Raw genomic sequence first — 144179 nt, 5'->3', positions numbered from 1 at the left:
CAGTTAAGTTGTTTCAAAGTAAAATACTTCAAAGCTATAAATTCAGCTTTAAATGTTGAATATGGAGAATGACTAGAACACCGCCATCTAGTGTCTCAAGATCGTAGGCACAACAACAAAAAATAATTCCAGCAATCTGGTTGCCAGGTCGGTGTGGTGGTAAGCACTGTCGCCTCACGGCAAGAGGGTGGCTGGTTCGAGTTTGCATGTTCTCCCCGTGTCTGCGTGGGTTTTCTCTGGGTCCTCTGGGTTCCTCCCACAGTCCAAAGACATGCACATGTTAGGTTAATTGATGACTCCAAATTGCCCATAGGTGTGAATGTGAATGGTTGTCTGTCTCTGTTTGTTGCAGAGGAGTTTGACAGACAGTTACCGTTAGCCGTTACATGAAAGTTAGCTTACCGATCAAGGAGAAACATAGCCATTTGGGCGTGCGTTTTAATGCCATTGAACTCCTTTATCTCAGTACATGGAGTGAATGCTTGGCCTATATTGCCTCTTGTTTTTGCCCTTATCCTGTCACTCAGCTGCAGGATCGGTAAACTCCATTGCACCCAGTGCCAGACTACAGTAGCTGCACCGAACATAAGACAACCCTGGCAACCCCGCAATACCAGCTGCTATTGGCTGGTACAATGGAAACAGAACATGACAGAAAGTCAGTGTCAAACCCGTTAAAAAACGACACAGTTTGGTTTGTAATATTGAATGGCGTACCCCGCCACCAACTATGACAACTATGCCAAGCGTACTTGTAAAAAAAATAAATAATTTCATGTATTTTATTGAGTAACTGTCTGTATGGAGGCAATCACAGTCCTCTTTATTTATTTTTCCTCAGTATTTTGAGTACAGCTCATTTAAGAAATATTCCTTTAATGTGAGAGAGGTTGCTTTCATCATTGTATTATAATATGATAATTGTCCTGGATAATTTGAGCCTGGCTGTATGGCCTGTTTTGACCTGGTGGTCCTCCCTCCATCTCATTAACTTTTTCAGTTTGTTATTTACTTCTTGTTCTATCTCTCTGTCCTCCCCCTTGTCCAATTGTTTTCAGCTGTTTCCTTCAACCACACACTTACCTCCCAGCAGCCCCGGGCTGTCACTTTCCCTCACCACCTAACCATTTATTTCTTCACCGTGTCTCATCTTTGTCTCACCTCTTTCCATTGATGCCTTTCCATATCAAAAGCAGACTTTGTGTCTCCTGTCCTCTCTGCTGCCCTGCACTCTCTCCTGGTTACCACAGCAGCTAGTACCTGTGTCTGGTGATTCAGGTAAGAAGCCCTCTGAGGAGTTAAAAGAGCGAGATAACGAAAATGTATTGAGTGAAATGTTATATTAAGAGAGTATAGCAGAATTTGGACCCTAAATAATGCCATATAACCATATAAATGATTCAATACATGTTTGCGTGTGACTGTTTCTCACTGTTTGTGTTGTCTTTTGCTTCCTCTGATCATATTCACAAGTGCAAAGATAATAACATCCTCCTTCCCATCTACTCCTACACCAGCTATCTTTTACCAATTTTCTATCAGGTCAAGGATCACATTTGTGGAATTATTACATTCACTCTGCTAAAGAATATAAATCCCTCAATAAATATAGATACAGACTTAAGACCTTTTTGATGCACAGAGCTGTCTGAACCCTCTCACTACAAACACATGCGTGCACACAGGTTTAAGACAGGTTAGTGTGTGGCTGTAGAGGGATGTTGGCCTGTCGGATGGTCCATCACTTTGGTCTGGACTGAAATATCTCATTAACTACGGGATGTACCATTAAAGTTTGCACAGACATTTATATTCCCCAGAGAGTCCTAATGACTTCAGGGGGCTCCTGACTTTTCCTGACACGTCAGGCTCTCCTCATTTACTGTTGGTACATATAACTACAAAAGGTAATACGCAGTAATTCCTGTGCATCCATGTATTTATTACTGAGGAGATTCCATCCAAAGAAGGAAATCAGGTGATGTAGAATAAGAGGAATAAACTCCAGGTAGCGAGGAGGGTTGTGGTGGTAGATGCGTCCCAAAACACAGGACTTTCACCAGAGGGATGTACTACGCCCAACCACAACCTTTTTCTTATCTTAACCAAGTCATTTTGATGCCTATGCACTTAATGGTCACTGCCACCTACTGGCAGAATGCCTTATTTTGGAAGATATATGAATCCTGGTGGCTGGAGAGGTGCCAGTTCAACTCCTGGGCACTGCCGAGGTGCTGTTGAGCAAGGCACCGAACCCCCAACTGCTCGGGGCGTTGGTCACTGGCAGCCCCCTCGCTCTAACATCTCTCCTTAATTGCATGTATAGGTCCAGGTTGTGGCCTGTGTGTGTAACATGTATAATAATAAGAGTGAAAATTGAATTTCCCCGTGTGGGATAAAAATAAAGTAATTCTTCTTCTTCATATCAGTTTCACAACGTTTCATAGAACGTAATATATTGAAAGCGATCATATGAAAGTCTGTGCATACTTCTCGTAAGATATCATTCAAACCCGTTGATGAGGACATGTTGCACATGTTAAGTTAAAATTCTCAACTACAATTGGATCTATTGTCATTTATTTGGGTTCAGATATGCATGTCCAGGGCTGCCCAGCAGTCAAAGTCTTAATTGTTTATTTTTCAAGTCATGAAAAACAGGTGAACATAATAAAAAAAAAATGAAAATGACAAAATGATGTGAATGCCAATGTTGCAATATGTTATCTAACAGATAAAGGGAACATTTGAGTATTTACTACAGGGAAGAGCTTAATCCAAAATTCCCTCTCTTCTACTTTTTCTAATATTTTTCTTCCTTTTCATGTTTTACAGGTATATACTTTTAATCTGTATTTAGCAGTTGTTGTGCCTGTTTGTTGGATGTTTTCCTTGTGTTTCGGACTAACCTCAAATCACTACTCCTGAACCAGGAGGAGATCAGGCTCAGGGATCACAGCCTGGCACTGCAGGTGTTCCTGGGCCTTCTTTATCTTTATAATCCTCACAGTCTAAATGAAAAGCTTGTGATCCTCCAGTCCATACTGTTCTTGTGTGTTATCACCTGCTCATGCTTCTGCTCTGTCTTAATGGGGCTGCTGACGTCTCTCCTTATCAGGTTTCTTCTTATTGTACTGGTTTTGTTAATGATATTTCAGATTTTTCCCTTGGGATTTTGATGGAGACCAAAAACTAAAAGGAGAGTGAGTGATATCACCAGGTGGACAGAAACCAGACTCCAAATGAATAATAATATCTGTTGAATGTGTAACTAGGAAACAGTTTGCTAACACATTTGCCAGATACACTTGAATTAATATTATATTTATTGATGCGTCAACAGGCTTGCAGTCAGACCAGAACTTCTTTGCAAGTTCACCCGTCCCCACGACAGAACAGCATGCTTTCACTATAAAGCTTCACTCCCGAGTGATGTTAATGCATGTTCTACACTAAAATGATCATTTTGCATTATGGTTGAAGTCTTTACTGTTAATTTTAACAGACCACAGCCTTTTGCGTCATGCACTTAGAATCGTTCACTGCCTTTTTGCAAACTCCAGGCTGCTGTCTTCTGCCATCTGGCCACTCTCCCACACAGTCCAGATTTGTGAAGTGCCGCAATGACAGTTGTCTTACCAGAATTTTTTTCTCGTCACAGCCAAAGAACGCTGTCGTTTAGTTAGACAGGTCTTTGGATCTTAATCACCTCTGCAACCAGGGTCCATTGTTGCCACTGGCCACTTCCTCATTCTCTGTGTTCTCATGAAGCCCTGACTAACTTTTCAATTTTGACAAAAAAAAGGAAGAAAATACAGTAAATGCAAAACACAGACACAGTACGTGTCTTGTAGAGATGATGTGGCTGACAAAGGTTTCTCTCATTTTGTGCGGTACTTCTGAATACTGCACTGAGTAAGTTATTCATGAGGAACTCCTTGTCATGCTTTGTGTTTAACTGATGGAACATGTCATCAAGTGTGCTGTGATGGACAGCATGGATCCATTCGAGAGCTGCAGGGAGCTTAGTCCACATGCTTTTCTGATTTCCTGAGCTTTTTGACAGCGTCATGAATATTTGCCTGTACACATCGTTTGCTGCTGCAACATTTTTCTGTTTAATATTTTTCGATTTGAGTGTTTCTTGACTCTCATTAAATTCGAGAAAACCCACAGGGTGTGTAGCTTCTAAGTAATATATCTGAGCAACTGTAGGTCAGCAATTTATATTTTACAATAATACAAAAAAGCTTGGTTTACCAACGCATCTGTTCCGATTCCCTAGTTTGAGGTTTAATACAAGGCTCCAATAAGGCTACTTGGCTACATTTTCTCAACTGTAGAACTTTTTTATTCCAGTGTGGAGGAATACGGAAGTTCTCGGGTTTGATAAAATGTAGTCCCAAGGGTAAGACCTGTCTGATGGCAAGGTCTGATAAAACTTCCTCAAATGTGCGCAAACGTTTTTAAGGTCGCTTGAGGTGGTTTTTGCCTTTTTCAAAATAGAGTTGAGCTAAATGGGATACAGGAATACCTTTGCCAAATAAGTTTGGACGTAATGAACATGAGCTAACATGGCTGACCAGCTGTTACTTCTTTCGGCATCCTTTTGGTAACGTGTCTTTGTCTCCGGACAGCATGAAACATGGCCAATGCTAGCTGACATGAGAGAACTATTACTAATTTAACTTGCCCAACTGAAACAAATTCCTGAAGACCTCTCTGCATTTTTCTCTCATAAATGTGTTGAATAGGAGGAGGCGACTTGTTTTGTTTCAGATTTGCAACCTCTCTTCTGCTGGTGGATTACAGCCATGCGTAGCCTATAGTGCCAACTTCCTACAAAGCTACACAGCCTTTATTAACCCCAAGCCAGCTGATGGAAACACAACTGATTTGAATTTCTGTTTTTTTTGGTGACATTTCAAAAGCTTAAAATTTGCTTCACAGTTGAATGGAAGCACTGCTATTCATATGAATTTTCTGATGTGAGCATTTTTTTAAGTGGCTTAATAACGTTCTTGTCGCTGCCCCTGTCCACAGCACATTGCTTAGCTCCAGTGCTGGAGTCCTTGCCTGCATGTCGACCGCCATCTACTGAAGGTAATACACTGACTGTGGAAAACTACTTCATTCAACCCCACTTTAAGATACCTGAAATATCCCTTTAACGTGGCCACCGTCAGACAAGTCTATTACAACAAACCAAATGGTTTTAAGGTAAGTGGATATTTTTATGTCCTAAAACCTTTTTATTCTATCTATTCATTAATCAAGCCAATTATTAATGAAAATAGTTATTTTACTGTTGTCTTGCATTGTGCACACTGCATTGCAGATCTAATAACAATTGGCAGAGCTTTACCTCTCTTGTCCTGTGGTTACTTTAATTCAATTCCATTCAATTTTATTTATAGTGCCAAATCATAACAAAAGTTGTCTCAGGACACTTTACAGAGTAGGTAAAGACCACACTCTTTGACTTATTTATGATTTACATAGACCCAACAATTCCTCCGTAGAGTACGGTGGCAACGAAAACCTTCCCTATAACAGACAGGAACGTCAGACAGACCCAGCTCTGTGGTCCTGTGGGAACTTCCTGGTACTGTCTCATCAATACCATGGTGGCAGTCTCAAAAAAAAAAAAAGAGAGAGGAAAAAAACCCTGCAATGAATGAGATAATTACAGGGAGTAGTACATTTCATTCAACACTGAAACTGTTGAACGTTACAGCACTCTCAAAGTCGCAGGTTAAGCCTTAGTGCCATTAAACAGTACAATACAAGATTGTACAATGAAATGCAGCTGATAACTCCTTTCACACTTCCCACAGAAAATGCATAAAATGAATGAAGCGATATAATAGACAATGAAATAGATGACATTAGAATAAAAAAGTACCACTGAAGGAATAAACAAGTAGACAAGTTTAGCTTTTTGCAGCATTGCAGTAACACGGATGACTTAATATTTCAATATGTTACTTTTGTTAGACCAGGATGTAAATCCTGCATTCATGTGGTGTCGGAATAATCCAAAAAATGAGTCCACAAATGGAAAAATTCACATGATCGCCGCCCGCCCCTTCCACATGTAGAGTAACTTAGATTAGTTAGAAAAGTTATTTATAAGCATTAATCCTGATGAGTCATGGAAATCAATATTTTTGTGTTTTAAGGGAATGTAGCCCACTGGTGCAGCAACTAGTCTGTGAATAAATCCCTAAAGCTTCAAACTGCTCTAGCATACATGGATAGCACTATAGATCTTCACTGTTTATTTACTCTGAGCAAAAAACTACAACACAGAAGTCGGACGACCCGACTCGAGAAATGGGACCATCCAATGAGCACATGAACGCACCAAGAAGAAGATGCCAAAGCTCTGTAGTCTCTGTACATGTGACGGGCTTGCACTTTCAATAAATAAAACTATAGTCTAAACTTTAGGTAAAATCCCAACCAACATTACTATAAAACTGCATCACACATAGATATGATTTACAGTTTATCTGCAGATTATCACACTGCAAGATAAGAGAATGCATCACATCAGATAATATTAAAGGAAGTCTCCTTTACAATTTGAGAAATACATCGTCTGCTGTCTCGAACAGATTTACACGAGAAGATCAATAACAATTACATCTCCGCACACCCAGTACAAAGATGTGTTTTGTCTGTTTCTGCTTTACACAGAAACTGTTAGCAGGCATGATATGTTATCTTGACTCTGTCAAAATATGTCTTATTTGTGGTAAATAACACATTTCCTTTATTATTGGGATTTCAGGCAAACAAAGAGCCTGCTTCTCGTTGGCTCCTCTCTGCTGCTCCCTGGCAGTGAAAGCAGAAGTCATGTGCTCCAACACGACCTCATCATCAGTGGCAGTGGTACAGGGTATGATGGCATGGCAGACCTGGTCACAGATGGTACACTTAGGCGCCCCAGAGGCTGCCTGCTGGCAGGACACACACATTACACAAGAAACACTGTTATCCTCTGCTTCCGCTTCAGACACTGTGACCAAACACCTCCGTCAGGTCTTCCTCTGTACAGATATGACTGGCAGACGTCACCATTTACCTGAACAAGGCGAGGCAACTTTATTTGTATAGCACAATTCAACAACAAGGTAATTCAAAGTGCTTCACATAAAACATTAAAAGCATTGGGGAGCAATAACACATAAAACAATTTACATTTAAAACACACTTAAAGATCATTTAAAAACATATGTACACATGTCATTTTTAAAACAGAAAAGATGGTTACAGTTACAGAAGTTACAGTGCAGTTTACTGAAAAGCAGCGGCAAATAGAAAAGTCTTCAGTCTTGATTTAAAAGAACTAAGAGTTGCAGCAGACCTGGAGTTTTCTGGGAGTTTGTTCGAGATTTGTGGAGCATAAAAACTGAGCGCTGCCTCTCCATGTTTAGTTCTGACTCTGGAGACAAGGAGCAGACCTGTCCCAGAGGATCTGAGAGGTCTGGATGGTTCAGATGGATCAAAAATGTATTTTGGTTCTAAAGAATCAGTGTTAACCAACAGAAGTATATTGAAATCAATTCTTTGACAGACAGGAAGCCACTGTAAAGATCTGAGTGATATGATCGACTTTTTTGGTCTTAGTAAGGACTCGAGCAGCGTTCTGAATTAACTGAGCCAGTTGAGGTGGTTCGGGCATCTAGTAAGGATGCCCCCTGGGCGCCTCTCTGGGGAGGTGTTCCAGGCACGTCCAGCTGGGAGGAGGCCTCGGGGAAGACCCAGGACTAGGTGGAGAGATTATATCTCCACACTGGCCTGGGAACGCCTCGGGATCCCCGAGTTAGAGCTGGTTAATGTGGCCCGGGAAAGGGAAGTTTGAGGTCCCCTGCTAAAGCTGCTGCCCCCGCGACCCGACCCCGGATAAGAGGCTGAAGATGAGATGAGATGAGATGAGATGTCTGATGGACTTCTTAGGGACCTGTAAAGACACTGTTACAGTAGTCGAACCTGCTGAAGATAAATGCGTGGACAAGCTTTTCCAAGTCCTGGTGACACATAAGTCCTTTAATCCTTGATACATTCTTTAGGTGATAGTTGGTTTTTAGCATCACTGTTTGAAGTTGGGTGCTGAACAGTCTTTCTTTCTTCTTCTGTCGTGAACAAACAACAGCCCACTTGTCAGTCTTGCTTTCATTGGTTGTGGGTGAACATTTATAGAAGTTATAAAACAGTTGTGACAGTAAGCCAGTCTCATTTTGAATGGCCCTAAAGACACATCTGTAAAGGCTTTCGTGGAGTTAGTGTAAATGATACAGAAAATATAAATTTGTGGAAAATATAAAGCTCCACATAACCTTTTGTGCAACAGATAATTGCCGTCTGTGGTGTTAGTTCTGAATTTCTGTTCTCGGGTCTGCAGGGAGATTCTGAACAGGCTCACTTTCTGTCTCTTTCTAAATTGACCTTATTGACTCCATCTCTGTCTTTCTTGTGATAAAGTGCTTCTGGCAGATCTCATTAAAGCTAAACATTACATCTAAAAGAGGCATATAGCAGATCTCCCCAAGGCCTCGCATCTCTTTAGCAACATCGAAAAGTTCTTGATTCAATCAGAAATTTGAAAGCCCCCTCTGCTCCTTGTGCTGACAGTCTTTAGACGTCTTCAGAGGTGGCATTTGAATAATTTAATGATACGACCTCCTAAAAGGTATAAATACAGAATATACAAAACAGTTAAAGGAAGTGAAAGTGTTAACTTGAACTAAAGCGTTAACTCATTAGTGTGTAACCTACTATAGTATGAACAATTTAACTAATTTAAAAAGTACAGCTTGTTTAGTTTTAATGGTCCCATATTGTTAAAAGATGGGATTTATGTCTTTTTTTTATTATAAAGGCGAGGTGCTGTATAATATCAGACTTACAGTATGATGATGATTGATAATGTGTTTTTCTGAACATTAAAGCATGTAAAAAATGTTCAAGTACAAACCCAAAAGTATGAACCTGAAAATTAGCATCATCATTGTCCCCATTTAATTTTTGAGTGGCAATTTTGAATGGTCCACCACTTTGATCCAGACTGAAACAACAACATTTGTACAGATTGCAATGAAATGTCATGATGTTGCCTAGAGGATGAATCCTTATGGTCTTCTCAGTTTCTCCGAGACTCATAGTCTTGTGTCCTTACAGCAATGGTATTTTTTATTTAAATAGCACGTTTCATTACATGTTAACCCAAAGTGCTTTACACTGAACGGCTAAAAAACAAATGTCTAATTTAAACGGTGAGCTGCAGGTCTCAGTGCACAGTGGTGAAGGTTTTGAAAAGTGACAACCTTTGGAAATGTACTCAACTATTGTTTCCTTACTTCAGAAAATCATTTCTTTTTTCTATCAGCATATAATAAATACATAACTGAAGCCTTCACTTGAACGTTCAGACATGTGACAGCAGCTGACACAGTGCTCTGCCATCCATGAAGGAGATGCAGGAACGGGATAGCTGTGAGAGCAGTGTTTGGGAAAAAAAACACACAAGAACAGAGGCCGCAAAAGAGGTGGAAATATACTTCAGAGTGTACAAAAAAGAGAGCAACCCAGGAAGGCTTTTCAACCATAAAAAGAAAAGAAATCGCCCGAATTTCAATATATCACAAAGAGGGAAAGTTTAATATTTCATGCTGTAGAGTTGCTAAATATAGTATAATACCTCATACCATTGCATCTTCACTAGAAGAGCACCCCTTTATTATGTTTTCTCCATTTAAGGGCACCCCTAGAGGGCACTTTATCATGTTTTCTCCACTGGCAGAGCACCCTAGAGGGCACTGGGTCACGTTTTCTTCACTGGCAGAGCACCCTAGAGGGCACTGGGTCACGTTTTCTCCACTAGCAGAGCACCCTAGAGGACACTGGGTCACGTTTTCTTCACTGGCAGAGCACCCAAGAGGGCACTTTATCACGTTTTCTCCACTGGAAGAGCACCCTAGAGGGCACTGGGTCACGTTTTCTCCACTGGAAGAGCACCCTAGAGGACACTGGGTCACGTTTTCTCCACTGGAAGAGCACCCTAGAGGGAACTTTATCATATTTCATGTACCATAGGCATAGAGGCATCCAAGAGCAAACCTTTTCTGGTGTTTTTTTGGGCAATTATGAGGGGACCAAGGGGGCATGCACAAAAAAAACCCTGGTTCTGTGTTTTTGTCAGTTACACACAGAAGTCCATCAACTTTAGTCGTTCTACATCTTCTTACTATCTCTCCTATTGCATTTTCACCTACCCATAGTACCCATACACTATGCAATAAGCATTCAACTCACTTTTACTGCCTATTTGTATTTTTTGTTTCTCAGTTTGTTGTGTCAGTCTCGTTTGAAACAGATGTTGAGGCTGAGCTGTGCCGTCTTCTAAGCAAAACTCTTCCGCCTTCAGGTAACTTAAGCTACAGTAAGTCGCTGCTGGAGATGGTGTTTACTCTGCAGTCATTCATTCCTTAAATGTCAGCGCGTCTTTGTTGATGAACCCAGTTCCCTTCCCTTGTGTCACTTAGTTGCCAAGCGCTCTTTTGAGTCTGATTTTTTTTTTTCACATGGACTATTTCTCTTGCTCCAATTTCTCTTGACCTCCATATTGCTGAGTGGTGTGTTTCTCTCAGATCTCATTTTTAATCAGCTCAGTTGGACAGGCTGGAATCAGAGAAGTGGGTTTGTGAATTCCCTCCTGCTGCTTGTATTGAATAACTGTCACTGTGTTTACCCAAATTCCTGTCATTATCGTGCCATGTATTCGGGACACTTTCACACAGGACAGAATATTTGCCGTTAAGGTGTTTCTTTATAAACTTAAGTTGCTTCTCCTCTTCTTCAAGTCTTTCAGTCTGTCTTTTTGTGACAGGTACTACTTTATACCCAAATCTGTTTTTGGACAAAGCCATCTGGAGGTACGTGGACTCTGCTGTTTCCCCTGACTGTGAGGAATGACGGTCAGGTCCCTGGTGTCCTTAATGGCTTTTTTCATATGAATAAAAGTGTCCAACCCGCAGATGAATGCGCTGGTGTCACCTGTGGTTTTGACGTATCATTGCCAAAAAACACACCAGATGCATCATTGATGAGCATGCAAAAATATGCATCTTTCTACACAAAGACAGATATTTACACAATGTAATTTGAAAGATTTATCTATTACAAGTAGAGCAGGTTGTCCTTCAACCACAAGATTGGTGCTTTGATCCCCGGGTCTTCCTGTCTACATGTTGAAGTGTCCTTGAGCAAGACTCCAGAACCCAAGTTGCTTCCCAGCCCACTGCTCCAGATGCTTAGGGTAGGTTTAATGCAGGGATTTCATTTTACTACATTGTATTGTTCAATTGTACGTGACAAATTCATGTTTCTGTTACCAACAGCATACTTTTGGTATGCATACTAATTTTATTAATAATTTGCAGAGATTTATAAATTTGACCTATCTTGAGTCTTAATGGAGGCTAAATAAAGAGTGAAACTAGGGCTGATTTAGTGCAAATGAAGAATTGCCAGTGCCAGTGCATTAATAACACAGATTATAGCAATGCCTTTTTTTGTAATTCTTTGTTTTATGTTTGCTTTTTTCTTTTACAACCAAATTTAGCATGCATTGCATTTGCTCAGCACGGGAACAATGAAAACGAAATGATATATATTGACAAAAAGTTGATTTAGCAGTCGTAAAAGAAGGCATAACAGTGTTTCCATTTTATTGGAAATACCACAATGAAGTGAATAGAATCTATGGGAGAGGATTATCAACTTTTTACCTGGTGGCTTTCTCTGGGTTTGACAACCGTGCTACTGAGAGGCCAACTGTTTGATGTTTGAGTGCTCGAGGCTAATAAAGAAGAGCTTTGGCAATATCTTAACTCGGAGTCTGAGCCACCAGTTTTTTCTGGCACGATGCAGCTAAAGTAACAGAACACACACGCACACACACACACACACACACACACACACACGCACACGCACACGCACACGTACACACACACACACACACACACACACACACACACACACACACACACACACACACACAGCATATTACATGATTTATTCTCTATAGAGTTTTTCAACGGAATTCCATTGCTAGGCAACAGCCTGGGTCCTTGTCAACACAATGCGGTCCTGACCTGTCCCAATCATGATAACAAAGACTGCTATTGAATTTGTCTGCTACATAACACACTTAAGCAGTAGAAGAAGTATTCAAATAAGTTTGTCAAGTAAAGTAAACATGAACAACTCTGCCTCCCTCCAAAGTCCTACCCATCTTTCCCTGCCTGACCTCTGACCCTCCCTCCTCCCCCGACTCGCAGGGGGTGGTGACAGGTGACAGGCAGGTAGCTCTGCAAATCATTTTACTCAGTTTGAATAAATATATATATTTTGTCCGACTTTTATCAGAAATACATGAGAATTGAATATTGAGTTTCAACACCTGGTGGATTTCTTTTACACTTTAGTGTGCCGTCCACTTAAGTATTATAAGATTACAAAAGAAAAGTGTAAAAATGCCAGAAAGGGAAGAATTGCTTTAAGTAAAAGCGGATAAGTAGTAGCAACAAAATGCAAGACAAGTATCCAAATTAAAAATACTCTTAAAGCTGGGTGTAGGTAAAAAGCAAAACGCCAACATTTGAAATAGAGTGAGACCTTGTCCTGCAGCTGTGCTTCACTTTTTTTTTAATTAGATAGGACAGACAGGAAATGGGGTGAGAGAGGGGGAGACATGCAGCAAAGGGACGCAGGTCGGAGTTGAACCCCGGGCCGAGGACCTTCAGCCTCTTTACATGGGGTGACTGCTCTAACCGCTGTGTCTCTCACCCCTCTCTGTCCTGAGCCCAATAGGAATAATCTCTCTCTTTCTGAAATGACCCATGATTGGCAAAAGTCTGAAAACAGAGCGAAGAGGACATGCAGACGTTAAGTTTGAATTACAATATGATGAAAGACAGCATAAGAAATAAACCGCCGTCCCCAGGTTTAAAGCAAAATGATGCCTGTCTGCATTATAATATTATATTATTGGATTATTATTATTGATGTATCAGTAATTTAGCAAGGTTTCAATGCTGTAACTTAGTTGGTTGAGGTGGAGCTAATTTGAACTGTAATGTAATGCATAGTGTGTCATCTTATATAAACCATCATATGTATATGTAAATTGTTAATATGAAAAGTAGCTGTTAAATAAAGTAGTGCAGCTTACCACAAAATTAGGCCCACCATACTTTGAGTACATTCTTAGTTACTTTCCACCATTGGACTCTGCATAAACACCTGCCAGATTTGTTTATTGCAGCTATTTCTCTTTTACAATTTTCACTAAAATAATCAGGATCATCACCCACCTGTCCTCTTTCCATTTACTTTAATAAAAAAAAGTTTCACACTTGTTTTTAAAAACTGTAACACAGCCTAAGTATTTCTAGTCATCTGTTAAGCTATTCAAACTTTTGGGCAACAGACTGAATGAAATTAAGTTCCAATAAATTGTACTTTTCTTCATTATGGATTTTCTTCAAACGAGTGAAACAGCGCCCCCCGGGGTTCCAACGCTCTTCGACGTCTCCCGCTCTGTGTGGTGAAAGGTGGTACTGCACCCTTAAAGTTGCAGCTGTCAAACCCTCTGATGACAGGTGAGGACACCGCCACGCTCCGAGGGGAAACTCTGAAGGGAACTCTGTAGTGTCGCCAACTGTACTGCAGCAAAAGACAGTCTTATATAATCAAATATAACATGAGCTGACTCGTTTAAAGTTACTAGTGTCACTGCTGTGTTTTGGTAGGACTAAGTTAGCTCCCTAGCAGTAATGGAAGGACCCATCACAGCCACATGTTCAGTGTAGTGTCGTGGTTCTCCATGAAACCACTGTCCCGTCCAGTGAGGTGAGTCAGTTACACCTGTTCTGTCTGTCTCTTTGTCTTTTTGCTTGTTTTCCTGATGTCACCCCTGGGCTGTGTGTGTGTTTGACTTCCTGCTGTGTGGTTGTTATGGAGGTCAAATAAGCCTCTGTGCTTTGTTTGTTTGGACACTGGAGTTGTGTTATTGCTGCTGTCCACATGTTCATTAGGGACACGACCTACTAACCACTGAGTAATGGCTAATACCTCATTTTGCAGCTATTTGTGGCTCATCCATCTGTTGATTGATTGTGAGTAGTGATTGTGTCCTGTGCTGCAGGTCTGGTTTGTTTTTTAAATGTGAAATATAATATTAATTAATAAGTCAGGTTACACTGTAGGCTTTCAGTATGCTGATGATATAGATACAAGTGTGTAAGTCATGTATTTGATACATGCATTGATGTGTGAACTTTTTAATCCGTGGATGCTTGTGTTTCTTCTTTTACTGGTCTTTTTAGTATTCAGGGAGCGGAGTGGGAGTTTTCCAAAGTGCATGGGGAGGGGAAAGAAGTCTAAAGAGGTCACAACTCCAACAACACTCATTTTGCAGTGTATTGAACAACTTTTGTAAGACCGACACGTTTTGGGTTGTGGCATTCATCAGGGTCAATATGAAACACATTACTAACAACATTTAAATAGCAACGAGGACCTGATGAAAACTATAAAACACATCTGTCTGTCTGTCATTAAAGTGGCTCTATATAAGTCTACTCGGAGTGTTGCTGGCGTGTTGATCTTTTTAGTATTTAATACTATACCTATGTCAGAGTATATGTTTTGAAGTATATTTGTCTGAAAAGAAAGAAAAAAGAATCACAGCTGCCATAACTTTCCTGAATTCATGGATCTGTTTTTTAAACTGGCCTTCCTGGATCTTATTTCATGACCTGAGGCAACACGCTGCCACCAACACCTTGTGTTAACGCAGTGAGGTTTTCAGTAAGTGTCCAAGTTGAAGTTGAAGCATTTTTGGATCTAAAGCAAATCTGAGAGCGTCAAAGCACTTTCATATACTTTTAGAGCATCTTTAGGTGTCTGAATCATATGAATTTCCAATGTGAATGCATATCTTTGGCTAGGTTACAGATCAAAGTAAATATTTTAATCTTATGAGTCATGCATATTTGTCCCTCTTAATAACAGTTTCAGGATTAAGTGTCTCCACAGTTTTTCATATGAGATCTGGGCATAATTGTAATGAACCAGTTCATACTAAGTGTGGTCCTACTCGGCAATGTCTGAAAGCAAAAGCCTGCCATCACAGAGGAATGAAATGTGATGAATCCTACAGATGGTAATAATGGCTCACACTCAAGTCTCTCCACAGAGGCATTCATGGTGTTGCACTCTGTCGTACACATTAAAAGTGACAAGTAGTTGTGTGAAGAGTGGGAAAAAAGAGAGCTTGCAAGAGCAGTTCGCACCTGTCAAATGACTGCGTGAATGTTGGATTGTCATGTGGGCAAATGCTACACATGCTACAAAATAGTGAGATGGTGGCTGACGTCAGAAAGGCATGGGGGGTTTCAGATGCTTTTAGACAATTCGTCAAACACCCTGATACCTGTAGAGTGTGACACATGTCCACAACTCTGTTCTGTATGTCTGGAGCTCATTTGATCAAAGTTTGATCCAAACTTTCTTTCGAGTCCTGTCAAAAATGACTTGAAAAATGAATTTCCTCAAGAAGACCCCCCAAAAAGCATTCAATGTGTGTACTGTATACTCCGCTGTCATTAAAATGCAAAAACACACGTCTGACAGGGTCGGGATACTGTCTTTGTGTCCACTCTTCATATCTGGGAAGCTTGGTCTGCTGAAATGTTCTAAATGATTGGAATATATGGCAAAGGTATAACTCCAAAACAAAATACATTTTCCACCTGAAGGCATGCTGACATCCTTAAAAGAAATGCAGAATTTACCAAGAAAAGTGTAAAAAAAAACATTCTTCTCACCGCACAAAAGCCCCATCTGTAACAGCGGTCTTTAAAAATACAAAGAACTCCGACTGAGTCACTATCAAAAGGCATATTGCAGCTAAACCCATGAAAATCGCTGCAGTTGTTCGAACAAATGCTTAAGCATTGTTACAAGTCAGATTCATGAGCTCCAAGCGATAGACATCTGATCTCACATCTCCACAGTGGTGTACGTCTGCAGGAGCAGCGCAGAGGGCAGCTGGGACATCCCGGCGTTAAGTTCTGCAACTGGCATTTGGTGCTCTGATGTCAGCCCCACTGGTGCACTGATCCTGACAGCTTATAGTGAGTTGACAAAGATTTCAGTTTTTAGCTTGAAGCATAGGCTTTTTGAAGCTTACAGCGCCAGCCATGTCTCAGATGTATTATGCCGACATGTTTATAATATGGCATACATGTACTTCAGAAGTGCACGTGGCAGTAAAGGACAGTGTGAGAGGCAATGCAGCAGCACAGTGCAACCACGGTCGAAAATAGCAGCAACATTGTAATAAAGTCATAGAAACCAATTCCAAAACTAATTCATAGAAGTCTTTCTAGTTCTACTTTTACCTCCTGAATCCATAATAAAACCTTCTGTAGCCAGCTGGGGGATGGGTGGATACAAGTTTGTGATTTTCCAACCAAATTAATATTCGGGGGGTTTGAGAAACAAATCAATTATTCAGATTCTGGGTCAAACCCACATTCAGGGTCTATCTGAATGGGTCAGCGTGCATCCCCCGACCCTCCACTGAATCAGGCTTGAAAGTGAAACTTTTGATTGGTATTTCTTCAGCGTGATTCAGTGTAATTCTGCTGTTTATCGGTGAAGAGTAACTACACTTCAGACTAGTCTAATAGCCTTGGCTGACATGTGCAATAAAATGTGCAATTATTGAAATATGTGAGTGAAGCAGATCCCACATAAACAGCACATTATTAATTTAACTGACAAAACAGCCAGGGGCAAATTTATTTATTTTTTAACAGCCCTTTTCAGCCTTCCTCTACACACATCACTTTTTATATTTGGACATTTTTAATTCTTCCTTAGCTTGTCGTGAATCGTGCCTATATCCACAGATGACACACTGAGAGAATTTCTGCAGCACTGGTGAACTTTTTGCTCATTTGACCTCGCTTGTATTGTATTTCTGTTGGTAGGTGTCCTTTGGCAATGCGCATTTTGAGCAATATTTTCTTGTTTATATAGGCTGCACTCGTTTTCATCACCTGCATTACCCACACTTTCCATGGATTTGAACTTGCCTTTAGGAAAGTGTGTGCATGCGGCTTGTTCCCCAGCACTTTTTTTTTGAAAAGTCTAGCATTGCCTCTGGGGGTCCATTCATATTTCCTTAGCTCAGCCTCAGGCTAGACGCCTCACCCACATGAATGATGGGAACTTGACCAACTAAGAGCCGTGGGACTATACTCTGCTGACTTAAGGCATAATGCATATTTAATTTAATCATAATATGGGTTCAATTTCCATTTGTCAATAACATTGTTAGGGTAAGTCTTGGGAGGAGCACCTTCTTTATCAGATCTGTGTGTGCTTGTTTATAGGACTGGACCTGAATATTTATTAGGTATTTATATTTTTATTTGGTTATTATCTTCTTAACTGTAGTAATAGAATCCTTAAAAATAGTGCCATAATTAAACCGGTAGACACGTGTTGCAGCACAGTGTATTCATTTCAGCTCAGTGTGAGAGTCTTTACTGCGTTATGCTGTCATTTACATTTGCGTTTCTCTCCTCTCCTCACGCCGGGGCTGGGTGCGCAGCAGAGACCTAAAGGAGTGACTCAGCAGTCCGCTTGCTTTTTGCTCTCACTACTAGCCGTGTTTCAACAATGTTAAAAAAGGGGCATGCAGGCTGAAATTCACCTAGGCTAAATTGGCTGAAACATTGCAGCGCTGTGCCGTCCATCTCAGCTGAGGATGGAGAAATGTCTGGCTAAGTCGCAGTATGACTGAGCAGTCTGATGTGTGTGGAGGCCTGCGTGGTTATATCGGGGCAGCCTGCTGTCGTTTTCAGGTGAATTAATGAAGATAAACGCACAAACCGAATGTGCGTAATGCCAATGTGCTGCTCTCTCCCTGCTCGCCGCCACCACCAACAAATATCCGAACATTTGCTGTTAATTAGTACCGAGGTTAGCTGTATTTGGGACAGCCCTCCTTGTTTATGTGTGTATGTGTGCGTGTGAAAGCCGATGTCAAACCTTGTAGGCCAACTGTTCTGTCGCATTCTAGGTGATGATATGGTGACACATAAATTATTCATGCATATGAATACAGTTTTATTCAGTGATTTTCACAGGCACAACACTTCGACCGCACCACTTTGGTGGTAACAGGTGGAGTTTCAAAGTTTCATATACACTTTTAGCTAGCCCAGTCGCGGTCACTTGACCTTCCGTATTTCTGCACCAGACTTGTTTCTTTAAGTTACTGAAGGTCTAGTTTAGTACACACGTCATTTTTGAGAAATTGATGTAGACTGTGTGTAAATTTGTGTAATTTGTTCTCCAGAGTGACAGCTGACAGTATGAGCTGAAACATCTTAACGTTGTCTCCTTGAGGAGCTTCTATTTTATATAAACTCTGTTATCCCTGTCATCAGTATAGCTAAGCTTTTCTCAAATTTGCTTGATCGCTGTTTAAGGATACTTACTACATTTGAAAAGGACAGAAAACATCCCACCAGGCCAACATTTTGACATGACACATGGTAACGTGGTGGTAAAATACTTGTATACAGTCTACACACGGAAATCAACAACATAAAAAATACAACATATGACACTGATAGGCCTTTAATTGTTTTCACTATTCTAAAGGTAGTAGAAAAGCTGGTCTGTCCTTAATTATTGTTTTTAAAAGCCTAAATACCTCTGAGTATGTATTTATTAAAGTGTGTTTAAATATTTAGTGTGATGTCTGGCTGGATGCTGAAGGTTTTTGCTCCTTCTCTCTTGTTTTGTACTTTCTTACTTTTTCTAAAGGTTGAACAACTGTTAAATGTCAGTGGATCATCGGTACAGGAGTGGCACGTTATATAGCAGCACTAGTATAACTATTCAGTCATTTTTGAGCCTTTTTAAAAGATCCTTGAGAATCAGCCACAGGTACAGGTTGTACCTTATGTAAATGTGCGCCATTACACATGGTCTTTCTTGAGTGTAACAGTTTGAAATTGCATTGTTTGAATATGTCATGTCATTGGAAAAAAGGCGCCTGACAAACATTTCCAATCTGTCAGTAATGATGTTTATTCTCGCTGGCACTTGTGATGTTGCCTCCGGAATTGAGGTGAGAACTGTAGATGAGGTCCAGGGCAGGAGAGACAGCATCATTATGTCCTGCGTCTGTCATGAGGACGGAGCGAGGTGGATGAAGGCCAGCTGTACACAAAAGGAACGCTGCAAATTTAAATTGGTAAGTGTACGATTTAACACATTCTCCCAAAGATTTCTTTATAATTGGCAGTGTTTGAATAGAGCCACCACGTTACAACGAAAGCTGTCTGTACTCCGGTGCAATTAGGTGAAGGATTTTGACCATGTGTTTAAAATGAAATCTAATATACTGTAGTACAGGGTAATGATTGTTGTAGGCTCTCAAAGTGGATCGAGATCTTTTTGGTTAAAATGACAACGTATTTCGTCATGGTTACAACAATAAACATTTGGTTAGAGTTAAAAAATGAGTGGGTAATGCTTCAAAAAACAACTTTGTCTGATGAAAACTGGATATCACTACAGCTGCTACAGGGCTTTTTCACTTAGTAGTAGTAGCTCAGTCCATAGGTGACTGTGCTGGGAACCGGAGGTTTGCTGGTTCGAGTCCCTGTGTGGACCATGTATGGAGTGTGGACTGGTGGCTGGAGAGGTGCCATTTCATCTCCTGGGCACTGCCGAGGTGCTGTTGAGCAAGGCACCGAACCCCCAATTGCTCGGGGCGATGGTCACTGGCAGTCCCCTCGCTCTAACATCTCTCAATTGGTTGCATGTATATAGGTCCTGTCTGTGCATGTGTGTGTATTTCGGGCCTGTGTGTGTGTGTAAAATGAAAAAATATAGTGAAAATTGAATTTCCCTATTCGCGGGACTGATAAAGGAATTCTTCTTCTTCACTTGAATATAAAAAGACAGTTTTGGGGCACATGCTGAGACAATGCTTTTGTTCTTGTGAGGACAGTCTACTCTCAGTTTGAAACCTGTGAGCTTGAATATTCCCAGTAAGTTTCAGGCAGTGAAGTCTTGTCAATCAGATCTGGGGGAAAAAGGCACTGTGCTCATGTTACCCTGAAAACAACAACAAAAACACGAGGTGCTCTGTCATGCCTCTTCCAGAGGGATTTGTCTAGCAAAGGCTCACTGTACCTTTTTATATAAGAGATGATGAAACATGATATTAGTAAAAGCCCCGAAAAATTAGGTCATGTACAGGAAATGTTAGGTCTGTACAAACAAGTGGGATGAGCAGAGACCCATGGGTGCACCACGGGGAAGGTGACTGGCGTGTGTAGCCTCAAAACAAAGCACATTTTTGGGCAGTCAAGACGTGGAAGTCTCAAGGGCCCATGTGATTTCATCAGCCGAAAATACCCCGAACAGGAGGCGGTGATACAGCTGGGAAGACAGCACAGAGATGACGGAGACAAATAGAGACATTTTCCACCAAACTCTGAGTTACATTCTGGAAACCAAAGACAAACCTATTCAGCCGCTGTTTGCTCACGCTTCTGACCTCCTATATAGATGCACACACCACTGCTAGTAGATGCTAAGTCTACCTTTTAGTCAGTTTATCAGTTCAGATGTTAAGTGTTATGTTCATGGTAAGGCTGTGAGAGTGTATGTACTTGCTCCTGTATCAGCAGTACTCTACGTTCCACACTGTGTGTACCTGACCACTTTGAGAAATACTTTCATACAAAAATGCTCTTTTTTTTAAAGAGAGATGAAATATAAATTGAAAGATGACAGAGCTTCTTTCACACTCATTATTCAGTTATTCAAAGTTGAACTGTAAAGAGGAGCTTTCTGTTGTTCAGAGTTTACTCTCATTCATTTTTTAGATGTCTCTGGGTTCATCTCAAAGCAGCAAAGCACAGTGTTGCTCCATTTTAATATAATTAGGTAGGTTCATCTGAATATTAATATATTGCCGTAATAAACCCTAATGATACAATTATTCAGTTCTGTCTAGAATAGAGGCATCATTTGGCACTTCTAGTCCCATTTGTCAGATTTCAGTCGTGAAAAAGCATGTTTTTTTAATCTTGATTAACAGTGTATGAATGGAATATGCCTAATTTCTTCAATGTCAGCACCGGTTATTGTGTACATGATGTTGTTGGTTTAATTACAACGGACTTGTTTTCAGTATCATAACGATACCCAACCAAATTAAGAAGTTGTTTTATTTTTTCACTTTGGACAGAGCCAGGCTAGCTGTTCCAACTGCTTCCAGTCTTTATGCTAAGCTAAGCTAACCAACTGCTGGCTGAAGCTTCATTTTTACTGTACAGATATGAGGATGGTATCCATTTACTTCATTTAGAAGGTTAAAAGAACTAATTGGCCTACACCGGGCCATGCACTCTCATATTTCATGTAATAGATCCAATAGTGGAAAGTAAGTGAGCACGGCTACATTTTGTCGGAAGCACCACGCCTCTACTACTGCTTAACCAGTGTTGTACGAAAGCATGGTATAAAGCAAACTAACCAACTAACTAACTAACTGGGTTTCTAGCTAGCTTGCTAATTCCACCACACTTAAATGCTACACTGTGACTCATCCTGCGATAGCAATGTGCTACGCTGTGACGGGAATGTGTGGGTGAAAAGACCTTTGACTCGTTTAGCGACGGGCTAACGGAGTCCGGTGCAGCGCTCATTCCACAGTAACTGAAAATAGCGCAAAACTCAAGACTCGCGTTGGATAATTGAATATTGTTCATTTATCTTGGACATATGGGGACTATTATCGCGGCCAACCAATGTCGCGTTGAATGGTAATCTCAACTTCTTTTATACAGTTTATGGCTACAAGCACTACCTGCTGTTTGAGCCGCAATAAAATGTGTTCCTTTACATCCTTTCTGCTTTCTGCTCCACATTCATAAACTATACCCTACCAAGCCTCAGTTCTTGACACCATTCAGGCTCTGACTGGATGAGTCCTACACACAGAATAGGTAATGCAGCTACCACCGGCTCAGAAAATAGGAGTAATACAAGAATCCCTGTCTTGTCATTGCTCACAGGTTTAGTCTCACTTTTATCTTTGATGTACATTGTATCCTGGCATAATGCAACATTCACATCTCTTTATCCACTGTGTACCTGGGCTGACTCAGCAATTGAACATTTCTCAGTGAAATGATGTTGTAGTTTTGCTAAGAAGGGGAAAAAAACATGAAGGACATTTTGGCTGGATGTAACCTGTTCCTGGAACAACCTTGCAAAGGAGCGTTAGAGATGAGAAATTAAAGTCTGTCTCTCCGGACTGTCAGTACATCGCCATTGTTTGTACAATGGAAGTATGTTTAATTAGCCCTTCACTTATGCAGTATCTGCAAGTGACATTTTCAGATATAAAAACTCTGCAACTTTTATCAGAATAAAATAATTTATATACTCTTGACAGGAAAGCAGTTTTATGATTGTCAGACAGACTGTTGGATTTCAAACTGCAATAATCGGTTTGTTATTATGAGCATTCAACACCATGTCAAAAGTGAATCAAATAGATCAAGTGGACTTGGCTCTATCTTTTTCACCCCACTGGGAAAAAAAGCACATCAGCGCAGACACTTGATTCATGATTGAATGAAAAGAAGTACAAGTAAGAAGGCAAATAACAGTCATATTTACTGCAAGGTTTACACTCAGTGTAATAAAATGCTCATTTGGAACAGTTGTAAATGTCATTTTTTATAATTTATTGTAACTCCAAACAAAAATAATTTCTACAAAAAATATTCAAATAATGTCATATAATATTGATACGTGGTCGATATCTTTTCTCTCTCTTTTAGACTTCTGATAAGTTAAATTCTGCTTCCTGAATACTGTGTGAAGATTAAATCTCGCTAAGTGTGGCAACAATCACTCATTCCTATAACAACCATAATAGTGACTAAATCTTTATAATTTGTAACCCCCTGGATATTATATAATACGTATAATCTCAGCGACTGTTAGTGGGCACATTAGATACAATGACTGAAGATATAATTTTTCAAAAAAAAGAATGCAGCAGAAATAGAATAAATGTCAAATCAAGTCTCATCTTTTGAGAAGAAATGAAACCTGGTTAATATACTATGTAGGCCTCAGCAGCGGGATCAAACGCGCACCACGCCTCCCGACTCGTCCGTCGCGTCCACATGTCTCTTGCTCTCCCCGAGTCTGACAACACACACGTTGGCTGTCAGTCAAACAGAGGTGAGATCCTTAACTCAACCAAGAACAATAAGAAAAGAAAAGGTCCTTGTGGGTACAACAGCCATTCCCTTTGACGTGAAAAAGTGGTGATTTAAGTGTTTTGTTTATGCTTTTTGGTTTGATGCACATTGCTCCAGCTCAGGAATAAAGGGAACAGTGGTTGGTATGATTTTTCCCCCCTTCGTCTGCATCTTTTTTTTCTCTGAGGTCGCTCCCCATTTTTTTCTCTCGTTGTCCTTCTCACATCTGAGCTCACACTCAGTATCACAGTCCTGTGAGGTGTGTGTGTGTGTGTATGTGTATGTGTATGTATGTGTGTGTGTGTGTGTGTGTGTGTGTGTGTATATATATATGTGTGCTTGAAAGAAGACGGGCTAGTTCGTGTTGTGCGAGTATGTGCGCTTTTTGCAAGTGCTGTGGTGTGTGTGTTCGTCGGGTCCCAACTGGGGCGGCCCCTACCCTCTCTGGGTCACCCCTCGCCTCGCGTACGCACACATATACACACACTGCTTGGTATGAGGGGGTTTTTGTGACTCAGTGGGGAGTTAACGTGGCCAGCAGGTGGGCTAGCAGAGTGCAGAGCAGCAGGGTGGCCGTGGTAAGGTGCAGGGAAGAGGCAGCGTTGCAGTCCTTGCCCGCCTCGCAGCGGGGTTGTTGGCACAGTACCCCCTTAAACTCTGGAGGACAGATGCACTTCTGGCTCTGGTAACATGTTCCTCCGTTCTGGCACAGAAGCATCTCCTCGTCGCAAATGTTAGCTGTGAGCAGAAGAAGGCAGACAGAAAGAGCAGCAGAAGGAGAAGTAAAGGAAAAGGGGGAGAGTGAAGGTATTGCAGTGGTTAGGAGAATGAGAGAGAGGAATTGGGAATAAAGAGGGCACGGCAAAGTGACAGGGTGACAGGCAGAGGAAGGAAAGTGGGCGAGTAAAGAGCACAAAGATGAAAGAAAGATGTATGGCAAAGAGAGAGACAGGTGAGGGAAGATAAGGAGGGGCAATGTTAGAAAAAGCATGATGGGAAACAGAGATACATGGGGAGGAGAAGAATTCAGGGCAGAAAGAACAAAGTAGAAAAGAAAGCAGGAGGAAGGAAAGAGGCAAGATAAATTCTCCAGTCTTTGCCTCGGGGACAACAACAGGTAACACCTGCCTTTTTTTGTTTTTGCAGCCCTTTTCTCCATCTGCTTTTTTTTTTTTAGCCTGCACTTTCTCAGGGTCAAGTAAAAATCACTGTCGAACCCAGCAGAAAATACACTGCATGCGTGACATTTGCAAGTAATGATTGGAGGAACAAATAGTATCATTAAAATGCTATAAAAGGCATTAGGAAAAGCACAGAGGTAGTTGTACTGCACAAGATACTCGACCTAAAAATGTGCTGAGAGAATCCGGCTTCCATGGCAGGAAATAATTACATGAGTTACTATGTTTTATTACACCAAAGACAATTGGCTCTGGATATTGGAATGTTTAAGTAAGTAAGATGTCACATCTAAAACATACTGGACTACTATTTACTACAATATGTCCCGTTTTGTAATAAATAAACCTACATTCAAAAGGCATGCATGCCTGTGGACGTTTAATATGTGCGTAGGTGGGGAAGGATCTATGCGAGTATGAGGCCCCTCACTAGATGTTAGATGTTAGAGGAAGGCGATTCCCTGTAATGGGGTTAAGGAGTGACAGGGTCATCAATTAAAGGAGCAGCTGATGCGGCTAACGAGCTACATGATCTATTCCCCCCGGGAGAACAGCAGGAGATGCACAAGCTACAGTAAGTGGCATAGTGTACTCGCAAAAGGTCCTTGAAGGCTATACCATTTATTCATCCCTGGATATTTAGGCATGAACCGACCAAAACTCCTTATACTCACAGTAACAGCCTTGTTTCCAATAGTACCCTGGCAAACAGTCGTCACACTTAGCCCCTGTGGCACCATCCTTACACTGGCAGAAGCCTGTGCCGTTACACCGGTCATGAACAGAACCCATCTGGTTGCAGTTGCACTCTGAAAGAAGAGAGCAAAAAGGTGGAGGCATTTGAAACAGGGATTTGACCTAGAGTTGAATTAAGTTCTGCCAAATATGAGCACATTTGTATTCACACCACAGTTTTGTCTTTGGTATTGATGCCTTTCAGAGCGGCAGCACCGTGCGTGTAAGGTAGAGTTGTACAGAAACATCCCAAGGTGCTGCAGAGATTCAGACCTGAAATGAAGGCCCCTTTCAGCCAGAATTATTTTTGTGTTTTTCCCACTGTGCACCTGTGTGGAAGAAATCCAGCTGCATTGTTTTTGTTTCTATACTGTTGTTCATAAGAAGTACGTGTAATGGTTTCTGGTTAGGGTGTCGCAATACCTAAATTTCAAACTTTGATACAATACTCGCATAAAAAAAGCGAGCCCTGATACCTAAAAAAATATAAAGTAATCTGCGGCACACATTCTGCATACAGTGTTGCTAGAGAGAAAGTCACAGTGAACACAGAGGCCTGCGATCACACAGTTGATTTTCTTCTCCGTTGTTAACTGTCTATCTAGTAGATCTGCTTTTTTTATAGTTTCGATACTTTCGATGCTATCAAATGTGGATATTGTATCATGTTGAAACGTGGTGCTGAAAATACTGTAACATCACTACTTTTGACAGCTACTGGGATTTAAAGCACATTGCATTTTGCATGTTATAATTGCTATTTTATCCCACAGACTGTAAACAAACTATCCCCAAGGTGTCCAATACGACTGGCATTGGTTTCCTAATAACAGCACAGAATACTGCCTACTATACTGGGAAGAGACTAGGCGACTCCCAACCAAACAGATAAATGAAATGACAGATGTCCTATGTGAGAAAGTAGGCTACTGTATACATCAGATGTTGTTTGGGATCTCATTTCAACAGAACTGCAAGTTCTTTTGATCAGACTATCTGCTCTCAAAGGCCATTGGAATAATTGTAAGGAACATTTTGGTGTTTTCAACAGTTGAGGGAAGACGTCTTTTGTGCTGCATGATTTAAGAAAAAACAAACTTGCGGCCCATCTGTAAGAATTCTTAGGATTCAAATAGCTTATGAATCACCACAACGGATTAGTTATTATCAGCTAACTACTTAGTGAACTTCACGTCAAATCGGTCTGAGACAGATTTACCACTCTAACACAAGATGTCATTGAATTTGAGTCTTTTCCAACATAAGTTAATCTTTTTTCTGCAAGTAATTATGATTACAAATACATTAAAGAAGCTGACTGATATCTAGATCAGTGTTAGTTGGTAACAGATCAGAGATGGAAAAAAACTGCAGAGCTGCATATTTGCATTGCATCTGTCAGTCGGTTAATGATGAACCAAAGTTTGTCTTAGGATTTGATGTAAGCCGAGAGCTTCTTTCACTTACACCCACGATCAAATTAACTCATTTATAATAAAATGTATTATAAAATATTCATTAAAGTGAAACAGATTACACAGCCGCAGCAATGCGATTGGTCTCCGTGTGTTTGTGGGTCATCGTGTGCATTCATCGGGATTGTATGTGAGCAACTGAGAGAGAATGCAAAGCTGTGTAAAATGTGCAAATGCATTAGTGTTTGGAAGGGCATGAGTTGCTCTAGAGACTCATGGTGCGAACTGATTTCTGTTGCCATACTCGGTGTGCCAGTGTGCTGGCAGATGAGCTAACAGGGCCTCATTTGTGCTGACTCCAAGGCCTTGCCCTGTGTGTGCCCCAGTGGCCACAAATTCACCCTCCAACCCCCTGCAGTCCACCTACAGATGGATCCAAATCAACACCAGATTTTAGCTCCACAGCTATGCAAACAGAGTGACCTCTTATTAGGACATGCCCTTAAAAAGACTAAGTAAGAGGATAAATACTCTGTGAAAGCATACAAAAGTGTATTTCACTGTACATTAAAATGCAAGAGTTGGTTTTGTCTACAGTATAGTCAGAAAATATTACAATAGTTATTTTTTTTTTGTATTGGCTCTACACTCCAGTATGTTTGATTTGAAATGAGGTTTAAGTTTTGACATCAGTATTAGTCCAACAATGTTGACTTAGCTACAGTACTACCCCCAGATTAAGGACAATGTCCCAGGGCAATTAGCCTAAACACTGAAAAAGTTTTTATGTACAAATAATGAGAAGTTCTGGACAGACCCAAGTCAGGTGAAGATCTGGAAGAGCATTAGCACAGCAAATACCTGCTGATGTCTATGGGTCATAAACTTCAGCCAATCAATGACTATAAAGGATTTGCAATCGTATGCCCCTTTCAAACATGTACTGCAACCTTTAAATGGTCTAGATATTACCCGGCGGGGCTGTATGTGAGAATGCACATGTCCAAATCGGTTGGAATGGATATTGAAGAGTTTACCCTCGCCAGGAGACTTGGTTGTTTACGACCAAATTGTGAATGCGTCTGTAAAGTGTAATCTGCGTCATGTCCTTCCCCGTGTACACTTTAACCAGATGCCCTTTTTTTTTTACAGTGTACTGATGAGAGCGGTGAGAGTGAACCAAAAAAGAGGGAAAAATAACTTAAACCGTAACAGTTTTACAGTTTTTTTCTGTAAAACTGTTATGCTTTCTGTTTCACTCATCAGCTGATGTGGATAAACACACCCAACTTGATCTGACAGATCTTTAATCTCCTATTCAGTGTTTCTTTTCAAATCCTATGTCATGGAGCCAACAAAACAAAATGTATTTTATAAAAGTGTCAGGAAAGCCGCTGTATAGTTGATGGTTTATATATTTTTTTACTTTGAGCGTCTATTTAAAATTACATTACTAGACTACTTCTACTAAAAGCGGTAACAACTACAGCATCTCCTAGTCAACCACACACGACACGCTGACGCACACACCGTCCCCCTCCACATGCCCTCTGTCCCCCTGCAGACTGACCGATGCAGACGCCCTCATCATCCAGTTCGGCAGAGGCGTTGCGGAAGTATCCCAGTCTGCAGTGTTGGCAGTTCTGGCCCCTGGTGTTGTGCTTGCAGCTTACGCACGTGACGATGTTCAGGTAGTCGATGTAGCTGCAGCGATTGGAGTGGCCGTAGCACTCACAGTCTGAAAGAAAACAGACATATTTCTTTTTACTGGAGGAGGATAGAGATACATGGTCATGATGTTGGAGTCGATACTTGGGATTGGGCACTATCCTCTTAAGCATTCTCATGGGAATCTCCAGTGACAGTAGGAAATGATAAATGACTTGCACTAAAAGATATGTCTGGTTTTCGTTTGAGACATCAGTGAACAAATGAATGACTCTGAGTGTGTTTTATGACTCGCCTTTCTGACTCTATATTGGTTCAATAAAGACAGACCACTCCCTCTCCATTACTACACTCACAGGTTTGCTGAGTCTGCTTCACTGGGCTGCACTGATTACTGATGGGAATTCCACAATCTTGTGTGTGTGCTTGTGTGTGTATAGGCATGTTTATATTGCGTCTGGGAATTTAATTGCATTACCGGATGACTAGATTATAACCTACGGAATCATAACCAAGGGAGTTTGAAGTGAATGATACGGTACAGTAGGTGTTTTCAGACTGCGCCTGACACCATGAAATCGGTTTGACACCACTTAACCTTATTGAAAACCTTCACTGCTTCTCCTCTTGTTTCACTATTTGCCCTTTATTTACACAGCCTTAAATTCTCTTTCATAAAGCGCTGCACAATCAGAGCTCTTAATTAAAATTCCCCTTTGTAATTCATGAATTATCCGAGAGGATTTGATTGCAGTTTTTGCTCTCCATGTGCTTGATAAATTAAGACGTTATTTCACACCCTAAAACCGGAGCTGAAATAAAGATGTTGTGGAGAATGGTGTAAGACCTTTTGTATAATTTTTTTCCAAATGCTCATATCATTTACTGTAGGATCTGCAGAGGGGTGCAGTAAGTGTTGCTCTACATTCTTGCTCCGATTATCTTAGCTGAGGCTGGTGCCTAATTAAGGTTTTATTAAGCTTTAGAAGTTGGCTGCAATAGTGTGCTGCAAGGCATCACTGTCCTCTAAAGAGGCGTTTACCAGGCATGTTTATGCAAATACACATTTAAATGCACATTAAAAAGTCGGAGTTTAGCTGTTTAATCAGCCGTCACATTATTATTTTATTATTGTTTGGTTGATGATACCAGCTGAAATATTAATGAGCTGGTTTAAAAGGAAGCCAGTGAGAGCAGCACCATAAAGTGCCTCACTCAGCACTGAGGAAGCCATGCTAGCGGTGGGGGAAGAACTGCCTAATTAAATATAAATGGCCAATTACTCCACAGACTAGAGAGGCAATGGGACATTGTTCCGCAAATTAGCGTTACGAGTCAAGATGCTACCTTATTGGTGTTTATCAATTGTGAATTGTTAACGGTGAAAGAGAGAAAATAAGAGAGCTGCCTGCTTCATAGAGTCTCTGAGGTTGAATGACTAATGGTATATTTTGCTAACAAGCATCCTTTCTAAAATGAATGAACAGGAATGTCAATGTCGGTAATTGTTTGACGGTTTAATATGAATTTAAAGTCTAAACACTTACCTTGATCATGCACATAAAGCAAACACAACCAAGAGGGAGTTGCAAAGAGAAAGAATGAGCAAAATGAAAAACATAAAACATGCAATGAAAGGAATTTTCCCACAGGTTTTCTACTTGAAAAGCCGCATCGATACTTCAGTCAAATTACAGAAAGAGTTTACTATCGACTGATCTGAGTTTAAGAATCCAGAGGGTTTAACCGAGCTCGAGTCTCCCATCTATATCTTCAGACCAGCCGCTGCTCTTACCTCTGAAATCATCGTATATGATCCCAAACAACTGTCTGGCCTGGGGCTCTCCTGAGATCAAGAGTTTCAGAAGCCCTTAAGAGATGAATGAATCATTGTTTAAGATTTATCTCCACATCATTCACTGCGCTACAGTCATCTACAGCATTACACCTTCACACAGCTGTAGCAGGTAAAGGTTAGCATCAGTACTACAGAGAGGACTTGTAGATTAGGTGGATAGGATTCCCACTAGATTCTACCCTAAAGAGGAGGGTTGCTTTGGTCTATAAAGCTGACATAATCTTCACCTAGTGCAGTGGTTCTTAACTGGTTGGACAGAACCCAAAAGTCATCCTCAAGATTTTATGAGAGTCTGTATGCAAGGAACACATGTCATGCACATGACTGAGTTTTTAAGTCAAGCCTTATTCGACAGTGGCACGTATTTAAAGCAATTCTCACCTTTCTGGCATTATTACACTTTTCTTTTCTAATCTTAAAATGCTCCTAATAAGCGTATGGCAGACTAAAATGTAAGATAAATCCACTGGGTGATAAACACATCAATATTCAGTTCTCATATATATCTGACGAAAAGAATTATGATTAGCAGAGCTTCCTGCCTCTCATCCGTTGCTCTGTTTCACTTGGGCTGTGTTCAAGTGTCATTGTTAGTCTGAATTTTCGGACCTCCAACAAGCAAAGTGCACAGGTATGCCTGTCAAAGTGGAACCTACTACTAGTGCAGGGCTGCCCAACCCGGCTCCTGTAGGGCCACTGTCCTGCATGTTTTAGGTTTTTCCCTGCTCCAACACACCTGCATCTAATGATGTGCTAGTTATCAAGCACCTAAAGTGTGTCACAGGTGTGAAAATCGTTAGACTCAAGTGTGTTTTAGCAGGGAGAAACCTAAAACATGCAGGACAGTTGCCCTCCAGGAGCAGGATTGGACACCCCTGTACTAGTGAATCCAAGGGAGATCGACCTTCCCCCGAATTCGCTAGTAGGTTCACTTTGACAGTCATTCCAGTGCACTTTGCTTGTTGGAGGTCCGAAATTTCGGACTTCCCATTGCGCTTGAATTTCTCTCAGCGCATTTGTCGGGAAGTGTCAGAGGTCAGGCAGGGGGAAGAGGTAAGACTTTATAGCAAATCATTTTAAAAACTCTACAAAAAGAATAACTTAAAAATTCATTCTTGACTTTGGAAAGGCACCACAGTGGACCTTGTGGTGAGATAAGGAGCTGTTCTGGAGCTTTTAAGTGCGGAGAGCTGCTATTAATACTCAAGCTGTTACAGTTTGTGCGCTCTGTTGGTTCACAGATTGCAAAGCACGCCTGGCTATAGCAGCCGTTAAGCTCAAACTTGTGCAGTACACCTGGAAGTTGGGTGGGATTGAGGTCAGATCACGTTCTCCTCAAACGAACTCTACCAAAACGCTCCAGGGTTACATTCAACTGAATAAAATATGAAGATGTTTTTTTTTTTCTTTTTTAATTCTCATTACCTTTTAGAAAAAAAGCATACAGATCTATTAAACGACGCAGCCTAAGGTGAATAAGAGGAATAAAAAATGTCAGTTTGAAGATTAAACCATGAAAATGATGACCCAACTGTGGGCTCAAATGACCACATTTAATGGAGCCATAAATGCAATACTGTGTCACCTATTAGCCACATTGTGATAAATGTTGGGTCCCAAAGTGCAACCAGTTATGAATCACTGTGCTATTATACCATATGTTCAAATTCTACCTTTCATTTTCTCTCTTTCTCTCTCTTCTGTGTCTTCATTCTCTCTCGCAGAAGTGTGTTTCGGGGTCCCATGACTCCCTCTTTCCCACTCAGGTTTGTGGTGGACTACAAAGGAGCAACAACTTGCAAATCAATCTGTATTGACGTAGCACAGATTATCTCAGGCTGTTTTGCCAAACAAGAACGAATGACTCCTGATAAGACAACAACATCTAATGATTTGTGAGAAAGCTTTGCTAATTAGATCCCTTTCACATATAATTCAGTAAGGTTAGATACTTATGGGTATGTAAAACATTCAAAATATATAGGTTTTCTTTCATAGTATCCAAATGCTCTTACTATCTATAATCAGTGGATCAGACAAGACATGAAGAATTTAACTAATTATTTTAAATGCAGAAACAACATTGTGTTTATTTCAAGAGCATTTTCAATGTCAAAATCGTCTTCCTTTACTAGTTTTCCCCCACTTCATCCTGTCTGTTTTTTTGTTTCTTGCCCTACAGTGTCAGTCATCGTCTCATATGAAAATACGGCGCTGCAGTTGGTACCAAATTAGGATTTTGCCTTATAGCATATGTTGACTGACAAGGTATCGTGTAGTTAGAGATAAATTTAGATAGCCTACATTTGTTGTTGCCAGTTTTAACCTGTGGCGAGAGTTTATCTATTGCACATTTACCGCACCACAAATACTGTAAATCTACAAGGACATTGCCACCACCACATATAAGAGATAACTCTGTTCACCTTTACTTTCGTTATGCTGCTCTTCTCCGTGTAATGAGGTTGTTTCGTAGCCGTGAGTCTCATGTACGTGTCCCATAAAATGATGGGACACGTGGTAAACAACAATCGTCATTGACATAACAAGCAGAAATATGAAGGTTTTATGTGAAGCTTGTCACCACTACGTGTAAAAGAGATACCTTCTCTGTGCCCGAATGAGGTTGTCTCCTGTCCGTATCCTTCAGACTTGTGGAAAACTGTCACACCACAATTATCATAAACATATCAAGCAAAGGCATCATATGAGGAAAATGATAAATGCTCGTTTGCTTAGCAATCTAAATAGTTAATGTTTAATTTGATTTATGTGAAGATTTCCCATGCTTTTCTTGCTCTTATCTTTTCTCAGATAAAACATAAGCTGCTAATGTTGGTTCCAAATTAAGATGCTACTCTATAGCCTCTATAGCCATACTATAAGCTTACCAACAGTCTACTATGTTTCTAAACAGACAGATACGTGAATTTAGATCCAGCCAGCAAGTTCACATTGGCCCAATTCAAAACTTGGAGATGCCAGGTTTGGTTTGTTAGGAAAGTTCATCTACTACAGCACAGAGGTAAACTACAGCATAAATCTACCAAAAAAGCAGCCACTACATACAAAACGGATACCTTTTCTTTCTTTATGCTCCTCTCCTCCATGCATAGATGAGTGTGGGTTTTTTTGTCCATGAGTCTCATGTCCATAACCATGAGTTTCTTGGGCGTGTCCATGAGTCTCATGTCCATAACCATGAGTTTCTTGTGTGTGTCCATGAGTCTCATGTCCATAACCATGAGTTTCTTGTGTGTGTCCATGAGTCTCATGTCCATAACCATGAGTTTCTTGTGTGTGTCCATGAGTCTCATGTCCATAACCATGAGTCTCTTGTGCATGTCCATGAGTCTCTTGTGCATGTCTATGAGTCTCATGTCCATGTCTCTCCTGTGAATGTCCATGAGTCTCCTGTGCATGTCCATGAGTCTCTTGTCCATGTCCATGAGTTTCCTGTGCATGTCCATGAGTCTCATGTCCGTGTCCATGTCTCTCCTGTGCATGTCCATGAGTATTTTGTCCATGTCCATGAGTCTCCTTTACATGTCCATGAGTCTCTTGTCTGTGTCCATGAGTCTCCTGTGCATGTCCATGAGTCTCATATCCGTGTTCATGAGTCTTCTGTCTGTGTCCATGAGTCTCCTGTCCATGTCCATGTGTCTCCTGTGCATGTCCATGAGTCTCATGTCCGTGTCGATGAGTCTCTTGTCTGTGTTCACGTGTCTCCTGTGTATGTCCATGAGTCTCATGTCCGAGTTGATAAGTCTCTTGTCTGTGTCCATGAGTCTCATGTCCTTTTCCATGAGTCTCATATCCATGTCCATGTGTCACCTGTGCATGTCCATGAGTCTCATGTCCGTGTCCATGAGTCTCTTGTCCGTGTCCATGAGTCTCATGTTGGTGTCCATGAGTCACTTGTGCATGTCCATGAGTCTCATGTTCGTGTCCATGAGTCACTTGTGCATGTCCATGAGTCTCATGTCCGTGTCCATGAGTCTCCTGTCTGTGTCCATGAGTCTCCTGTGCATGTCCACGTGTCTCCTGTGCATGTCCATGAATCTCTTGTCCGTGTCCATGAGTCTCATGTTCGTGTCCATGAGTCACTTGTGCGTGTCCATGGGTCTCTTGTCGATGTCCGTGAGTCTCTTGTCTGTGTTCATGTGTCTCCTGTGTATGTCCATGAGTCTCATGTCCTTGTCCTTGAGTCTCCTGTGCATGTCCATGAGTCTCATGTCCGTGTCCATGAATCTCTTGTCCGTGTCCATGAGTCTCATGTTCGTGTCCATGAGTCACTTGTGCGTGTCCATGGGTCTCTTGTCGATGTCGGTGAGTCTCATGTCCTTGTCCATGAGTCTCCTGTGCATGTCCATGAGTCTCATGTCCATGTCCATGAGTCTCTTGTCCGTGTCCATGAGTCTCCTGTGCATGTCCATGAGTCTCATGTCCATGAGTCTCTTGTCCGTGTCCATGAGTCTCTTGTCCATGTCCATGAGTCTCATGTCCTTGTCCATGAGTCTCTTGTGCGTGTCCATGAATCTCTTGTCCGTGTCCATGAGTCTCTTGTGCGTGTCCATGAGTCTCTTGTGCATGTCCATGAGTTTCTTGTGTGTGTCCATGAGTCTCCTGTACATGTCCATGAGTCTCATGTCCTTGTCCATGAGTCTCCTGTGCATGTCCATGAGTCTCATGTCCGTGTGTATGAGTCTCTTGTGCATGTCCATGAGTCTCTTGTGCGTGTCCATGAGTCTCTTGAGTGTGTCCATGAGTCTCATGTCCATGAGTCTCCTGTGTATGTCCATGAGTCTCATGTCCGTTTCCATGAATCTCTTTTACATGTCCATGAATCTCTTTTCCGTGTCCATGAGTCCCTTGTCCCTGAGACTCTTGTGCGTGTCCATGAATCTCATGTGTGTGTCCATGAGTCTCATGTCCGTTTCCATGAATCTCATGTCCTTGTCCATGAATCTCATGTGTGTGTCCATGAGTCTCTTGTCTGATTCCATGAGTCTGTTGTGCATGTCCATGAGTCTCATGTCCATGTCCATGAGTCTCATGTCCGTGTCCATGAGTCTCTTGTGTGTGTCCATGAGTCTCATATGTGTGTCCCTCAGACTTGTGGGAGACTACCCACCAAAAAAAGAAAATCACAAGTCACATTTTTGCTATTTTCAGGGGGCAATTTTAGTTTAAAGGATGCTGAAAGTGGATATCCTATATATTTACTACACTAAAGGTGAACTACAGTATATAAAACTACAAGAACATTGCCACCGCTACATATAAAATATATACCTTTCCTTTCAGCTTTTCTTTCCTCCTCCCTTTTCTCTCCGTGCCCAGATGAGTATGTTGTTTTGTGGCCACGAGTCTCATGTATGCTTCCCTTAGGCTTATGAGAGACTAACAAACAACATTTTTCATTGACAGAGCAAGCAAACATTTTGATACATTTCTGCCGTCTAATTTTCTGTGTAAATTGCCAAATCTAAGTCATTGGGAAAGTTAATCTGCTGCATATCTTTACCTCTACATATAGCTACAACCACTACAATATACAGTTTTTCTCCTAGGTTGACTGCTTTGGGGGTTGGGGGCAAATGAGCCAGCGAAAGGGGGGATTGGGGTTATGATTTGCTAGTTACCGTTATGTTAGCTTAAACATATGGCTTTTTTAAACTGCATACATTAGTTTAACTACAATACAAATAAGGCTATACCTTTATGCTCCTTATGTGTCTCTTGTACACCATGAGTCTCATGTCCATGGCCATGTGTCTCTTGTACGCTATGAGTCTCATGTCTGTGGCCATAAATCTCATGTGCGCCATGAGTCTCATGTTCGCCATGAGTCTCATGAACGCCATGAGTCTAATGTCCGTGGCCATATGTCTAATGTCCGTGGCCATATGTCTCTTGCACGCCATGAGTCTCATGTCCGTGGTTATGTGTCTCTTGTACACCATGAGTCTCATGTCTGTGGCCATGAGTCTCATGTGCACCAATTAGTCTCATGTACGCCATGAGTCTCATGAACGCCATGACTCTCATGTCCGTGGCCATGATACTCTTGTACACCATGAGTCTCCTGTACGTGGTCATGTGTGTCATGTCTGTGGCCATGAGTCTCTTGTATATGGCCATGTGTCTCATACCCATGTTTCTCAGATGTGTGGGGAACTGAAACGCCACGATTATCATTGACATAACAAGCAAAAACTTCTCATGAGGTAAATTTTATATGATCTATTTCCTTAGAATTAACACTATGATAATCAAGATTGTTGTCCATTGTAGCCTTTTGAATGAATATTTCTATCACTACAGGCAAACTACTCATTATACTTGGTACCACTACATGCAAGAAAATACCTGTTTCAGCTTTTTTTTCTTTTTGCTTCCTTTCCTCGTCATGCCCAGGTGAGGTTGTTGTTTTGTGGCCATGAGGCTCATGTGCGTGTCCCTCAGACATGTGGGAGACTGACACACCGCAATCATCACTAACATAGCAAGCAGAAATATAAGGTATATTTTATAAGATGACTGCTACCACTACATATTAAAAGATATACCTTTTCTTTCGGCTTTTCCTTCCTCCTCCCTTTTGTCCTTGTGCTGAGATGAGGTTGTGGTTTTGTGGCCATGATTCTCATGTACGTGTTGCTCGAACTTGTGTGGGACTGAAACATCATAATCATCAATGACATAAGCAAAACCAGTAAGCAAATTTAGATACATCTCTTCCATTTCTAATTTTCAGGGGCCCATTTGTTCGCTGTCAGTTGCCAAATTTAAATTTGTAAAAGTTCATCTATGGCATATTTACATCACTACAGGTTAGGGTTGTCAAAAAAATCGATACTCATAATTGGTATCGGATTACGTACTAACTTGCAAAAGTATTTATACTTTTGCCGTCAACTGTGCAGCCTCCGTCTCCTCCAGTTGACGTGTAATGTCCCCCAGCAGAGCTGCAGACAAAACAAGACAGAAGCTACAGCTTGTTTCTCTGAGCTCTAGTTCATCAAGTTAACGACACTGAGATGACTTAAAACGGCTAGCGCTGCTGCTGGAGGACTTTTGCTACCAGTTTTAATGAAATGAACAAAGCAAAGGTACCATTTGAAAGTATTTATTATACAAGGCTAACGACCAGGGAAAGGCTAAGGATGTAAACAAGGATGTCTAATAATTAACAGTAATGTTACCGGTGGAGCTAAGCAGCTAACATCAACAGTACTCCCCGTCTAACGTTAAGAGATGGTAATTTAATAGGATGACACAATTTTGTGTCCATTAAGTCAACCAGCAATGAGACAGAAACAGTGGCAGCCTTATATACCAACCCTCTTTAATAAGCAGCAATAATATGGAGCTCAGTTACAAGAAACCCAGAAGACAAACAGACTGTAGCTGAATACATTAGCATGGACCAGATCCCTGTTTACACTGTGGAGAAACCTGACTAACAACAACTTATTACCCAACAGAATCCAAGGTTTAACCTCCTTCATGGAATCATTTAATGCCCCCATGAATCCCTGAGCTATACAAATCAATAAAACAAACAAGAGATGTTGTTTGTACTTTTTGTAATTTTCTCCACTTGGTATTGAAAATGTTATAGAGTATTTTCCTGGGTATCGGTATCGACTTTGAAAGTCTAGTATCGTGACAACCCTACTACAGGTTAAGTACAGTAAGCCACAGATATCGCTAAAGTATGTATAAGTACCTTTATGCTCCTCTTCCATTTTCTGCTTATGTTCAGATGAGGTTGTTTTTTTTTGGCCATGAGTCTCTTGTGCATGGCCATGAGTCTCTTGTATGTGGCCATGAGTCTCTTGTATGTGGCCCTGAGTCTCTTGTGCATGGCCATGGGTCTCTTGTGTGTGGCCATGAGTCTCTTGTGCGTGGCCATGAGTCTCTTGTGCATGGCCACAAGTCTCTTGTGTGTGACCATTAATCTCTTGTGCATGGCCACAAGTCTCTTGTGCGTGGCCATTAGTCTCTTGCGCATGGCCATGAGTCTCTTGTGCGTGGCCATGAGTCTCTTGTGCATGGCCATGAGTCTCTTGTGCGTGGACATGAGTCTCTTGTATGTGGCCATGAGTCTCTTGTATGTGGCCATGAGTCTCTTGTGCATGGCCATGAGTCTCTTGTGCATGGCCATGAGTCTCTAGTGCGTTGACATGAGTCTCTTTTGTGTGGCCATGAGTCTCTTTTGTCCGGTCATAAGTGTTTGGTATATGGCCATGAGTCTCTTTTGTGTGGCCATGAGTTTCTTGTGCATGGCCATGAGTTTCTTGTGCATGGCCATGAGTCTCTTGTATGTGGCCATGAGTCTCTTGTATGTGGCCATGAGTCTCTTGTATGTGGCCATGAGTCTCTTGTGCGTGGCCATGAGTCTCTCGTGCGTGGCTATGAGTCTCTCGTACCTGGCCATGAGTCTCTTGTGCCTGGCCATGAGTCTCTTGTGCGTGGCCATGAGTCTCTCGTGCGTGGCCATGAGTCTCTTGTGCGTGGCCATGAGTCTCTTGTGCGTGGCCATGAGTCTCTCGTGCGTGGCTATGAGTCTCTTGTACCTGGCCATTAGTCTCATGTGTGTGGCCATGAGTCTCTTGTATGTGGCCATGAGTTTCTTGTGCATGGCCATGAGTCTCTTGTATGTGGCCTTGAGTCTCTTGTGCGTGGCCATGAGTCTCTTGTATGTGGCCTTGAGTCTCTTGTGCGTGGCCATGAGTCTCTTGTGCGTGGCCATGAGTCTCTTGTGCGTGGCCATGAGTCTCATGTGCGTGGCCTTGAGTCTCTTGTCCTTCAGATGTGTGGGAAACTGAAACACCATAATTGTTATTGAAATAACATGGAAAAACATCTTCTTTGCAACCTTAACAGCCAATTCATAATATTCATTTTGTTAGCATATTTTCTCTCATCTTTTCTTTTTCTTGCTTATCTGCTTCAGTCACTCAATACCAAATTTAAAATCTGACGTATAACTTAAGTTCATCAATGGGTTATCATGTCACTGAAGTGTCAAATTTAGATGCATTTTGTGTTAAAGGTTTAACAGCTGCATGTTTACTGTACTGCGTACAAAGAAGTTCACTTCTTAGTATAAATCTTCAAAGACATTGCTACCACTACATACAGAATAGATACATTTTCTTTCAGCCTTCCCATGTCCAGATGTGCATGTTATTTTGTGGCTGTGAGTCTCATGTATGTGTTCCTCAGACTTTTAGGAAACTGGAAACTTGACATAAGATTTTTGTTTGATACATTTTAACCCATGACTGCATACAGCATATTTCCACACATACACCTTAACTACAGTCCCTTTAAAGGTGATACCGGTCCTCTAAGCTTTTCCTTCTTTATGCCTCTTAGAAAATTGATTTCAGCGATTTCCGTTGTCAGGGGTGAGTTTCAAAGTTTAGCTTGTAAGGAGTTTATTTACACATATTTGCTGCACCACAAGTGAACTACAGTATGTAAATCTGGGAGAACATGCTGCCTCCACTACATATAAAAGAGACACCTTTCCTTTCAGCAGTTATTTTGTTATGCTCCTCACGCTCTCTTTCCTCCCAGTGCCCAGATGAGGTTGTTGTTCTGTGGCCATGAGCCTCATGAACATGTCCCTCGGTTGTCGGAGACTGAAACACCGCAATTGTCATTGAAATAACAAATACAAATCTGCATATTACCCTTCTATTTCCACTTTTTTAAGGGGAAACATGCTTTGCTGTGAGTTGCTAAGTTAAGTTTTAGTCTACTGTACGTCTGTGCAGTGAATGTTTATCTGCTCCACGTTTCCACCACTACAATTGACTACAGACAGCTACAACAGCTACAATACATACAAAAAAAATACCTTCCCAGTGCCCAGATAAGGTTATTGTTTTGAGGCTATAAGTCTCATGTATGTGTTCCTCAGACATGTTGGGGACTGATGCACCACAAATGTCATTAAAATAACAAGACAAAGTATCCAGTCAGTGGTATACATTTTATATGCTCTGTTCTTAGCAATGCACCCTGAACAAGACATTCATTCTTCACCCTACTGTCAGTTAAAATATGACACCACTATTGGTTGCAAAATTATGATTTTTGATTATGACAGGTTTCTGCTGTTATCGATTTTTAGGGGCCACATTTTCAATGTGAGCTGTCAAAGTTTAACTCATAATAAAAGTTTAACAACTGCATGTTTACTGTGCCAAAAATAGAGTATGGTATATAACTCACAAGCCGATTGCCACTTCTACACACACACACACACACATATATATATATATATATATATATATATATATATATATATATATATATATATATATATATATTTCAGTTTTTCTTTCTTTCTCCTCCTTCCCTTCCTCCCTGAGCTCAGATGAGGATGTTTTATGGCCGTGACTCTCACGTACGTGTCCCTCAAACGTGTGGGAGACTGACACACCACAAGCGTTATTAACACAACAAGAACAGACATTGTAGGAGGTATTTTACATGCTCTTTCCCAATCAACCTGAACAGTAAGAGCTTTATAATTAGATTGGTACTGCAGTGGATAAAGATTACTGATATCGTCTGCCTGTCTCTCCCTTTCTGTCTTTCTCCGAGACCTTGTTTTCCGGTTCTCGTCTTTTCTCTATCTGTCAGGGGGCTCAGCCCTGGGCTTGGGAAAAAGCTGGGGGAGTCAGAGAGACTCGAGAAACTCCTGCATCACTACACTTTCACTCTGGGTGTGAAAGAAATGACATGCGTTTTCTTGTATCTAAATGGCATAGAATTTTCTGAATAGTACTTGTTCTCTCTCCGTATGTGCTTGTTTCTTTGTTCCCACCTATAATACGAAAAGATCGGCCACTCATGTTATTTCTTTTACTGTATTAACCCAAATGTGAATATTCATAAGATGATGTGCTGTGTTGTGTATTACAGTAACATCTTCTCATGGGTGTACCTCCATGTTGCCCCTAGATTTAATGTTCTCTGTGGTGCACTCGCAAAATATCTCAAATCAATAGCAGAGCCAACCTAGGACACACATTCCACATTTACTGCATTTTTAATTGCCTCTTGCTCAAGTTTTCCTTTTCCTTCCCTATTTTCCCTGTAAGTTCCACTTTTCCTGAGGGCTTTACGCCACTCCCAGGCTCCTCTGCTTCAAGTTTTCAGGGCTGAGGGACGGGAAACTAGTTCAGTTTATGGATAAAGCTTCTTCTTACTTTTACCTTTCCATTTACCGCAACACAGACAAAATTAAATACATCAAAATACCACAGTTTTCCTCACAGAGGTGATTGAGACTACACATACAAATATCCAATCACGTGAAGCGACCACACCATGAATGTCATTGCGGGATTAATGATCACCACACCACTAGAGAATACAATGCTTCATGCATCCATCTGTGTTTCCCTTTGAGGAGTTTTTGTACAGTCGATGTACATCTCCAGTTGTTCTTTTTCAGAGGGGTGCATCCTGCAAGCATCATGCTCCCCTGCGGAGCATCCCCCTTCAGGCTATCTCCCGCCCACTCGCTCCCCTTCATCCCTCCCGCTCCCTGGGGCTCCAGTGAGACAGGACGCCAGCAGCTGTTCTCACAGCACCCTGGACCATTTCACACAACTGGCATCATGCCTTCATTACATCTCATCAAAGTAACCCCTGCCTACCCCTTCTCATGTCCGACTCTGGCCCCACTGGACCTACTACTCTCTCACACATCTGTCACAGCTGCACACAAACGTGCATACACACTGGAAAAAAGAGCAGGCTTCTGAATCACGGTTGTTTCAAACGGCTGATGTAGCACAGCAGTGAGCATAAATGCATTTAATCTCAGTAACCCGTGCTGCCTTGGGGGTAGGAGTGATTCGAACTGTTCTTGGCATTAATCTCAATCAGCTCAGCCCGAACCGTCTGACATCAGACACTGGCAGACAGAGCCTTCGGGGTTCCTGCTCGCTCTGCACTGACTGACAGAAGGGACCTTAAAAATTGTTTTATTTATAATTTGACACTTCATATATTAATGCCCCCCCCCCCCCCTCCATTTCCATTTCATAGTATTTTCTACCACAGTAAATTGAGGTGAAGGTTAAGGGGAATGTTGTGGGCTAAGTCCTTATTCTGTCTCTCTTGTTCCGTCTTAATATTTTTGTAACTGATCATGTGGCTGATGCCCCACAATCCTCTCAAAGTCTCTGAATAATACAAAGACAATTTCAGCTGAAACTCTTTGCAAACCCACCCACTGCCGGTGCTCATGCTGCCTTTCACTCACTCACTCACTCACTCACTCGCTCGCTCACTCACTCGCTCGCTCACTCACTCACTCATCCACATTAACTGGATTTCATTGCCACTAGCTAAATTGAATAAGCGTCTCTGACATACGATATGATGCTGAACATCATAAGATTATGAAAGCTTGTGTATACAAGCATGTTAGTCGCTTTCACCTCTTGAAAATTGTCCATTTCAGAACGGTTCCACACCATAAAAACCATCACACTCACTGGCTGGAAATGAAAATGATCTCCTGATTCTAAATTAGATTATTCTCTTTTCTGGCAGCCTCTTCTCTACTCTATATCTACTGTCATCTGGAGCTATGGGTGTGCCTTACCTCCCCTCTGACTATGTTTTTCCTCAGTTTTGTGCAGGCTCGTGTTTTGGTGAAGATGAGTCAGGACAGATTCTATTGTGATTGTACGGTGTTGATGATGATGATGATGATTAACAGCGAGATGATGCGTGGACTCCTTTGGAACTGGGTGAGGCAGATGTGAATGTTCGGGGATTGTCCCCAAAGCCGTGAACTCCTCTGGTGTGAGGGAAACTCGGTGCTCCTCTGACGGATTGGATGTTGAAGGAGGGTGAACCTCTGCTGTAACAAGAAGTGTGTCAGATTCTCCCATGGGTACCAGTGGAGGCTCAGACAAAGGCCCGGTGTGTAACACATTGTCTGTTAGTGGGGTTGAGCTGCTTGTAACTCTGGTCTCTGCTGGTGGATCTCTCGTGTCTGTTGCATCAGTTGCATGAGGACAGAGAATGTAAATGCAATGAGGAATGAGCAGGCTAACACATTAGCATAAGATATGCAGCCTCAGATTGTTTATCCAAAGAACGCCTAGCTTTCTTTTTTCTCCAAATGTGCACATATACAAGCACGCAGACACACACACACGCACGCACTCACGCACGCACACACACACACACGCATGCACGTTCACACACCGAAGTGAGAACACAAAGTGTGATTTCACACTGCTGAGATAGGCTAAACTCAAAAGCTGTTCCACAACCCTTTCAGTGCTGAAATTGTGGATTGTGTTGTTGTTGTTTTTTTTTTCCGAGTTACTGTTAAAGGTGTGACTATTGTTAATATGGTTGTAAAATGAAATCACAGTGTTTGTCAAAGTGTATTACTCTGTTTTACACTCACAGCGTTGTGTATGAATATGTGCATATGTGTTTGCCAGTTTTTGTCATCCTTAAATCCGAGAGATGAGAAATAATGGACCTTAACAACAGCAGTGACTTCATCACTGATGACCGGGGTGCAATATACTAACTACAACATCATCTGGATACACAGAACTACTGGTATAAGTTAAACTGTTCTGATGTCTTGGCTGATCACCACACTGTTTTCCACTAATGTGAATCTAAAATGGTGTGGTGGCCACATTTTTATTCAACATTACGTTAATGAGAGAAAATTGCATAATTGTGATGCGAGACATTCAGACGTTTGGCTGTTGTTCATGCGCTGCGCACAACAGTGTGTTGCACCATTATTATATGTACCTTGTACAGAGAAATTTGACCTTCTATTCAAGAAAATTTCTAGAATAATTCATTTTACTGGTCTGATAATAATTGATGATAAAGTCTTCGTTCTGATCTCTTCACTGATCCACAGTTGTTCCTTAAAACATGACGTGAACAAGACCAATTACGTCATTTCTGCCTTGTAACGTGTTTTATTTGTCCTAAAACTTATTCCACATCAAAATGACTATGGAAAACTTTTGTTCAAATAATTCTGTTGCCCTGGAGGACAGTAAGTTGCCCACCTTCATATTAAAGTATATTTTTTTTGTTTAAGAGTTAGAAAGCAGAGATGGAGAAACTGTCAACCACACACAAGAAAGCAGGATCTGTGAGGCTTTAATCTAGAGCTAGCAGGGGATTTTTAAGATCTACGTCACCAATAAAAGCAAGTTAACCATCATACTCGTGATGTTCTCCATTCTAGTGTAATCGCACTGCAATCATAACTGAATTACACTCATACTACCTATTACTTCTACTTTGTAAAGGCCTACCTTCACTTAGATCTGAATGTTGAGGGTTTAGAGAGCTGAAATGTGATTTTCCAACCCAAGAAACAGAGCCGCTTGAGGCTCTGGACTCTGCATGTGAAAGTAAAAGGTAAAAAAAAAAGAAAGAGGCAAGGTCTTAGTGTCATTTTCAGCCATACAACAGCGCCATCACTCTCTCACGCAATGCATCAACAATTTAATCTGATTCATTACATAATCCTGTGACATGTGCCTTTGCTGTCTGTACAGATGGACTCACTGGCTGTCCCACAACGCACTCTTTGGTGCGCACACAAACACGCAAACACACACATACACACACACACACACACGCGCACACACACACACACACACACACACACACACACACACACACACACACACACACACACACACACACACACACACACACACACACACACACACACACACACACACACACACACACACACACAGAGTTTGCTATTCCTGCTTGGACACATTTTTAGATGTCTTACACAAAAATGCATTTGCATATAATGAGATCATTTGTCTCTAGCGTTAATGTAGCCTGAGAAATGATAACAATAATGTTTAATGCCACCTGTCAGTCTCAGCATTCTCATCATTTATTACCGGAGTGCTAGACATTGATTTAACTCCACACTAATGAAGCCATTATGATTCAGGACCAGTTAACGTTTTGCCAGAACACCAAACGGTGGCAGACAGAGTGACAGCATGGATGTTTTTAATATGTCACATGATTTTCCAGACATGATCCAATCTCCCTCAGTCTAAGGGCAAGTTCAATCTTTATAAAAATTCAAGGATTTCAGTAGACAGGAGTGAGAGGAGGAGGGTGCACAGATAGGACTCTGGTTGATCTAGTGTAGTACATCCCCGGTGTGTGTGAGGCTGTGAACCCTTGTCTATCTGCATGCATCTCCTTTTTCTGTATTCAGGCTCTTCTGCAGCCCTGGGGTCTGATTTTGAATGCAAAATGGGGTCATATGGGGTGATGATGGCTGGATAGGTGGATGTATGACTGAGTTTCAGGATTTGGTTGATCTGACCTCCCCTCCCCCCTCGCCAAACGCCCATCATTCCACCTGACCAATGGGCTGTGGGCTTTGTGGATCAGACTCTCTTGCCAATAGATCCCTAATCCTCATCTGAGCATGCTCGGTGACTTAACTGGGACAGGGACACGATGACAAAGGGTGCAACTACTATGACATGCTGTCCAACCCATTAGTCCTGCAGTAATGTTGGCGTTTGCTTCGGCTGCACTGACTACATTCAAAATCGTATCATTGATTTTACTGTAAAATCACGCAATATAGGCCTAAACTGGGATTTGCATTTTCAAATTCTTAAAAAAAGTAATAACACTGAAAAATATAATTTCTACAAATACATATGATATATGATTATACTTCTGAAAAATAAAAACATAGATTATAAACATTTATTGCTCACACCATCTTTATATGCATATTTGTGTGTGTGTGTGTGTGTGTGTGTGTGTGTGTGTGTGTGTGTGTGTGTGTGTGTGTGTGTGTGTGTGTGTGTGTGTGTGTGTGTGTGTGTGTGTGTGTGTGTGTGTGTGTGTGTGTGTGAGAACCTAAGACCTCAGATCTGGAAGGAAAAGGAGGGGATGAAGATGATTTATGGGTTTCACTGAACTGCACCATATGCCCGCCGTAACCACACACACACACACACACACACACACACACACACACACACACACACACACACACACACACACACACACACACACACACACACACACACACACACACACACATACATACACTCCCACACACAGATAACAAGGGTTTGCTCACATCAGGGTCAGGTTCAAGCATACACCTCTTTACACCTGGGATAAAAAAAAGGCATACTTAGGAATACTACAGAGGTCAGAACTTTCTATCTGGTGTCCCAGAAGTTCAACTGAGTTGTTGCTGTCTGTACTGTTTTTAAAATTTGATAGGTTGCAATTGCGTGAATTAATTATACATAGGCCTATTTTGTGGATTTTATTTTCTAAAAGGAAGTGATTCTATGAATGAAGTGTACTTTTGTCCAAAAAAGATGCAGCTTATATTTAATATAGCACTTTAAATTAAACAGATTAAAGCTGCAATAATCATTCGATTAATCCCTTCATCGATTGACAGGAAATAAATTGTATATTTTTGTATGCAAATAGTTTACTAGTTTCCTCAAATGTGATTTTGTCCAGTTTTTCTTAGTTTTCTATGATCGTTTTTGGGTTTTGGACTGTTGGTCGGACAAAACAATATAATTTATATGATCACATTATGACTGTAACCGTTAAAAAAATCTCTTTACATGTGGTTTTCTGTGTCCTTCACAGCGGGCTTTAAAAAAAGCTTGGGACTGTAACTCTGTTTTTACAACGTTAGAGCTTCTGTCAGCTTATCGGTGAATTCTTTGACTTCCCTACCGATGTCAGCCAAACAACAAAAGTGCTGTGCTGTTCAACAAACGCTCTTAATGGATTTCCTTGAGACAAAAAAAAAGAAAAGGATAAAGTCTGACGACATCACAGCGGTGCCGAAATCCCAGCTCCTCCTACGTCCTAAGTGCTTTTCTGGTGGAACATGAGAGGTCCGCTGCCTACCAAGATGGCAGGTTTAAATTTAGCACAGGGCCGTGCTTTGAGGTCCACTTTACTGTACATTCAAGGGACTGACAGAATCTGTTCACATCCATCTTGGGTTGCTTTAAATCAGTCAGTCAGAACAAATAAAGTCTAAATGTCCATGACGCCTACGCTCTCAGGACGGGACAATCCCACGTCTGGCATTAACGTCAGCGATATATACGACCAGGGAAACAGCTTATGTGCAGCTTAAGACCTCCAGTAAGTTGCATGATGAATTATGTATGATACATACGCAGACACAAACACACTGCTAGTCAGCGTCTATAAGCACAACCACAGGCACGAATGTTTGCTTTGTCACAAGTGAACGGTTAGTCTCCAGTAATCTGCTACTCTGTCATTTGACCAGCTGTGGCCAGTGGTGGAAGAATATTTAGAGCCTTTACTCAAGTAAAAGTAATAATATTGTAATGCACAACTCTAGCTAATTTCAATTAGCAATGTCACCAACATGGCAGATGATTTGTAGTGTTTATATATTGTAAACAATTGGATCGTTATTATTTATGCATTCATCTGTAAGCAGCATTTTATTGCCATTGTAGTTAGATTATTCTACCGTGTTTATTACAGAAATCAATAAAATAAGCTTGAACTCGACTCAACTTATTAAATGAATAATTTGACATTTTAGGAAATACTCTTATTCGCTTTCTGGCGGAGATGTTGATGGTAACAAAGAGGTTTGGTGCCACTTTCCTATCTGTCAGTCAAATAAGAAGTTTCCAGTTTCTGTGCTAAACTAAACTAAACAGCTGCTGGCTGTAGTTTCAGATTTGACGGACAGACGGGAGAGTGATATCAATCTTCTCATCCAACGCTCTGCATCCCCCACTGTGTCAAACTATATGTTGAGGAAGTGTGAGAATATTGAAGGAAGACAGAATAAGGGGAAACGGTATCCTCATCCTTAAATCCAATTGACATCTATTGAAATCATGTCTCTGCAATGGCAGATGTTTTCACTTTGAGGAAATCAGACTTCCAGTTACGGAGATTTCTGCAGTGTGTGTGGTATGGAATATGTGTATCTACAAAGTAACTAGTCACTACTAGCTGTCAAATACCTCTTGCTATGGCTAATGTACATTTCCGCACCTTCCCGAGGGGCTCCAGAGGGCTCGTGGGTAAGAGCTGGGAGGCTTTCAGCTTCTGAGACAGTTGTGGAGCTCTCTGCCTCACCCTTGGGTCCACTCTCACCTTCAGGTTCACTCTGTGTTTCACCTTCACCTTCAGATTTAGCCCCAGATTCAGCTTTAGCTCCACCCTCTGTCTCACCTTCAGGAGCAGTGAATGTCATAGATGAGGTTGTGGCTATTCAGCAACACAGGTACAAATGTTGATTAACAAACAGAAACTCAATATGTGGGAACCTGAAACTGAGCCACTAAACTCATTGTCAGCCCATTAGCAAGCATCATTCTTCTTTGTTAAATCATACCCATTATATCTTATTGTGAGAGGAGACCTTTTAAAAGCAGACCTCTGCAGTGCAGTCCAATTGCTCAGTCTATCCATGCATCAGCCTTTTACTGTCCGGCTATGTGGAGAACAGCCCAGTGCTGTCAGGGTTGATGTTGCCACTTTGCCGATCGTTTCTGTCTAACAGCTCGGAGGCTGAGAGCCTCTCCACAGAGAGAATCCCTAATCAAATTCCCTTTTATTCTTGCCTCCCTGAGCTCCTCACCCGGAATCACACTGCATTACAACACACTAACATATGCCCACATCCTTCTCCCATTTCTCTCTCTGTCTCTTTTCTCTCTCGGCTCCCTTTGCTGCTCCATCCACCGCCCATTCTCACCCTACCTTCTCTCACCCCCCCCTTTTTTTTCCCAATCCATCCGCAGCGCTGTCTTTAGTCTAAATAAGAAAAGCAGAACTGTGGAAGAATTCCTCCTGCGCAGGTTAGTGTGATGTGCTGTGATGAAAGGACATGGCGACAGAGAGGCCTATTAATAATGAAGCACAGAGAGAGGAGACGCAGAAGACGAGAAACAAGCCAGCTGAACATCACAGGGGAGAGGGATACTTTAGGAGACGTGCAGGAAACAATGTATGGGGTTAAAACATACATAACAAAAACAAATGCAACAAAAAAAGAGAGAAAATACAGGAAGAGAGAGAGAGAGAGAGTGGAGTACCAACTCCCCTGCTTTGCATTATTACTTACTAGAACCGGAGGGGGAACCAGCAATTGTACCTGAAAGAGAATAAGAAACAGGAGAGTAGATGAGAGCTTGTTTATTTATGCATTCAATTTGCCTAAAGACTTGACTCTGCCTCATTCATCAGACTCAGGTGGTAGAGGGAGCTTAAGAGCTGTTCTGTTGTGGACCACCTCTCGATGTCCTCAAGTAATTACAAGGCCTGCACAGCCTCCCCCATCCTCCCTAATTTAACCTGTTACTCTTCCCCCAAATCCTCACATGCAGAGGTCCTCATCATATATGTATATATATATATATATATATGTAAGAGAGCTCTGGTACGCTTGGATCAAAACGTTATGCCTTTCCAGCATGTTTTCTCAGATTGTACTGTATCTATAGTTATCTTAGCTCAGCGTGCATAATGCAGTCTGCAGACACCAAACTGTTTCGTGAGCCATGGCCGTTTTGTGTAGTTTTCCAACCAAGCAAGTTGCAAACACTTTAATTTTTAAATCCCACTAATGGGATCCGGTAGTTTAAAAGGGTGGTGATGGGCTCTGAAGGTGTGTGTCAGTACCGTTAGAACTGTGTTGGAAACAACGGTATTATTTAAAAAAAAAAAAAAAAAAAAAAAAGGATTGACAATAGAGCCATTCTCTCCAGTGTGTGTGCAGGTACAGGTGTGAGTGTGTATCTGCCTGTGCTTCTTTCTACATGTGAGTGTGTCCATGTGTTTGAAAGGAGAAATCTAGGGAGGGGCTGCCCTAGATTATTATTTTATCATAGCAAGCTACTGTAGCTGGCTCCACTCTCCAAGAGGATTTCCCCCCCACACACACACACACACTCCCCCAATGTTAGACAGTTCTGCTCTGCTCTCTGCACTGAGGTGACAACAACTCAGAGACCTGAGTCTCCCCACCGCCTTCTCTCAACTGCTCCTTTCTTTTCAACTTGTTCCCTTGATCTTGCTTTTCTTTCAGGACCCCAGAATGATGACAAAACCTAAACATCAGAGTGGAGTTTAAAATAACTGCATGTATATCAGCTTTGAAATGTCACGATCCATCAACCCTGATTAGAAAGATGGAAAAATAATTGCATTGGTGCAAAGACAATGTGAACGGAAATAATTGTCACTGTGAGAGTTTCCATTGTCTTCTGTGTCATGACCATCAGAGTTTTTCAGTAGTCAGAGGCACATATTTCTCTCATCTCTCAGTAGGGGTGCTTCTTCTTGTGCTGTCTCTGTTCCCCCCATCCCTCCCCCATTCCTTCCCCATGACCCCAATGTTTTTCTGTTCCCACAAGTCCCTCCTGGCATCCACCGTTTGAGTCCCGCGGGCGGCTCCGTCCAGTACTCAGCATCCAGCGGCTCCAGCTCTGCATCACCCTCACCTCCGCTACCTCACCGGGGCCGCCGCCGCTGCAGTCCTTCCTGGGAGGCTGCTCTTCCTGACTTCTCTCGGACACCCCCCACGGGCCGGCCATGGGCTTGCAGCTCCCTTTCGTGCTATGATAGTCTTCGACTGACTGGATCTTCTGGTGATTATACAGGATGGTGCAACTTCGGATCTTTCCATAACATGCAAAACTTACTCTTCCCTTCCATCGACAATGTATCAATAACCAGCTTCATTACCCACGGCCACTTAATCCTAAATATAAGAACTTCTGCCATCCAGGTCTACCTTAGGGGCATCAACTTTTTCATCCAACCGCTCACCGGAGCTCCAGCCCCTTCCATTTCACATCTGCACGTTAATATGTTGATCAAAGGCCTACGAAAATCAGAACCCCATCTCACTCCAAAACGCTCACCCCTGACAGCCGACCTCCTCTTTCGCTGTATTCAGACCCTCCACGCCGGATACTCTTCGCCCTCTGTTGACTCAACCCTCCAATCCATGTTCCTGCTAGCATTCATCGGGTTCCTCAGATGTTCAGAATTCACCACTTCTTCAACCGTCTACAACCCATCGCTGCATGCAAGCCTGAACGACATCTCCATCCCCTGATACCCTCAAATTCAACCTCAAAAGAAACAAACCGACCAGTATGGCATTTCTCACCCAATTTACCTTTTCTTTTTCAATTCTCCCCTACGCCCCTTTGAACCCATCCTCACCTACATAAACCAGAGAATGTCCAACCACGCCTCTCCACAAGACCCGCTTTTCATCACAGAAACCGGCCAAGTCGCACCACGCTCCTGGTTCCACCTTCACCTCCGCCAAATCCTGTCTAAATCAGGGATTACTCCAGAACGATACTCCGGCCACTCATTTCCTATAGGGGCTGCATCCACTGCATCCAGGCAAGGGGTACCAGAACACACCATCAACATTCTCGGGCGCTGGTCTTTCCCAAGCCTACCACAGCTACATCCACAGTCATCTAAACGACATCCGTACAGCCCATTCAACCTGTTGAAAATTACTTTCTTTTGGGGGTTAATGGACCAGCGCACCATGACGGCGTAACCCCTCCTGAGCCGAGCTTCCCGGGTTCCTTACGCACAGCCACACTTGGACCCAGTTCAACCGTATCATCCATCCCCTTTTGACCCCCATCATCCCTCCCCTTTCGACCTCCTTCATCCCTCCCCTTTCGACCCCTATCATCCCTCAACCCCCTTTCCCGCACCCCTTGGTTATTTCAAACTAAAACATTTCTAATACCGCACCATGGTGGGGTCTTGAACGTTTCCTTTAAATGCAGAATCATTCTAAATCTGCAGCAGATCTAGGCTCCTCCTGGAACATATCCCCTTTCCGTAGGTTTGTTACATTAACATATTAGAGTGTTGCACCTTACATATGTATGTACAAAGTCAGCAGTATTGTTATCTAACTGTTTCAGATTGATGAGTTGGATCAACACAATAGGAACAGAAGCCTGTTTTAGTTACGTACAGGCGTTGGGGGATCCATTGGGTGTTGGCAGGTAGGAACCAGCCTTCCAGGATTTGGCTTTGAAGCCCTTCCTGCAGCGCTGGCAATCCTGGCCGGTGGTGTTGTGTTCACACTGGCACTGGAGGTTCCCATCCTGCAGCAGGCACTGGGAGGCATGGAGGTTACACTTACACCTTTAAAAAAAGACAAATGCACAGCTGATGTAAGGCAAAAAGTGAAAGTTGTAATCACACACTGGTTCTAAGTGTTAATCATGTCACATTTTTACACAAAGGACAATAAAAAGATAATGCGAGTCAGTGTTAAAGTTCTAATGCAGAGACGGAACATTGTACATCTATTGTCAGGGAATTGCATTAGAGTAGTGTGTTGTTTAATCTTGTAATGTAAAACAAGATTAAACAAGATTAAGATTGTAGTATTAAGGTACGTAAGGCACTGAGCAGACACTATAATGACACTGTACATCTTTCAAAGAGAGAAACACTGTGTAGGTGTGTGTTTATACCTTATGTTTGGTATAATGGGTGTATACATGCATCAGTAAAATGTGGCAGAAAGCAGAAATGACAGTTGAAATACACTTGCAACCACAATCTTGTTTTCCATCAAGATGTTTTGGCTAAAATTACATTTATATAAATAAAAAATATCAGTTAGTATTTTATTTGGTTTCAAAATCCATTTTCTCTCAGAAGTCTCTGGCACAGCAGCATCCATGTCTATGTTGATGTTCGTTAGAATCAGATGGACTGGCAACTGTACTAACTGCACCGTGTCATTTGATTTCACCTGCAGCTTGATGACTGTGTCTACACTTTCACTGACTACAGCATCAAAAAGGAATCAAACTGTTTTTACAAGTTGTGAAAAGTCCTGAGGAAAGCCGAAGATCAAGCTAAAACTATTCATTGATTCATCAAGTGGTCGATTAACATATATCATCATTTTTCAAGTAAGGACATCAAAAATTCTCAAGGACCAGCTCCTCAAATGTAACAGTTTGCTGCATGTCTATATCATCGTGATCTTTGAGTTTTGTTCATCAGAAACATCAAGAAATTCATAGATGTCACTTTCAGCTCTTATGATATTGGGCACTTTTCACTATTTCTGACAATTTATATGAGAAACAATTTATGGAGTACTTAATAGAGTAATCCGCCGATTAAATGACTGAATAATCATTAGTTGAAGCCCCAACTGAATGTTATTACATGATATTTGTAATGTGAATTCAAACAAAAGTACTTGGTTAGGGTTAGGGAAAGAGTGTGTGTGAAAGTCCTGTGTTTGTTTCATTCACCAGCCCAACCTCTTCCCTACACAGACTTTGTCGCGCTTCGATCTGGAGACCTGAGCATCTAATATGGCCGCGGCAGGGTCTCATACAGACGGTGTCTTGTGTAGCAGTAGAGTACGGCTGCAGCTATTGAATCTTTTTGTAATCGAGTATTCTACCGATTATTCCATAGATTAATCGAGTAATAGCATTAAAATATGTGTGTGTGTTGTAGGCAACACTCTCGCAATTTACCATGAATAAGTTTACTATTTAAACAATTCAAAGTGGTGCATACAATCCTACGTGACACACGTGTTTACTCAAACAGGTTTCAAAGACAAATAGATGTATTAAGAAAATGAATTAGAGATAGATATAAACAGAAAGAGTAACTTGCTAGCAACTTACAAAACGTTTACTCACACATGACTACTATAAAACACTAAACTAAGGTTGATCAGGTGCGTAATGTTAATTTGAATTCATGAAAGATTAAACATAAAAGGATTCACAAGGAGAGTTACACAATCTCTTCCTGTTTTTAACATCTGCAGTCACTACTCGCCAGAACGGGTCACTTGTTAAACTGAAACAGTGGCGCTCGGTGAAGTGGCGTTAACAGCGGGATGCTTTCGGCTCAGATGCTGAATCGTCAATGACATTGTGGAATGATCCCAAACTTTGGACATTCTCTGCCTTTTTTCTTTCTTTTTTCCTCACCCTCCGTTATCGCGTCAACCGAAATCCAGATGTAGCTGTGTGTATCCGCAAAACCAGTCCGTGTGGAACAGTGATCCCTGCGCTGAGCAGGCTGCCTAACGCACGAGACAGGAAGTAAACAAATTTTTTGTAATCTAGTAACTCGAGTTACTTGAGTGATTGTTTCAGCCCTACAACAGAGGAGTCTTCAGTTTAAAGAGGAAGTATTGCTTGTTGCTTTTCTTTCTGAATAATTCTGAAGCATGGGAGGATATGGAGAGGGTTGACTAAAAGAAACCACGCTCCAAATTTTAAATATAAATTATTGTAGGTCCAAGATAGTTGGTAATCTATTTACCCACTCTGTTTCCAAAACTGCTATTTCGGAGCAAATTGTTGTTTACAATTACTGTCTGTGACATTCAAGTGCCTGAGTGTGTGTGCATGCATTCATAATGTGTGCATACGAATGTGCACAGTGCGACCTCGGTAGAGGGCAGGGCACAGGTGGACTGATCCAGAGGTTGGAGTTCTGCTGGGAAGGAAATGAGGATCTTAAGAACATTCGGCAGCCACAACTTTAAATTACAGCCTTTTCCAGATGAGCGACTGGACTCCAATCCAGTTTGTTCCACTAGAGTGAACAGCTATCCGTCTGCATCAAATATTCAAAGAATAGCCCCAGTATTCTGGCAAGATGACTACTTCAATCTTCCTTCCTCACACTAATCTGCGCTTTCTCATCAGCTTTTTTTTTTTGTGGTTTACAGTGTCGGCCTAACAACCTCGATTCGAGTTTCATGGCATTACTTTACATACAGAGCAACGATGACGCAAACTTAGAAACACACGGTAAGCTCCACAGAAAAAATAAATGGAGACAGTCGATCATGGTGAGTTGTGTCTCACATTTCATTGTTGCTTCCTATAAATTACCCAAGTTTCTCTCTGATCACCTGGACGAGCTGACAGGACGTGCCAGGGAGAATCCATCCTTCGACAAGGCCTTGTTTCCTGCATGCTTTCCGAAGGACACGAGCTGTCCACTTAGCGAGGAGGGAAATTGAACATCTCTTTTTCATGGAAAGAGAGGGAGAGCGGGCGTGTGTGAAATGAGACAGGTGTGTGTTCCTGCTTTGTGTTATTGGGATGCATTCGTCCGCGAGTGGCGCTGACAGACAACAGATCAGAGAAGCAGAGGTACGGTGACTAATGCCTGGACTGAGTGACTGACAGCAACGAACATATCACAGCTTCCCGTCTCCTGCTTCTTCGTTGATATATCTCATCTGTCTCATCTTAAAAGTGGAAGCACTACTGGGTGCAGGATCTAGAAGTTGTAGTTAAAAATCAATACTGAAGAGAGTGATTTTCTAGGTATGCTGCTGTGCAGTATGCGTCTTGTATGCCTAATGGCCTATACAAGAGGAAATGGCCTCCCTTTGTCAGTTATCTTGACAGTTGATAGTTGAGGTTAAAGCCTGCATAAGCAGATGAGTCTCGATCCATGAATTTACCTTTACTAAAATGTCACTGCCATCTGACTATTATCTCAATCCTCTGCTTACTTAATCATTAAAGCAACATTTTGAGTCCTGGTGGTTGAAACTTTGTGGACACTTTGTGGATCCCCTTGACCTGCTTTTCTGACTCATTGTACAGACCGGGAAGACCAGGAGTACTTCCAGCCGTGCACTCCTTCCGCATGAATGATGTGACACTCTGACTTTTCAAGTGCCTTGTCTCTTAAGCTCTCTCTCTTTCGGATGACAGCTTGCACTGGGATTTCTCCCAATCCCCCTCCTTCGTTCCCTCCACACACAAATAATACATGGGCACAATCATATGTTAATGTGCAAGATGTCTGCCTTCACTGCAAAGTCATCAAAGTGGGAGTAGCAGCTCTGTGCTGAAGGAAGTTAAGACGGGACAGCTGGATCCATCACAACCCTGTCTATTTACTCAGAGAGAGGAGAGATGAAATTAGAGAAGGTGAGTGGAGGAAAAGACAAAGAAGGGCAAGAGAAAGAGAGTCTAGGAGCAGATGGAAATAAGTGATTCAAATGTATTCTAGTCTACATTAGAAACCACACACATAAGGTGGTGTTTTAATTAGCTGGTGTAATTATGGGTCAATACTTCTGTTTATCAGTCTGTCGAAGACTGTCCTCCCAAGAAAAATGGGAGTATCATTCGTTCCAGCAAATGGGCAAAAAAACCCTTATGTTCATGTTCAAGCTGCAAAGCTCTTTAGAAGCCGTAGAAATGACGACTCACGACACGTTGGGAGCAAAGGAGGAAGTCGGGCGACGTTATTATAGGGTCACAAAAAAGCAAAACATCAGACTTACCACTGGGACCCTACTGACAGCTCTGCTGACCTTAACCAACCCAAAACAGGTTCTCGCCCTAACCCTAATGTGTTGTTCTTGAGTGTGTGTGTGTGTTACGGCCTCCTCCAGTATCTGTGTTGTGCATCTATGCTAAGCAGGATGTGGGATCCCTTGCCGAGGATTGGCTGGCACGAGACCTGCCTACTTCCTGGTTCTGCCGGTGATTTGATTGGTGCGGCGTCTGGCAATCTCCTCCAACCAGCTACCACCTTCCAGACCGTCCCTCTGCTTAAATAGTTGCCCTCGCTGTGATTTGTAGTATCTTGATGTTAGAGACGCTAGGTTTGAGAGGGTGTTGCTTATTTTGTATTTTCTGATTATGGTTGACATTGAGTAATTATTTTTGGCAGTGGCTAGTAGTTATCTCTCACTTTGGAGACTCCTCTTTAAGTTATATTTTTATTTCTTTGAGTTGAGCAGCATCCAACATGCCCTTTTTCCCTGTCCTTTTTTTTGAATCCTGCAAATAAATAATTTGTTATTTTACCAAAAACATTCTGGTTGATGTTGCTTCCCTTTTCCCCATGAGCCGGGTCAGAACAGTGTGGACGAACAAATCATTTTGGTGATTAATTTGGAGGACTTGTCGGACTGTCTATTATGTTGCATTCAAGTTATACTAGTGAGGATTTCAGTCCTGGCTAATTTGGCCAGAGTTAATGGCTAAAAAGTTTTTATAATACAGGGTGGGTCAAAATGAACAACGTGTATCGACCACTAGGGGTAGCAAACATGCTTTGAGGGGCTCCATCTTATAATGCCACCAAAAAATAACACCAGGATCCATTGTGTCATGCTGTTTGAATACAGTGGAATAAATTAGGTACCCAGTAATATTGTCCCACACTTGCTTTAATCTTCGATATCGCTCCCAATGCCTGCAGTCGCTTTGTGAATTCTTTTGGCCAGATGTATAAATGGCGCTGCAGCTGCACACCTGCATGGATATATTGGTAATCAGCGGTTGATGAGCGGACAGTGGTCATTAGAAAATGTTAACATATCGCCCCAGCCCTAGTCTCTATAATCATTTCTGGGTAACTTGATTGTGGAAATGAGTTACGTTCCCATTTCCACAATGATTACGATTTTTAAAACAGAATCAGGCGTACGTGCGGCTGTATACATTCAATGAAAAGAATGCCTAAATGCATATTTCTGTCTTTTCGCACACACAGTTTTAGACATGACTCTACAGAGTTTTATGTATCTGGCCCCTTGTGTGCACATGGAAAATTTGCATCCCTCGTGGGAAAGGCGGACCCAGCCGCTTACAGTGAAAACTAAATAGAGGCAGAATATAAAAGTAAATTGCTGTCACAAAATGTTAATACTGAAAGAAAGACTATAGCTACTTGGCTGATTTACTACAAAGATATATTAACATACTGCATATGTTGGTGTAGTGGCTAGCACTGTCGCCTCACAGCAAGAAGGTTCCAGGTTCGCATCCCTGCCTGGGCCTTTCTGTTTGGAGTTTGCATGTTCTCCCCTTGTCTGCGTGGGTTTTCTCCGGGTTCTCCGGTTTCCTCCCACAATCCAAAGACATGCACGTGTTAGGTTCATTGATGACTCTAAAATTGCCCGTAGGTGTGAATGGTTGTCTGTCTATGTACGTCTCTACGTGCCCTGCGATAGACTGGCGTCCTGTCCAGGGTGGACCCCGCCTCACGCCCAATGTCAGCTGGGATCGGCTCCAGCACCCCCCGCGACACCGGGGATAAGCGGTTGAAGATGAATGAATGAATGAATGATAATGCTGCATTATGTTTTAACAACGCAATGAGCATCTGTTTTAATGAACATCTCTAAAGCTGCGAAACATTGAAATGCTCACTTAACATCACTTCATCATTCATCATTTGTTTTTCCACCATACCTACTCTTGCAATACAATATTCACTTGAGACATCTACTGCAGGATTCTCATGTTGTTTTTTTTAGTTAACTCAAAGCACTTTGAGGTTAGAGAAAGAGTGTGGTTGTCTTTTTAAAAATATCAATAGTGACTCGAGAGAGGATGTGTACTTTTTCGATATAACCAAAACTATGATATTGTCCTATCGAAGTGTTTCTGTAATCTCAACCTAACCATATGCAAGATGTGAATCCCGTTCTCTAGTATCATAAACCTCGAATATGTTCCCCGACCACCTCCCTGTGATGTCTGTGTGAATGTCGAAAAACGTTGTCGGTGAGCATAATCCAGCCAGTAATTATGTTTACTCCTAAACATAACAGGCAAAACAATTTAGCAGGATACGGGAGACAGAATTGGTACATGTGTAATGCGCTTTCTACATATCTGCATGCTCACAATGTGTTTTGCATCTCACCAACGTGCTGTAGTAATTATCTAATAGTCTTATACAGTGGTTGTCAGCCTGTCTGTGTTTCTGCGTCCATTCTCCTCTCAGTCCGTCTGTGAAGTCATGGTGGCCCTGTGTATTTAATGATGTGAGGACTGCCTGTTTTAGACAGCAGGGACGCAGCAATTAGAGGAATAAATAATAAGAAAGATAAACAAACATCAAGGGAGAGTCATGTGGTGGCAGAGCCTGGGAAAGCAGCTGGAAGCAGCAGTTAATGGGGCTTTATCTTTATCTTTACTGTAGTCGACGCCTATTCCTCCATTTGTCTCCGGGGACACAGCTATCACTCATGCTTTCTTATTTTCAGTTTTGCACTCTCCTCCCATTGTATTTTTTCATTTTCTCCCAAATTCCATCCACTGTGACCGTTCCAGTCCTCCAGTCTTTCCTTTCGCTCTTCCTCTTTGATCTCCCGTCTCCCCTTTCTTTCTGTCTTTCTTTCCCCTACTGTCTGTCTATGCAGCCTTACCCCATCAGCTCTTTTGCTACTGCCCGCTGCACCAGTGCTCACTGAGGAGCGCAGTGGGTAAATTGGGTTGTGGACATGTGCTTGAGATGAGTGGGTGGAGGAGAAAATAGAGGGGTATAGACGATGCGGGGGGCTGAGCAGTCAGTTCAGCAGGGAGTAGGGCAGTTGTGTCAAAGCCCTGACAGTCTGCCTGCCTTCCCGACTACAGTGGTGAGACTCGGAGGAGGAGCAGGAGGAGGGTCCGCAATGACGTGCTCTAACCTGCGATGACAGACCGCATCGATGCAGCTCTGACCCAGCAGGAGATCTCCCTCCTCTTCTTCTCTGTGTTCAATCAGCCGTCACTGAGAAGGCCCGCTCACGCAACTGCTCCCTCCCCTGATACCACAAAATACACTACCGGCTGCACAACCTGCTGGAGTAATACTAGAGTCAGAGCCTAATGGGCAATGAGTGTCAGTGCTTTTGTCAGAGAGAGATTTAACACCCAAACCAGGGCTGACTGATGACACGGAGATCCATGATGTGCAAACACAGGGGATGAATAAAATAACATGACAATGCACGAGAAATAACAACACAACAGAATCAAACACACAGTAGCCCTGCAGTTAGTGAAGACAGGGTTTTCCCTGCCATTACACAGCTTAGGCACAGTTGCAAGCGTTTTTGTGTTGCTTCTGAAGATTAAAAGCAATGTGAAGAGCGTATGAGCCAACACACAGGACGGGCATCTGCTCGTTGCCTTCTGTGAACAGCGAGTGGTCTCTCCATCTCCTCTTGCTCTGTGCGCATGCAGGGGGATGCCACTCCTCACAGGAGTTCATGTACGAGACTACATTCATTCTCAAACTTCCTTGTGTGCTCACTTGCTAACTCGTTTTCACGCTCTTACATAACTGCAATGTAGTGTTGCTGATATATTATTTTAATCAACTCAGAATTTCTGTTTTTTCAAATTAGTTGAGTTGCTCCACAAACTTTCCAAGTACCCCCTGGAAACAGCAGAAGTAGCCCCTGGGGTACACACACCTCTGGTTGGGAATTACTGGGCTATAACATATCCATGTAGTGAGTTTGTGATTATTTGGCCAATTATTATTTGGCTTTACGTTATCCCTGCCCCACTGCAACTGACACAACCACTAAGCTTTATGCAAAATGAATGTGTGATGATGTCACATATATGCAAATTAGTACAGGATGTCATTTGCACCTAAGCCGTTGAATAACCCCGAGAAAGCCCTTGAAGTGTATAATATTTGTTAGACTTGATTCAACTGTTGTTGTGAGTTTTGTGGTTGTACTTTGTGGTGTACACATAATTTTTCAATCTCATTCTCTGGCTACTTTTGCATGCAAAGATTACTGTCACCTCTACTCAAAAATGTGTTTAGCTTATTGTTACTTCACTTGGACATTTTTAACCTTCACTGTGCAGAATGATGTACGTGCAGAGTTTGACACTAGAAAGATGTTTTTACATTCCTCTGCTGAAGGGGAAAGTGTCTCTGTGCTCGTCTTGAAGGTCCTATAGTGTAAAAACTGAGAAAACAACCTTTAAATGAGTTGACTTCCATACAGTAGTGATGTCACAACAATAATTTATATAGGTAGAGAGAAGGGCTGAAGCAATTCCTTGAGAAACTCGAGTAACCCGATAACTTAAAAGCTTGTTTGATGAGTTTGTTTAATTCATTTTATGGAACTATACAGCAGTTCCATAAAATGCAGCAACTAACTGCGTGGAAGATTATTACAGGCGCACAGCAGGCTTATGCTGTGGACACAAGTTGTGAAGACATGATGGCGTCGATTACAAAGTCGAGTAAGAGAGATAAAATAGTGAGGGACGAAGATAATATACAGGCCAGAGAAAAACTTTCAAATCATTTCAAGCTGAAACAAAACGAAAACTCTGTACAGTGTGTCTATTGTAAAACTGAACTAGTACCACGGCAATGCTTCAGAAGAAGAAGAATTACTTTATTTATCCCACACGGGGAAATTGAATTTTTTCACTCTTATTATTATACATGTTACACATACAGGCCCGAAATACACACACATGCACAAAGTGGACCTATATACATGCAATTAAGGAGAGATGTTAGAGCGAGGGGGATGCCAGTGACCAGCGCCAGGAGCCGTTGGGGGTTCGGTGCCTTGCTCAACAGCACCTCGACAGTGCCCAGGAGATGAACTGGCACCTCTCCAGCCACCAGTTCACGCTCCATACATGGTCCACACGGGGACTTGAACCAGCCTACGGTTCCCAGCCAAGTCACCTATGGACTGAGCTACTGCCGCCCCAGCAGCTCAGCAGAAAGCATCCTGTTTATGCAGTCACCACGGAATACACCTGACATAAAGTAACGACAATACAAGGAAACAACACTCAACTTTCAACCCCCTGCATTTCTGCAGCTGGGCAGAACATGCAGATGATATGACACCGGTGGAGCTCTGCTCAACAAAAATAAGACCCGTGGACTTAGGCCCTGTTTACACGACAACACTCCCGGGTGAAAATGACAGAATATTTGATCAGATGTGCCTTTCATTTAGATGGCAACAGCGTTTTTGGGGCTTAAAAACACAAAATAGGGAAACCACCCTCCAGAGTGGAAATCTTAATAACGCTCCACTGTTGTGTTTCCGTGTAAAGGGGTAAAAACACAAAAGTGTGCTCTGATCTGCTCACGCTGGCTCACGTCGCACACATGTTTGCGTAACATCCATGTGCTGAGTACAAGTAAACAACAACAAACATGTAGGACTATTTCCATCAGTGGGACGTTCAAGTGTCCTGGGTGGGAGCCGAGGCGGTGGGAGGCTGCAGACCGTGCTGCAGATGCCTGTCACACTGTACGGCATCCTGCTTCTCCGCTATTTGGGAGAGAAGTAGAAGGAAGTTCTACGCATGCGCAAGCTCTTGGTGGTGTTGTGTGGCAGTTCTTCACAGCCCCACCTTGCCAACTGACGTGCATACTACATCGGATTTTTTGCATCACCGTATGCATGCAGATTTCCCCCTAGTGACGCTTGTCTAAACGCGGGGAAAAAAAGTGAGAACGCAATGCCACTTTTGTGTTTCCTTTTTCGTTCGTCTTCGTCTAAACAGGGCCTTATATATGGCACTAAGTGGATTTTGTTTTGACAGATAATATCATTGTAGGTAATTTAAACAATAAAAATGTGTAAACTAATTAGAAGTTCATTTTAACAGACCTGTCCTATTTTGTCTTTTGTTTATTTACTATTGCTCTTTAATGAAGCAGAAGTATTTCTAATCAGATGACTTGACGAAAGGAATCGAATTAGAAAGTGCCGTTACTAAAAGAGACAGTATGAGAAAAGGGAACGAGAAAATGAGCATAGTAGGCTATGAGACAATTAAATTTGAGTTGAAGACGTGTACATGAAGCATGACTTTGTGACATCTCAACTAGTTTGAAAGCTAGTCACGGTCCAGTATGCAACTTAGACAAGTGTGATGTGGAAAACCCTCATGCACATACTGTACGCTGAGAATGGACACTAGGGAGGAGGTGGAGACATCTTGTGCCCAGTGTTTAAACAGAAAGGAACCATATGTAGTGACGAGGAGAAGATAGGGAGGAGTCGATGTCATTTCAACCAGCATCTGAACTTTTTTGTGTGGACGAACCATATCAGACATAAAACATTTCTGGAGGTGATATTTAAAGTATATCCATAAATTAAAATCTGACTGGTAGAAGACAGCTTGCAGACAAGCAAAGCCCTCCGACACACCGTGTATCCCACGCGCAGCTGGAAGCGGCCGAATGAGAAGGGGGTGTTGCTTGAAGCTTGGATCATTGATCAACGGCACGCCTTATTGGCTTCTGCTAAAGTCTTTATCACCATGTCCCCTCCTACTTCCTCCCTCGCCTTGCCTCGTAAATTCGGAGCAGCTAATTGGACATGACTGCGTTTATGTTCCAGCTTCATAAATTTCTTTCTCTGAAGGAAGAGGATCGATTTTCCTCGAGCGCAGCCTCCCGTAGCAGGGGAGCAGCAGGAGTATCTTCAAACGTTTCCTCTCCTCTATACCCCCCCCCCCCCCTCACATGTGTGCTCCTTCTCTCTCCCCCTAGACTAAACAGGTAATCTATAACTGACCTCCCCTGCAATCATGTGGTGAGCAGGGATTACTCTGCGCCTCTTCAAAACCACAAGAGTTCTTTCACACGTTTCTATCAATCCCTCTCACTTATTAATAACAGTAACGATGGCATTCCTTCAAGTCCCTGTTAAAAAAAATCACTTTTAATCCTGTGTCTCTGTGTTAATTGTTCATATGACAAATATATGTACAGAAATAAGTGTTTTTATTTTTAAATTCCTGTCTTTTCACTTCCCGTAAATTCAAGTAAAAGGGGTAATTGTTTGACTCATCGTAGAGTAATAATGGAGCAAAATGGAGAGAGTTGGGAAGAGACGTGTGTTTAGATATCAGCGGGCAAAAACACCTAGATTCATAGAATCTGGGGTTACAGTACATGACCAAGGTTTTCACTGTGGCTGAGGTCTGTGTCAGTGAGGCTTTCGGCCGACTGTGTCACTGCTTGCAGACTTTTTCATGTGAACAGGGATGGGAGTGGGGGGCCGGGCCCTGTTCATCTGCCTCTGCTGTGCGCTGACGCAGAGCCAGTTTAAAGTCGGTAAAGTCTCCCTTTCATCTCTCCCTTGTTCTCCTCCGCAGGTAGATCCACCTTTCCTCTTCTCTGTAGCTCCATATCATACCAAACTCTAAGCAGGCCCCCAGACTCAGTCACATGCGTATTTGATTCTAAGCCATCTTTTAATTGTACACCACTCAAATATTCCGTTTCACTGAGAAATAAGTCACATTACAGATGTCAGACGCTCCAAATTCAGTTTCTCAGGGACTTTAAACAAATCATCTCAAGCTCATTATCTCTCATTATCCAATGAAAGTTGTTGACTGTTTCCTGCCTTTAATGTTCTTCACTCTCCCTCCATCTCCTTCTAGTTTATCAGTTTTCTATCTTTTTTTCGGCATCCCCGGAGCCATCTGAGGGAGACAACATTTTGTACTGAAGCATTTAAGGCAGCCAAAGGGTGTTAAGGGTAGCCATAACACACATGCACAGACACAAACACACACACACACATACGTATGCACTCACTATATACGTTCAATGTTGAGAGGTCACTGATGTTTCGGCCTTTATGAAAAAAAAAAGTGAAGTTGTCTAGCAAAAAGACACCTTAAATTATTCAAAGCACAGGAATGACCTTGATTGTCTTTGTAATCCACACCCTGTGTGTGTTTGTAGTGTGTGCATGTGTGTGTGTGTGTGTGGGTGTGGGTGTGTGTATGTGTGTGTGTCTGTGTGTCTGTGTGCCTGTCTACTATGCAGTGTAAGGGGGTGTGTGACCTCCCTGGTGTGTATGTGGGATGATTCAATATATTAGCACAGTTTGCTCTGAGTAAAAAGTGTCCTTTAGTCTGTGATGTACTAGATAGAGGGATGGATGGATGGGTGGATGGAGAGAGAGCGAGCGAGCTTGTGTGACTAAGCGTACGGGTAAATTATTTACACAGGATACAGTAAATGACTATTGCGTGTGTGCCCAGTCCTGAGAGCATCTCTTTGATTGGTTGGTTTTGGTCGTGTAAAGAGCAGCAGGCAGAGTCAGGCCCACTTTGAGCTACCTGCTCTCTGAAGTATGTACTGTATGCACAGGACCAAATAACTAAATAATGGAGCCTGCCTGGGCACATCCTGTTCTCCAGTCCAGACCTCAGAGGACCGTTCTCATGCGCACAGCAGAGACTGTGTATGTATGTGTGTATCTGTGTGTGTGTGTGTGTGTGTGTGTGTGAGTGAGATAGAGGGAGAGAGAGAGAGAGATACTGGAACAGTTCAGGTGTGGGTTACATGCCAGCTGTGTAAAATGTACTTTTTTTGCTGGTCTTTCAAACTGCAGGGGTAATTAATATGCAGCTTTCAAAGGATTTTGTCACCCCGGCTCTTTCCAGTGTTACTTTGTGTATAAGCATAAGACACAATTTTTAAATAACATAATAATAATAATAATAGTTATAGTAGCTCAGTGATATGATTTCCTGTTTTTATTCTATGAACATTAGTACTTGTACTGTAAACATGTTAACATTTAGGGTCTCTTTAATGATTATATCGGTAAGCAGAATGACTCGGCTGTAGGAGTGCATGTGCCTCTCTTAAGTGTGGCTTAATTTTTTAAATCATACTCATTGTACAACCCCCTACTGTGACAATATAAAGGGCAATCCCAGCCTGCGTGGACATTTGTCACTGTGGCTATAGCTGTTGAACTTTTCTGGGCAAGCATCGACATCTATTTATTACTGCTATGGCAACCTTTTTGTTCTGGGTCTGTGTTAAACTTGTGTTCACCTTGTGAGTCTGTGTGTGTGTCATCATGGAAAATGTGGTCCTGGAGACACCTCCTGTAGCAGGAACTAACATAGAGGCGGTTTTGAGTATTTTGCTGAGTGCTTAGTTTTTTGTCACTGCAATAGCGTTGCAACTGTACAAGATGCAGACTTTACTGGTGTGTAGTTGAAATCCAAATGGAGACTGAGTTAATAGATAGATGTGGTCCAGAGTGCTGGAAGTAGGGGGTAAAAAGTAGGGAAGGTGCCATTGCCCCACCACTTTAGGCCCCTGGCCCGATTTGGAGTCACAGCTGGTGTCACTGCAAGATGGTCTCTGGTTTATTCTCAAAGATCAAAATAAAAAATAATTGAATACATACTATAAATATATAGTTAGAGTAAAGCGCTCAAGGTCAACCAGCAACAAGGGAAAATTTGGAATAGCAGCGACCCCATACATGAATGCATCCGCACGTTCATGCATTCACAAACACTTGACTTACAGACCCAATTTCAACCTCCTAGGGCGTGGGTGTCAAACTGATCCAGTAAAGGGCCGTGTGGCTGCAGGTTTTCACCCACCAATCAAAAACACACCTGGTCCAACAAATCAACTGTGTGAAGACAGTTCAGGTGATTGAGTAAGTCGAGTCTGCAGCCACACGGCCCTTTACTGGATCAGTTTGACACCCATGTCCTAGGGTAAACTGTTTTCGTCAGGGTGGGGATTTTTTTGTCGACCAGCCGACAGCAACTGTAGAGCTGCTGGTTGCATTTCAAAAAGTATAACTTGGCTCCATACATTCAAATGACATTCCTGGTAGATTACTTTGTATTTCTGCTCTTGACTTTGCTCCTGTCACAACAAAAGTTCAAACGATCTCCGCGATTGTAACTTTCCAGAGTGTCAGTGTATTAAAAGTGCGCAGTACAACGAACTCCTTGCATATTTTTAAGGCAGGGCTGTTTTTTTTTTATCTCAACACTCACTAAGTCATCCCGGTGTTATTTTCATAGGAATCCAGGTCAAAACAAACTCTGAAAACTAAAACATAATAGAAGAAAGGTGCCTGTACAAATGTGGAAATATCTACTAACCATCAACACATAAACAAAGCAGTAGAATATAACAAAACTGCCATTCTTTTGATTGTTTCTGTCAACTGAATCTAAAAAAATATTGCATTTAATAAAAAAAAACTGCAATGAAGAATATATCTGTTCTTAGTATGCAGAGTATACGTAAATTACATTCCCTGCGAAAGCCCCACATCATCAATTTCACCTAGTGTTCTCTGCTCCGCATGCCTCTAATGAAAAGGTATTGTCCTATAAATAACATATGCTTAATATTATCACCTATGAAGAGATGCACTCTCATAACTCAGTGACCACTGTGGTGAGTGACCCTTATTAATTCATCCACACAAGACATATTTTAGTGGCATTTGGCACCTGGTGGGTGGTAATTTTAGACTCTGCATGCCAGCATTGTAATATTCCTGTAGCATGATGCAGCATGAATGATGCAGAATGGCTGACACTATTCTTCCTGAAGCAGTCATGTCACCGCATCTTAAGGCTCCTTCCACTAAAGAGAGTTCGGCCTCGCTCTGTTCGTCCTGAGATCACTGTGTAACAGTGCTGGATATTAGAGTGTAACCTCCCTGCAGAGTCCGTGCTGCTGCTACTGAATGTGTTTTAATGAACACTACAGCAAAGAGTAATACCTGGGGAGAGAGGAAATTGGGCGTGAGTTGGGGGAGGGGTGTGGGGGGTGGGCGTTATTATACATCCTCCTCTTATTTAAGATATGAACGAGGAAGAAGTAAAGGGAGTTGGGAGGCAATGGGAGGGAATGAAAAAGTGATGAAGTGACAGAAACTCCGGGACGACATGGGGTTTGGTGGGAGGTTCTTCCTGTTGTGCAGTTCCCCACAGAGTCTTCAGACCCCCAGGGGTGAAGTGGATCTTTGTAGGTTCTTTATGTCTCGTGTGTATGTGTGTGTATCCAAATGAGAAACTTTTGAGAACAGAATACACTCAGGGGAGACAATATGCCCGCCGGACGAACTTTCGAGACACGCTTTAGAACCTGCGATGTCTGAAAGTATGTTATTAGAAGTTAGCACCCAGCACACGCATAACCTGCATTTTCTCTCTGGTTTTCTTAGCTGCATGTCCTCTCATTTCAATGATAAACTCATTTGCAGAATATTTCCTAAAAGTCACCAAAAGTTACTCATATACACAAGCTAATACAACTGTAATGTATTTTCCTGTATAGCTTTGTGTGTATTAGTGTCTAATTCTGGTGAGACTGTGAAGGGGAGGATGCCTGGGGAAGAGGAGCTGAGCTGGGATCAGCCAGAGGACAAGGGTTAATATAATTATCCCGCTAAAACCTTGAGACTGAAAGTACATCATTAGTCATAGAGGGAAGAGAGTCGCCCGAGCCGCGGGCCAGAGGAGGGAAGGAGGTGAGGAGAGAGGAACAGAGGAGGAGGAGGAGACATTAGTGCAGTCAGCAAGACAATTAGTACAAAGACTTAAACTTGGGGGTTTTTGTGAAAGAGAGGACAGTGTTTACCAGTGCTCTGAGCTGTAGCAGAAACCACTTTGCTTATTCAGTAATTATGGTATTTTGCTTAATTATCTCTATAAGAATGTATTACTTGTGGGGACGATAGTTTAGAAATTACATTTATATCTGACCTGAACACATAATGATACTCTTGCATAGCAAAAGCTCAGCATTATTTAGTAATTAATGAAATGACCTCTGGTTTTTGCACATTCAATATTAAGCTTTACTTGTTGAAGGACTTAATATATTTTTTTGTGAATGTTTTTAGTGGCCAGCAAATGAATTCATGGGTAATAAAGTGCTCATCCAAAAGAGGACAGCAACACACTGAGCAATTGCACTTAAGCCCAAGTGCACGAGGATAGTGGAGAAACTATGTGCATCCATCTTTGTCTCTTCACTCTATAGCAGCTTTAATGTTTGGGAAACTTTGGTGCGTTTATACGACATAAATATGAGTGACTAATAGAGATGAAGCGTCAAATTAAGCCCATGATAGAAAATCAAACCAAGGCTGCAACTTCAACTGAATCTTCATTATCTACTCATCTGGCAGTAATGTTCTCAATCAATTATTTGGTCTGTCAAATGTCAAAAAAAAAGTTTAAAAAAATACGGATTAAATCAGTTAACTATCACGTGAGCAGAGTCTGAAATTAGCCCCCCCCCACACATGTGGGTAAATTGTTGTCAGCGCATTTAAAAGGGTCAAAAGGGTCAGGCCATCTGCCACTTTGGCAGCTAGGAAAACCCGCAACAGAAAGCCATTTTTAGTAAGGTTAGCGTATGATTTGATAGAGCTACACACAAGAAAGTCACTCACTATTGCTATATAAAAGCAATGCTATTGACCGTAGAACTTCATTCGTTGTGATTGACAGTGACAGTCCAACCCAAACCTACTTGTGCCCGTCCAAAGAAAATACAACAACACACATACAGCCGGAATGTGCAGCTAAATCCTCCTGCTTCCCTGAAATCACCGGTGTGGCACCTTTTTCTCCATGAGTTAATGCAAACAAACAATGAACGGTAAAGCTGTGGGACTCCATAATGCATTCAGAGGCCACTTGTTAATTGAGAAACTCAAATTGTTGTTGGATAGCTTGAGTCACTGCCAATGTACTTTACATTTAAGGGTGTAAATACACTGAACATTGAATAAAAAAATGTTTTCATGTAACAATCTAAAGGTTATTCTTTCATTTAGCTCGGATACAATGTCTGAAGCGCAGTTAGTTTAGTGCCAATTACATTACAGTATGTTGTATATGGTTTAAATTTAATACAGTGCATTGATTTAGTATCAGATTGCTGCTTCATGAAGAAATATAATAAGATTCCCAAAGTAGCTAAGTTTATTATGTATAATGGTATATATTGAACTAGTTTACTTTAAAATAGTACCTAAAACATAACCTACATATTTGTTACGAGCAACTAGAGTGACAGAAATTAATAATCACACTCTTTCATTATCATAGTATGACCTCGACATTTCATTCTTGCCCTTGGAAACATTAGCTAACAAAACAATCCCAGAGCGTTACCACACGGTCTTCATCGGCAGGTGAAGCAGATGAAGACCTTGTGATAGAATCGAAAGCTCTGGATCAGACGCTGAGTCGAGATTCTTCTACAGCACAATAGTAGATTCAGTCAATCCATCCATCAATTTTTAACCGCTTGTCCCTAATGGGGTCACGGGGGAGTCTGTCCCAGCTGACATCGGGCGTGAGGCGGGGTACACCCTGGACAGGGCGCCAGTCTATCGCAGGGCACATAGAGACGAACAGAGACGGACAACCATTCAAACTCACATTCACTCATACGGGCAATTTAGAGTCACCAATGAACCTAACATGTGCATGTCTTTGGACTGTAGGAGGAACCCGGAGAAAACCCCCGCAGACACAACACAGGGAGAACATGCAGACTCCACACCGTCGTGCCGCCCTGATTCAGTCAGTCCCCAAGTGATAATTATCAACCATAGTCCACTGAAAGTTGTTCTCTACTTTTAACTTGTTTGTTCATTTATATTTCCTGTTTTGTTCATTGTGTAGTTGTGCCAATTTTTTCTTGTCTTATTTGAAAATGCTCCCACACTGAACACCGTTCACCTGCTGCCTTGTTTAGCTGGACTGAAAACTTGCAGGCTCTCGTTCCTCCGCGGCCCACGATGGGACAACACTGTGGTAAAAGTAAAAGTCTCTGAGATCAAAAAGCTGACTGATCGCAGTTTGAGCTGGTGTGTTTCTCACTGACAAACATTTTCTGTCCCCCACATTGATGACTTGTTTATCGGAGCCCATCTACATGCTTGAGTTGTGTGTTTTTGAACACACCATGTCTGTAATAATGCTATGCTAATTAATGTGGCTGACTGAGAACAAACCATCTTTCCAAGGACACCCTCCCTCTACCTCATGTTCTCCCACTTACAATTCCCAGCATGCTTTTCAGCTTTAAAGCACGCTTGCGGTATCAAGAGATTCCCCTCTCACCAGATGCTGGGTAAGGCACAGTGCAGGCGCTAGTGGGGAGAATTCTTTATTGTATTTGTGAATTTAAAAGGATATTTATGGGATGAGTAAGAGGAGGGGTGGGAAGGTGGAGGAAGAAAGGAAAAATCTATTGAAGAGGAAGGGGATGAAAAAAGAGACGTTCATCTGTGAAACAAAAGACGGGGAAATGAAAGGAAAACAGGCAAAATCGCTGACTTTAACTTTCTCTCCCTTTTGAGGGGGAAATAAACTGTGATTATCAAATCAGTTACAACCATTGTGTCATAAATCATCGCATATGAGAGGAACAATGACACATTCCTCATTGCGGTCCTTCAGCTTTCTGCATGCCTTTCTTTTCTGGGGACTGCTCATGAATGATTTAAAAAGTGATCTGTTTCTGAGCCTCAGCTCCCTCGGAGGAAGAGGAGCCCAGAGGGGAGGAGTCTGAACAGGATGGGAGGGACCACGCATGATGGTTTCCTGTCTTCGGCGAGGACACACACCGCAGCACACATCAAGCGTGAATCCTATATTTCATGCATGAAGGAAAAGTTGGCACAAAGCGGTTTCCACTTGAAACAGAATAGACGGAAGTTTTCAAGGGTGGAAATGACGGAGAATATGTGGGAAGACGGTGTTACCCTGCTCTGTGGTGGCCACGTGAACTGGAGAATAACATTTACAGAGCAACACACCTCACATCATTCATCACAAAATCACACACCCCAGCTAGTCCCATGGAACTAGCAGTTAATCCATCATCTGCCTCCCTCTTTTCTTTCTCTGCCTCTTCCCCTGATCCAGGCTTATACCTACAGTACCATTCTCTCACCTTCACTCTGCAAAGGACACAAAAGAAAACTTTGGTGTAATTCTAAAATAGTGGTGACAGTCTCCAAAGTCAAAGTCACCCTACATTGGATAAGTAAGACAAAAAAATTCTTTAGATTCCAAAAAGAGAGCAGAGGAGAAGCATCTGTGCTTCCTTGTTCTCCGGTGGAGATGATGGAGACAGAGATTCCTCACTATCTGCCCTGTCATCCTTATCCATGCCTCAAGTATAGCAATAAACCTTTGTAAGAGGCCACGAGTCAGGGTCTAATTAGTCCATCCTTCAGACGGCAGCATGACTGCTAAAGTACAGATGAGGGTAACTGAAGCTTTCTGATTTCAAGGTTCAAATGAGTATGTTGCGTTTATAATTTTAATATTTGTTAATGTTTCTTTGCAAAATGTTTCTTTGCAATAGTTCTTCTTTGTTCTGTTAAAAGAATACTTCAGTACTTTTTGCACTCCATTCATTGCAGACTTATAATGGACAGTTTTCTAAGAAAAAGGATCAAAATCGATGCAGCAGAACCAACGACATTGTCTTTTTTTTATTCCTAGTCAAAACCTGGCGCCTACAATACCCACGATTCAACTCTAAGGCTGCTGTGAGGCATGTTTAAGGCACCGGTGAGACGATGAAATAAGATCCATAAGATGTGAAATGTTATCAGATCGATTTAATCAACTTTTTAAATAATGCAAGTCATTTCAAAATAATTTATCCACAGATGTCTCTTTGGGGAAGACGTAAAAAGTATTTTTGGGCCCAATGGCATCGCATGAGTGATGTGGGATTTGCGATTCCACCGTCCACCGCCATTATGTTAAATTGGGGACCTGGTCTTGTTGTCTTCTGGTAACTTCGATGTCATATTCTCAAAATTGGATATCGGAGTTTTCATGCCTATATAATGATTGAACCTCAGTGCACCTTAGTTGTCACATTATTTTAAACTTTGATTCAATACTAGCATTAAAAAAAACGATAGTCGATACCAGAAAAAATGTCCCTGCCACAAAAATATAATTAAAAAAAAAATTAAAATACTACTGAAAGTGGATATTGTGTCATTTTGGGTCATGTAGTTTTGAAGTATTCATACTTTGAACAACCTTAGTCTGCACAAATACAAGAAACACAACACACATGAGCGTTTTAATGAAAAAGAGCCAATTATATTAGAGATGTGTTGAGCATTGAGGCAAATACTCACGGTGATGTATTCACGTAAAACAAAATTCTTGCATGGTCCATTTCCAAGAAATTACTCCAAGCTGAAAGATCCCTTAAGTCTGTCCCTTCATGGTTTTGATAATATCCGTGACTACAGTTGCACATTTTGTTTTTCTATTTTACAAAGGACTTCTGCCGCTCCGTCTGTCAAGGTATAACACAGACAGAATAATGAAAGAAATCTGCTTTGATTGTCTTTTCTCTATCTCTGCAACATGTTAATAAACTCGGGTAAAGTTTCTTGTGCCAGTCTGTTCCAGCATGTGAGGGGACAGAGAGTTAAAACCTCTCTGCACATTAGCTCTGTCAGCAGGGGAGCCAGGATGGCACTGAGGGAAACAGACACACGGCAGACAAATGCGTCGAGATGCAGGCATGAAACAACATGACCATGTAAAAACACTCTGAATATCATTAGCATTTAAACGGCTTGTATTCTGCCAGGTCTGATCTCAACTCATTTTCACTACTGGAAAATAATTAGCTGTTGATACAAGATAATGCCATTAGACAAGACTCGGCCTATCGAATCTAATTAGGGGCAAAGCCCATAGACAAAAACAGAGAGTTGTTTTCTACTGCTAGTAGCAGAGTAGTAGAGGGGGCACTATTATTATTACATCTTTAGCCAGGCTACCGGCTGTAGCCTAATAACTAAAATTCTTTTATTTATTTATTTATTTATTTTTTACCTCTACCTGTCATGAGGTTGACATTTGTGGTTGTCCGCATGTCTCAACAGTGATTGGACGGATTGTCATGGAATATGATACACATTCCTGATCTCTTCAGAAGGAATTCTAATTACTTTGATGATCAGGTCAAAATGTTTATTTAGCTAAACCGAGGGGGGATATGTTGCTTTTTAAGAAAGAAATCTATACCTTCACAGGCCTACTATAAATTCTGCTTGCACAATTATTGGTCAAAAATCATCAGCAATTCTGCTGTCCTGTCGTACATGCTGAGAGTTTGCTTGCTCAGTCGAGTGACGTCAGGGAATGAGAGACACTGGGACTGCATACTTGGCTTCTCTTAAATGCCATTCACCCCCTCGTCAGCCATTCAAATCAAATTGAGAAGCAGGGGAGAAGAAGACCTGATGTTGCAGCGATTACTAGCCAGGAGAGAAAAGGGATGCAGACTTTGTCTTCCCCCTCATCCTGCTCCATCTCCTTCTCCCCGTCTTGGCCCTAATCCACTTATTTGGCTCTTCCTGAGCTTACAGCCTTTCCTTTATTCCATTATAAAGACCCACCGTACGACCTGCTGCTTATTTCATTAAAAAGGCCCAATCCGTGACCCCACATCTAATCCATAATGTAGACTACAGGCTAGCGTATAGTCCACACCACAGTCCAGCAATGCGGCTGACAGATGGGACAGAGGGAACAGGGATGGAGGCCCAGTGAATGAGAGGGGAATTTGAGAGCTCCGCTTATGAGTAAAGCTTCCCGGCGAATAGGATTTCACTGATGTAAATGATGATAGAGTTGAGGCTTTGCTACTCTATCTTTGATGGTTGGAGATGGCTTTCACATGGCCCATCAGTGATATGGAAATGGCCACATCTAAGGGTTGAATATAGCCTGTAAAATGAGCATGAAGCCTGAGGCTTTCGAAACCCAAAACACCTTGGCTTAGAGTTTATATTGTAGTCAGTACTGTAGCTCCTTACAGTTAACCTTGGAAGAACTTTGCAACAGAAAGTGAGTGATGCTGTATCATATAATAATATTTTCTCATCTCTATCCAATTTGTCTTTGCCTCCTTTCCCTCTGGTTGACCTCCTCTCTTCAAAATCCTTGCTCCCCCTCTGGCTGCCCTCTACCCTAAATGCCCTCTCACAACTTACTGCAGATCCAGTTTGCTGAGTATTTTAATTGCGTCTCCAAATCTAAATATACAACCTCTCTCCTATCAAACCTAGCTTACATAGATTTGCACTTAATGGCCTATCAGGTTACGTATTTATTGATAAAGCAGCACTATTTAGCCCTGAGTACCTGGCTTCCCGCATACCTGCGCCAGCTCTTTAGATCCCAGCCAGTTACTCTGACAATGCAACGTCAGATAACAGAGACACGTCCCACACAGAGGTAACATCCTACAGTGGTTGATGGGGGGAAAAGGGGTTGTTTTGCTGTCTCTGTCCAGGCTCAACTCACGTCATTAAGAAGAGTTAACTAAAAATAATTACTTTTAACTGGGTTCAGCTAGAGAGCCACATATAGAGGCCTGGGGACATACAATACAGCCAGGAAGTGACTACAACCCTCTCTCCATCGATAACACCAGCATATCTCATTACCGTGGCGACCTGCGGTACACTGCCATTCGGTCTTGATCATATAAAACCCATTTCAGTGCACCATCCCCACCGGAGAACCAGCGGAGTGGAATATTCATTATTCAAATTTTAAGCATTGGGAATCCCAATATGTTACTAAGGCCAGATGAGATGAGATGAAATAGCTTAGCCTTTTGTCCAGGGAACATTGACTAATCGTCTCGCTCCCCAAAAATCAATTTCCCAGCCGTAAGCATCAGACACTTTTGATTGTACTGTACTGTTGAAGACCCCCCACCACTATCACCTAATACTCCTGCTGGCTGCCCAGAATAACTTATTGATTAGTGATTATGTTACGGGAGGTGTGGGTGGCCGGGGGCGGAAGACGGACTGGCCTCAGTCATCTCCACAAGGCTAAATTTGGGTCCCTCTGTTACCAGATCCAGCGCATACTGACACTATCTCCAGCTGCCACCAGCCCTGCTCTCTGGAAGAGGACAGAAAATAAGTCCGTTTTCTGGAAATATAAATATGAAGAGAATTTGTTGTAAGGGGGGGGGGGTGTTTGAAGCAGAACCGCACAACAGGGAATTCGAGATAGATCGTAAATTCTTAGATGTGGTCTGCTATATAAAGAAGTAAGCACAAATATTTCAAAACAGACATGGTTGATTATTACGTTTGCTGGCTGTGGTGAAGGTTCTGGCTGAGGGATGGACTGTTTCACCCCCAGGGTATTGGGCCGAGCTCTCTCTCTCTCTCTCTCTCTCTCTCTCTCTCTCTCTCTCTCTCTCTCTCTCTCTCTCTCTCTCTCTCTCTCTCTCTCTCTCTCTCTCTCTCTCTCTCTCTCCCTCTCTCTCTCTCTCTCTGATTCTGTGCTGAGGCTGAAAAGTGGCTGTGATCAATACCTGCAGGCCCTTTCCACAGTGCCAGAGGGCTGTTTATGTGTGTGTTTGTGTGCGTATGTGTGCTGTGTCAGCATCCACTCAGGACTTCATCAAACAACCTCCATACTTCGACTCCACACATACATACACACAAGACGCCCACATCGGCCAATGCCCCTCGTGAACGCTTGCTCATTTTCACCCATTTCCTCCTTCTCGCCAACGAACCCTGTCACACACTCACTCACACACACACAAATCCACACCTCCTTCCATTCTAGGCCATCCCAACGCGGATGTTAAATACCATTCAAATGTCAGCCTCCCGTATTGATTGGAATGATAATTCTGAAAGGTAGGAGAGATGGCTTGTTGATGCTAAGCAGGCGCGTGACGGCCCCGAGCATCCTTCACTGTCACAAAGTTGCCATGTAAGGGTTCCCGGCTCTGCTGGCAGAATGTGGATGGTGGTTTACGTTAGACCACCGAGGCCGTATGTTTCTGTCATTAATCATTGTACTCACGGGCCTGTGACAAGCAGACGGGGATTCATGTTGAGAGAGAGGGGTCATTTTTTAACACCCTCAGATCAGAAAGGCTGTGTGTGAGTGAGTGTCAGACCGCAGGGTTTGTTCATCGTCAGGTGGTTTTCCTTTACATGTCGTTCTTGTGAAAAGACATTTAACAGTTTACAGGTTTCTTTAAAATTTAAATCTGCTAAATGTATCTTTCCTGCTTATGCTTTTATGTAAGCTTCTGTTACCAGCTATGTCAGCGATGCCAGTTTTGTTTTACATAATGTGTGTGTGTGTGTATGTGTGTGTGTGTGCGTGTATCATCGTGAAAGATGAAAAGATCCTGGAGACACATATTGTCCTGGGAACTAACACAGGGACGGTTTCAAATATTTTGCCGGGTGTTTATATATCTGTCTGTCTGTCTATGGACATTTTTTGTTATTTTATCTTCCCAACCCTGCAAGATACATGTGTGTAGTTGAGATCCAAATGAAGGCAGAGTTCAAAGATGGGTGGGGTCCGAGTAAGGGCACTAGAAGTAGGGGGGTTGGAAAGGGGCCATTGCCCACCCCCGCTAATTTGGGCGTTGGAGCTGGTGTGATCCCAAACAAGATGCTCTCTATTTTTAGTTTTGGCTGGTGTCATTTCAATGGATACATTTGAATGATGCTTGGCGATTTGATCACACAATGTTTTGTATTTAGTGGAGCTTTAGGGTAGCTGTTTAAACTAAAGAGTTAACTCTTACACCTATGGTATTCACTGTAGTCATGCAGGTAGCTTGAACTTTATCTGTTGATGTTTTCGTCCGTGTGATTTTTGCTTCTACCCAATTATGATGGAGGGGAATGGAAGCTTGTTTGTTACTCTCAAAATCCTAAAAATGAAATACACCAACTTCTGCACCAGAATAAGCAGTGGGAAACGTTTTACTATCCTTACACTGTGTATAGGTTTTGTGCTACAATGTAAATAGAATAAAAGTGTATGACAGCAGAGACACATGCAGCTTCTAAAGTAGTCACAAAGACTTATTTTTTTGCCTTCATTTCTGCCTTTGTGTATGTGTCTTTGTTAAAAAGGGCACTAACATAATGGTTTCTGGTCTCTTTTCACATCAAATTATGATTGGTTTGTAAATGTGCTGCATATTGTCTTTGTTTGCCAAACCTTTAAAGCTGCACCAAGATTTTGACATTTTCATAATCATTCTTTTGCAATTATTTTGGAATAGTTGATCTTGTTTTACATCATACTGCAGTTTTCCATTTGGCTCCAAGTGAGTGAACATATGCACATCCCTAATTGAGACAACATTGACCCTCACCTGGCAGGTACCTCGATGTTGGAGATGGCATAGAAGTACTTGAGTAGGTTGTCTCTCTGGACATAGGTGCCTCCGAGAGCAGGCCTGAGAAGCCTCATCCTAAGGTTGGTGAAGGTGAAGAAGTCCCTCAATCCCTTCATACTTTCCATGCGAGTGTACAGGCTGTCCATGTTCTGCAGCCGTTGTCCTGCAAACACAGCAAAGCGTGCCCGCACCTCGAACTTCACATTCTTGTCGTTCTTGGAGCCGACCCAGCGCGAGTACTGCTCGGTGCAGATGACCCGTGTGATGTTGGCGGGCGAGAGGTCACGCACGCGTTTCGGTTGCATGTTGAAGGCATCCATGCAGTCGTCTGCGTAGAACTGGTAGGGCTGCCAGGAGCGTCCGTGGTCCATGGACTTATCCAGTACCATGATTGTAGGACGGCCGTACTCAAAGGTGATCTGGATGTCGTCTGAAAGCTCCAGACTCTTGTTCCAGGCCATGGTGATGTTGGCCAGCAGGGGCTCTGGGTGGCGTCTCCATGTGACTGTCTGCCAGTAAGTGAGTAAACCGGTGCGTTCTTTGTCCTGCATCAGCTGTGGAGGGTGGGCCAAGTCTGGGTTAGAGGCATCGCACTCATCACTGCACAGGTACGGGTTCTCCTAAAAGAGAGATGAAGACAGAGCAGGAATACATCAGTCAGGGTTTGAGAATAATCTAATAATAGCAGCCTTTTAGATAATAATACTGTTTATAAAAGTATTATATATATTGTAATTCAATTTAAAAAATTGAGTGTGTACATCCTTGAATAACTGTTAATTTTTACTATACAGAATTTTATATAATATCTGCTGTGGCTATACCACTGCTGTACTAGCATGTTTTTTTTTTATAAGCAAGGCACTTCAATAAAAACCTTTATTTTGTGAAAAACACAATGAGAGAATGAGAGAACAGTAACAGTAACCATTGTGTCAGAAGAGAAGATTTAAACAATGTTTTTTTTGCGCTGTAGCAATTAAAAAATGAACAGGAAGTGTAGATGCCTCGGCTTTGAATGACTTCAGCACATCTGCGCCCACAGGACATCACTAGTGTCTCCCACTGCTCTGGTTTGATCTTGGTCCACTCTTATTGCAGCCTCTTTCACATTTCAGTAACTGTAGTGGGTTTCTTAGACATTGCTTTGTTGCCAAGGATTTTCCAGAGATTCTCTATGGGGTTTACAGCGGTACATATTTTCCCAGCAAAAATGGCAATTAATGAAATTACTTCAAAGTAATTGCCACACAGTGATCATGGGGACTTTGGGGGTCACTGAGGGAGTTTCCTGCTTTGCCAATTTTGTAATCCAGCCTCACACAAACTTGGTTTTAATGTAATTGCAGCTAAAAATGTTTCAATTCACGAGACAACAACCATTTTAGCTTTAGAGAGAATTTGTATTACAGTTTCTCCTCTGAATTGTCCCTGTAAAGCATAGATGTATCCAGATCACTTGACTTGGTCCCTCTCCACAAAAAAATGCCCATCTTGCTCCCAGAAAGGATGAGGAGGGCCTTCATCTCATTGCCAAGGCAGTGAGGGACAGAGACTTTAAAAGTAAACTTGCCAAACAACACAGCAACAGGAAGTGTGAAGGTCAAGTGGATCGTGCATCATCACTGTCTTTGCATAGACAGCAGAGTGCTGCTGCACTTTTTAACTCCAGAGAATTGATCCTCCTCTTCTAGCGATGCCAAGACTTTAAAGCGGCGGCCACTCTACAGAACTCAGAAGTCAACAGATTATTCACACTCTTCACACGCAGCATCTTTCCACCTGCACTAAGAAAGGCCTTTCACCCGCTGTTAGGAAATCTGATGCCTCTTATATAAGAAGAAAAAGGAATTATCAGCTCATTCAGATTCTTACATTTCCATTTTGCAAATTATGTCCTGTCCTGTCTCGCCCATTGAGAGTTTTCACAAAACTTTGTGAAGTTTAAAATCCTTTCGCCCTGACAAGTTTCCCCAGGATCCCTAATTCCTCACTTACTGTCTCGTCATATTGAGACGTATTTCAGTAAAATTGATGAAGCTGACTCTTGTAAGCCAGTTGTCTGACATCTACATCACCACCAAAGTTAAATATTTACACAAAGAAATCCCAGAGCTCCGCACAGTCATCTCTCCTGGTGCTTAATTTGCAAAATGCAGCTCTGACACTGTTTGGATTGTATCACTTTCAGGAGACTCGTTGTGCCCCCAGGTTGTACTAATTAGACTGATAAGGGGTTATTATTTTATGAGATATTTAGTCGCAAACATTCATTGTATCAAACGGGTCATTATTTGTGTTATTTGCAATTTTATTTAAGTTTGAGAATTAGCTGCTGGGGCCTGTGAAGTTTCTACTCGGCTGTGTTTCCACCCTCCGCTCCTGTTTTGTGCACTAACTGATTCAATCTTATAGCTGATGTTATCATTCTTCTTTTATTTATTAAGAATCCAACAGTCTAAATTTTAACAAGCTCTTGATGAGGTGCAGAGTCTTAAAATATCCTTCTTTTTTCTTCCATCTCCTCCCTCCTTCCCTTTTTTCCTTGTTTTTTTCCTTATATTATTTTTTGCTGGTCGTGTTATTACTACTTATAATTGTAGTGTTTAAATGACAATTGTGTTGGCAACAACAACAACTACACAATAAAGCAGATTCACTTCAATAATTATTTTTAGATATTTAAATATAACGTGCCAAAGAACAAATGACAAGCAGTTGTAAGAGGCAAAGCCGACAAGATAAGCCCCAGTGACATCAAATATGTGCTGCTTTAACATCTGGCCTGCATGTGACAAACAAATGAATAGCAGCAGCTTGTTTGCAATTCATGATCCCAGTTTCATCTTCTCCACTATTAGTCAAAGAAAGAACTTTCTGCTGTATGTTTTTAACCTTGTAGTCAGTTCGGTGTGTCGCTAATTTTGTAAGGCACACTTTTAAGAATTACACTCAATAACGCTCGAAAGAAGTTAAAAAGTGAAAAAACTACTCACGGCAAAGAGTAATCATAACCATTAAGAGCGGATCTCAAGTGGATTTTCTCAACAACCGCTCATCTGATCGACTTTACACCCCTGCATTACACTACTGATCGGCATGCTGGGTACAGCTCGCTACAGAACATTCAAGAACAGATGAACAAAAGGAAACTGGTTACTCTACATTATAGCAAACTCAGCATTTAATGCATCAGCGCCGTAACTTTTGGAATGAATGCTTCCCTGGAAATAACCTGGTCCTAAATAGCCAGCTGTTGACTCGTACGCTCTGGCATTGCTATGCAACTATGTCATGGCAGGTGTATTGTTCAGGACCAAAATCAATGCCAGCATTATTCCTTGCTGTTTGCACCGCTGGTAAACGCAAAGCAAAAGAAAACGTGTCGTAACATCATGTTTTACAACATGTAAAACCCAAGGCTAATCATAAGTTAAAACTCTTATTTACTCATGTTTCTTCATTTAACTTTATTCAAAACGACCAATTATTTTTTGAACAATCATTTCAAAACAGCTCGTAGAAGACGTGTGTCTCCGATATCAGCCACTCAGTATCTTAACCAATTCAAGAGGCCTCTGGAGCTCTCTTGAACCCGTTTAAAGACCTAAGAAGTTTGATTAAAAGCCTTCTTTTTTTAAAAGTTCATATAGTCACTTTTATCTTTATCTTTCCCAAGTTTGGTATTTAGCAGTTAAGGATGATAATACGGTCGATTAATGTGCCTTTTCCTTGATGATATCTCGAGATTTCTAAACCATGTCTAACAATAAACTTTGCAGAAGTAATTTAAAGAAAGACACGTCTTAATGGGCCAAAATCCGCGCAATATAGAATGAAATGTTTTATGCAGATTCACCCCGACTCTGATTAGAGTGATGCATAACATTAACTCACCTACTTGGTCATTTATCAAATTAGAGCCATGACTGAAGATACTGAAGTTACACTGAGAACATGAATTACACAAATTGATGGAACACTAATATAACGTAATGCTGCAACGCTTTAAGTTCAGCACAGCAGAATTGGATTGCGTAATGACTGTAAAGTGATATTCCCCCAAAAATCATTCAGTTTCTAACACTCACTGCCTGAAGACTTTAAAGGTGGCTGTAAAGAGTTGATTCCTTGATGGAAGTACATGAAATAGTTCATTGAGACGTGTAATGGTAAATTTGAATATTCCTTCTTCCTTGAGAAGCCTTTCAGACAGCAGAACAGAAGGATTTCCCCCCAAGATATCAGATCCCTTTTTCTTTTCCAGCCATTTGTGTATTTTAAAGACTAGACCTTGTAATTGCATTTCACGTTTCAGAGACAGTCAACTGCTCACTGTCTCATGATGTATTCAACCCTTGTGTATTCTGAACTGTGTTGATCAGACCTGTTAATTATACGGCAGGATGTCTGGGCTGGTCAACCCCACAGTAAGACAAAGGATGTAATACACATTCAAGGGGTGGGCTTTCGTCAGGTATAAATGTTCAAGGTTTCTTTTGCTCACTTGTCTTTCCTCATTCGAACCGCCCGCATGTCGATTGACCTTTTCTTTGCAAAGAAAATAAACTTTGTCGGCCGGCAAGAATTCGTTATTTCATTCTTCACCAAGAGCAGAAAATTTCCACGACAGACGCCAGTTGTGTATTTAGCTATATTTCGTGAGGAAATATATGTTTGTCGCATACTGACCTAGACACAGATGCAGCAGTGGTTTGTAGATGTTTTCATGAAGTAACATGAATTCCAGCTGACAAAACTATCTGCAGCAACCTTTCAAGGCTAGAGGCTGATTCCTTAACACTCAAAAGATACTGGATGGAGTATTACTTTAAACACCAGGTTCTCCCATATGATGTAAGCTCTAACGTGAAAGCAAGGCTGTATAATATCAATGTACTGTGCAAGAACAGATCATGTGTCACTGCTTCCTTTCAGACGTTCACCTTTTCACGTCTATTGCCAAGAAGCAGCAGACAGTTCTGCCTTTTTAATAAAGTCATTGGACTGTAGGGGAGGGGGGGAGTGAGCAGTCAGTCAAACCCACTCTAGTGGTCTAATAACAAAAGCAAAAGTTACAATCTTGCGAGGCCGAGATTATAAATCATCTGATTTATGGTGACAACTCAGAGTGGGAAAACTCCAAACATAAGCAAATGCTGAGCCGGTGCTGAGGGAAGCTGTACGGCTCAGAAGACGCTACACAGGATCATAATGCATGTGAAGACACAGCACCGGAGCCACAGAATCTTCATACTGAAACCTGCAGATAATCCATCTCTCGCCTCGCTGGAACGGCAATGGTAGCATTGTCCTCTATCTCATAACCCAATTATCCCTGTTGCACTGACTCTGATAGAGATCCCTGTCAGTGCAAACACATTTAGGATGTTAATCTACAATGCTCATAAACAACTGCAACTGGAACCGGTAATAAGAATTAGATAAAGGGCACTCTTACTTGCTAATGTTAGTTGAGAGCTACTCTGTACTGTAGCAGCCCAGCTGCTTTTGTTCCCTCCATAAGTGCGTCCCCTGACCTTAGTCCAGACACACGTTTACACACACGGGACTGGATTAGTAGGCTGTTGTTGTGGGGATGACCCTCAACCTACAAATCCTATTGAAAATGATCACACTGTCACACTGTCCCAGCTACAGTTCACACTCCATATAGGTCCGCTGCTGAATTGCGTTGATGACAGTTATGTTTCTGAGAGAGTGTGTTTGTGTGCAGACGAATCCGCAAACTGGCAGGAAGCAAAGACCAATGCAATATTTCTTTTACGTCTTGTTTTCTCTGTTGGATTTGAGCGTCTGGCCCAAAAGCTGCATGTTGCTGTTCATCAATCTGCTCTGACCTTTCCGAGCCCATTAGGATTAGCTACAGTAGTAGAGGTGATATGTACTGTAATATAGGCTGGACTTTTCTTTTTTTTTTTCTTTTTTTATCCCCCATGAGAGACTTACGCGCGAGGTTATGTTTAAGCCCTTTGTGCGCCCTGTCCTCCTTATCCCACTCTGCCTCCTGCTACTACTCTGCCCTGGCCTACTATATCTATGCCAGGATACACACACACACACCAACACTATCAAACACACACTCGCAAACACACACACATACATATACACACGCCGATCCTGGCCAACTGCTGCGGCAGGTGGCCCGCACGGCTAAGCCCTACAGTAATTATACTCGCTTGGATCCTGTCTCCACGACAACAGCCGCCATGATGCGTCTGCGATGAGTGACTTCCTTGTTTTTACTTGTGGGATAACATTGTGATTCTACACGTTAATAATGCCATTATGTATTTTCACCTGGGCTGCACGATATGAGAAAAATACGTAAATAGGATTATTTTTGACCGACTTTGCAGTTGATATATGATTCACATAATTGGAGGTAATTATTGTTGAGTCATTATTTTTATTTTCATTGAAAAAAGATCATGGTGGGATTTTTGGGAGGATCAGAATCAAACAAAGTTTTTTTTTTAAGTCGATTATGATTTATAGGCCGGGACATCTCTGCAGCACCACAATACTGCGACTGAAAAATGAAATCATCACAAAAGTGCCAAAAAATGTAGTTCCTCAAATGGCCACTTGAGGCTGGCTCCAGAAGCGAGTCACTCCCCATAGACCCCAGTGTTAAAATATCCAACTTTACAGCAGATATAAACATGTTTACAGTCTGGCAAACTTTATCCACGCCCCTTTTTTGTATTTGCACCGTCGGGCCCCACCAAGATGGGGACAACTATAGCCAAGAGGGGGCCACCCGCTTCTAGCTTCACTTCGGGTCTGCAGAAACCCATGCATGACATCACAGAGACTACTTTGTCCATATTTTATACAGTCTATGACTTACACAGAAATAAAGCATAAGGACTATTGTGCTATGCAAGACCTTGGCTGTCTCTTACCTAGCTTTTATGACCCCCCCCCCCACACCCACACACACACACACAAATATCTTCTGTCACCACCTTGCCCTCTCTCAACTCTTTATTTCCTTCGTCCACTTATAGAAGTTTCTAAGTTATATTGCTAGCAAGGGGAATAAAGGTAGAGACACACACTCAGAGAACACAATTTATTTTGTTTTGAAGAAACATCGAATGAAATGACCCTCCCATTAAAAAGGCCACAGAGGGGAAGAGAAAGGGATATTGCTTTTTCACTTATAACGTTAATCTTTTATTTCGTTGGAGGTTTTTCCATCATGCTCGCTCTTGTTACCCTTAGTGAAGATGGTGTGTCTGCGTGTGTGTTGCCTGAAAAATGTGTGCATACATGAGTGTGTATGTGTATATTTGAATTACAAATCCTTTTACTTTGATTACCAGAAACGGTGATTATTCGCATGCTGTAAAATGTCTCACAAAACAGCAGTCGACAAGTGTAAATGTGTCTGAGCTGTGTGTGTGTGTGTGTGTGTGTGTGTGTGTGTGTGTGTGTGTGTGTGTGTGTGTGTGTGTGTGTGTGTGTGTGTGTGTGTGTGTGTGTGTGTGTGTGTGTGTGTGTGTGTGTGTGTGTGTGTGTGTGTGTGTGTGTGTGTAAAAGTAAAAGAGTGCAGTAGGCATGTGTGACTGTGCTGGAGGAGGAGAGTAGAAGGACAGAGCAGTACACCATGCTGCTCCAAAGCAGCAGCAGAGCTTGTCCCTCTCAGATCACCACAGTCGGACCAGGATGAGTTATATTAGGAGCTTATCTTAGAATTCAGGTAATGCTTCACAGAAGATACAGTGCACTCAAAGAACAAAAATATCCGGGGCAGTTGCTTTTTTTTTTCTTGATGAGGTGAATTCAGGTAAAAGCTATTAGCTTTTATTGATGTCTGTTATTAAATCTAAACCAGTCACAAAGGAGGAGATGTAGATAAAAGGAGGCAGATGGGCCGGAAAATGATTTTAAGCTTTCTGACAAATGCCGTGGATTGCGCAACAGAGATCTTTATGTTATGCTTTCTGTCTTTCTTAAAGAGCGCTCCACAGATTCAGCATTGAAGTCATGTAACGGTGTCAGACTCATGATTAAAAAAAGGATCAAAATCGAGCGGCAGAAGCAGAGATATTGTACTCCACGCTTTCTTCTTCCTTGTCAAAACCTGGCTACATTACCCACAATGCAACCAGGGTTTGAATTAAAAGTAAAATCAACAGGTCCGGGGAGTCGAATCATTTATACTCTCTATCCTTCTTACTTGTTATCATGAATATTACAATATATGTTCAATATTCATGCCTGGAAGACTCTTGTAATAGTATTTCAGACAAGCCTAAAGTGGACCATACCATTTCTAAACCTTGACGTTAGTTGAGCGTCTTGTCTGCCTGCCTCGCTCCCAATCCCTGCAGTGCCCCACGTCCTCATTAAAGTCTACACTTGCGTGTGTCTCATAAGCCGCTGGAGAAGATGTAGTAATGAAAGCAGCTAGCTTTCTAGCTAGTTTAATAGTTTCTACGGGTGAAGGCAAACATTAGCTAGTTTCTGACTTTTGCCTCAAATAGGTTTTTGTGTGGTATGTGCCCCTTGATCTGGTGTAACAGATTTTATTAATCATAAAACTCAGACATTACACTAAATAGGCAAGGTACTGTAGGGATTTAGGGTGCATTCACACTGTCCATCCGTACCGTGCCCCGGGCTTTAGGGTTTTATTAAGATTTTATTAAGAACTTCAGTGGAAAAAATATAAACTCAAACCAGATTTTCTGTAGAATTTGAGTTAGTATGTGCATGTTATTTTCAATTTAGACAATATAATAGTTTATCCTGATATCTATTTTGTCCCTTGATTATTATAACATTTACTCACCAATTCTATTTTATAGATTTTTGTGAAATGTGGACTTCAGGAAGAACAATGGTAATTGGGGATGAGCGCATGTGTCTCCTATAGATTTCCAGAAAGTTTGAAAGCAACAGAAACCATCTCAAATACTTGTCTTTGGGAACGTCCAGGGGATTTCCTTCTGCCTATTTTTGAGATGGATTCTGTTGCAATTGAAGTTTTGTTGGAAAGCTGCCAAAACTCTACAGTTAAGGTTGTAAGTAAAAATTTGATCATGAACAACAATCATAAGGGACACAAATATGATTAAAACCACCCGGGACAGATTTCCTTTTGAATTATGACTCAAATATTGTGGCCGGTGTACCTCTCATACATAAAACAAACAAATACTGGCTCTGTAGCTTCTATACTTATGGTCTCTACTCAGCCATCAGTCCTGAGATCCTGATGGACGATGCAAGGTTTGCTAAGTTCACCTCAGGCTGTCTAAGCCCCTGCGGCCAATCCCTCTTACTGTAGTATCACCTCAGTCAGGGATAAATCTCACTTATAACTATCCCCGCGTTCTGCCAACACATCTAAACACTCTCTGATCACTTTCAACTGTGTCCTAATGGGGAAGCAAGCCATGCCATTACATCACTACACCCTCCCCCACCTCCCTTGTTCGTACAGTCACTCTCTCTGTCGCTCTCTTTAGCTGTCTGTTTCTTTCTCTCTGTTCCCTTCGTTAATTATGCCCTGCACTGTCAAACCTGCTCACGCTGCGGCCAAATTCCCCTCCCGGGAGTATTATTAGGACACTGGCCACCTGGGCTAACTTTTACCCCGGGGAGGTGCATCAGGGATAGCCCGTTGTTGGGTACGGGTGGCCCTTTTTCATGGCCTCAATGGCCCACTGCTGGGGAGGGCAGGCCAGTCGGGCCTGGCAGGGCTACACTGGGCAGGGAGTATGAAGTATGGCTATAGGCCCAGTCTGGGAAGCACTCATCCACGCTACCAGCTGCCATCTTCCTCCCCTTCCTGCATGCTCCCCTTCCGCTGCTGCGCGGCTTCTCTCTCTTCTCAAGTCTATTTTTAGAGCTGGCTGATTTCTACCTTCTAAAATGGGCAAATGTGTTGTGGAACAGGAAGGTGTGCTTTATTTTTGTTGTCTTTCTTAGACATACTACCGTGCACTGTCAGCCAACTCGTGCACATGTTTCACACACTCCTGCTGGTCCTCTCTAACGTCACAGTGCACTGTACATTCCCCTACACATGCACACATCGTGAATTTGCATCCGGTTGCTCTCTGTTCTCAGGGGACCCAAGGGAGATGGTTGATTGAAGGTTTCGGTTCAAAACCAAAAAAGCGAAATAACAAACAACAGCACACTGAGACCTTTTTGAATGCAGCATTTTTTGTATCGACACCGAGTGTACCACTGTGGAACTGTGGTCTGATTTCATCTTTCTGCTTAGCTAAGCTTGGATCTTCCTCACCTCTCCCTCATCATTAGCTATCCCCCTCTGCAACACACTGCCTCAACCCCCCTCAAACCTCCTTACTCCATCATCCTCAACTGCAAGCTAAGACTCCATAGTAGTTATCATACGGAGAAACTACAAAGAAACTACTGAAGCTCCAAGCACGGCAATAGTGACAGTAGCATCTTTGTCACAGTGTTGGAAGTCCGTCATGTTGAAAGAAGCCAACATGCTGGCCTTTTTGGCTGAGGAGGAAGGATGCTGCATTCCCAGGGAACAAGAGAGATAAATAGAGTGGGGAAAAAAATGCATCCCTTTAGAGATGGAGGGACCAAAAACTACTGTAAATCTGCGAGCAGGGAAAGCTACAGCATGGCTCAACATCAAAAACCCCGAAAAGTGAATTCTCCCGTAGGTTTTAGGAACACTGGAGCACTCATAGGGTGTAAGAAGAGGGTAAAAAAAGTATTTTGCATCTTCCGCAGTATGTCTCAAGTCTTATTAAGGATGAGCAGCTCTGCGTATTGGGTGATGCAGTTTTTTTTTCCACTTCCCCCGACTTTCCCTTGACTTGTGGTATTGCTGAATGAGTGAATGTAAATGTACACCAATTAGATAAGAAACCAGCTTTTCTGAAAAGCTGCCAAATCCGGGGGCAAGAGAAAGAGGCAAAAAAATGCTTCTTTCTTGAAAATAAATGATCTGTTTACCAATGACCCTCAACTAATGCTCTGTCAGCGAGTCCAAAAGAAAGACAGTGGAGGTGAAATGGCCATGATTCCCTGCTGGGAGTAAATATGTATGTAGTGATACCCCACCCAAAATTCAGAGATTTTCTGTTAGATAAAAGCAAAAATATGGATTATTACATGCCGGAAAAGCTATTTTTAGCTCAATAGGTCCTTAAATAGCAAGAAATAAGTCAAATAAATTTCCAGTGACAGTATTAAACCTGCTCTGCTCTCTCATTATGAAGGACTTTGAGTCTGACATCCCTCACTTCTTAAGTAAACTTTCATCTCACAGCTTCTTAGCTCTAAATCCCCAGCTTGTGCACCAGGGGGGCTGGTTGAATCCCCACAGCCACAGATGACCTGAGAAGAACCAGAACTTTCCACTATAAAGACCCTGTCCGATGTAAAAGTGCTGACTAAGACCAGACTCCTTCCTGTCCCGCCCTCTGTCCCTCTCTTTCTTTCTCTCTCATCAGCCTAGCACACTCTGGATCCTTGGGATGGAGCAACGCTGGCCAACCCTTGTAAGGAAGCCCATTAAGGAGCCCATCAATATTTCATCATTGCTCACTCAGAAACATAGTTATAGAAGTTTCCAGGCCAGGGCCATTAGGGGGCAGACGTCAATACGTTATGGCAGCAAGCATCTCTCTTCACGTCCAAGCCCCTCCCCTCCCCCTTGCCTCTGACCGTTTTCAAGAGAAAGTCATCTGAGAGGCTTTCATAAGACAACAGTGGTTTCCGCTACTTCTACATTAAACAAATCATTAACTATTAGGTATCCAAGGAGCACAATATCCTTTCCTGCGCCTGTCAAATGACCCCAAGTACTGTTATTAGTCTCATCGAGAGGAAGAGTGGGAGCCTGGAGGTGGAGGGTGGTTTGTAAAATCTATCTGAAGGTAACAAATCTCCAGTGACACAGAATACAAACACATAATTAACAGCATGACATGAGCGTATAATGTGATGTAAACCGGCTTAAACACTCTGGAGAAACACTTGTTGTGAGATCTTGACTCATGGCTGTGGAAACAGGTCTGGCACTTTCAGTACTGTCCAACTCAGTGAGTGGACAGTCGGCGTCAGTGGGGCGGTTATCATGGCGACGTACTTGCAGTCTCACACACACACACAGTGAGTCAAACCTCTAATGTAATACTTTCCCCTGAAGAGGCACGAGGGGGTTCAATTGCAGTCTTCTTAGGATTACAATGGTTTTATAACCCTTATTTCAAATTATTACACTTACATTAGCTGGGATGGGAACTAGCCTGCAGGCTAAAATGTGTTAAATATTGCTGTAGCAGACATTTTAACGAGTTTTCCCGCAGCTCACCCTTAAGTGTCCTTGGAACTAAAAAGGTCCCGTTATATGCATTTTACCGGAGGAAATGTGAGGTCCTCTAGAAGCCCTAATCAAACCGGATCCCAAGCTGCCAAGTCCATACTAATGTAAACAACACCTCTGGACCTCTCTGAGGGAGGTCGAGCAATGCCAAGTCATTGCACCTATGTCATCCGTTTTAGGTCCCTATAGCCTTTAAGTGTGAATCCTGCTCTGACTAATTAGACCTTTTTTTCTGTCGTAACTTTGCACTGTTGTCACTGTTCAGCATAGTCACAAACCCTGTGACCTTGTGGAATTCCAAAATGGTTGTCAACTTTTTACTTTTTGCAATTATATTTTAATGACCAACCAAAGTATGAAGCGCATTTGCATCATGTATACACTTTTAACACATTCAAATATTAGAGTTTCTATACATTATAAAGTTATTAATAAAGGTTTAAAATGCTGTACAAGCCCTGACTTGGACTCACCAGAGTGCAGAACCTCTCGGGCGGGTTTCCACAAGTGATTCCGGGCGGATCCACCTTGATCCGCATGTAGTCTTTCATGGACGCGGTTTTTGGCTGGCACGCGTACTGCTCCCACACCGAGCCCTCATCCGTGCTCACCAGGGACTTGCACAGTTCGTACTGGCCCAGAGTGGAGGCCAAGCAGTGCAGCAGCAGCAGAAACACAGCCTGGAGGAGCATGGCAGGCTGGGGGGGAGTTTGGAGCGGGGTCCGGCACAGGGTGAGGGGGCCACGGAGCTCAGAGGAGAGATGACGAGCATGGAGCGGTGATCATAAGGAAATAGTGGACATCCCTGTTACCATACTGCTGTGCTGTGAATGGAGAGGTGCAGGTAAATTGACGCAACTCGCCTCCAGGCTTATAGATGCCCTAAATGACAGGAGTACACTGTATCAGCTGTAACATTTGCTCAGTGTCTCTTCACAAGTATTGACGGTCCCCAGAAAGCCGAGAGAGGGATGCTTTCTTGTTTTGACGGCTGACTTCCTGAGGAAGATGGGCAGTGAGCGGAGAGGCAGATAATGTTACAGAGATTAATCTCGGCATACACTTTAACCATAGTGTTGCAGGGAGTTGGGTGGGGGATGTTAATGCAGAGCCATGTCTCAGAGAGCAGTGTCCTGCAGGGAAACAGTGGAGCTGGTCGGGGAGGATGAAGGAGAAGTTCCTGCGTCTTCAGGTATATCCATTGGATGTTTGGCACTGGCCAAGCTCCTTTGATTGTCCTGGGGTGAAACGAGGACAAATGGGAGAGAAGTAGGGAGTTAGTGTGACAAGTAATGCATCTTCATCGATTCAGCACATCTTTAATCTCACTGTCAATGCAAGAATATATTTTTCAGAGCTCAGCTTTAGATGAAATTCATCCTGCATGCTATTTCTCTTTTGCATGAATAAAAGTTTAATGTCGGTCTTTGAAATGTACATGCAAATGATCGGATTGCGTTCTTATTTTTTTAGTTTAATTAACCACTTAAATAAGATTAATTTAGCTTGGAGAGTAAAAAAACAACAACAACATTTGTCTCCAGAATATATAAAGAGAACTTTTAAGTGAATGTGTGGCACAGCAAGCTGGGTTCAAGCAGGTCAAGTGTGGTTAAACCCGCCTCTTTAGTCGGCAATATTTAATATGAAGAGTTGCACATTAAGAGTTAAGAGTTGCACATTAAAAACGCACTAAAAAGCGCAGCATTTTATGCATAACCTTGTGCGTAAAAACACGTGCTGGCTGCTGCCGCGTGCCGTGCGTGCGAGAGTTGTAATTGCTCATCTAATGCTGGAGCTGGAGAGTAGGTTACAGCTGTTGACATATACACATTTATATAATTGCACTGCCAGAAATATACATTTAAAGGGAACGTAAAGGGACATTTAATAGCATGCCTGGCCTTTTTTCCTTCAAATCTGAGAAAATGTGCAAAGAGGAAAGATAATTTTACGCACAGATCAACTTCATTTCCTTGCATCAAGTGTCATTTTCTTGTGAGTTTATTGATTGTAGGCCCGATGTTACTCTGTCTTACTTCAGCATACTGTCATTAACGTAATAATAAACTTTATGCAAAACAGATTGCACTGGAAGTAGTTATTGCCGGATGTTTTGACTTAATCGAATTATAATTATGATTTTAAACGGAATACATGAATTCATCTGCTTGACGTTTTTTTTTTTTTTTTTTTTACAGCGTGCCCTGGTTGATCATAATCCGACTGTCATCCCGCACTGACAGAAGCCAGGTCCTTGCACAACCTATCCCACACAACCCCGTGGACTCTGACTTAGTTTAGTTGTCAAGTGAAGTCGCCTATTTCCCGGCACTGACAGTGTTGTAGGGGTGTGTCAGTCTCCACTGTAGCCCGGTGCACCCCATCGCGCAGCATCCCTCACACTGTGTGCATGTTCACAAATGAATGCATTAATGCGTTTGTCTGAAATAGTGCGGAATGAAGGTGAAAGTCCCCCTCGCCACTCTTGATTATCCCGGAGAGGTCCGGACATTAACTCACGGTGCAGACTTCAAAGAGCTTTAGCCAAAGAAAAAAAAATGCATCGTGTTGCGAGATGTTTTCTTATCAGATAAAGACACTTACTTCTGACACGCATCCGCGAGACACTTTGCGTGGCGTTGGAGTACGTGCACGTCCCCCTCTTTGGGCTGAAAAAAAAAAAAAAAAAAGATCCCCCCGATCATCCACTGTACTCGTCCCCCGGCCGCGGTCCTCTCTGTACTCCCGTTATCTGCTTGCCCCGTCTCGCTGTTTGTTTGTGCCTTCTGCCGGATACTTTTTTATTGGATTGCTGCGCCCGGTAGATCGGTGTCCTAGATCTAGAAACAGCTGGGAAAAGAGGACTGAAATCCAGCGTGAAGGAGTATCAAAAGTATAAAATATTGACTTTGTAGGAAAGGCTTGTGCCCGCCCTTCTTCCCCCCTCTCCTCCTCCTCTTCCCACTTTACAAGCTCGGGTTTATCCGGGATGCTCAAGGGCAGAAAGAAAGAGAGAAAAAAAAGGCTTTATGGAAAATATCACCCTCCCTCTCTCCCTCTCCCTCTCTCTCTCTCTCTCTCTCTCTCTCTCTCTCTCTCTCTCTCTCTCTATCCTCTCTCTCTCTCTCTCTCTCTCTCTCTCTCTCTCTCTCTCTCTGTTAATGCCCAGGCTAAATCCTTTTACCATCACTTTCAATCACTATCTGAGCTTTTATCTGCTCCAGCCCTGCTGCCTGAACCAGGGCGGTGCAACTTCCCCTCTCCGCTCCTGGTCCAAACTGTTTCCCACCAGGTCAGGCTTAAAGGACCAGTCGGAAAACCGGAGCTCTGATATTACTGTACTCTCACCCTTATGTGTCCAGATGTGTAAAACAAAAATGTACACACTGTTGACTTGGAGGGAGTAAAAAATATATATTCCTCTAACACTCCTTAAGGGACTTGAATGTAATTGTATGTGACCTTATCTGACATTATTATTCATCTCCTGTAATGCTGCAAAAAAAAATCCATACATCCCCCATAACATCTTATCAATCTTAAGTTTTGCTGTGGTTTCAGTCTGCAGTGCATACTGTATCAGTTATCTATAGGGTTATTATGCAGGATCTTAACGTATAGTTCAAATATAGAGTTCAAAGATGCACAGGTCAGGTGCAATGCTGTGTAATGGTTCCAGCGACAGCAGAGTTGTGCGCTGTCCGTGTGTGATATGGATAAGGGTGCTGTTATGGAGCAGGGCCTTCAGTTCTTCATGCAGGGGACGCCACACAGCATTAATCTCCAACTACAGCTGACACTGAAGCGGCTTGTTGTTGTTGTTATGTCCATAGCTTAAAAGTCCAGGGAGTTGCAAAACTATGCACGGTATGAGGTCATACAGTGGTTCCTAACTTGGGGGTGCAGCCACGATGTTGTTTGTTTTTTTATGTTCTTTTTAAAGGGGCACACCACTGATTTTACACATTTTGTTCAGTTTATCAGGGGGAGTCCTACTCAATTTGTAAAATGCATCATGTAGCTATTAGAGAGCATTCAACAGTTTGAAAAGATGACCCTGAAATACTCTATTGATCTGCATTATGGGAAATGTAGGTTCTAGCACTGTTGGAACTTGACCCATACCACAGACTAGACACCTCTGCTGCTTTGATTTTTACTTTTTCTTTGAAATAAAAATAAAAAACAAACAAACAAACAAAAAAACTTAACAAGCAATGAACATCCTGATTTTGCTGACCTCCAGTGGTTTAAATTCTCATCATGCTATAGTGAGCTAGAAGTGTATCAGTACACTGTGTCATCACGGTTAAGTGTGCTCACAGGTGCAACACAGCACACTTCTATACCCACCCAGAGGTGAAGCTTTGAAGCCTTCTGCTTTATAGTCTGACGTGAAGCTACTCTTTTAATCTGTCTCTTATGATTATCCCAACTTTATTGAAGTGCAGTACTAAATCGCTTAAGTACCCAGTTAATCTTGAGTTTTAATTTCTGATTAACCCATAGGTTTCTGAAGAGCTGAAATGAAGACCAACTCCGGTTGCTCCCATCTCTGCTCCTGTTACAGATGCGCGGAAAGGCTCAGACACCATCCAAAACTGCTGCTCTGCTCTGCTCTCTGCTACATTTATAAACTGAAATGAATTTTTTCCTTAATGATGAATTATTTCACCAACCCACAACCTATCCACTGTAAATCAGAATATTATTTTTTATGACCCCACCCATCCACCCACCCGATGGATGGATTGAGCACCGTCGACGTCCGTTCTCTCAACTTGATCCAATCGTACTCGCCTCTGGGAGTCGCTATCTTGTCAGACTTTGACTCCGCCTCATTTCCTCTTTAAGGTGAAATGAGGGGGAAAAAGGGCATTGATGTGACATTGGGGGGAGAGTATACTGTATACTGAATTAGCCCCATTAGCACCACCACTCGGGAGCTAGGCTAACAGAACACTCTAGTAGATAAAAGGGAGTGGGAGTCAATATTGAGATTTGTTTCCGAGAACGTGAGTCTGATTCTGGGAGTCAATTGCAGGCAGCCAGCATTTATGATATATGATTTAAACTGATATTTAACACATCCGAATCCTCCTGGTGGAGGTCGAGATCTGGTCAAGATGACGGAGTAAGCGTGCTAACTCTAACAACTAGCCTCCGAGGTGAAGTGAAGGCCAGTGTCTAGCTGTCACTCAAATGTCTGGGCCTCTAATTATTCATAAACTTTAACCTCAAATAAAATAAAAAACCAGCCTGGTACAAAAACAATTTACCCCCCTCAGTCACAGTGTTGTCGTAGAGATATGACCTAAACATACAGACAAGAATGTTTTTGTAAACAGGACTTAAATAGGTTTAACTATGCTGTGAAAATGGCCTGTTTAACATGGGGGTCGCTGAGAAACTGCTCTATTGTGCAAACTACTCCAGGTGGACACTCAGAGAACTGCAGTTTTTGGCACTTCCTTATTGGATCAACCAGGAAGTCGCTGTGGTCGGGGCTTGGGTTCCATGCATCCCTAACTCTTGTGGCTCCAGCCGTTTTTATTGTGGCAGCTCCTGCCTGCTTCCAGCTAATCCAAAAATAGGCAAAGAGGTGGAGCGAGGATGGAGCCGAGGCGGGCTGGATGAATGTGAAACTCCTGTGTGTGCACTCACCTGTCATTCAAAGCGGCCATGACCTTAATAATGCAGAACTTTAAGCCTTATATAATTTAAACAGGTGAGTCATATGAAAAATTCTCCCTCATACATACTATAAAGATTTAAAACAAAAATGTATACTAATATTATTTCTGCTGTAAAGTATTTTAACATGGGGCTCAATTTGGTAATTGGTCGGTATCAAATGACAGAAATGTGAAATTGAACAATCCATCATTCTGCCGAGGACCTCCTGCAACATCCTCAAGAACCCCAAAGGTCCATGCACCTCATTTTGGAAACCGCTAAAGTAACACCATTGTACTGCCAATACAGAAACAGATGTGCATAATCAGTTCATGGTGAGCCAGGAAACTGTTATTCACACCTCAGAGGTGAATGACATGCATTTGGGCTTACATAATGCACACCTCTGGTCACATTCTAGGGCAACAGAAGAAGAAAGATGCCAAAAGACAAGAGGGGCAGTGGGAGAAAGAGATGTATGATTCAGTGGAAATTATGAACCTGTGTATAAAACACTGGCAGTATACCCGGGAGGGGATCGATAGTTTGTCCTTGCAGGGCCTTCCCTCTCCTTTCACATCTTTGAGATGAGCCTTAACCCTTTTTGTACTGCAGAGGCATTTTTAGAGGAGAGGACCCCCCTGTCCACTGTACTGTGGCCAGGCCGAAGGAAAAATCCCCCCTGGGGGATCAATAGAGCATCACAAATAAGCCATTCACTGCTATAACAGGCTTTTGATATAAAAAAGTAACACAGGCCTTTAATAGACGCTGCACTAGGGCAAAGAGAAGTAGAGGCCTGCTGAATTTGTCAAACAGCCTCTGAGTCAAAGATGAAACAAACGATGTAAAGCCTATATTGCACTTTCAGCATTGGACTTTCAAAGGTTTTCAGATTTCACAGACTTGAGGACCTTGTGCAACGAGCTGTCCTGTTTTTTCGTCCTCTCGCTCGCTTGGTGCGAGTGATTTAAAGCAGGGGTACGTCACTGATTTAGCGACGGTCAGACAGTGTCAGTCACGCTTAAAACGTGACTTAGTATCATGAAGCTCCAAATGTTTTTTTTAAGGATTGTGTAGGCAGTGAAGCTGATTGCTTTCTTTTCAGACTCTGTGATTACCTCTTATGAGCTTCTAACAAAAACCGACTACGCGTTTTCTACTTCTTTGTATGCTTTGACACTTTGCTAAATTCACTTGAATGTGCATCAATAACGTGATAGAAATGTCAACCCTCAACATGATGAATGAGTGATATTGTATTTTGGACTTCAATTATGTCTAACTAAATAAGAGCATCAATAACAATACAACGGCCTGTCCTGTCTAATAGAACCGTACACGCCACACCATGTAGCATAACAGGGCATTGCTTGATTAATTTCCCGCAACACTGTTAGTGACAGTGCTGTGTTCAAAGTGGCAGTGCAGAATTAGACATCCTTTTTGAATAAAGGACTCGATTCTGAATTGGCCGCAAATGAATATGATGTCATTTCTGTGATTTATTGAACCGTTTGTATCGAAGTGAGTTCTGTGACTCGGCTCCTCGGAGTGTGCTCACTGAATCTGAAAAGTTCTGTCAAATGTCAGTAAACGGCGAAAATGAGATGACAAGACTTGTTCACGTTCTTTTTTTTGTCACTCCATTCCTCTCTATGCTCTCCCTCTTTTTCACTCTCAGTGTGTTTGTGTTTTGGCAGGGGATAGAACTGTCAGAGTATCCTAGCTGGCAGACCTTGATAAAAAAATATACCCTTCATCATGGCAGCCTGCAGAGTTTGGACAAGACTCATCTCTCTCTCTCTCTCTCTCTCTCTCTCTCTCTCTCTCTCTCTCTCTCTCTCTCTCTCTCTCTCTCTCTCTCTCTCTCTCTCTCTCTCTCTCTCTCTCTCTCTCTCTCTCTCTCTCTCTCTCTCTCTCTCTCGGAAATAATGATGCAAAAGTGAACTTGTGTCGAAGTCACACACTCACATAAATCAGTTTGGAACTTTGGGAAGGCAAACAAGTTACGCATGATCAGAAATAATTTATCTATCCATCATGAAATGCTTTGACCATATGGCCAGGCTATAATCAAACACTGGTGTGTGACTGGGTCACACTGTAAATCTTCGAGAAGAAACTGTATATTTAAAGGGTAACTCCACTGATTTTACACATCAAAGTGTGTTAACAGTTCCTGGGTAGTACTACTGCATGTATGGGAAATGTTTTGTGGCTCCAGAAGGAGCTGCGGAAAATCTGATTTACTGCCTAAAACCTGGGGTAAGCAGTTTAATTTCAGCATGGTTGGGCAAAAAAATCCCCAAAAATCTTTAATCATCATGTAATTCAATTGTTCTGATAGAAAACTCGAGGTCGCAGGAGTCCGCGTCTCTTGGGGTCTCTTGACTACAAGACTCCAAAAAATTGTGGTAGTTCAGAGTTACAAAAGAAGTGAGCTTACGCCTCATCTCTGTTTAAGACTAGCAGCTTGAGGCTACATTGACCACTACCAGCATAACACCCAGATCTCTGACCAAGCTGTCGGTGGTTCAGTTGCATTGTGGGTAATGTAGTCACCAGCTTTTGATAAGGAAAAACATGCAGGGAGTCAATATCTCTGGTTCTTGCTGCATCAGATTTGAATATTTACTATCCATTATGAGTCAGATGATGTTTGTGCAACACTTCATCTGTGAAGTACTCTTTTGCAGGGAACATATTATGCTATATTTCAAGTTCAAGTCATTTTTTCATACTGTGTGTCAGAATATACCAGTAATCCCACTCTGTTTTTGTGCCTGTCGCTTTACGACTGCCCTCCCCTGAAAAAGTCAAATATGGTGCCACCTTCGTTAGAGCAGTTCTCAAGCCATGGAAGGAGATATTCAGATGAGGGGCGATATATTCTACTGAGATTGCATGTGACATAGGAAGGGGTGCCCATGTTTTCTGATCGAGGCTGCCCACACTAAAGCGACTGGGTTGGTAGGCACCCCAGAGACCCAAATATACGTTCATCAAACGTGTCCCCTTTAAGATAAATCACTCTCTTTTCTCAACTATGCCTCCGTTTCCAGGGAGATTTGTTTAAAAAAAATGTTGTTTTAGAAACCCACAAATCAAACGGCGTGTCAACATTTGCACTTATTTCATGTATTTAAAAAAAAAAGTGAATTGATTTCATTTCATGCTCCTTTTTTGTTTTGTTTTTCAGTCAGTAAGCCTTATGTGTGCCTCCCAGACTACAGAGCACCTGCCACTATGAACATATGATGTTCTTTAAACAACCAGATGGGTCCTCCAGAAAAAGAAGAGACTCCATACACGAGCATGCACACACATGTACATGCATTGCACACATACACCAATCATGGTCTCCTAGCAACTCCTAGTTAGTGATCCTACCTTAGGAGTGATGCTCTTTTCACTTACATCAGGTGTTTGCCCACCAGGGAAACCACAAATAACCTTGGAGTGACCCTGAAACACACATTTCCCCTCATTTCCCCTCATTCCCACAAACCACATCTTACCCTTTTACCAAGTCAAATCAAAAAATGATTAATACCCAAATGCTGTTTTTCTTCCTTTATATTAGTTGTGCCTTAATTTAGCTTCATTTTTTACCCCCTTCTTCCACTCTGCCAATCGAGTTTTAGGTTGACCTCTCTGCTGTTGTTTGTCCTGAAATGTCCAATGGGTTAGAAGTGCAGTGGTTAAGGAAGACGTGAGCTGTAATGAGCAGAAATAACACCTGAGGGCTCATCCTTCTACATCACATAGCAGTCCCTTTATAAGGAGGGATGACAAGCCGTCGACTCTGAGATTTAACAGCATCTGAGGAGGGCCCAGTCGGTGTCCTGCCCCACACTGAGCCAGCAGAAGAAACACTAATCTACTGTGGTGTGTGTGTTTGTTTTGTGTGAGAGGGATTGAGCATACAAAAGAGGCATTGTTTATTATTCATTTTGTGAGTGTGTATGCAGCGTTGCCGGGCGTGGAAGGTGAATCCATGTGTGAGGTACACAGTTTTGTGTCGTGCAGGTGCTGTACAGTATGTGTGCCGTGGCCTCTTTTCTACTTGTCGGCCGCGCCATGACTGAACCTCCTCAGTGTCCCCGTGTGATCCAGTGATCGATGTAAAAACCTCTGGAGGTGCCTTTCACACACACACACACACACACACACACACACACACACACACACACACACACACACACACACACACACACACACACACACACACACACACACACACACACACACACACACACACACACACACACACACACACAAACACACACACAAACACACACACACAAACGCTTCTCTCTGCTCTTCAACACTGCGAAGTGTCTGTCGCCACTGAAGGTTACGGTAACAAACCCAGCCTCTCACTCACCCTCTTACTCAACAGATCAATCAATTAGTCATTCACTTCCTCATGCCTCTTCACTCACTCATCTATCACGTCACTAAATGTAAAGTTGCACTCACCGCTGACATGACTGATACAGTCACTCAAACTCTCTCACTGCTCACTTACTCATTCATGCGTTGAGTGAATGAGTGAGCTCATTGTACACCTACTCACTCAATCTCACTCTCTCAGTTGTCACCGTCTCTTAGTTGTCACCGCCTCTGGATTTTAAGGTGTGGTGGTTAACATATGTGGATGGTTGTACTGCTGAGGAGGTCAATTTAGTAATTGTATTTTAATGAAAGTTTACTGTTATTGTCATGTTTGTGTACTGATATGTTGTTGTCCACCAGGCATGAAGCTAAGCTCTTATTAAGACATGAGCTCTCCTGAACACTTGATTTGTGAAACTTTTTGGGGGTCTCTAAAATATTGACAGTATCCTATTTAGCCATGCATTTCATCACGAGTCATATGTGAAATTAGGCTATTTTTGATGTAGGATTCAAGCACTTTAATGAAGATACCTGCAGGCATGCTATTCTTTAACATCACCAGCGTTGGGGCGCAATATCAGAAGCTTAACTGAGTATATTATTTCCTGCTTTAGTTGGAACTGTGATGTGTGGTTTTAATATGCGTGTGTGTGTGTGTGTGTGTGTGTGTGTGGGGGGGGGGGGGGGGGGGGGGGGGGTCGTCCAGCAATACACCTGCCACGTGTGAAGTGATCATATAACGGTTCTTGAGATATGCTAATTACACACACAAAAAACACACAAACACACACACATTTCTTGCTTTATAGTTAGATACTGTATCCTTCAACAGTCAAAGTCAGCCGTGTACGCAAACACTTTCCACAATCTCTCACTTGCTCATGCATTTATTTCATCCCTGTGATGCCTTTATCTGTCACCCTCTCATTCTTAAGTTGCTCTTACTCATTTACTCTCACACTTACTTGCTCAGTTTCATACTATGTATAGATTGCATATGCACAAGTCAGTCAGGCTGTGACTTAGGAATGTCAGTTATACTTATATATATTTAAATACTGTATATAAGTACAGTATATATATATATATATATATATATATATAAATGTTATCGTTCTCTGATGTGTTCCTGGTAGAGGGGTTTCACCATGATCCACAATTTGTTTGATTTTGTTTCCAGCTGTGAGCAGCACCTCCATTTCATTTGTGCAGTGCATAATTGGAAAATATCACTCAAAAATCCAGTAATGCATTCCGACTTTTTCTAGCATACATTATTTTAATTTCTTCTCTTCCTCTTTGAACATACTCAAACCCTGCACAGGAATAGTAAGAACGGAATTGGGACACAGACATACTTGTTAACTCAGTTTATTTTCCTTTGTCTTCTACCTACTGTCTTGTCGGAACCCCTAAAGTCCTAAAAGGTGATATTCTTTAATGTTGTGCACACAAGATACTTATCATGTAAAAAAATATCACCTTTGAGTACTTTAGGGGTTCTGTAGCTGCTCTCTGACACATCAGTAGAGAGGTAAATTGAAATGGAAAGGTTAGTAAAGACGGAGCAGTATCAAACCTTTATCTACAGTACAAAAAAAAAAAAAAGAAGTAGAGGCAGAGATATCCTGACTTTTAGTTGCTGGTATGGATCCATGGTTAAAAACAACTGGATCCTACGTTTTCCATGCTGCAGCCACATCATAGGGGTTATTTCTTTAAAGTTTAAAAGCCACTTTTAGATTTGAGGAAGACAATATACGACTGTTTTCACAAGTTAGTATTTCCTAGGAGCAGAAAGTTGAGTTTGATATATAAAACCAATGGAGTGCTCCTTTAATGTGGGTTTCAGGGTCCCAAGCCCTTCCTATTGATTCAAACTAAGTCATGGGAGATGTTATCAACTGATAAATAGATGTTTATTTGATATATGTTTGAATTCAAGAGGAATATATCATACCTTCTTTATAATTCCCTCTGTCCGTGCTCTTGAAGACATAACATGGAAGGACCTCATTTCAGACGACAGAGGAGAAATCCTGATTTTACACTTTCATTGACTCTTTTTACTTTTTTTCGATGGTGTTTATTGATTTATTTTAACAGTCATTACATCAAATATTGAATCTCAAAAGTACATGTGCCCAAAGAGGAACACATTATTTACCATGTACCGGCACAGCCACTTACTATGTGTCATTTCAGATTAATAACTCAGGTTTAGCAGCAAATTAAAGTCAGGTCTAGAGGAGGATACAAGATTTACAGTGTGTTCACCAGAATGGTCTGCTAACAGTCGTTCAGCCTACTCACGCCATTATATCCTTCATTAAATGAGCTGTAGAGGAGGGAATGAGATTTATCCTGCTGCTCTCGGGGCAAACAGGGCACAGTTTCTTCTTCAGACTGATGCTCTGTGTTGACTTTGGGGGGGATAAATCCAGCAGGATCAATAGCAGCTTTTCGTCTCATTGATTCGCTCATACAACCTCGCCCTCGTCCCACCCAGAGGTTCTTCTGCCATACTGACCCCTCTCTGTCACCTGTGGACGCCGTTCATTTATCTATCTACATATAGTGCCTATCCATTACACCAGCTGTGACATTGTACAGTGAGAGCAGCTCTTACGGGTCTCATGATGTCACGTTTTTTAAAAAGAGGGGGATGAAGGAACAAGTGATTGTTTTAATTTCATACACTTGGTATATTTTCTATGTATGGACAGTGATGGGCAGGGTGTAGGGTAGGCACATCCAAAAACTTTTCCATTTTTTTCAGGTGCTGTTTACAAAACATCAAACTAAGGCAAGAATCAGGAAAAACTAACGCTGTATTAAAAGCTCCCAGCAATTTAAATGGTGTAACGCTCCAAGTTAAGAAAGAGCTTTTTCAGGCATTGTCGAATCACTATCTCAAAGAGGAGCACGCAATATATAGACACAAGCACATTCATCAGTCCGATTGTGATCAGCATGATTGAGATTCAATCTACTCTCAAGATGGACCAATCAGAGCAGAGCTTAACGATGCTTGGACGGAGAAACTTCCAGATCATACAACATCATACAGACATATTTTAGATACGTCATATATATATATATATATATATATATATATATAAGTCATATATATGTATATATATATCATAAATCATATAAATGTTTTCTAATCTTACAGGGAAAGATCCTAGTTTTTCAAAAGTACTACTGCACTAAGGTTAGGGGACTTTTGTCGTCATGGTTACAGTAATTACCACTTGGGTAGGGTTGGGGAATGACCATCATCAAAAAGAAACTGACTTCATGAAACATGAAACAAATAGCAGCCTCTGCCTTGTTAAAGTCCAACATTTTGTTAACTCATGTCATGTTTCCTACGCCCATTAGAGGGTTGGAAACTTAAGCGTAAACTTTTGTTGTTTCTGTGCTTTTGCTGAAGCGACCGCTGTGGTTTTTCATGGGAGGTCAGAAAACTGAATTTGAGACTTCATGACTTCTAAAATGTTTGTTGCCTAATAAATTGCCCTCTAATTGTGCGTATAATACATAACACGTGTTCTGAGCTGGAAAATGTCGACTGATGATAGCAGACTGCCAGTCGAACCAATCTGAGACGGAACAGTTCAGTATTATGTGTTGACATGTGTAAATGCTGTGACATTTCTTTAATTATTGAGACAATGTCACAGAGGAGCATCACTCTGAGTTTTTATGATTGAAAGCCAGTGGGCACTGAGCAGGAAGACAGCCACTCTGACCTTTCACTGCAGCGGTGTTTTGTTTCCATCCCTCGATTGGCGGTGGTCTTTGTTTATTTCTGTCCTTCCTCGGGGGTAAATAAGACCCTGCTCTGCCAGAGAGGATCCTGGGTAATGAGACTTGTGTCTTTGGAGGCTCTACATCCAACAGGTCATGGGTCAACTTCAGTGATACGGGGGAAATGGATATGAAATTGGAGGAATCTATTTATATTATATTATACCGTATTATATTATATTTCTGAGTGTGTGTTTTCGCATTACATCCTGTAATAGTATCCATGCTCATCATCATGACTGCACATAACAACACTTCATATAACAAACCCAAACCAATCAACATTTATAAAATCAGAAAGAGACACAAGAGAAAAACTAATCAGCAAAACTCAAAATATGAAAAAAAAAAAAAAAAAAAAATTGAACATACAAACAAGTTTTTAGGAAAACTTTTCTTTAAAGGTCCTTTATCGTAAGTTACATTTCCATGTCTTTTTTTAATTATTAAAGAGCAGGTTGAGATGCTATATGAATACTGTGAAGGTATCAAAACGCTTAAGCCACAGAGAAATGCACACAATCCGTATTCAGAAACTGTGCTTTTAAACAAACCGTCAGGACTTCTGTATGTTTGTGATGTCACAACTATACAGGCTACAGTGCCGTTACAGTCATTCCCCAGTTGCAATGAACGGGCAGATATGCCAAGTACGCTGATGTGGAAGACCCAGAAACACTGATCAATCGGAGTTTTTTTCAGGTGGTGGTGGTGGGGAAAGGTCTTAAAGAGACAGGTGCTAACACGAAGCATTTCAGATGCAGGGGGGGAATACAGGTATATTTAGACAGACAGTATGAGAAAAAAGAATGTGTTTTTAACATAAAAGCGTCAAAACATGTTCTAGTAGAAACCCAAAGTAGATGTTATAGTAATTAATAAGTAATAGTATGACCCTAAAAATGAGCACAATACGTCTCTTTTAATATTTCACGTTCCACTTTCCAATTTAAAAAGTTACAGTATCAACTGCTTTGTCTTAACTTATTGTCAAAATGAATCTAAGTTTTTGCCACAACTCCATAATGCAAGTCAATGCAAGCTCCTAATTGGTTATAATTAATTGTACATGTTTTAATTGACCCTAGTGTCTCATACATACAAACATACAAAAGAGGATCATTTCAACGTTCCCTTTGATTTTTTACACAGATTGTTTTTGCTGGATGCCGCCGCCGCCGCCACATCAACCCCGACCATGCAGTGATTTGTGGCCTTTTTGCCTTTTCTTTTTTCTTCTTGCATCAAAAGCCTTTAAACATCTCTGTGAACACAACATCAACATCAACAACTGCTCACAGGGCCACCAGTCTTGCAGTCTGGGATTGAACCTCTGCTAATCACCATCAGACCCAGCACCCAGTGCTTCGCTGCTGGGGATCCAGTACGACTTCGGCACAGACCAAAGGTTTGCAGGATTTAAAAGCATTTTCTCTGCCACTCTCTGATACCTCCCTTACTAGACTCAAACAAAAAAAACATTGATTCTTGTGCAATTATTTTTTTCTGCTACACCACAACTGGATGATTTCTTCCAACATTTAGTCTGTTGGGGTCATGGCTTGTCAGAGAGTATGTTTATTTCCTTCATACAACATGTGTACTTACATACAGTCACTTTCTGTGCTGTTTATATGTAAGTGCAGTCTGTGTATGTATGTTTACGTTTATCAGTCAGTTTTCCACTATTGGAGTATTTTCCCACAGCTTGCAGGCTTCGGGTGATGGGGCAGTGGTGGTGGGTGTCAGTAGGACTACCTCTCCTGTCCATCCAGGGTGGGAATGGAGCAGGTAGTGGGTGGAGGTCTGGCCAGGAGATTAGCCCTCCTCTGTCTGAGTGATCCCAGGACTGCAGCAAAGGCAGGGCGGGCCTCTCCTCTGCAGCTCCTCACGTACCCATTAATGTAAACACGATCAATATGTTTGTTGTGAGACCTGCACAACTAAAAGGAGAGAATGAAACCACCGAGCCACAAGGTGGGAATCTCTCATTCTCAGTCTTTCTATAACTCATCACATCTCCATGTCCTTTTTCTCTTGAATGTAATTACAGTACGGTATTTATTGTTTTTTTACATTACAGAACAAACTGTCAAACACACATTCAATTTTGGAAATAAACCCACATTGAAGATATAAAATGTACATATAGATATACCATAACATACAAATATAAGAAGGTCTAATGTGTAATTTCATGATTTTACAAGTGAGTGTCTTTTTCTCTTTCTATATTACATGTTTATGTTGGTCTGATCACTTTCCAGGAATTCCCAAAATTCCCAAAGTGTCCCATATTTCTCTGAAACCTCTCACCATGTAGGTTAACATCTCCAAAGCAAGGCATGATGTCATGTAGGGCCTTCTATACATTTACAACTCAAAACTATCACTCTCCTAACCTGGAGCAGGCAAACATTAATCAAGTGAGCCTGGTGTGAAGTGATCAGGAGATCTAATAAACAGCGCCTCACCTCCAAAAAGATCCTTTTAGCAGCTATAATGAAGACAAGATTAATTATTTCTTTCAAGAATAGCTGTTTTTTCCGTGTTCCTATCTACAGTAGCGCAGAGTACGGATATTATTGTTACACTTTGTACAGGTGTCAGGATTATACTGATGGAGTTTCACAGGTGTCACATAGGCTCTGAATAGCCATTCATATTGTATACGTTTCAGTGTTGTGTTGATCTGTACTTTTAAACAAGCATTTCCCCACTCATTCTCTGTAATTCTATATATAGATCATCTCTTTAATGGTTGAGTCTTGAGTGCAAATTGTCCTTTAATTGAGAACGCAGCATAAATTACGTACAATTGGCCCTGAATATCCAATATACAGCACTTAAAGTGGTCTTTTCTCTACCTGACAAGGATGGCTCTTCTAAGGAGTGGGTTACTTTGTAAACTTTGGGTGTCCTGTACATTATTCTGTTTAAACACCACCCGGCTCCCGAGCAGCAGGTGAATGTTGACGCAATGCAGAAGCACATGAAGTACATAAAGTCCAGGACCCCTTATGGCTGCTGCTGGATGTTTTCTGGAAGTAAACGGACACTGTATTAAGGTCAGGAGAAAGACATCTGTAACACTAGTCATTTCTAGGAATATACTTCTAATGTATTGAATGTTACATCTTTTATATGCATGAAAATAGTTAAGCCGAAGTCATGATTTAAAGCAATCTCTCATTTAGCATTTCTTTCATCTGTCTTTAAAATATATATATTTCTGGTATTTACTTTCCATATTCTCTGACAAACCCGCATCCACTTAAGGACTTGGTGGTAGGAATTAAAATTTCTGTGATTTTAAGTTAAACAACAATTACTTTGTGAGTGCAGATATAAAACTACAGTTCCTATGAAAAACTGACCATAAGATGAACGCTACATCTCCACTTCACTTCACTCCACTGTAAGTAAAGGCAAAATATCCTGGATACGGGCGCTGCCATGTTTGTATGTTTTGCAACCATAGTCTGTGCAGTAGGGAGCGTGCGGTAGAGTCACATCATTTAAGTCCTGTCCATACATCCCCCCCCACCACATTTTTTTGAGTTGTACTTTGATTTTTTAGTTTGGCCCATGTCTGATCCACTAACATGGAGGGGGCGGGACTTATGACCTAAACTGTAGCAAGCCACCATGGGGTGATCAACATGCTTTAACGCCACGTTTGGGCAGTCGGGAAGCCGTCCATCTTCACTCTTTTTTAAAATCATTTTCAAACTTTATAGTCGTAATCTTTCTAAAAATATCTACACTCTGACAGCCTCCGAGCGCAGATTTGGACCTTCAACATATTGTCAATGTGATTTAGCCCTGCTACAGTGTGCCTGTGTGTCACTCATCACATACAGACACTCGTTCAGGACCTCTTGGCATCACGGTCTGATGCATTTATGCTCTATAATTGTTTTATCATCATATCGCAACCCTCTGAATCAGAATCAAATTAAACCGTGAGGTTTCTAGAGATTCCCATCCCCACTGTTCAGTCCTCTCTGTCCTGTCTGACAGCGACTGTAACCGCGGCCTCTCGACAGTTGCTGTGCTCTAATTTTCTGCATGCACTTGTGATAACCTCTCACCTGAAAAGATTAATTTTAATAGCATAGGTTTTGGTCGTCAAGGGAGACCTCAATACATATTTGATAAGTTTATGAGTGTTGTGTCACTTATGTGGCTCTGTGCTCAAGTTCACAGAGAAAAATCTGCTTTTGAAGGTTAGGAGCAGATCTGAACCTTTTCTCAGCAAGGTTAGGCTGGTTATTATTCATCCAGCGCCGGTTTCTGTATGTGCAGATTAATATTCTGTCCTCAAGCTGACAACTTTTTGAACAATGCATCTGTTTTTTTCAGTTTGTACAGTGACCTCTGTGAGATCTTGAGTGCTGTTATTGTATGTTGAAGAAAACATTGATTGGTTGCAGCTATTGCTTGTTATATGCTAACAACTTGCCAATTGAATAATGCCAAGCTGAAATAATTACACCCTTTTATGTTTGAATTTATCAGACAAAGTGCTGGGAGTTGAGTGAGTTGCCTTTGTGATTGTCATGGTCACAGGTGTTCTCTGTCCTCTCTTATCTCCCTGAAATCTGTTCCCTGATGTTTGCTACATGTTGTCTTCCTGATGCCTTTTTGTGTGTGTATACATACAGGGACTAAAGTGACAATCATCATGTTGATCTGCTGAATGGCATGTGCACTAAATTCTGTAGAAAATCCCTGCCGTGTGCAGTGTGTGTTTTCGTGTTGTCATAACTGTAATGCAAGTTTCAAAAGAATCAGTCTCATTGGGTCTTTAGGGGGTCATCCCTCTGTTCCTGGGTCCTATGTTCCCCGGTCGCATAACAAGCCTCTGTCTTTAAGGATTTAATTCAGCTTTTTGTTAGGGCTAGAGGTTAGGGTTAGGGGCAGGGTTAGGGGGTAGTGTTAGGGTATACATTATATAAGCCTATTTGCCTGGGAATTCGGCACTAATGATGGAAAAAATAACAGACCGGGGAACATTGTACCCTTTCTGTTAAAAGCGGGGATCATCGGACCATTTTTAAAAAAAAAAGGTTTTATGTTTCCCAGTCACATACAAAGCTGGGAACATAGGACCTAGGGAACACAGGTACACTTCCGTATTTAGCATGTTCATGTCACAAATATAATTTCTTTTTAATATATACGTATATATAATATACATGTGTGTGTCTATATATATATATATATATGTATATATAGACACACAGTATATTGGCTTATAAATGAAGCATTGAATGTCTAACTATGAACGAACTTCACCACCCACTAGCTTCTAACTGAATTCTTTTGTATGGCGTGATGACTTTCTTATTCATTAAGTCACTTGTTAGCCAGCGCCTTTCTAAAGATGCGTAAAGGCTTCAAAACTCACGAGGAGGGTATTTATTGACGTATTTTATCTCATAGAACAAAACGTTTAAATCTCTTAAGCTTATGTTAACCACCTTATTTAAGGCATCTAAACATAATACCTATTCAAAAAGCCCAGTAACTTCGAGACGAAGGTGCAAAAATGCTTACTCACTTCTGGGTGTTCGGACTCTTTCCCGCATTACTGTATATGAGTGCGTGTCTCCCTTTGTGTGCTGCAAGGAGGAGGGCAAACAGTTTATTTTGAAAGGTGCCGCCCTAGTATAACACAAATAACCTTTGTGTAGCCTAATCTTTATGGTTTGTATTGAATTGTCCATGCTTGCTCATTGTTGAAGCTTACTTGAACAAATAAGTCCAAACGTCTCCTTCCTGTAAATCTTAGCTCTGGACTCCAGTCAGATCTCACCTCAGAGTGTCGAGCGTTAGTCTGAGAAAGAGGAGACATATTTTCTGAAGGTTGAGCTGCTTATCCACGCTCGTTCTTGGGGCGTCTTGTGGGGATTGTGCTCTAACAATAGAAGCTCAGTGGAATCTGATGGAGCTGTGGCACGGTCCGATCTTTGTTATGTGACTTGTGGGAACATTTGTTCTCCTTCATCCCTTGATATGTGTGGGATGAACAGATCCTTCCCAGGAGAGTCCAAACTGTTTGCTTGCTTCAACTCTCTTCATCTATCTGCTTCATCCTTCATGCCATCATTTTATCACTCTTGCCAACCTCCTTATTCTTCTGGTAAATTTGTCTTTGTCTATTTCTATTTTGTTTGATTTAGCTCTTTTCTTCTTCTCCTTCCACCTCCTGTTATTACAGGTTTTGTTTGCGAGTAGTCATGTGAGTGGACTATGTACAGGAACACGCCCACACCAGCAAAATAATAAGCATGAACATACCCAGGGTTGCTTTCATGGTGGATTGTTGAAATATGTGTTATTACATGCCTGCCTCTCTAGGCAACTTTCATAAATCTGAAAAGTTGAAACCTCAGGCTGAAATCTGGAATTATAATTATCCATGCTAGCTGGATGCAGATATTTCAGTCAGTACCAAAGCAACCACATTTTCAGCAGGTAACCCCAATCAACTTGTTTCAAGTCCAAAATGCATCCCTGGTTGCAGACACACACACACACACACACACACACACACACACACACACACACACACACACACACACGCACACGTACACACAACACACAACACACTCCCTCCACAGTAAGCCAGTGATATTCCTCTGTGCACAAGGTTTCTCTCCAGAGTCACTAGATCACTGTCAGATTAGCCCCCTGTTTCCCTCAAGGCATTTGGGGTGCCCCAAGTGTGTGTGTGTGTGTGTGTGTGTGTGTGTGTGTGTGTGTGTGTGTGTGTGTGTGTGTGTGTGTGTGTGTGTGTGTGTGTGTGTGTGTGTGTGTGTGTGTGTGTGTGTGTGTGTGTGTGTGTGTGTGTGTGTGTGTGTGTGTGTGTGTGTGTGTGTCTGTGTGTGTGTGTTCGTGTGTGTGTGTGTGTGTCTGTGTGTGCAGCTGACTGCTTGTGAATGGAATGGCGGGGAACATGGTGATTAACACTGGATGTGTGGTTGCTCCCGGCGCTGGCACAGTCATAGGGAAGTGCTGAGCCGTGTAAGCACCTGCTTTATTCCCCCCCAGTGAGACGACAGAATAAAGACATCAAGCGCACACCTCCCCCCTCCCCCTTCTTCTTCACACACTCACATATACATGAATATACACACACACTGAGGTGTATGTATGAACGGTGTGTACTTAAGCTGCATCTCTACCAATCAAGGGCACCATATTGGATTTCTGTCTGCACCATCTTTCCAAACGTGACCCCCACTGCTGGCCGAGTTGTGCTGGAGCGGAACTGTTGTACCACCTTAAATGCACCATTATTCAGATCTGTGGCGGACTCTGTTCCGGCTCTGTGTTTCACGGGTCCTTGGACCCAACCAGTAGACTTCAGATCACAGTGCCTGAATGCTTGGCTTGTCTTGTAGATTCTGGCAGTGTGTTTTAAGGAACGAGAATTTGAATCAAACAAAACAAGCTGAGACGAAAACACAGAAATCCTGCAGGGATGCCCTGTCCCGAGTTAAAAGAAAGAGGTGGAGTAAGAAGAAGGGGGAGAGGGGGGTTCAGTAGCATGTTATTCAATGCCGATGTTGGTGCTGACTGGCAGTTTGTTTTTATTTTTCTCTTTTAAGCAGAACAGGAGACTTTTCTGAAAATGGGGAAATGTGTGAAACTTTAAGTCAAGGCAAAGACCAGAAGTCCAGCCAGTTGGGTCCAATTATGTTGAAAAATGTCATCCAAACCTAAAACTTGCTAAATGAATAGTTCACCCAAAATAGGTTATTGCCCAACAAAGCACTATGTGTGCAGAATACAGGAGGATATTCAAAAAAGTGCTTTGTTCAGCAATAGTTTCCCAAAAATTAGAATGGATTTGTTTTCGATTTATTATAATATGTCTAAATTGAATACGACCACGATGAGTTAAACTTGAAGAGTTTTATTCACTTATAAATGATGTCCTCCTTCTATTCAGTCATCTTGTCATCTGCTGGGCTATGTGCAGAAGTCCTCTGACCCTCCAGCGTGGCCTTATTGTCTCGCAAGGCCAGAGAGGCTGCAGTAACATCTGGTGCCTCGGCTGCAAAAAAAAAGGGATGGATTGTGGAGGCTTGTAGCTTTGCCTGCATGCAATTTAAAATTGTATTACCACAGGGAGACAACATGTTTCAACATATTTCAATGTGATTTATGTGTAAAGGATTACAGCGTTTGTACATTCTATTAGATGACTGATGCCAATAACAAAAATACCAGTGGATAAGTACATCATACAACCCCACTTTAAACAAAGTTGAACTATCCCTTTAAGTACTATACAACTACTAATAGCTATTTTTACTTTATGGTGTTTAAGCTTTTATACAGTACTTCTAGTGCACACAATTACCATAATGTATGTACAGGGGATAATACTTGCTTTATTGTATATTATATTATATTTTAATAAATAAAGAACTAATACAAGTTCTACTTATACCCATAGTTTGTATTTTTTGGGAAGTGGGTGTTGTGGAAATAGATTCTTCAATAAAGATCAACAAACAGGATCAGCTTTTTCTCCGTGGTTTATTTTGCCAAAGCATTTTCTTCTGCAGACAAAAATACGTTCATCCCCACATCCTCACAAAGTTAGGGTCTAGCAGGAATGACGATGTGCCAAATCTAGCACAGTCTTTTAGGGAGAGGGACAGGACGCGAATAGCCTTGGTTGGGTGACGTCTTTAGACCAAACAAAAACATGCCTCCGACATTACAATTCTGAACATTCTGAACCTCTCTCATCACAAGGTCTCTAACACAGGGTGCAGATGCACAAATATGCCAATATATCATCATGAGTTAGTTATTTGCATTATCCATTAAGAAGGTGAGACAGAGGAGACACTGAACTGTGTCTGACCTGACAAAACTATGATTATGAATTACAAATATCCAAAATTCCCACAACATGGGTTAAGTGTACACTGTACCTAGTAATATTTTCATTGCCCAACCTTGTTGTCACACAGTCCTATACTCTCGTAGATGAAACCAGACTCCATTGATAAACACAGTAATTCCACCAGAACACGAGTTGTCTGTCTATTGATGCAACGATTGGTTAGTTTCTTTGTCAGTTCCCAACCATTTAAAACACCACATTCACACAATAAATAGTGTTTTAAAGGCTTTGGAACTAACAAAACTAACAATCTAACTAACCGACCGAGGCAGCAGTAGACCAGTGACTCCTGTGCTCTGTGGGGTAAAGTACTGTTTTTGTCAACTGAAGCTCTGGTAGCTTTGATGAGAGCATAGATAACACCTTTAGATCCCATCCACGTAAACAGGGCTGTCTGACTGCAAGGTAAAGTAATGAAAACATTCTAAATATAAAGGATATTGATTTCTTTTTTTAGGCAGGTCTTATTTCAAGTGGCTATTATATGTTTAGCTGCTGCCCTCATCCACTGCAGTACATGCCTGTCCTACGGTCTGCTTCTCCAAACTGGGGACGTTCCGACCGCCATCTATTCAATTCAATTCAATTTTATTTATAGTGCCAAATCATAACAAAAGTTATCTCAGGACACTTTAAAGACCAAACTCTATGACTTATTTATGATAAACATAGACCCAGCAATTCCCCCGTAGAGTACATCTACTGTAGGAAATATGGTTAAGTACCTCATACAACCTCACTTCAAAAATTGTGAACTATCCCTGTAATTGGGGATATTTTGGGGATCTTCTCTAGTTATTTTGGGTGTGTAGATGTGTGAGACCACACACAAAATATGTGAACTGCAGGTTATGTGTCATGCTGAGCAGAGCTCTGTGCAGAAGCGCTGACAGTGACAGGGTCTAGCGGTGATACTCGGGCACTGGAGGTCTCTCAAGTGTCGCCCAGAGCTATGGTCACATAATTTGATATAGCTGCAGTGGTGAGAATGAAGAAAAACACAGCAACCTTTAATTAAGCTAGCCCGGCTACTTCTCAAAGAGTCTGGAGGTCAGTAAATCTCATCAGTTCGTACACAAGACTTTCAGGAGTTCATTTATGAGTATAATTCTACGAAAAGAACTAGAGGCTGCGTTTTTGATCACCCCTCTCCCGTGTGTGTGTCCTCTCGCTGTAATCAAATGTAAGATATTTCTTCACCTTAGATCTCTCCTTGTGACATTACTTCAAAGGGTTAATTTGCCAACAGCCATCAGCAGACGTGTCAGTCTATAGTCAAATTCTCTCACTTGCACACAAACGGTGCTTAAAATTCACTCCATCTCCCTTGTCAATCACTGATGGCTGCATCAGATCAGAGTTTTGTCTGAGCCTAGACTGAACTAGGTGGAGATCAGTGGTGTCAGAGAATTCCCCTGGCCTCCCTCCATCCCCAGAAGGTCACTTTGCCGCAGGCTCTCTGTTCCTTTCTTTGGCACTAAGAGTTGCAGGAAAGCTAATGTGCCTGACTAATGAGAGAGAGAGAGAGAGAAACAGGGAAAGGGGAAAAAACATCCAGCAGATTAGCTTCACATTTTGATGTAAAATGTTAATCTGTTGTCTAAAGTTGAACTCCGTGTTATACAGTTTGTGGCAGAGTACCAATGATGTCTCTGTATTACTGAGCAGCACAACATGTTCTGCCACTGCTACTGTCCCTGTTTTTTTTTTTTTTGTAGACCAGCTTTCTCCTGAAAGCTGATCAAAAGCTGTTTATTCGCCTGTGTGTGTTGCAGCACCACTGTGCAGATTTCATCTTCATCTTTGTACGTGTGTGCGTGTGTGTGTGTGTGTTCTCACTTGTATGTTGTTTCTGCTTTTGCACACACACACGTTTCTCTGTCACCACTGGCTTTAATCATCTGTAGAGCGAGGCCATGGGCAGAAGTCAGTGGTGACCCACCCACGCTTATTCAGTGTGTGTGTGTGTGCGCGTCTCTCTTTATGCACCGTTCCCCCTTGTGCTGCAGTCCTGCTCCACTGCTAATGACCCAGCAAAGCACCTTAATGACAAGGAGCACACACTCCCTGCTGTTCTGTGAGCCACAACTAATAAGTTTGGTCAGTCAAACACAGAAAGTATTGTAACCCCCTTTGAAAACAAAAAAGAAATCAATGAGAACAGCGAAAAGCATGAGCTGCAACAAGCAAATAAGACTGTAAAGAAATCTCCCATCGCTCAGATCTGCTCGGGTCTTTGATAGGCGGGAGGAGGGGACGTTAATCGCGGCGGACCTCTGCAAGACGAGAGTGAATAGTAAAATCCAAATTTGTTTGTTTGTCTTTTACTGCTAATTCCTCATTAAAAAAACGGTCAGAGGCAGCGGGAGCCCTTTGATAAGAAGCAGCCCAGTGTTTGCCGTACTTCTCTAAGCGCTGGCATCTGGTAGGCCCACTGTGTGAGTTGGCTGAAGAAACCGAGAGATCGTGTTAAATTTTACCTTATTCAAAATGTATCATTTTCATCTCCCATTATTTTGTGTGTGGCTAACTGTTTACTCAGTTGTATTCTCATGAATCAGAGCATTCAGAGACGCTCGGGCTTTTATCTCGGGCGAAGACTTTGTTACTAAGCAGCGCCCTGTCCCCTTCCATTTCTGACATGAAACACTGTTCACGTAATTGCCGTTACTTGGCATGTGCATGTTCGTGCGTGGGATTGCGTGAGCGCAAGCATGAGTACGTGAGTGTGCACACGGCCTCACACTCTAACTCGACACGTGTGTGACCAGGGCTGTATTGTATTTAAAGACAAGGCTGTATTTCATAGGTCATTTCCCTCCTCTCTTGGACCCGTCCATCTGAAGCTGAAATTGAGTTCAGCTCATTTTTCAGCTCGACCTCATGTCCAGGTTTTAATAAAGCCAGTCGAAGGGTTGGGAGAATTAGGGGGCTGTTGGGTGGGGTGGGTGGAGAGGGTGGTGGTAGTGGTGGTGTAAAAGGCACTAATTCCAGCGTTGCTTGGTGCTGGTTTGGGGATCTCATTAGTGCCGTGTTGTACTGTCACACATACACGTCCACTTGCTCAATCATAGCCAGCAAAGACGTGTTTAAATCCAAAATGAGTTTCTGGCTACAAAGTCTGATTTATGGGGGGTTCAACCCAGGAAATACCACAGACCTCCATCTCCTCACCCCATTTTTTATGTTGTTTTTTTTTAACTCCATCACACTGACCTTCCTCTCCTTTTTCTTTGCCTCTCCTTCCTCTTCTCTATTGCCACTCTTCTTTTGTTTTATAAACAACTCCTTCTAGATTACTTTCTTTTTCTTCTTCTTCTTCTTTTCAGATGCTTTCTTCCTTCCCCTGATATTATTCAATCAATCAATCAATCAATTATACTTTATTCATCCCTGAGGAGAAATTCTTTTTTTTTTTTTCCGCGCCTTAAAAGATCTAATTTATGGTGACCAAAAACTGTAATTCGTTTTTTGTGTCTGATAAAGTGGCACAAATTCAATAATGATAGTAAAACAGACACAAAATTGCTGAAATTAAATAAGCATTTATTTAACACTGTTGTTATCTGCATGGTCTCTGTTTCATTGTACGCTAACGCAAATGCAAAATGTGGTTTTCAAAGTATTGTGTTGTCGTGTGGACGGCCCATAAAATACTTCACAGTTAGGCGTTGCTCACCATCCAACAAACATCCCAAATGACTGATTAATATTTTATTTGTCAGGAGTAGGAGTGGGGGCATAGGGACACCCTTACAATAGTTTTTCAAGCCTTATAAGCTAGTTTAGCTGGCTGAAAGCTTGCTACCATGATGCTGACGTCTGTCCATAGAATGGCGAAATTGGCACAAGGGGGGCGCTAACTTCGTTCTGCAGCACCTGCACAGACTGCGCACAAATGTGTCTGCAGCTATTTTCTTAATTGGCCTCTTGAGAACAGGCATTGGCAGATACCGGTTATCTCAAGATGGTATTAATCGGCATCATCTATCACTAGTCTGCATACACCTGTATATACAGGCTGCAGCATTTGTCTTGGGATTGAGTGTTTGGATACTTTCACAGTATTTATATCGCACCTCGACCTGCTTTATAATAAAAAAAGACATGGGGATTTAAAATATGGGGCCTTTAAAGTTTCATTGCAGTTTTTTCTTAAGGGGCCGTTTAAAGCGAGATATGTACATTATCGAGGTTTACCAGGAAACTTTGTCTTTGTCCGTTTCAAGTTTTTCAGTGCTTGGAGTACTGCAAATAAAATTACACTTAGGGTAGGCAGTAGAGTAATCTCAAAACCTGAGAAATAAGAACAAAAATAAGAAAATATCTGTGTGTTGTTTTTTTGTGTGAACCTGGTGTACCCTCATCCTTAGCTCTTATTTTATTAAGGTTAGATTTTGAAGTATTTGCACAGTAGCATTTTCTTGTTTTCCCACCATTTTTTCGCATCATGTCAAATTAAATATCTAGGAACTCCTTGCAAACACCTAATATGGAACAGTGCTTATGTAACGAACACATACAGCGCCTTAAAAACAGAAATCTGTAAGACACTGTAGACACTCCACTGCAGGCTTGTCAAATTTATATTAATAAGACCAGTTGGGTTATTCCTCTCTCACTGCGAACATGATCTGCAGTTCAAATCATGAAACAGCCTCTCATTTGGCCCTGTCTACTGTAACAGTGTGTACCTACAGTATCTAATTTCTCCGAACATCAGTATCCTCCACACTCTCGTGAAGGGGCCTGACTATCCTCTAAATCCGCTAGGGTTTTGATCATTAGGACGTACAGGAGGAATCAATCCGGTGAGTGAATTCACATCACATACACCTTTAGCTCTCATCAAATGACCTTGACTGCTGCTGCCGCTGGCATCGCTTGGTTTTAGATGACAGGCTAAGTATGATAGTAAGATGTGTGAGGTGCAGATGAAGTAAGGTATTGCACATTAGCGAGTTTTCGAAGAGGAGAAATTAAGCGGGCTAATGAATAGGCCATGCAGACTAATTTAAAGTTCAGCTCCCACGCAACGGTAATGAGAGCTGCTGCACAGTGTTCCAGTGTTACACTACAGTCCAGGGCCGCTGATTTGAGGTTTGACATCTGCAGTGTGTGTGTGTGTGTGTGTGTGTGTGTGTGTGTGTGTGTGTGTGTGTGTGTGTGTGTGTGTGTGTGTGTGTGTGTGTGTGTGCGTGCGTGCGTGCGTGCGTGCGTGCGTGCGTGCGTGCGTGCGTGCGTGCGTGCGTGCGTGCGTGCGTGCGTGCGTGCGTGAGAGTCGACATGAGGGTGGTGCAGGTTGTCTCAGAGCTCTTATTTAACGGTGTAGTTCACCACACTCAGGTCGTGATGGTGATTACCTCATCAGCGTGACACCGCCTGGTCTCCTGTGTCAGCTCCCAGAATGCACAGGCCTCATCCCCAGACATGGAATTACAGAGAGATGCTGCTTTGCACTTGTGCTGTCACCTCTCACTGAATGCATGCATAGACACTAAAACACGCTGTCACAGTGCGATACTGCAGGTCTCTACTCCTGCCAGCTCGGCAGCTTTGTTAACATCTCTGCCTACCGTACACGAACTCCCCTCTCCGTATACCGCACATCCCACTAATTAAACGGATGTCACCTGCGTGTGACTGAGATATTTTTGTAGGTGAAGCTGTGATATCCATAGCCAGCAGTTCTCAGAATGCAGGTGCCTCGGAGGTATAGAGATGAATGTGCTTCAGATTGGGGCAAATGTCGCTGTTACACAACTGAAGAGTAATAACCGCAATGAGGGCCAACTCTTTTTTTTATTTATTTTTTTATTCCTCCTCTGCTTCTATGTGCAGGAGACTGGGCAGCGTTTCAAAGCCTCCTCTTTTCTCACTCTGACTCAGTCGGAAGGAGGGAAAAGAAAAAAAAGTGTCCTTCTCGCACATTCACACAGGAAATTCATTATTCTGTTTTTCCGAATGTAGACTAAAAGATTCCAGGAGTGAAAGACTGTTGTCACTGTCACTCCCTGCATGTCACGGTCATCACCCCTAAATCTCTCTCACTTTTCACTCACTCACTCCCTCATGCCTGGTACGCATCAGTGCCAGTGTGACCGATGCACAAGCCATATTCAAAGTAAGCTACTTGTTTATCTATGCATGACCTCTTCTTATTTATTCACCTTGTAATTTATTTATTCACACATTTTGTTTTTTGAGTATATAATCCACGCTTCTTGAGCCAGGAACATGCATGCTGCAGCAAGATGTCAGGTTCGTTTTGACTTGGCTCATTAGCTGCAGAAGGCGGCACCGGTTAATTAAAATAATTCCCTGTTATCGCGGCTGCTTTGGTCAGCCAAACGATACCGGGGGACGGCTATGCAGACTGCTCTCGCTTGGCGAACGGTGCTTCTCGACCACAGCTAGCACCTAATTAGCGCAGGAGGAGGAATATTTTTACCGCAAATTAACATGCCGTGCTTCGGCCGGTGCTCTAATTGACGAGCCTCATCAGAGGGCTGGTGGAAGACTGCGGCTGTAGGGCGTCTCAACTCAAGTGCAGGAGAGAAACACGCATAGAATGTTTAACTATTTCATAATTAGTGAGAATCAAAAAGCTGCTTGTTTAGTGGTGGACTTAAGATGATTTTTATGGGCGTTGCATACCCACTGAGAGGAGGGCCTCCCTGTGTTCTCCCATGACCTCTGCTGCACCTATTCCAGCATGAAAGCAGTTGGGGATGTTTCACAGGTTAGAGGGCAACAGAGGTAAATATCCTATAATCCATGCTCAGATCAAAACTCAAAGGTCCACTCTAATGAAAGCATTTGGAGGAGCCCTAATCCAAAGTAATAGGAAGGGATCCGCCAAACGCTTTGCTCATCAAGTCACTCTGTGGAATAACATTAAAAGCCAAACAACCTTCAAAATACATATTTAAAACCCCAGGGTCAGCTTTAGCACATGGTTTTGTGAAAGAAAATGTAACCACACTCTTTTGGGATTGGGTTTTCTTGCTGGGCAGCAGGATGGTTACAGTTGTGGGCTGTTTATATGACTTTGGAGATCAAACCTAAATCCCATCATAATGTAATTCCTTTCTAAGCGACTGGTGAAACAGTCCACAGTCCTTCAGTCAAAGCTATAAGAGGTGTCAGCGGTCAGAGAGTCAAACCAAGTGAATGTCTTCCACAGTTTCTAAAGACTTTTTGGATGAAATTCCCTTTTTGAGTTACTGTCACTCTGCTGCAGAGGAAACACGGGGAAACACAAAGAGCCATTTTTGCATTAAAATGATTCACTTTGAAAGATGCCTACTTAATTTGACTAATTCAGCGCCTCACATTAACTTCAGCATTTGTACACAGAATGACTGTGAATGTTGTCCCCCATCTTTTACACTGGAACTGCAAGAGGAGTGATCATCATGGAAGGAATGATTGCACTAAAATGTTTAAAACAGAGCACATGACTCCCTTATTAAGTGCAGAGAAAGGCAGAACAAATGGAGGAAGTCATGTATAAATAGAGGTGTCGCTTTCTAATATGGCATACTTTATATAGAGGTTATGGCATTGTCATTGTAATGTCATTGTATTAATATTTTAAAGATAATTAATCATTTGTAAGCACTGAAAAGCTCCCTTTAGCTGATTCATACAGTATATCCTCCCGCATAACTCTTTTTTGTCTTTACTGAAGCATGTTTAGCACGCTCTTCAAAGTGTATTGCAAGTCACTAAAATTGAAGGACTCACAAGAGATTTTTTATTTAAAATAAAAGCAGCAAAGGCCAAACAACATTTTCAGTTTCTAATATGAATCAAGCTCCGAAAAACCCTGGATCCTACAATCCCGATACTGCAATCAATCCTGTACTTTTCCATCTCTGTGACTGAACTCACTTTAATGATATTGCTATTACGGTATTTCAGTAGTGGGTTGTTTTTTTTTCTGAAACTTGACAAATCTCCTACAGAGCCACGGATGACATGCAACTGTTTTTACAGGTAGTAGTAGCACTTCCCATGAGTGTTGAACTGATTTTGATATGGAATAATGTTGGAGTTTCCTTTTTAAATCCATCAGTTCAGCCTCTTGCCCACTGGAAAACAGCTACTGATTTTCATGTACCGTGGACGTGACCTCATCCTTAGTTAGACAGTCTCAGGTGTGATCACTATAGGTCACACTCACACTGTCCATCCGTACTGTGCCCAAACAGGTTTTGGGGTAAAGCCTAGTTCTTTTGACCAGTGTGAGTGCAACCACACTGCGCCTAGCTGCCGTCCGCTTGCAGTCCACGCCCCGTTTGGGAGAGGTGGGCTTTTATAAAGCACTTCTGCACATATACGAGCACGAGAGTGCGCACTTGTACGAGCACAAGCCCGAGGCCTATGTCATTTGATGTGACATCAGAGCCGCCGCAAAAGACGGACCATGCGCGGCCATTTAAAACAATGGCGTTGAAAGGTTCACGTTGGTGTGATGCGGAGGTGGAGTGTTTACTGCAGATTTGGTCGGATGAAAATATTCAAAAACAGTCGGACAAGACGCACAAAAAGTCTGAGGTCTATGAAAAGATTTGTAAACAAAGCCATGCATCGCAATGACGTCAATCAATGTGTGTGACGTGTTATGGCGTGATGACGTATGGACAGGCAAGAAGCATTCTCATGAGGCCCAGGCCCCGCGGGGGGAGAGGGAAGGGGGGGGACAAGTACCCTAAAGCCCAGGGCACAGTATGACGGACAGTGTGGGTGCGCCCATAAGAACTACTAGCATAAATATCAGTTGGACAAAACAACTTGGGGGATGTCAAATGTTCAAATATCAACTCGTCGGTCACAGTGACCGCAGTTCAGGAATATTTTGGCTTGAATTATTAGAAACTCTTTATTAAGTGTGCACTGTCTTTTGTCTCTTCTTAATGTTACAATATACTGTATAATTGGCTACACTGTAAAGTGAAATTCCTGTGTAAAATCCTGCCAGGGTCTTTTTTAGGCAAATTGGGTCATCAAATAAGCCATCGAGACAATTTTTTTCGTGTATGAAGTATTAACGTAGATTTTCCAGAGAGTCGCTAACAGCCTGCCGCGACTAACATGTATAAGCTTGGGGCGGCGAGTAGGATGCATTAAAACATGTTTTTTTAACCACTAATACTGCTCCAAATAACTCCAAACCTCTGCAGTAGCATGATAATAGTCCCTACACATTATCGGAGGTACCAACAACATAGTATGTGAACACAGAGTGTATTAGAACAGTGTTTTGAAAGACTTAGCTACTGGCCCCGGTACAAGCTGCTGTATTTTTCTGCAGACACGGTAAGACGCGGCGTCTCAATGTCCAGATTCAAAACAATAAGCCACTGGTTTATCAGAGCATGGTCATCGTACCGCAATTGCAGCCTTTGAAAACTTTCTGGGTTGTAAGCTTTCATTTTTGTTTCGCAGCCGGGAAAGATACAAACACGAACCATTCTGTCTCTCTTCACCTAAAGTTGCAGGCTAGTCGACTTTGCCCGTGCCTGCACTCACTGTGTGTCTTCCAGCAACACATGACCCCTGACCCCTGCCCCTGAGATCTGCGTAATGTTTCGGTGCTGCAGGGAAAGCTGTGTGGGACTTTTCACCAAACTGCCACAAACCACAACCGTTGCTGGAATAAATCATCAATTAGCTCCTTCCCTTTGGATTGTATTTGGTAATCGACTTGAATGGAGCAGCTGGTACCGGGGCCAGTAGGTACATTTTTCAAAACCCTCTTTTAACCCTCCTGTTCTCCTAAGGGTCAATTTTACCCCATTTAATGTTTAACATCTCTAAATAACGACGTCTTTTTGTGTTTTTTTGCTTTATATTTATGACTTTTCCTCATTTTAAGGGGACGACTCATAAAAAACCTAAAATTATCATGATTATATATATTTTTTATTGTTCTTATCGTACATGTACTTGTGGCATCGGTGTTTCTTTGGGTCAGTTTGATAATCTGGATTATTTAATCATTATTATTATTGTCTATTTTACAATTCAAATATTATATGAGGTCAAATTCATGCTGCTGTCCTTGATAACAGACGTTACTTTCATTCCAGATGTTACAAATAACACAAAATAGCACTTAAAATAACACACTTACTTTAAAACACACAGACGGAAATCCCTCCATGCAGTTTAACATCAGTGATATTTTTCATTTTGTTAACTAAATACATAAAGTACCAGACTTCACTTGAGTCACACATTGATTATGATCATTTTACAGATGTTTAAATTGCTGCGGTCAAATTGACCCCTAGAATAAATGGTGTTAAAATAATAAAAAATAAAATAAAATTTGAGGGCAACAGGAGGGTTAACACACTCTGTGTTCACATACTACGTTGTTGGTGCTTGGTTAATGTGTAGGGACTCTTCTCATGCTACTGCAGATGTTTGGTGTTATTTGAAGCAGTATTAGTGGTTAAAAAAAATGTTTTAATGTGTCCAACTCGCTGCCTTGAGCTTATATGTGTTAGTCGCCACAGGCTGTTAGCGTCTCGCGAAAAAATTGTCTCGATGGCTTATTTGATGACCCAATTTGCCTAAAAACACCCTTGGATGATTTTACACTGGAATTTCACTTTAACACATGCACCAGATTTTATGTATTAACAGCTTACTAACATTTACAACTGCAGACTTTTGTGGCTTGTTATTAAAGTAAGTAAATTATTGTTAATGGGTCTCTTACTTTCTTCCTCTGAAGCGCTGAAGAACTTTTCACTACTTTATGATTTCATGTGTGTTTCATTTACAGTACAGTAGTTTATGCAGCGCAAACACATTTCACTGTGTTTATTATGGGGCCTTGTGCACATTAGTGCAGGTTATACTACCGTGATCAGTTCAGAAAAATGGAAACATTTGCCCAATATTCCCTCTGATGATATTTGTTGTGTATCTGAGATAACCCCTCTGACTAATACGTTGCTCTTTTCTAGAAAAGATGTCTCTTTTTCTCTCCCTCTGTTTCTCTCCTTTTGTCTCTCTGTGCAGAGCTATAACAACATTGTCACATTTAACATATTGGTTATGAAAAGAGTGGGTGGGAGCGCTGACTCTTCTTAAGAATGATTTTTTTATCCGTCTATTTGTATGGTGATGTTTGTTCTCGGCATGCTAATCTAGCAGTCAACAGTGGTAAAGCCCGAGTTGTGTATTTCAGAGACCCGTGGATCTTTTGATCAGACCAGCACTGCCTGCTGAGTTCCCTTCACCACTGTACCGAGGCTTGTTTGCAACGGCACACACTTACATGCACGGACAGCTTCTGCTGCTGGAGTAGCAGGCGTTTGTGCTGTATGCTTTCACACAGACACACACACACACACACACACACACACACACACACACACACACACACACACACACACAGACACACACACACACACACACACACACACACACACACACACATGCACGTGCATTAACATTTCTCGCACAGGAAAGGCACAAAAATGTCTTTGTCCACATTCTGATAATGAAAGCAGGAGCATGAAGGTACACATGGCCTGCACACCCACATCCATTCATAGGGGCTTGAAAAAAACATACTACCATTCAACTTTAGCATGCACCTTGTGGGGTTGACAGACACACACACACACACACACACACACACACACACACACACACACACACACACACACACACACGCCCATATGAGCCCACTCACTGACACATGAAAGCAGACACAGAGACGAGCAGCCTCCGTGGGCCTCAGGGAGCTCTAATGGCCTTGTAGAGTGCAGTCAGGGAGAGTGAGGGTGAAGAACAGAGCAAGGTGAAGGCGCACAGCTCCACTTCCAGTTAAACACAAACACACACACACACACACATGCACGTGAACATCTGCACAACCACAGAATAAGCGCACCACTAACAAACATGCCACTACAAGCAGAATTCAGTGCACAGACACACTTTCCCCTCTCTCTCTCTCTCTCTCTCTCGCTCTCTCTCTCTCTCTCTCTCTCTCTCTCTCTCTCTCTCTCTCTCTCTCTCTCTCTCTCTCTCTCTCTCTCTCTCTCTCTCTCTCTCTCTCTCTCTCTCTCTCTCTCTCTCTCTCTCTCTCTCTCTCTCTCTCTCACACACACACACACACACACACACACACACACACACACACACACACACACACACACACACACACACACACACACACTGCATTGCTACAGTCAAGCGGCCCTGTCCTGATGAAGCTGCTGTTTCTAAAAGGAGCAGAACATGAATTATGCAGGTTCGTCTTCACATGAGGGGGTTTTTCTCCTTTTTCGCCGCATTCCTCTAAGCCAGCTGTTTTCTTTTTCTCCTCTGACTTTCCTCCACTCTCTCTTTCACTCCTTTAAACTCATCTTCTCATCTCAAACACTTCTATCTTTCCTACTTTGAATCATGTCTCCCAAAAAAACCCGGCAAGTCTCCCTCCTCGCTCCTGCATGCTGCCCCCCGGGCTCCCCCGCGCTTCTCTTTTTCTGCTCTCTGCTGCACCCACTAACCCTTTTTCCATCTCTTTATGTCGGGCTTGATGTTGCGCGCACACACACACACACACACACACACACACACACACACACACACACACACACACACACACAAACTTCTTTTCTCTCTCTCCTGCACCACCTCTCTGTGTTTCTGCTCACTTATCCACATGGATGGAGTGCTGAGCAGGGGAAGGAAAAAGGGGCCAGTGCTGCTCCAGTCGTATCAGATTCTCATAAGTGTGTGAAAGAAGAGAAGCGGAAGGCTTACAGTTTGTCATCAGCCCCCCGCAGCTCAAGTTTCTCTATTAAAGAGGCCTGTGACAAATGTCCACAGTGATATGGAACCATCAAACCATGTGCAGTGTTTGTTTGTTTGTGCAGAAGGTGGTGTGTATTTGTGTCGGTGTGGTGGCAGAGAGGGTGAGAGAAATTAGATTTTTACACCTTCTCAAACAGCTACAGTACATGTTGCTATACGTGTGTGTTAAACGGAGCATTGTAGAAATTACATTTTTAAAATTCAACAGAGATATCTTCCAGGAAAAATGTCCCTGTTACCAGAGTAACAAGGACATCTACACTGTGAACAATTGTCACTGGAACTAGACCCTGAGAAAACTATTTACACTCAGTTGTGTGGATTATCTCGAATAACAGGGATGGAAATGCACGTTGCTGTTATGACTCAGTATAAGGCTGTCAATAGTTTATATTCTATAGTTTCTTGTTGTCAACAAATTACACGAAAAGACCAAAACCTGCAATCCTTTCGTACACCTCTCAGTAGAGAGCCAGAGGAACTGGTATTTCGAAAGCCTTCCAGCCCTGGAACATAACATTAATATGTTGCGCAGTTTATTCAGTTTGCTTTCACAGAGATGGTGTTTTTGTTTTTTTTCAAACAATCTATAGTTCCTGCAATATTTAAGTTTTTTTATCAGCCTTAACAGACAACTTATCCCACAAGTCATTTCAATTAGATTTAAGTAGCACAAAGCACATGACCGTTGAGATTTAAGCATCACTCGCTCAATAGAAGAGGCCACTCAGTTGGTCATGGTGAGTCCAGACATGGCTGCAACAATAGCAGGGATGCACAGGGAGGGCTACATGGTTCTTTGGATGTCAGTATAAGTTTGGTCCAGACTTTCTTAACTATTAAATGGATTTTGATAAAGTGTCCTATTCCCCTCAGGGTGAATTCTAATTTTCGTGATCCCATGACTTTTTATAGAACACCATCATCTGTTTAAAATGTTAAGTTTCTACAACACTTTAGTTAATTACATTCCTGACTGCCTCAGCTGTACTTGATTTAGTGCCAATTATTAGATTAGCCATTGTTAGCATGCAAACAATCTAAACTAAGATGGTCGACATTGTACCTGCTAATCATCAACATGTCAGGCTTGGACTAAAGGAGGACTCAAATGCAATGCAGAATCAAAATTCAGGCTTTTATTCTGGAATTTCTGGAGTGAAAACAAATTAGGCTTTTAAACCTGATCCTGACAAAACCAGCAAAGCGAGAAGAAGAAAGAAAACAAAATCACACCAAGGGTGGGATCTTTACGAGAGTCGGAGAAATACAAAACTAATCCTGACTAATCTCAGTCTTAATAAAAAATAACAGAAAACACTCTCAAGGAGGAACACATTGCTATAAGAAACTGAATAAACTAGAATTACAAAAGAACAGAATATCGCACTAAAATGGAGAAAAGCAAAAGGCTGAACTAAAAACTGTGAGCTGAGCTACAATATTCAAAATGTTACAACCAAAATCACTCTTCTCAAGGCGCAACAAATGACAGAAACGAAAACCAATGAATTTCAAAACTTAGCAAGACAAGGCTGTGGCAAAGGGCTTAGGTGATCAACAGACAAAACACTTGGGCACAGAACAAAGGGAGACGTTGACTTAAATACACAGAGGGGTAAGGATGAACAGGTGGAATCCATCAGGACTCAGGGATGATGTCAGACTGGAGACACATGAGGAAGGGCAAGTGACCTGAAACGAGAGGAGAGTCATTATTTTCAAATAAAACGGGAAGTACAGGAGACAAAACACCCAAGACAAGACACACCTCACCGCTGTGTGACACATGTTAAAATAAGATTTAGCTTAAGGCATCGCTGTGCTGAAGTACAGCCTTCAGGGATACTGCTATGGCTGTAGACTAAATACAAAAACAGGATCATACTAGAAGAGAGACTGGATGGATAAGGGAGAAACCAGTTAGTCACAATGACGTATTTGTTGCACCCCCACACAGGTAATAATTATTTTTTTCAATAACTAAGTAACCATTTGTTAAAATCACAAATGGTTCAAATTCTGGTATTTTGGCACATGCTCAAGGTCATATCACAACTTTGACCTAAAGGTTACAAATTAGTTTTGTGTTTTAAAAGAGCCAAGAAATATCCTGAAACAGCTGGGGACCGTAGTTTATAGCAAACACTTCTAAAAACAGGAGTAAATTGTGTATTTGTCTGGGACTATTTGTGAATGAATATACATTTGGTGCTCTAGAGAGTATGCGGAAATGTGGGATTGACTCAAAATAAACTGCAGTGGGTTCATCATAATAAAGAAACATGTCAACAGCAACGCTGGTCTATCGAAGCAACACGTGTTAACAGGATCATTTGGTGACAAGAGGAAAATATATACATCAGCCATATCCATTGTATTTTTTTAAGCAAACAAAATTCCATTCACCTCCATTCTGTTGTGTTGGAGAAAGACATTTCAGATCAGAGCAGCTGCTGGAATCCAGAGCTAAAAAATGTCCCCTCTCTCCCCAGTAGTGTGGTGAGAAGTCACCAGTGGACCAGTCACCGGGCCATTTTCACCTCCCTCTCTCTCTCTCTCTCTCTCTCTCTCTCTCTCTCTCTCTCTCTCTCTCTCTCTCTCTCTCTCTCTCTCTCTCTCTCTCTCTCTAAAAGCAGCTGCTTTGTCCTTGCGGGATCGATCCAGAGTGGCATTGTCGAGTCGGTTCTGCTGTGCCCCTGTCAGCAGGGAATCCAGACGTTCCTAACAGGAGCACGTCACATGGCCCCGGCTGCCCTTCGGGGTCCAGATCCACCCAGCTCCAGAACACATGTGGTCTGGCCCACTGCCATCTCCACGGCACACACATGACCACAGTAGCTGAGTCTGACCGTGTGTGACAGTGTGTGTATTCATGCAGCTGTAGTTTATGACCTTGTTTGTACTTTTGGGTAGACAGAAGGCCCACACATTGGGGAGCTTTTGTGTCACAACTTGAAACAAAAAGTTTACCCCTTTATTCTTCAAGGGCGATATTTGAGCGTGGATAGGATTTCCATTCTGTCTGTACACCTAGGATTGTTGTTTTTACAACACAGAGGTCTTTGATACAAACAATGATAAAGATGTTGAACAGAGAGTGTCACGATGAACTGATTTTTGCGCTGCCTCTTTAACCAGAGAGGGGGGTTAAAGGGATACAGAGATGAAAGACTAGTGAGTGATGGTGAAGATCTTTGCATTGTTAACCTCAGGGCACCCTGTTCTCTTCTGCTGGAATACAGACGTGCTGCTTCTCTCTCAATTACCTCAGTTGACCTTGTGTTACCCCAATAATACTTAAACTCATAGTCTCCAATTACAGGGAAACAAGCAGAGATAAGGTGTTTACACACAGGTTAGAGCAGATGCACTGATGTGCAGATTTTGGTATTACTCCCCAGATAAAACCGTGTTCTGTTTTGTTACATTTCTCACCTCTTCTTCACCTCTTCTCCCAAAGCAACCGAGGAGCTTGTTGTGCAATGGGCCGCAATTTTTTCAGCGCTTGTTCGGACATCTTTTTGTGTTTAATCGTGGGAGATTGAGAGGATTAAACTGGAGATTACGTATGGCGGGATTACACTGACCCCGTTATCGGGAGGCCTCTGGGACGGGATGAGGGAAAAGAGGTGCAGTAAAGGGAGGTGGAGGAAGGAGGGAACCATGGGACTTGTCGAGGTAGATGAAGGTGGATAAATGACGAGAAACAGAGATTGAACGGAAGAGGAGACAAGAGGGGGTTGTTGGGGAGGGATTTGGGAGATAATTGTGTGGGATCAGAGATGTGTGAGGAATAGAAAAGATGGTGGGGTAACAGAGTAAAAGATTTCACTGGGAGAAGGGAAAGGGAGGTAAATGAAAGGACAAAAAGTGTGTTTTTAAAGGTGCATGAAGAATAGTTCTGGTTTATTACAAATTGCATCTTATTTTGATAGTCTTGGCCATACTTACCAATCAGTAAGTAATTATACTCACAAAGATAACATAAGGTCAAATGAGGCAAAAAAAAACACAAAAAAATACATGAGCAGTCAGGTGAACATACAGATTTTGAATAAAGCCCCAGGTTAGCAAGTTTAGTGGAAGACTTACTTCTAGTTTTAGCAAGACAAAAAATGCAAAGAATTAACGTTGGCTGCAAACGTTAGCAAGTGTGGCTAACTAGCTATCTCTGCTGTACTGCAGCAACCTACATAGCATTTCATTAGGTAACTGCATTATGTTGGTGGGTTACAGGTGATATAAAAAGTAAGGTTCAGTTCTGGCACATCGACTGACCTGGAGAGTGTATCAGAGTTTAGATTAACATTAGCAGCTCTTTCCTGCTCTTTATTGGATTTTTTGAACATGTAAACTGGTACATTTGGTACCAACACACAAGTCATCCTTGAATGTCAGTTTAATACACCATGGGCCGTGACAATGTAAGCGACAGCAGTGGCTTCTCCTCCAGCAGGAAGGTGAGCTTTGCCGCTGCTCCACCGGTCCCCTGGGCAGCGGGGTCCATCTGCAGCTGCACATACAGTAAAGTTCCTATTGTTAAAGGCACCCCCTCCCCCTGGTTTCACCTCAGCCCATGCCTTGCGCCGTCATTGTCTGTTGGACTCCCCTGACATCTCCAGAGATTTAGCCTGCTAGATATCTGGTATGACTCTCTGAGACACCAGCAAGCCGCTCAGCTTGCTTTTTTGAACAAGCTAAGCCAGCCCTGATTTGTCTCCGATCTGGGGCTTTTGTTGGCAAGTATAAAATTAAGACCTGTAGTCCTACAGCAGTCCTGTAGTGGGTACTAGCCATTAGCCGGAGTCCTTCTACCATAATTTCTGCTGGAGAGCGTTCAACTAACACATTCCACTAACATGAGTTAATAAGCTAGCTAGCTACACCTGATCAAATCTTATAGAGATCAGTGTCGTTGAAGGTGGCAAAACTGATGGCCACTGACAAAAACTGTGAATCCTGCTTTTGTCTACATCTGTGTGAAATCAAGGACTCGTTTATTCAAGGTTTTAAGTGGTAAATCTGCCACCGTCCCTGTAAACTGCATATGTGGCGTGCTAGATTGAAAAGTCATAGCAGCAATAACTACAGGGGCAGGTAGCGTGATCAGGGAAAGAGGTCATGTGAGAAGAAATCCATAAACACAAATGTAGGATACATATTGTGCTACTCTGATCATGTCAGTACACAAATTAAAATGAGACAGCACAGGCTAGATCAACTAATAATTGTAAATTTTCAAATTATTGTACATTATGGCACTTTTGGCATGCATAGGGCAAACTTATACAAATATGATAGTTATTATATATGTGGTTATACTGTGGTTGGCTGAAGTGGAGGGTCAGTTTCTTTATTGAGTACAGTGCTAACATAACTGTTAGATACGATAGCCAAAACTACAAAAACAAGATTCCAATGCTTATTAACCAGAATTATCTTTTGACATAAAAAAAAGCTTACAGCATTACCAATGTTCACTGAATAATTTAGCCTTACTTATGTTTATCTACTCTGTCGTAATTTTCCTGCTTGTTGTTGTTTTGTTCCACAAAAGTAGCTTACAGGTTGTACCTTTGCAATGCTTTAGCAGGATTTATACACGCTACAAATCATTAATATAGTTCAAATAAAAAGTTGCACTGCAGCTGGTGAACTGCGTGCCCTCGTCACCAGTGCGTGGAAAAACGCATTCACACTTTCATGTTCTCACGTAAGCAATAACACATGAACAGACACTTACATGCACACACAAACACATAACGCCCATACAGAGTGGCTTATTACAAACCCACATCCCATATTGAGGGATTTATTCCTCACATTCTGTGTCATCACTGCTTATCGATGTTTCATTCATTTAGAACTGCCAGTTTTGGTTTAACACGGAGTCGGAACAGATTTGTCGGAGCTATGAAGGAGAGTCATTATCATGTGTCTGGACCCAGAGAGGGAGAAAGTGAGAGGCAAGTGGAGAAACACTACAGGGGCAGTGGATGGAGACCGTGAGTCTAAAGCATCATTCATTTACGACTGCCGCATCACGTCAAAGTCATTGTATTCATAAAAGTGACTCTTAAAAAATGGTGTTTCTGTTGTATTTAGTGGATTGGTGGTATAGGTCAAGTTCATGTCGTGACAAAACAGGGTTCGACAGTAACAGTTGCCAGGCTGGCAACCCATTCTTGGCTTTTGGTGGATGGATTACTGAATGGGCCTACCGGGCACAGGCCCAGGGCCCCAAATAGGATTAGGTGCCCTGACTAACGAAATGTTGCTGATCTCAAAGAGATGCTAACTGACCAAACACATACACAAAACGACTACAAACAATCCGAAAGGACTATAAAGGTACTCACAATTACTAAAAAATTGATGTCAAACAACAACAAAATAGATGCAAAATGATTATAAATAGACCTTAAACCACCACAGAGAGATTCAAAATGATGTAATAATAGACAAGAGCTACAAAGGCACTCAAAATGCCACGATGGGGGCGTCTTACAGGTCTGTGCCCAGGGGCCCATTGCCTCATAATCCGGCCATGGCGGCAACCGTTTTTTAATATTTAAATATAGGGACAGCAAGCTGTAAAATATGCACCCCTAGATATATAGATTTACACATGAGTAATGTTTAAATAGTGCTTTTATAGTCCAAAACCAAAACCAACCAAAGACAAGACAACTGCATGTGACAATGCTGCACATGCATTGGTGTGTTGATGAACCTGAACAAAAATCTAAATGGAAATCTGCATCTTAATTACTCAAAATATAACTAAAAATGTCAACTATATTTTAAAATTCAGCAACCAAAAGCTGGTGTCTGGTTACTACTTTTGAAAGTAAGAGCTGAGCACTGCAAAACACAGCAAGTTCAAACCAAAAAAAAAAAACCTTACGTATATCCATAAAATGAAAGTGGTGAAAATGTGAATATAGCATACAGAGTGAAGGCCATTCAGACTGACAGGCACTTCTTCTGCATCCACATCCTGTCCTCCTTGTTTACTCCGGAGGCTCTCTTTTGCATTGGCTACAATACCTTGATGTCACCCATCGATTGTCAGCAGTTAGAGAGACGCGTGCAATGCCCTGATTAGCATACAATTAGGATTGACCTGGTGCCCCTGGGACCGGACGGAGCGAGGGATGGATGGAGGGCTTTAGAGCGATGGAGGGAACAGCAGCCTGACACAGTGGCTTCTGTTTCTGCTGACGCGTGCAGGACACTGGTGGGGTCTCAGAGGGCACTGTGGGCCAAGGTGTGCCAAACCTATATTGACGTCTGGGAGAGGTGTCTCGGCTTCACTGACGGACGCCACCGTGAGGGCTTAATGACCGTCCCAGTCAGGGGAAAGGTGTGTGCGTGTGTGTGTTAGTGTGTGTGTGTATCAGTATTTGAAATAGAGTTTTGCATGTTGAGGGAGTTAAGAAGTAAACAATAGAAAATGTAGGCATGATACCACATTAGGAAACTACACAATGCAACTAACCATTGTTTCTCTGTCCATTAATGTATTGATTTTGTTCATAAGATGTCAGAAATTTGTGACAAAGGCCCATCGCAATTTCTTGCTTGTTTTGTCCCAAACGCATCCAGTTTACAGTGATATCACCAGAGAAAATCAGCAAATACTCCAATTTGTCTTTTTCACTGGATAAATTATAATTACAGTGTAATTCCGGCATAAAATCATCCCATAGTCTTTTTTGGCACTTACATACATTAAACAAGCCATCAAGACAGTTTTTTTTGTGTAACAACTATTAGTGGAGAAATCCGAGAAAGTCGCTAAAAGCTGCACATGGCTAACACTGATTAACTCGGGGCATCACAAAACATTTTTTTTGACCACCAATAATGCTCAAAATAACACCAAACCTCTGCAGTAGCATGATAAGTTTCCCTACACACAAAACAGAACACCAACAACGTAGTTAGTGAACCCAGAGTTTATTAAAAGTTTTGAAAGGCTTTCCTACTGGCCCTGGTACCAGCTCCTCTCATAGTAAAGTCCATTCAAGTCAATTACCAAATCCAGTCCAAAGGGAAGGAGCCCAGTGATGCTTTGTTTTATGTGTAGGGACTATTATCATGCTACTGCAGAGGTTTGGTGTTTTGCTGGTGTGGTTAAAAAAGCTGTTAGCCACATCCGGCTGTTAGCGACCCTCCCGGATATCTCCGTTGATAGTTGTTACATGAAAAAAACTGTCAGTGGCTTATTTGATATGAGTGCCGAAAAAGACCATGGGATGATTTTGCGCTGGAATTACACTTTAACCAGTTATGAAAATGAACTAATAGATTAAGCAACTCATTAGTCCTGTTTCCTTCCAATTATCGAGTGAACTTTAAGTGAAAGAAGTTGGTGCTACGGGCTTCACATGGATGTAATCCGCCAGCAAACAGAGTAGAAGAAGTAAAGGCCGCTAACCAGAAACAAAACAAGTCTTGATTCTACGTTTAGTGCTAAGAAGAGGATGGTGAACATTATTGTCATAATGTAATATCTACTTGAATTCTTGGTGCCAAGTGAACAAAACATGCTCCTGTGCAAACGGGTGTTTTAGTGGTTTTTGTAACAGCAAATATAAGTGATTTGGAAACTTAATCTCAGAAGACAGAAATATTCATTCATGTCATCAGAGTAAATTATTTGCCTTTTTGTCGTTAATGCTTGAAGGTGAGTGACTGCGGTGAAGATTTGCTGCACTGGCTGTCCATGAATATGGAAGCGCATGCTGAAATATAAAAATGATCCACTAGAATGAAGCATTGCTTTGGGAAACTGTTGTAAGTCTCGCGCTGGCCTCTTAATGACCTCACATGCCCGTTCTTTAATGGAGATTTATATGTTTGAAGATTTGACCTTTCTATTATCTCCTCGAGTGGGATCTGTTGTCATCTCACACTTCCCATTCTTCTCTCCCCTCCTGACACGCATATAGTGGCAAACCTCTGCAGCTGCAGCAGCGAAGCCTTAATCAGTGGTTGTGTATCAATAATATCGAATCCAGAAATCCCCTTGTGTCCCGCGGCGTTTGTTCTGATGCATTGATGTATTATTGACGGAAACAGGACGGCCAATGGTGACAAATTAAAATGTCAGCCGTGGCAAAGGTGAGCCTCGCCTCTCCTCGCCGCGTCCTTAAGGTTGGGTGACAGGCCATCAGCTGAACGATTCCTGATAAAATGCTGACACCTCACTCACACACACACACACACACACACACACACACACACACACACACACACAAACAAGGACATCGGTGACAAGGGGAGTTGCATATTGAAAGGAAGTGAGTCAGGTGAGAGGACAAGTATGGGGGATAGACTGTGACATAATGGCTTAATAAAATTATTCTGGTTAGGGATTTCAGTCGTAATGGAGCTGAAACTGTCTGCGTATCTATTTATTAAAAAGTAGCTCCGGGTTCATTAAGGATCAATTATTCAGCCGCTTCTTTACACCCCAGTAAAATGTGATTATAGAGTACTGATGAACACTGTAATTACACAAATGAGAGCATTTCCCAAAGAATTAAATTACACACATTTTAATGCCGGTGCACAGTTGTGTCATTTAGCATGAGTAGGCTTGATGCACGTTGATTTCATGCAGCGTGTTTGGAGGAGTGAGATGAAGACAGAGTGACGGAGGACACGGGTGCTAGGCATGCTGTCAACATTTAAATATCATCAGGCCTTGTGAGTGCTCTCCCACCCATCTTCCCACACACGACACAGAGTATGATACAGTACGATCAAAATCACTGATCAAGCTCTTTGAGAATTGCAAGCCTCCTCGTCTCTCTTCTGACTCTTCTGACTGTTTTGACAGTTGATCTGAATGTAATTGCGGCTACTTATAGATGTTCTCCTCCGCACATTAATCTGTCAATGTCATTCTCCTGATGTTCCAGCTGTTCTGTGATTGTAATAGAGCTGAATTGTTGATGAGCATAACTCTGACAGCCAACTGTCCAACCAGCCCGGGATGGCTATGGTAGCCCGGGCCTCAAGAGAACCCTCATCAGCCAACCCGGGGTCAAGGACTGCCACTGATTGACAGCTCCATTTAAGTTAGATCTACATTAAGTCACTGTGTTTACACGACATGCATTCTAACTTCCAGGGACTAATAAGTGCCCCAACTGTAAGGGTGTCTGGTTTCCCAAGCCAGAGAACTGCTCTGATATCCTGCTGTTGTAAGTAATGGATGGAGGGAGTGGTACTGTCGGTATCAGGTTTGTTTTATTCATGTTCTCTGTTGCAATATTAAGCCTGCTATCGAGCCATCCTTGACTGACCTGTGCTGACGGGAGCCTCTGCAGCATGAACAGACCAACTCCTCATCTCGCTCCTGTGTAGCCCGGATTCAGCCTGATCAACACAAGCTGGAGTCTAATTTATGCATTAGCATGCGATTTACAGAACAACCATTAGCATAGCATCTGTCAACCCAGTCCTATACATCTTGGGAAAAATTGTTTTGTGTGAGGATAAATCTGCATCATCGTGCTCGTTTACTTTGACGTTTAAAAAAAATGTTTTGCAAGTGGCATTTTGATATGATGCTCATTCATTTAAAAATAAAAAAATGGGCAGTAAAATGCAAACAGGTCAGCTGCTCCTGCCGCTCCCCACACAGCCGCGCCGGTCCCCTCACTCGTTCCCTGGTAAACAAACAACTCTGAGTTTGTTCTGTCCTTTACTAAAAGTCACTGTCATTGAAAGTTTGGCATCGCCTACATGAATCAATAAAATAAATATCTCAGCACCACAGATTTGTAAAATCAACCTTCACTGTGTACACTTTTTACTTGTACAGTTTGGGCAACATTGAAAGACTTTTTGTGTGCATCAGACGATAAATATTTAAAGGTGCTCTACCCGAAATACTGAAAAAAAGTGGGCTGGGATTGCCTCCACACAGCTCTCACCCCAATATGTGAAATAAAAGAAATTCACGGCCACATGCACTAACATGCTCACACCGAGGGGCCAAACAACAAAGAAAAAAACAGAGAAACTAAGATTACAACACACAACACATGGAGACTTCATTCTCTGCTCAGGACGCCATTACGCAGACCGACACAGACAGGAATCACTTCTCTCATCTAAGTCTTGACAAGTAAGCAAACTTGCATATTTCCCCAAACTATTCTTTAAAAGCTTTAAAAAGGGGCTTTGTCTTTCCCTAAACAGCTTGTCCAACACAATCTGATGCCGTGTTCCCACTGTATCTTACAGTCTTACACTACTCTCCTCGACTTTTTCCCACTGCGGCAAGTACCGTCTCAGTGTTGGTAAGATTCTCAGCTGATCACCAAAGCGACACTGTACGAAACTGCTGTGACAGCGTCTTCAACCTTGTCAATTGTATGGTGGAGAGTTGTTTTGCAGGCTGCCATTTTGAAAAATTTGAGTCGAGTGAATAAAAAAAGTTGTGGTCGCTATTGACAGTAGCTTGGCTATTTAAAAATGGCAGGTTTGTGCAGGATGTCCCGTGTCACACTAGTAACGGTTCCCCTCTGAGCAATCAGTGCAAGTGTATAAGGTCCAAGGTTCCTCATTGTCCCATTCACATAAAAGCAAACCTCAGAGACAACATTGACTCAAAAACAGTGTAAAAATCACCATAACAAAAACCACAGAGTTCGGGATGGTGAATCTTTGACAAGCTTATGTAACAGTGCAAAATGTGCAGATGTGCAAATAGCGTGGGAAGTGCAAGAAATGCAGACACATTGCCATTTGCCGTAAAGCAAATCATTGACATAGGGAATGAAGGAGACGTGTAACCTTTTGGTTTTCCTAACCAAGCTTTGAAGCGGCGTCCTGAAGGCAAAAGCTTAAACTCCTACAGAAGTGGTGCTGACACTTTAATACTGCTTAGGATCTGCCTGTTATAGATGTTTTAACTCCACCCTCCTTTGTAACCTCGACTGAGCTTGTACCAAAAAAACTAGCCACAGCTTTCGCTAATGGAAGACCAAAAAAGAGCGAGTCGGGTCGCTGTCCCATGCAATGGAAAAGCGGCATTAAACACGACACGAAGCCCAATCTGGAAACAGTGTTTATGTGTAAAAACATTTGTTCACATTATGTCTAAGGATCATTTTCCTTAAGATCTCCATCCATCTCCAGGCACAAAAAAATGGGAAAAGACAGCAACATCTCATAATTATTTTATATCTCCCAGCAAAGTTGTGCTAACATTGAACAAGGAGCAAGTGGCTCATCGTTTTCCAAAAGCTCTTTTCTTTCTCGTCTACAATCAAATGTGTGGGCGGGATTCTGCATTTATTCACACTAGAGAACATTTGAAACATTTCTGGGTGTGAAAATCGCCAGATTAATGTGGACAAAAGGCCAAAATAGAGAGAGGAACATGCGTTAGATTTAGCAAGCATTCAGCACAGATGTCATTCGGAAACATTCACGTTCTAGTTTCCTTTATATTTGTTTAAGCGTGATCATATTTTACCTAATAAAATACCTGACAAGTCATCAAAATACAGGAGTTCATTGTATGAATTAAGCTCTTCACATCTCCAACAGAGTCTGCATCAGTGAGAGTATGTGTCGAGACAGTCAACAGCTCCTTGGCTCATCTCAGACAGAAGTCACAGCTGTGATAGGGACAACGGTCACTTCTATTTCTGTCTGTTCTTCACTCAGTTTCAGTCTTTCTCTCCTCAGTGTGACAAATGGACACCACACAAGTCCATGAGTCATTTTTTCAACTATAAGTTTTCACTGCATATTGTGATTGTGAGTGATTTTTTGGTGGCAGTTTGTTTTAGCTTTTCATAGCGTTTACCAGTCTTCATCTTATTTTTGGCATCTTATTGACACACACACACACACTCAAAGTGCTGTTATGTATCTCTGGGAAGCTTTTCAATTTTCATGGTGATTTGATGTTTTTTGTTGTTGTTTTTTTACACAAAAAGATGTAACGCCAATGAATAACAACCTGTCAAAACTAGCATGTTAATGAAGTCAGTGAGTAATTTTTCTGATTAAATTAGAGTTCAGCTTCTTGAAGCTGTTTTGAATGTCTGAAGCTGCAAATAGTATGACGGCTCACCACAAATGCTAAGCTGTGTGTGTGTGTGTGTATGTGTGTGTGTGTGTGTGAGGAGCCTGGACATGTTCCTGGTTGTTAGACCATGTCCGAGTGGGTAGTACGTCGTGGTGGCCAGAGTGGTCTAACAACAAAGACTTTAACCCAGCTGACTGCTGTTCATGTCCCTTGTGAAAGCAAAAGTCAACATTCATTCATTCATTTTCAACCGATTGTCCCTGTCGGGGTCGCGGGGGGAAGGAGCCTATCCGAGCTGACATGGGGCGTGAGGCGGGGTACACCCTGGACAGGACGCTTTTTATTCCTTCCCACCAATGAGAGGTTTTCCGGTTGTCCGTATGTCCCATTCTTGTGAACGTAATATCTCAGGAATCGTCAAAGTCTTCAAATGAGGCACAAACTCAAGTAGTATAGGGAAACTGACAAAATTCAGATTCAGTATACTTTATAAAACCCAAATGGGCAATTCATTTTACAGTCTATCCCATCCATGTAAGTATATACAACAAATAGATACATAACTTACAACAGCAATCAAACTTCACCATCAACATCATCAACAAGCGGGTGACAAAGTGCACGGATAAAGGGGTTTTCTAGTAGACTGATAGCTGAATTTTGGCCATAATTCAACTATTCCTACGCTAGTTATGACCACAAATGTGTAAAAGGATAAAATGATGAAGTGAGGACATTTTTTTATTCAAAAGGTCAAAGGTCAACTTCACTGTGACATCTTAATGTTTCTGTCCATTATTCAATGCCATAACTCAGGAACAGAAGGCGAGGCGTTTGGTCAGTTACCTGATTGGTGACACTAATCTTCAAACTGTGGTGATTGTATAGCTCTTCTGTGCTGCAGTGTTAAAGGTGTCTGCGTAGTATCCACGATTTGTAAATTCCTTTAAAGTCTTCAATTTGTCGTCAGTTTGGATGTAAACTGTTTGACTGGTTGGTGGAGGCATAACGTACAACCGCAAGGCAGTACTTCTAGTAACTTTCTTTAACAAACATACTCATTTTGACTGAAACCATAGCCTAACCAAATAGTTACGCAAAAAAAGCTAAAACATGCTAATTGTGTGAATGGGGATGCAATGTATTTAGGGTCAATTTACCAACAGTTTTCACTCTTGACTGCAAGATCAAAGTGTGGCACTTGTAATGGCTGATGAGCTTTAGGTAAAATGTTGTCAGTAACGAAGGCTGGCATAACGATAACTTTACAGTAATGTCGATTTATCCGAGAGAATCCTGTGTTGAGTAATATTGAGGTTATTAAATGTTTTATATACACACTCCATCACTTCAGCTTGTTTCCTATATGTCTGCTCCTCCCAGTTGTTCTTGAAGATAAAAAGATTAGCACTAAATAATGGAGACCTAAATGGTGAGCTACACAGAATCACACTCACAAACATTCACACTAAATCATTTGCAGTGCTTAGTCAAAGATCATCTTCACGTCGTAACAAAGTCTAATCTCAGCCTTGTTTTAGAATTCGTTCCTCCCAATTTCCCTTCATCTCCATCAGTTCTCATCTATTACCATCCTTCTCTCTCACTTTCCTCTCTGCCTCATCTTCATTATCCCCCCTCCCTCATTTCTGCTTCACTCTCTCATCTGCATCTTTTTTTTCTCTACATTTCCCCGCCGCCTTCCTGGTGGCGGAGCCGCGGCCCAGACCTAGTGGTAGTGGGGTTCCAGATGGTCTGGCTGGCAGAAGGTTCCAAATTGACCCCTCGGCAGATGATCCTGTCCTACCTTTAAACCCCAGGGGGTCCGGGAGGGAACACGTACCTCAAGCAAGATGAGAGGCGGAGGACAGGAGAGGGACGGGGGACTGAGGGAAAATTGCGTAACAACCGAACCTGTCATTTACTGCACCTCATCCTCAAACAAACTGAAGATGCTTCTTTGAAAGTGCCTGCACTTCGGAGTTGTTTGAAGCACAAGAACACACACTTTGTTATCACTCAAGTGCTGTGTAACAAAAAAAACAAAAAAACTTGAATAGTAGAAGGAGGGAGTCGGAACAGACAGATCATATTACAGATAGAAATCCAAGACAATGAGGGAGGGAGAATGGAAAAGAAGACTCAGCGAGGCATGGTTGACAGTTTGTGACGCCACATTAGTCATTGTGCAAGAAGACAGAGGTGTCTACGCTGTCTCTTGAGCGCTGTCTCCTCTAATGGCTGCGTGTTTGAGGAGGGGCCGTGCCCACAGCCTACGGTGCGTCCAACGCTGCCTGTGTTTAGACAGCGGCTGGAGCAATGTTGATGGAAACACACAGGGGAGGGAGGAGGAGGGAGGGGAGGTTAAGGGGGGGAGCAGGGCAGTGCTAATTGGGACAGAAGATCGGGGTCAGGAAGATAGAAAGAGAAGGGGAGAGCAGTAGAGGAGAGACAGGGAGTCCTCAAGCCCTCCGGTGGCTCACACTGCTTAATGATGCATCTCTCTCGTAATTAGCAGACGGTAATTAACGCCTGGATCACCTGGGCCTCTGTGGGTCACATTCTCGCTCTCTGCCACTCCACATCCACGCCTCGCTACAAACAAGCGCCAGTCACATCCCTGTGGTCCAGCTCCCCAGACCTCCCAGCCTTCCCGGTGGCTCAGCCTCAGCTAATAAAAGCATTCCTTCCATATGGGATGCACATTTTATGGATTTATCTATGGCTCTATCTAAACCAGCTTGTGTTTATTTTCTAGTGTGTGTGTTTCTCTGTTTCTCTGCTGCATGTGTGCGCGCACACTGAGTTTATATGGGAGACAGCCAGTGTTTTGTACACACGGTCTGTCAGGCTGTGTTATAGTGGGCCTCACCTCCAGGCTGGTTTAAATATTAAGACGAAGTGGTGGCTCAACATGCATATTTTAATGCGGCCCTTGTGTGGATGCATGGAGTGGCCCATTACTTCTTATTCCACACAGCAAAACGTCACACTCGCAACTTAATTTTTATGATCTGGACCAGTCAGATTGTACGCACTTACCTGACCTTAATGAGCCAAACGCACTGCGCATGACAGAAAAAGCACCCGCACACATAAACACACGTTCGGTCACACACAAACACATACAAAGAAAAATACACACAGATGGTGGCGCAAGACACAATATGCTTTTGCTGGCTTGCTTCGGGACCGTTAATAAATCATGGAATTGGTGAGACATTCATTCTAGACAAACCCATCTCCAAACAAGGCTTTGTGCTTAATAATACAGACATGAAATTATCCATATCTCTCCTCTATTTCTTCACTTGTGTGCCCTGGGATTGAGTCGTGTTGGGTTTTGCCCCCCAGGGGTTGCAAGGGCTCGTGGGATGTTCACTTTTTTATTAATTGAATTTTAAAGTGACCTTGCAGTGATATTGATCTGCATCTGATGAAAACACACACTTACAGTACACACAGGGAGACACACATGCATCCATCCTGCCTTGTGCATCCTTCACAAGCTCAAGGTTAACGTAGTAGCAAAGTAAGCAGCGAGTTGAGAGTGCTTCGTGGTGTAGAATATTTGTCAGAGTTCTGTGATGGCTGAAGTTTGGGAGTAGTGCTGAGCCGTGCAATAAAGGCGGGAGGGGCCGGCAGGAGAGACATGAGGAAGAGAAGGTGGAGCAAGGGGAAAAGGGAGAGTGAGTGAGTGAGAGAAGGGAGGAGGGAGGGAAAGGTGGAGCATACCCAAAGTGCTTGGTAAAGTCAATGTGAGGGTGTGTTGGGGGGTAAAAAAGGAAAAGAGAAAGGGAAGGGTGTTATTATGTTCCTGGATTTAAAGGTAGTGAAGAGGAAGCGAGCGCATGGTACAGTCAGGTGTGAGGGAGAGAAAGACTTCTCTGACCTATTTTGTAGAGTTTGGATGCTACTTGGCCCCACTACCAGCTCCCTCTACTGGTACAAAATAGGAAATACACCCAGAAAATAGCTCTATTAAGTGTTTTCATTCCTCATTAGTTGCAATGAAAGTCAGCTTTTTACAAATTACTTGCATCTGAACACGCTCATGCATCACTTTGCCTGTTAACAACAGCTGTCAGAGTGAATTTTGCTTCTCAGCTCCAAAACAGAAGGAAGCTGTTAATGAGCGAGTGCGATTGCAGCAAACCATTCAGAGATACGCAAATGTCTCTTATCTGTGGCAGGGATCTCAATTTCTCCTCAGAGCAAAGTAGGGATAACTTCATTTTTGACGCCTTGATTCTGCTGAACTACATGCGAAAACATGGGGTTAGTGTGTTGCATGTGGCTGTGTCACACCCACCCAAGTCTGAGAATGATCGTGCAACTGTGTGTGGGTGTGTGCTCGCATGCCTGTATGGGAGTGTGAGGGTGTGAAGGAAGACGCAAACTGCAGCATCTAATTCTGTTTCTGGTATTCTTTCTGATTCTCCGACTCCTTTCTTTGGATTAGATTCGTGTCTATCAGTTTCCACTTTAATCAGAGTGACAAAAATATACTTTTGAAATATGTGCAAGAACACATTCAACCAGGAAACACTTTTTTTAATACTTGAGAGAGTTTTACTCAACGTAGTGAGCTTTTGTGTGTGTTGTTAAAGGGATAGTGCAGAACTTTTTAAGTGGGGTTGTATGAGATACTTACCCATGGTCGGTGTATTATCTACAGTACATGGCGGTCAACACGCCCCCAGTTTGGAGAAGCAGACAGGAGGGCGGGCACGGAAGCTAAACCATGTACTGCTGTGGATGAGGGCAGCAGCTAAACGTATTTTAGCCACCTTAAAAAAAAGGCCCACTCAATAAAATCAATCAGTTTAAGCATACGCTACATTCAGAATATTCTCAACGCTTTAGCTTCAAGACAAGCATCCCT

At 42.1% G+C, this 144179-nt stretch overlaps 1 protein-coding gene across 1 annotated transcript; it reads right to left on the bottom strand.

The window, feature by feature from the left end:
- Positions 1–23907: 23907 nt before the first annotated feature.
- Positions 23908–91261, bottom strand: ntng2b (netrin g2b; the record flags this gene model as incomplete). The annotated part of the gene is made up of 7 exons (XM_083929453.1): positions 91022–91261; positions 78167–78810; positions 52347–52519; positions 49452–49481; positions 28295–28462; positions 25249–25383; positions 23908–24131 (listed from the first exon to the last, which is right to left on the bottom strand). The coding sequence occupies exons 1-7, from the start codon at positions 91238–91240 to the stop codon at positions 23908–23910; spliced, it is 1593 nt and encodes a 530-aa protein (XP_083785579.1). The 5' UTR covers positions 91241–91261.
- Positions 91262–144179: the final 52918 nt, after the last annotated feature.

This window comes from Echiichthys vipera (genome assembly GCF_963691815.1).
Source record: "Echiichthys vipera genome assembly, chromosome: 16".
Lineage (NCBI taxonomy): Eukaryota > Metazoa > Chordata > Actinopteri > Perciformes > Trachinidae > Echiichthys > Echiichthys vipera.
The sequence above is the reverse complement of the archived record's forward strand: the minus strand, read 5'-3'. Positions and strand labels throughout refer to the sequence as shown.